The 144179-nt window shown below is 43.6% G+C and overlaps 2 protein-coding genes across 4 annotated transcripts; both read right to left on the reverse strand.

The window, feature by feature from the left end:
• Positions 1-21271: 21271 nt before the first annotated feature.
• FKTN (fukutin) lies at positions 21272-45535 on the reverse strand. Its single transcript, XM_090038919.1, has 10 exons — positions 45468-45535; positions 44640-44829; positions 42564-42623; positions 39487-39690; positions 38275-38552; positions 35646-35778; positions 32828-32957; positions 32065-32198; positions 30113-30240; positions 21272-24304 (listed from the first exon to the last, which is right to left on the reverse strand). The coding sequence occupies exons 2-10, from the start codon at positions 44742-44744 to the stop codon at positions 24091-24093; spliced, it is 1386 nt and encodes a 461-aa protein (XP_089895045.1). The 5' UTR covers positions 44745-44829; positions 45468-45535; the 3' UTR covers positions 21272-24090.
• Positions 45536-46037: 502 nt separating this feature from the next.
• FSD1L (fibronectin type III and SPRY domain containing 1 like) lies at positions 46038-102542 on the reverse strand. Of its 3 annotated transcripts, XM_090038916.1 has the most exons (14): positions 102417-102542; positions 95829-95924; positions 94612-94743; positions 85885-85986; positions 75567-75589; positions 73182-73303; positions 65977-66186; positions 65508-65606; positions 65102-65231; positions 63881-63913; positions 56913-57010; positions 56047-56298; positions 54899-54987; positions 46038-51216 (listed from the first exon to the last, which is right to left on the reverse strand). In XM_090038916.1, the coding sequence occupies exons 1-14, from the start codon at positions 102429-102431 to the stop codon at positions 51094-51096; spliced, it is 1524 nt and encodes a 507-aa protein (XP_089895042.1). In that variant the 5' UTR covers positions 102432-102542; the 3' UTR covers positions 46038-51093. The 3 variants fall into 3 exon arrangements, with proteins under 3 accessions (XP_089895042.1, XP_089895044.1, XP_089895043.1); XM_090038918.1 differs by lacking the exon at positions 85885-85986; XM_090038917.1 differs by lacking the exon at positions 63881-63913 and having other exon boundaries at positions 50045-51216.
• Between the last annotated feature and the right edge of the window lie 41637 nt (positions 102543-144179).

A 144179-nucleotide genomic window follows, 5' to 3' on the forward strand; every position in this document is an offset into this window, starting at 1 on the left:
TTCCTCCATGTTTTTGTCCCTTGGAAAGCTTGTGGCTCTGTTCATCTGCCACCCTTCCCTTTCCCAGGTACACAAAGATGACCCCCTGAAAAAAACAAATGGATAAGAAAAGACAGAAAAGCTTCACTTGAGCAGCAGGTACTTTTCTCACCATAAATCTTGGCTTCTCTCAACTCTGCAAACAAGAACGGCTGCTTCCTCCAGCACATACACATGCACCACGGCTATGGAGCTATTGGTAGGCCAGGGCAACACATTCAACCTCTCAGCAAATGTTGACAGTCAGACAGACACAAGTAACTAGAGTGGTGGAGTGTGTGTTTTGGGGAAGGATGGGGATGCTGTTTTAATAACTGGCCTTTTGTGCTACATACTACGTACCCTACCTGTCCCCTCCTCCCTCACCATCTTTTACTCTCCTCAGCTTGTCCGCATAGCTGAACAACTGTGCAGAGAGAAATGGTAGTTCAATTCTGAAGCCCTTGTGTTATTTATGAGTTTGGAAATCAGAGCTGCTCTGTTCACTGCCAGTAAACGGCACTGATTGGAAGAAGGGGGCGGGGGTGGAGGGAAGCTTGTGTTCGGCTCTTGATTCCCTATTCATTGTGAAAAGGGGATCACTCCAGCTAACTGGCCCATGGAGATAAGGATTTCAGACAATCTGCATTAGCCTGATAAGGGAGGTTTGCATTGCAGAAAGATTATTTGTTAAGAACCTCAGTAAAATAAAATGCAGTCAAAGGGCTTATCAGCGTCACTCATTTCCACTCACACCCACATGCCCACCCCTGCCAACTTCTCTATAAATAAAACCCTCTGCTTACATCCCAACTATCCAGGGATGGAACATGTACTGGGGACCTCGGGCAGCACAGATGGGGGAGGGAGAATAGCTTGGAACCACCCAGCCTCTCTCATTGTCTGAATTATTGCTATGATTCATATTATTTGTAAGGTAGAAATTTGTTTTGTTTTTTAATGCAGCAGGTGAGAGTCAGTCTAGGCCCACTGAAGGCAGAGTTTCACCAGTTTGTACCAGCACAAATTGTGGCCCATCGTTCACATGCATTCACTTTCTCTTCCTGTCCCTTTCATTTTATTCCTCCTCCTTTGTAAAGTGCATCTCATCTCTTACATGCAGACCCCAGGGACTTCTGACCAGCCTTTCCTTTTCCCCTCAGCAAGCAGGTATTTTGCAAAAGGGTCTGCTGTGACTCCTGCTAAGAGAAACATCCAGGAATTTTGCAATAAACCTCCCATCTTGCCCCAGAACTGGGAGTTTTTTGAAAAGAAGCTCCAATCCACATAGCTTTGACCCCCCTGGTGTCACCAGCACTCCTGAGCCAGGGATCAGAGAGGTTGCTTTGGCTCCTGTTTTGCTTTTTCTTCCTATCACACTCCAGAGTTATAATGTGTTTATAAACAGGCCTTTGAATGACTGTTCCCTATCCACATCCTAATCACACCAGGCCCCATCTGAGACCTGGAAAGACCATTATGTTCAGTGAATTGTGGATTGGTCTCCAAGATGCTTGGGAATGACATGGACCATGACAATAAACAGACTCAAGCTGGCAAAGTGTTGGGAACCTGTCAACCCCAGCAAGGGTACGCCATACCTCACAGACCCCATACTGGGACAATTTATTTCCAAAGACAATCTCTCCCTGCCTAACTGCATGTTTCCTAATCAGGGTTGAACTTAACCCACTGAAATCACAAAGCAAAGCACTACTCATTGTTATGGTAGTAACACTCCTTCAGCCTGGATTTGGCCAAGTCCTCAGCTGAATGTTGCTGGCAATAAAACAATTGTAATAACAGCAATTGCAGTCTCTTCTGCTAGTACTGCTGGCCTCAGAACACCGCTTCTAAATAACCACAGCCAAGGGAGTTTGCAAACATACACACACCTTGCTACGAACATGGAGAGTGTTGGCATTATCTACAGTGTCACTCACCTCACAAGGAAGTAGATGTTCACGCTACCTGTGGGCACACACCAGGCTGGGCCAGGCCTAACCGTAAACCACAAGCTTCCCAGATTCTAGTAGAAAGACCCCTATATAACAAAGAAATGTAGGAGATGGAGCAGAGCCAACCTTAAGGAAAACGGCACCCTGGGCGACATTGTATTTTGGTACCTCCCCATCGCCCTTCCCCCAGTGCCCACTCACAAGTCACTCACACTGTGTATGGGGTGTACATGCAGGGGGGCTGTGAGGTGTGTTGGGGGGTGCGTGCATGAGGGGCACATGTACCCACAAATGTAGGTGGCAGCCCCATGTGGGCTATCATGGGGCAGCATGTGTCCACTCACCCAAGATGCTGGCCTGGTGCTAGGTGGCAGGGCTTGAGGGTGGCAGGGGGCTTGAGGGTAGCACAGGGTGGCAGGAAGGGTCGTGTGTGGACAGGAGACAGGCTGCCCGCACAGGAAACCCAGCCACAGCAGCAGGGTGCCACTGCTTAGTATCACCCATGCCTGCACCCTCAGCTGTAGTGGTAGTGGGCAGGGGAGGTTTCATAATTTCATAGTTGGTAGGCTTAGAAAGGGACCTGAGCAGATCATCTAGTCCGACCCCCTGCCCTGGCAGGAAAGAGTACTGGGGTCAAACGACCCCAGCAAGGTGATTGTCTAGCCTCCTCTTAAACACCCCCAGGGTAGGAGCCAGCACCACTTCCCTTGGAAGTTGGTTCCAGATCCTAGCCGTCCTGACCGTGAAATAGCGCCTCCTGATGTCTAACCTAAACCTACCCTCTGCCAGCTTGTGACCGTTATTTCTTGTCACTCCTGGGAGTGTGTGGGGGAACAGGAACTCCCCCAAAGCCTGCTGGTCCCCTCTGACTAGTTTGTAACAGGCCACTAGATCCCCCTCAGCCTTGTCTTTTGGAGGCTGAACAGGTTCAGGTCCCGTAGCCTGTCCTCATAGGGCCTTCCCTGCTGCCCCCTGATCATGTGAGTGCCCCTACTCTGGCCCCTCTCCATGTTGTCCACATCCCGCCTGAAGTGTGGCGCCCAGAACTGGATGCAGTACTCCAGCTGCGGCCTGACCAGTGCCACATAGAGGGGGAGGATCACCTCCTTGGCCCTGCTCGAGATGCATCTGTGGATGCATGACAAAGTATGTTGTCCTTCCTGACTGCGTCCTCACACTGCCGGCCCATGTTCATTTTGGCATCAATGATGACTTCAAGATCCTTTTCTGCCTCTGCCCTGACAAGAGGGGAGTTCCCCAACCTGTAGGTATGGTGCCGGTTGTTCCTCCCCAGATGCAGCACCTCGCACTTGTCAGTGTTGAAACCGATCCTGTCCTCATCTGCCCACCCCTGTAACCCATGCTCCCTTCCAGCATGCCTACATCCCCCCACATCTTAGTGTCATCTGTGAATTTGAACATGGTGCTTTTTACCCCCTCGTCCAAGTCACTGATGAAGACGTTGAATAGTGCGGGCCCGACGACTGAGCCCCGGGGGACCCCACTGCCCACATGCCTCCAGGTCGAAAATGACCCAGCCACCACCACTCTCTGGGTGCGGCCCTCCAGCCAGTTAGCAACCCATTTGACTGTGTAGGTGTTGACGCCACAGTCTCCTAGTTTTTTCTTGAGAATGGGGTGAGAAACAGTGTTGAAGGCCCTCCTAAAGTCCAGAAAGACTACGTCTGCTGCTACCCCTGCATCTAAGGATTTGGTGACCTGGTCATAGAAGGCCACCAGGTTGGTCTGACAGGACCTGCCGCTAATGAACCCATGCTGGTTGCCCTTAGGCATAATCTCCCCTGCTGGCCCTTTGTGGACATGCACCAGGATAGTTCTCTCAAAAAGCTTACCCAGGATCAAGGTAAGACTGACGGGCCTATAGTTTCCTGGGTGCTCCTTCCTCCCTTTTTTGAAAATGGGAATCACGTTGGCCCTTTTCCAGTCCTCTGGCACCTCGCCAGAGCACCACGAGTGCTCATACAGCCATGCCAGTGGTCCCGCAATGGCCTCAGCCAATTCCCTCAGCACTCTGGGGTGGAGATCGTCTGGACCAGCTGATTTAAATACATCCAGTTCCTCCAGAAGTTCCCTGACTAGGTTCTCACTGACCCTAGGCCTAAGTGCACCTTCCCTGGGTCCTATGGGGGTCCCAGTTGGGGGGGGGGGCATGACCCAGTCCCTGCTCAGAAAAATGGAGGCAAAGAAATTGTTAAATAGGCTAGCTTTGCTGTCTGGTGTGACTACCAGATTTCCTAGCATGTCCTGCAGAAGCCCCATGTTACCCAGTACCTTCTTTTTATCCCCTATGTATTTAAAAAAGGACTTCTTGTTGTCCTTGATCCGGGAAGCTGGTCCCAGTTCCATCTCTGCCTTGGCCTTCCTGACCGCCCTCCTACATCCCCGAGCAACTGAGGTATAGTCCTCCCTGGTGATGGCCCCTCCTTTCCACTGGGTGTACACCTCCCTTTTTGCTAGAAGACATTCCCAGATGCTTTTGGTGAGCCATGGGGGCTTTTGCACCCTCCTGCCCCCTTTGATCCATGTTGGGATTACCTCCCTTTGGGCTTGGACGATCGTCTCCTTAAGGAGCGACCACTCTTCTTGGACACCTGGCTCCCCTCCCCTCCGGGACCTTAGTGCTTCCCTGACTATTCTCCTTAGCTCATTGAAGTCTGCCCTCCTGCTGCCTTGCTGCAGGCCTTTGCCACCTTGTGCTGGATGGTGAATCCCAGCAGGTGATGATCGCTGTCACCCAGGTGGTCGAGCACCCACAGCCCCCTCACCAGGTCGTCTCCCGTGGCCAGCACCAGGTCCAACAAGGCGTCTCCCCTGGTAGGGCTGTGCACCTCTTGGGTTAGATGGAGGTCCTGTATTTCGGCTAGGAACCTATGTGAGCGGTCAGACCTGGCTGACTGCTCTTCCCAGCAGATGTCTGGGAAGTTCAGGTCACCCATGATGACCACATCCTCTGACCTAACTACTCCGTGAGCTGACTTAAGAATTCCCAGTCGAGCTCTTCTGTAGTAGACCCTCACTGTTAAGTCTCTTTCCCCTCAACCACCTTGTATTCTTACCCAGAGCACTTCAGTGTGCCCCTCCTCTGACCTCGTGCTACTTGATGAGGATGTGTATTCCTCCTTGATGTAGAGCGCCACGCCCCCCCCCCCCCCCCGTCTTTCCTCCATGTCCTGTCCCTCCTGTACAGCCTATAGCCCTTGATATTCACCGCCCAGTCATGCACTGGGTCCCACCATGTTTTTGTGAGTCCCACTATGTCTGGGTTGGTGTCAGCTAACAGGAGGCTGTAGCTCAGCAATGGCAAAACCTTTGGTGCACAAGCCAAGGCTGTTCTGCCTCACTGCCTTCTCACTGGGCGCTGCCACCTTGCCCTTGGCACAGCCTTTGGCACCCTTCTCCTGGCTTATCATGTTGCCTGACAATGTTTGCCACCACTGCCATCTGGGAACTTTTTACCCCACTGGCTCCAATCAGCTCTGGGCATGTGGGGGGTGGGGGAAGAGGGCTGGCCCCTCTGCCCAGCCCCTTGGCACCAAAGTCCCCCAGCACAAGTGGTGGGGCAGAGTGTGAGTGTGAGTGTGTGTTGTTGGAACCCTCCCTACCATGGCACCATGGGTGGTTGCACATGCCACCCACCCCAAAGGCTGGGTCTGAGTGGGAGGGATCAGACACAGCCTTTAAGCCCAATTCTCCACAAATCACATGCAATACATATTAAGGTTAGAAGGCCCAGCTCATCATACACTACAAGATGCAGAACATAGCCCAACACTGCAGGTTTGAGGCTTCTCCACCTTTGTAATGTGCCACAGTGAGAGAGTAAGAGAGACTTTGGGTTCCCCAATGGCTCAGACCATGCATTGGCAGTAAATTTGTTAGATGAAACATACCGAGATGAACCATGGTTTTTCGTCAACATTTCAAACTCTTCTAAAAAATTTCAGCCAAATGTATTTCAAAGTGATCTGTGAATGTATAAATGCACTTTCAGGTGACTAACTTTAACCATCATTGATATGCTTTCTTGTCACAGGACTAGGGAATTTTTTCCTAGGAAGATCCTAATGCAAAATGTTTTATTCTTTCATAGTGCCTTACAGTAATTCCAGAACACTTCACAAGCATTAGTGAATGAAGCCTTCACAACCTGCACATAAGGCAGGAAACTCATATTAGCTTCATGGGATCCTATGACCCCAGCTGACTTCCTGCCCTTTGGGCGGGGGGCTGGACTCAATGATCTCCCGAGGTCCCTTCCAGCCCTAATGTCTATGAAATCTATGAAATTTTGCAAGCCTTGATTAGCAGACCATAAGTCAGACCTCCTTTTGCTTGAAGAAATGTGACATCACTGGAACCTTTCCATCCCATTTGAAGCAAAGGAGGAACAGCCTGTGATAGTCAATTAGAGAGCATCTTTGAATGATCTTTCCTGTGATACAATCAAGAACAACATTCAGCCAAGAATTGCTCTGAGCTGTGATCCATAAACTGAGGTGTGGGGAAGCATGAAATGCTTATTGTCATAACCCTGACATAGCAAGAGTCCTGTTGTGCCAGGGTTAAGCAGGCCCTGCCAAACTACCTGAAACAATGATACCATGCCTGCTAAAAGGAGGATGCTATTGTATCTCTGTTAAAAGTGTTAGGCTGAATGTAGCAACTGTAGAAGCATTACACTATTGCCAGTCCCAAGGAAAGTTTTTAGTTCTGTTAATGTTTCAGAGCAGTGATGCACTGGATAATAAAAGCTAGGATTATTCAGTGAAGCTTTAGATCTGGCAACCTTATTATTCACTTTCTGAGATGATGGCTGAATTTAATACACTGCACACAGTGCTTTTTATAGACTTCTGGCATTTGACTCGGTGTGTTGAGTGAGCTCATGGGATCTGGTGAGGCAGTTGGCATCCATTGAAAGATTGTATAACTGACAGAAGAGCTCTATAACAGAACAGACATCTGTTGGAGTTCATGGTAGACACCTATCATGGGTTCTTATTTCCACAGGTGTCTAACAAGGTTGTCATCATTACTGTTCAATAACAATTTTGTCTGGTAGATGGAGAAGCTAGAAGAAGCAGACCAAACCTTGCCTCTGGCCACAGCTATCAAGCAACCTTCAATTGCAAATGATCACCAGCTCCATGCAGTAAATGCTGATTAATCTGCCACTCCAAGGGGGATGCAACTTCAAGAGGGTTTACTGTATTAACCTGTCTTAGCCCTGATACTGAGCAACTGTTAAGCACATGGAAAGCATCACAGATGCATCAAAAGCTGTAGATCCATCAGCCAACACCATGTCTAGATTCTTCAGTGGTCTCTATGGAGACACTGTGACATCAAAGTTTTTACAATGCTATGACTCTACAGAAAGTTGGGTCTACCAATTTTCTTGTATGACAGATGCCAGGTAAGGCTGGGAGGTTACAGGACTGATACTCTAAACTTCTCCATCAGCTGCTTATAACTAAGTGACAAGACAAGAGAGCAATGACTGCTGGCAAACCTCTTTGAGAATTTGTGGTGCTCAGGAGAAGTCCCAGAAGACTGGAAGAGGGCCAGTGTTGTGCCCATCTTCAAGAAGGGAAGGAGAAAGAATGCAGGGAACTACAGGCTGATCAGCCTGACCTCAATCCCAGGAAAAACCTCCCCAAATTCTCAAGGAGTCCATATGGGATAAGCTAGTAGAAGGCAAAATTTTGAATGACAACCAGCACGGTTTTGTCATGGGTATGTTATGTCTGACTAACCTCATCTCCTTCTATGACCAGGTTGCTCACCACTTGGTGAAAGGGAGATGAGGTTAACATCATTTACTTGGACTTTAGGAAGGTCTTTGACTTGGTGTCCCATGAGGCTCAAGGTAAAACTAAGGGACTATGGGCTCAACAATTCAACAGTCAGATGGGTGGGAAACTGGCTGCGGGGTCAGACACACAGAGTACTAATAGACTCTGTTGACCCGGTGGAAGATAGCCAGTGGGGTCCTGACAGGGTTCAGCATTTGGGCCAGTGCTTTTTAACATCTTCATCAACGATCTGGATGTGGGGGTGAAAAGCACGCTGGCAAAGTTCACCGATGACACTAAGCTGTGTGGAAGTGCAGCCACACATTGGGGTAGGCCGATTACCCAGGCAGACCTAGACAGATTAGTTAGATAGGCAGACCAGAATCAGATGCTGTTCAACACTGAGAAGTGTAAAGTGCTGCATCTGGGGAGGGAAAATCTGCAGCAAACTTACAGGCTTGGTGGTACTACTCTAATTAGCACTAGTGCCTCTCGAGTCTGGCGGGGCACTTGCAGAAGCTCGTGGTCACATTCACAGTGGAGACAGGGCTGGCAAGCACCCACAGAAGCTGCTGGCAATGGGAACAGGGCTGGTGAGTACCTGCAGAAGCTGCCAGCGGCATTGGCGATGGGGGCGGTCCTGTCAGGGGGAGCACGTGCTCCCCTGTATCCTCCTACCAATCGCCTATGGTTAGCACCATGTCTGAAAGGGACCTGAGGGTCATAATTGACCATAAAATTAATAAGAGCCACCAGCGTAATGCTGCAGTTAACAGAGCAAACAATACATTGGCATGCATCAACCAATACATCCCAAGAAAAACTAAGAAAGTTATTCTCCTGCTCTACTTGACATTGGCGAGGCTGCAGCTGGAGTACTGCATCCTGTTCTGGGTGACACACTTCAAGAAGGATGTAGAGAAGCTTGAGAGTCCAGAGAAGAGCCACTCATATGATTAGAGGCCTGAAGAGCAAACCATATGAGGAAAGGCTGACAGCCATGGGACTGTTCAGGCTGGAAAAGAAGTCTTCCTGGGGGTTTGGTGGCAGCTTACAAACATATCAGGGGACAGCATCAAGGGCTAGGTGAATAACTACTCACCAAAGCGCCCCAGGGGAAAACCAGGAGCAACACTCAAACTCCTAGAAGATTTCAGACTGGATATAAGGAAAAACTTCCTCATGGTTCATGTGACCAGACTCTGGAATAGACTCCCAGCAGGGGTGGTGCAGGCACTTATGATGGAGATCTTCAAAAGGAGAGTGGATGCACACCTTGTCAGGGTTATTTGACCCCAGCAGTCTTTCCTGCCTAAGAACAGGGGGGCTGGACTGATGATCTCACAAGGTCTCTTCCAGCCCTAAACTTCTGTGAACCTGTGAATGAAGATATTCATAACCAAACTTAGCAGCTGCCTCCACCAACAGTGGTTTGGTCTTGGTGACTTTCTTGCTACACACATATTATTACACTAGGAGACCAATGAATTACAGAGCATCTTTCTTGTCAACAGCCACAGTGCTAAGAGCTTCAGTGGTGCAACAAGAGCAACAAAGAAAGCTTCAGATTGAACATCCAACCAGACCTTCTTAAGAAGCTAACACATTGATCCAAGTGCATTCATTCTGCCAGGAGGCTCCATTCTCTTAAGACTGGCCTTTATGAAGATGGTAGAGGCCCAAGACAATTATGAAAGGTGATTGAAATCACATAGCAAGTGACCCATATTCAGGAATAAAACAGCAATTCCCAAACAGATGTTCCATGTTTCCCCCCTTTTCCATCTTTGCTGGAATTACAAAGGATAGAACTGTAAAATTCTTTCAAAGCAGAAATCAGGGTGCAAAATCAGTTAGCTGTTTGAAATGGCTGTAGGAGCATAGCATATCTTCAGATTCTGGGCTGCAGTTGGGGGTAAAAGGGTGGATTGCTTTGGTGCAGGACTAGTTGGCTCCTGTGCCTATATTTTTGAGAATGGATATACAAAAAAAATACAATTCCCTTCCCTCCTCTTCCCCAACAAGGCACACAAAACAAAACTCTACTTGAAACTGTTTCTATTCTTCCCTGTGGTGTACACATTTGTTTGTACCCCTTTTTTAACAGCATGAGTAATTTGGTCAGGAGTGTGATTTTTTTAAACCAGTATAATTAAGCCAAGATGACTAATTATGCAGACACACTTGTAAATCGGTGTAAAGTGCCTTCTATGGGAATAATTGATTCTCTTTCCCATCAGGAACACCTATACTGCTATAAGCACCATTATACTGGTATTTATACCAGCATCCTTCCCAAGTAGGAGCTGTGATACTGGTTTAGTTAGCACAGATCAACTTTTGTGAATAGACAAGCCCTTGGCCTTTTTGCATGCTTTCTCTATGGCTAAGACAGAAGGGGAAGGATAAAAATAAATTTAAAAGGTGGCCATGTTTACAAATAAAGCAAAACAGTTTCCCCAGGAGATCAGTCACCATATGTCTGATCAGTCATGGAGCCAAGCCTAGACCCACATACATAATGGCTTCCCGAAATAAAAACTCTGAGCTGGCTCTTTTCTCCAGCGGCTGTCACCTATTTAATCGGCTCTCCTGCACAGTGTTTGCTCAGAACGCCCTCCTTCAGGGCAGCTGGAAAGGTTGTTACTAACGGGCGACCAAGCCTGAATGCTGACAATGTGGCATGATTATAACCGTCTGAAGAGTAAACACGCAGACTTTTCATCAGAAGATGCTGTTGCCGCCCCAACAGAGGCTGAGATAGGGCTCCTGACAGAAGGGGTGATAAGTGGGATGTAACATCAGTTTAAGATGAGAACTTAGAAAAGTCAAATAACAATTATATGGTGCCGTAGCCACACTTAAAAGCCTCGATGCTCCTGACTGGAGGTGACTGGCTAAATGGCCAAAAGGAGCTTCAGCTAATGGTAAAAACAGATGTTGGGTTTATCCCAGCTCCAATTTTTAGGGGGGCAGGGGGAAGATGGGGAGAGGAAGGGACTTTGACTCCCATGCAAACAAGAGTAGGGATAGTTTTTATACAAGTTGAATTGAAACTAATTTGAATTAGCCCAGACTGTCCTAGGGAAAAGTGTTATCTTTGATCCTTTACAGATACTCAAGTGAGACAAAGGTCTTATACCATAGGATCCCAGGATAAAAGGTACTGTCCCAGAAGAAATCTCACATCAGTTTTTTAACTTACCTTACTTATGACAAAGAGGGCTGTTCAGTGTACTTATGCAGTGAAAATGAAGCTAATGGCTAAGCCAGAGGGTAGAGGCCTGGAGGGCTGGAGGTGGCAGCATGGGTGTATTTGAGAGAGAGAAATGTTGGGGGAAGAGGTCTGGATGGAAGAAACCACCAGAGCTTGGCTCAGAGCCCCCCTGTTCCCCTAGAGTAGCCTGTGAAAGGAAGGGGCTTGTCCAGCTCAGTCCCTGAGCCCCAGTCGAGGGCTTCCTTGGAACAGTACGGGGATTGCAGGGGCCTGGCCACAGATGCCTGGAGCAGAACAGCAAGGGCTGGCACTGCTCAGTGCCACAAAGCAGTTGCAGCTGGACTGATGTCCTGGTGCTTGGTTGGAGCTGCTGGCAAGAGGGAGCTAGTATGGGGCAGGCTGTGGCTGTGGGGCAGGAGTGAGGGGACTGGGTGGGGGGGGGGAGGTGCTGCGGGTTGAGAGTGAGGGGCAAGGGTAGGGGCAGGGCACCGGCATATCAGTGCTGCTCAGTGCTCTGCATCCTAGTAAGCAAAAGGGGCAGCTCTGATTTTTCCATAATAAAAAAAACAAACAAAAAGCAAACACCAAAGTGCATAAATATTTAGAATTCATTTTATTATGAAAATAAAGGCACTGGTAGGCTTCCAAATTGCTTTAAAATTGAAAATTTATCAATAAAACATTGCCCAACTGATCTCTCTCTATGTAGTAGCATTTCATTTTAATCACGGAAGAACATGGATCTTGGGTATTTTAATGAGATAATTTGGGCTTTTTAATCAGAGATTTGCAATTTTTAAAACAGGGAACACCATGACCTCTGCTAGTGAGGCAAGTGGCAGGGCCTGAGCAGAGACACCTGCCCAGGGCCAGCACCAGGGACTCAGCTGGAGGGCAGATGAGGTGGCTGACCTCCTGGCCATTTGGGACCAAGAGGACAGACTTCAATGGTTCAAAGCAGGCCATCACAACAAGCACATCTTCTGGGTGATAGCTTCCCAGGTAATAGAGCGGGGACACCAGAAGACACGACAGCAGTGCTATCCAAATGCCACTTGTGCAGCCATGGCCCACTAGCAGCTGGCCCAGAGTTGCAGGAGGCTCTGCTGAAGTGCCCATACCACAGCCCAGGCAGCTGTGTGATCCCTCCCTGGGTCTAGTAGGCACACAGCTATGGGACCACAGGCCCAAAAGGGATGATGCTTTTGCAGGTGGCAGTGGATAGAGTGCAGGGGCCACTCTAGATTAGGTGCTGCTTCAGCAGTCCAGATGGCACAAGGGGCTAATTCCCTAGATACCAACTGGCTAGGCCTCAGAAGATCCTGAAGGCAAGTAGCCCAGACCTGCTTGCCAGGGCAGGCTTTATATTCTGCTGGGGCCACCACAGGTGCTGGCCCCAGCCTCTACCTTCCCCTGGCTGCAGAGCTGGGAAGAGCTGGGCAGGGTCAGTTTGCCCCAAATGTCACAACTTGCCCCACACCAAAGTGCATGTTCAGACACATGTGCTGAGGCACAAATCTCCAGAACAATTTGTGCCACTGCTATTTGAGCTGCCGCAAGCACACGTGCCTGCGTGTGTGGATGCACCCAGTGGGTTCTGCATTGGGACCAAAACTGATTGCTATATGGTTAGTTAGTGAGCTTGTGCTCCTCCCTTTCACTACAGACCCTCTCCTCCATCTCTCTGTAGAAAAGGGGTAGATTAAATTAAATCCTGAGATTTTATGACTAGAACCAAAAGAGCAGCAGAGTGAGACTAGCATAATTTACAGCAAACTCTGCTCCACTAAATACCAGGTGTGGCTTTGGGGTCATGAAGTTTTCTTACACCACAATGCCCAACCACCCCAAGTGAGTTGTGGTTCTGTCCAAAACCAATATCTAGATACTAGTAGTCTAGATGACTGCTGCTCTCACATACCTTCCAAGCAAGTTTAAGAACAATAGAACATTGCTCCTTAGTTGTCATCCTTTCTGTCATTTAAAATACTAGTATTTAAGAATGAGCTGTCAGGCACAAGTTAAGCTGTATTTATGAAATCTGCAAGATCAGGAAACTGTGCCCCATTCAGCCTGTACAGACAGGAAGGAAGGAAACTGGAAAATCTGGCCTTTGGTATCTGTCAGATTCTTGAGCACGGTTGAGTTTAAAAGAAATTTACTCACCAAATTATTTCCCCCACTTTCTATGGATCTGAATCACTGAAGAGAATTTCACACTGGGGTGCCAAATCTATAAGTTAGATATGATGTATCCTTCATCTGTTTTCATATAAAACACACAGCAGCCACCGAACCAATCAAAAAAAAGTGTGGTTCAGACTGAACAAAAACGATGTATGCTTTTTCCTTTCATTTTTTCCTGACTAAAACAAAACACAGACATTTTTCAAATTTTAGATCAAATGAAACAACTTTTTCAAAACAAAACCAACATTTCACTTCTTGCATCCTTAACAAAAGCAAAGCAATGGAAATGAACATAGCATTGGAAAGGGTCTCCTAGGTCATAGCATTCAGGCCATGTGTTCCCAGGCAAATATCTACCCAAAGATTCCTAGAAACTGTTTACTCCAAAACCCTCAAACAAAAATCAGAAATGCCATGAACACCCTACAAGAGCCCACAGATAAAAGCAGGGGAAATAAGGGCACTTCCTATGCTTTCCAACCACAAGAGAAGTAGTTGGTTAATGTATGCACAGAGAATCCTAGGAAAAGGACCAGGTCCCTGTGGAGGAAGGCAGAAAATCCAAAATTTGGCACTGGAGATAACCCTGAGCAAAAGAGCAAAACCCTTCAGCTAAAAAACTCCAAATTTTATAGCGCCAGCACACCCCTGTTAACGACCCCAATCTATGCCCAATGCTTCCAAGGAAAGCAAAAATTGAAGAAATAGATTTAAGCATCTTTTGTAGAACAGAAAAAGGTCACTGTTCTTGTAGAAAAGAACAGAGGTTTCTCTTCTACACAATAACCCAGTGGCTAGGATGCTGGCCTTACTTCACATTCAGGTTCAAATCCACTATGTGCCTGATTTGGAATGGGGATTTAAATCAAGGTCTCTTACCTCTCTTGAAAGAGCTAAAAAGCCCTAACTGACTATAACAGAGGTCTGCAACCTACAGCCGGGAGAGTCAGGGAGCTTCTGCAGTATTTCAGTGGTATGGGGCTTCAGTGACAGGGGGCTTTGCCTGCACACTGTCCAGAGAGCAGTGGTAGTGGTGGTGGGTGGGGACTGCAGCTGTGGCATCATGGCTCAGGGTGGAAACGGTCTGCACTCAGAGATAAGCTCCTTGGGCTATAGGATATTTTGAGACTGCAGGATCCCTACCACATCTATTAGAACTGCTGCCTCCTACTAAAACAATCTGAGAAAGAAACATACAGCTTTATAGCCTTTCATGGTGGCATAAGGACTAAGGTTCAGGCATGGCCCCCATGGACACTGCTAACCAGACTCTTCTCTCATTCACACTAGGAGGTATGTGCACTTTGTCCACATGGATTTCATTGCCTACAACTTAAATCATCACCAAAGTCCAGCTCCAGGACCTTGTACACTTGAGTGGTCTTTTAAAACAATCTCCGGAGTTGCTCAGTCATACCAGATCATATTACAGGCATGTCATGTGAAAAACCCTGCTTCTAGCAATGGACTATATCAGATGGCTTAGAGAAAGGTGAAAATACTCCATTATATAATCTGGCCAATTTGTCAGTGTTGAGTCAATACTCAGACTTGGACCTAGGGTGGACTTTTAGAAAAATATAAGAGCTGTTTGGCTGCAGTTATTTTGTTCATGAGAAACAGGGATCAACTAGGACATTTGGGTACAAACAGTCAAAACATTTAGAGTGCTTCTGACCCAGGATTTTAGTTCATGCCCATAGCTGGTATGTATGAAAGTATGCCTGAGTACCAGCTTCCCTGATGCCTAATAGGAACTATTAATAGCTTTCACTGTATCAGTTGCATCTAAATTTGCAGAGCCTTTCCAAACAGCTGCAATTTAGAAGTATAAACTGTAGCATATTCTTAAAGCGTGCCCTCAGCCATGTATTTATAGCTAACTTGTCTGCAACAGTTGCTCCCTAGTGGCTCATTTCATCAGTCCTGTAAGTGTGCAGGGTGATTCACAACAGCCACATTTTGCGTGGCTGCTTTCTCTCCCTGGAACTGTCAGCTTCTTCATTTGGAAATCTCAAGTGAAAAGATTTCTACTGTACAGGTGCAAGAGAAAATCCAGTATAAACACTGAAAAAAAATACTAATTCAGTCATAGGTCAGGTTATATGTGAATCCTGTCCATATTTTCCTTGAATTTTATTGCTTACGCTAATATCAAAGTGGTAGCTACAATAATAAAAAGGGGGGCTGTCCATAATTCTGCTAGTACAAAGGAACATTATGGTTTAGTCTGACCCTCTGGCACAACACTGGTTGTAGGATATCACTCGGCAATTTCTGTAGCAAGCATGAAACTTCTGTTTAAGCCAGAGATTGAGTTCGATTGAATGTATTCTCATCCTTCAAAAGCAAACCTTTCATTGACATTGTCTTCTTTTGGATAGAGCTCTTGTTATGGATCTGACTTGGATGACTGCTTCTGCATCCTGCTATATCTGTGTATAATACAGTCATGGCAGAGACCTGATGCTATTAGGAAATGCATTAACGCTAGAAAGCCAGGCTCTTAGTTGGTGTATATCTGTGGTGCCTGCATATACCCACTGAGGATCTGGCCTACTGTCACATGGGATCCAGATAGTGGCTTCACACTAGTTGCCTGTGAACCATTTCCCTTGTATTTTATTTATGAATTCAGAGCATGGATGAAATAAAAATTGAGAGAGGCCTTGCACATTTACAGTGTTCCAAAAACAAGTAATTATGGATGGAACTAGCTGGTAGAAATGGTCATGAACTTGACAGTGCAACTTGTCATCTTGCTTGGCACATGCGCTAGGGGGAGGACAGCAGGGGAGCTGCGAGGGGCCCAATCCTTGCGGCAGTGCAGCCCTGGGCCCTTCCTTACCATCCACCTTGAGGCATGTGTGCATCTACTGCCAGCAGTGAGCTGGGCTGGGGCTCTGGAGACCCTGGTGCAGTCGCTTGCAGCCTCCCTGCTGCCTGCCTTGAGCAGCCCGGGCTCCATGGCAGGCAGCAGGGGCCTGCCTAGAGCCCAGGCTGGCTGTGGCAGGCAGCTAGGAGGCTGCAAGCGACTGCAGTGGTGTCCAGGTCGTTGCCAGTAGTGGGTGCATGCATGCCTCAGGGCGGGCAGCAAGGAAGGGGCCGGGGCTGCACCACTACAATAGGGATCAGGCCCCTTGTGGCTCCCCTGCCATCTACCCATAGCATGCCAACATCTTACAAGTCAAGGTTGCATGCGTTTTGGCACGCTGCCCCAAAATGTTGCCAACCCTGGTTCTAGGATTTAATCCATAATATGATGGACCAGATTTTCAAAAGTGTTCAGTTCCCCCATGTGCAATCAGATTTACAAAAACACCCCTTTGGCTCTCCCCTTAAATGATTACCTCAAAAGGAATGTTCAGCACTATGCAGCTTCTAATATTTCCAGTGGTGGTGGGGAGGGGAGCAGGAAGAAAAAAGGGAAATCAGGATAGCAGGGTTCATAAACTAGGCTCCTTTTCCCAGTAATTCTTGCATGATGTTAAAGGTGATACTGAAATGGCAGACGGCACAGAGAGACATTTAGACAATCAGTAGTAACATAGATATGATTCAATGCCAAATGCTTTGTTAACATCAAGATTAAACTAAACAACAGGATATTTTCAGATATTGTCATTTTCAGAATGACAATACAGTGTTAGAAGCAACTACTACCAGGGATGGATGAATACAACAGTGGCTTCACATTTGGATTCTCTCCCCTGCTCTGTCACTAACCTGCTTTGTGATCTCTGTGCCCATTTTTCATTTTGTTCCATTTCACTAAACGATGTAGAGCGTGAGGAGCATGGGTGTCGTTCAGCATCCAGTGCAACGGGGTTCCAGTCTTTGTCGTGGTCTCTAGGACGTCATACACAAAGAAAAGTAGAACCATAACCACTCTAAAGAGCAAACATACATATGTCAGGCTTGTGATTCACATATTTATCAAAATGTAGCTCACTTATTTAGAAATGGAACAAAGCACCAAAAAGATTTAGAAAACAGCATATGTTTCTGCATTGCATTTACATCAATGTCCAAGGTTGTCAAGAGGCACATTTTGTGACTCAAGTATACTTAAATATTTAAAGAGATACAGTGATTTTCCTCCTTTTTATCCACTTCTTACACATTAATTATGTATCATATTGTATCTATGTTTTCCCATTTATTAAATGTTATATTAATATTAGGAAGGAAAAAAAAAATCAATGGTAGCAAATCCATTCCAATGCTGGGATTTCTGCCCAAAATGTAGTATCATCATAACCTCAAATGGCTTCCCATCATCAGAGATTCGTGGTAAGGTCTCACTGGGGTTTGTCTTCCTCTCTAAAAACCTCTTTATCTGCCTAGAGTCTTACTATGCAAGAGTCCAGCCAGAAGCTGAACCTGTAAAGTCTCCTTAGGCCCTATGAAAAGGTAAATCCTTGAGAATGTTTCCATACCCTGGATTATAAAGGAATATGTTTTATGGCTCTCAAGAGGGATTAACATCATGGACCATACTTCCCCATCAATGTTCAAAAAATTTCCCACCAAGATCCAATGACTAGTTCTATATGCAACTCATGATAAGTGCAATAGGGAGCCCTGGCCCTGTTATAGGAAAGTGGTGTGGCCCCTAAGGGCAGGGTCTTAGCGCAGACACGGTTACAAGGCACAGGCAGCCAGCAGAACAGGGGTTAAGGAGCAGCAAAGTGAGAGGGGGGCACATGACCAGGAGGGGCAGGGCTTGAGTGAAACAACCCAGGGCAGTCACCCTGGCCCTGCAAGCTTTAAGGGAAGGAGCTCTGGGTGCAGGGAGGCTAAAGGAGACTGCCTGGCTGAGGAAAAACGACCTGCAACCTAGATACCTGCACCCTACAAGGAGGTAGGGCCTGGTATGGGAGACAGCCTGGTGGTTCAGACCAGGACTGAATGTTTATAGATTCACAGATGTTTGGGTCAGAAGGGGCCTTAGCAGATCATAGAGTCCAACCTCCTGCCCTGGGCAGGAAAGAGCACTGGGCTCAGATGCCTCCAGCCAGGTGCATGTCCAGCCTCCTCTTAAAGACACCCCCCTCTCCCCCAGGCAGGGGAGCACCACCTCCCTTGGAAGCCCATTTCAGATTCTGCAACCCTTACCGTAAGTTCTTCCTGATGTCTAACCTGAATCTGCTCTCTGTCAGTTTGTGGCTGTTGTTCCTAGCTACTCCAAGAGGTGCCCTGGTAAACAGAGCATCTCCTATTCCTTGCTGTCCACCTCGATGAATTTGTAGACAGCCACAAGATCACCTCTCAGCCTTCCCTTGCATAGGCCCCAAGATCCAGAGCCCTCACTTTCTCCTTGTAGGGCTTTGCCTGCAGGCCCCTAACCATGAGTGGCCCTCCTCTGAACCCTCTCAAGGTTATCCACATCCCTCTTGAAGTGTGGCTCCCAAAACTGGATGCAGTACTTCAACTGAAGCCTGACCAATGCCGCATAGAGGGGAAGTATTACCTCCTTGGACCTGTTTGTCATGCACCTGCTAATGCATGATAAAGTGTGGTTAGCTTTACTTTATGTTGAGACTCAGCATGGGGATACTTTTCCACAGTAGCCAGCAGCTCTTTGGGTTGTAACGTAAACTGGTGTGTTGCGGGGGGGGAAATAGGCAGGGACAGACTATAAGGGGTGGTTTTTGGAGGTGCCATTAGTGCCCTAGAGGCATGCAATTGCCTTGAGTCCTGCTGGGGGCAGGCTTAAGGCATAGCTAGTGCCAAGAGTGTTGGGGCCACAGGGCCCAGAACCCCGATAGGGGAAGAACGTGGGGCTGGGACCCAGAAGCCAGGTTGAGAACAAAGGGCCTTGGCTAAGGTACCAGCCAGGGAGCCTGAAGCCTCAACAAGGGAATGAAGGCCTGAGGTGGCCTGGTGACTTAGGGATAAGTGTCACATCTGATTACTGACTCAAAACACCTGTGAGGCAAGGGGTGTGGTGTAGGACCAGACAGAGCCATGCAATAAGCTCTTAAAGGCAAGCAAAGTTGAGAGAATCAATCACTGGATGAGAGTCAACACCTTAAGTCTGCCAGTCTCTGAAGGCAGCCTCCCTTTCATAAAGTTTCCATCAAGATGTGGCAGGTAAGAATGCAAGGTGAGACCTTAAAAGAGTGCAGAGGGAGAATCTATTAGGAGTTAGGGGACCTGTAGGGGGCATGACAATGGTCCTCAGGCACCTAACCTGCTACAGTAGGAAATAACCTACAGAAAGCCATGTCAAGCAATTCCAGTGGTAAAAATAAAAAAAGAGTGATTCACCAGGTTATGCATGCCCATCTCCAATACTTTTTCTGGAAAAAAAGACCACATGTTCAACAGTGCCTCTTTAAATCATGTTAAAAATAAAACTGTGAGCAGGCAGAAGTTCTCAGGAAGCAAATATTAGCAACCATAATCCCTGAGTTATTGGAAAATGTGGCTTGCAGGACACAAACGATTGAATTAGGTCAGACTGGCTTTTGTTTGCCTGAAGCAACAGTGGAGTAACGTATGGCATAACAAGATATGAATAAAGCTAAAATGATCTCCAGCATGAAAGGGGTAACCACATACTAAAAGGATAAAGCACAAGAAAATGTTTTCGGTTTCAGAGCATAACAACTCTCACTGGCTGGCTGATGCAACCTGAATTATCCTCATAGGAACAATGCCTGTTTAGAAGAAGTTGTAATATGCAGTTTCTCAAATGTGGGCCTGCAGAAATTCTGCAAAATTGATGCAGCCTCTCCCCCAAGGTCAAATCTGCCCTGGTGTTCAGTACAAGCTCATTACAACAAACCCTGTTGGACTGAGAGAAAAGAAGGTGTTTGCTAAAATAGGATTAGTTAAATTTGCTTCACCATAATTAAAAAAAAAAACCAAAAAATCAGTTTCTGCTTTTGGGACTGTTAAAAATCAGACGGTTGTGCTAAACAGGGTTTGTCATCATTACCTCATTTGCTTGCTGCTTTGTAATGTCTCATTTTGCTTTGGCTCGTTCATCATAATAAGTTTAAACCTAAGACTCCTGGAATGCAAAGCAGTAAGTTAACAAATGAAGAAAGCAGGCCAGATACCTTCTAGCATAGGGATGTCAAAGATATGGCCTGCAGGCTGGATCAGGCAATGAAGCCCTATAAACTGTCCCTCAGTGCTGCCTGCAGGTCTCGAGTAAGCCCACAGATGCAGCATGCAGGGTGTGCTGGATGGCTGTGTGTGCCACATGCAGCATTGGCTCCATGCTAGATCAACCACTGCACGGGGCACCTACTCCAGGTACTCTGGGGCCACACTGCATGCCAATACCTCCTCTGGCTGCTCTGGCACACATGATGGATCTGGGTTGCTGGGCCAGTCTGTAGACCAGACCAACAGACCAACCCAACACCACTCATCCAGCCCACGGGATGGCAAATGAGTTTGACAGCCCTGTTCTGGAGGTAGGACAAATCTGTAGACCAGGGGTCAGCAACATTTTAGGATAAGAGTGCCAAAAACACCTGCAAGCTCAGCTTGTAAGAAGTTGGTGGGCTGGAAGCAGATGGCAGGGGAGCTGCAAGGGGCCCAATCCTTGTTGTGGCAGTGCAGCCCTGGCCTCTTCCCTGCCGTCCACCCCAAGTTGCACGTGCCAAGCAAAATGCCTTCATGTGCTACACTCTGGCACCCATGCCCAGGGTTGCCTACCCCTGCTGTAGACATTGCTACTGGGATGCTAAATATTAGGAATTTCTTATTGTTGCTATTGCCCTTTTGGATTTTCAGATGATCATGGAAAGTCTGCGGAGAAAGGGATGGTGGGAAATAAAAATCTGATTTTACCAAGGGGTAGACCTTGTAAATAGATGAATGAAAATTCTGGAGTCAAAAAGCTTAACAACAGTTTAAACAATAGAAAGCTTAGCTGTCCAAGTAAGACTGCAACAAAGATTTAACTTTTTTTCCACATTGGTGTGACAACAAAGATAACAAATGGTTTCCAACAAGTGAAGTGAACAACTGACCAAATACCACCTCCACCTCCGTGTCATGTTCATACAGTCAAATTTCAAACTTTGAAATCTTTGACATTTGAGCAACTATCACTGTTTTCAGAGTTTATTAATAAAAACTCAAGGTAAAACACAGTCAATAAACAATAGAAAACAAAAAAATCAAAATCATTTCTCTCCATATTATTTCACAGTAAATAACAGTACTGAAAAATACTGTTCCAAATCAGGGGTCAGCAACCTTTTAGCAGTGGTGGACCAAATTAATGGCACTAAGGTGGGCCTGTGACCTGGACTCTATTGCAATCACAGCTTCAGGAGCCAGAGCAATCTTTGTGGGCCAAATTTGGTCCACGGCCCAAGGATTGCTGACCCCTGCCTTAGGTAACAGAGCACAAAGGGTAACTCAGAATGTTGACATGTTAACTAAACTCTTAATTAGTTAATTGGTGTTACAAAATACAATCTGTATCTTCTGAAGAGAAAGTATTTTAACATGTACAATAAATTAAATAGATACCGTACTGAAGTCAGACATTTAACACAGTTTTACCTGGAGCATGTGCATTTTTTTTTGTTATTACTGTTACAGTCATAATTTTGACAAACGGCAAACTGTCCATCCTGATAGTACCTTATCTTTTCCCTTCTGTGACATTTAAAAAAAAGAAAGCATAAAGAGCTACTGTACCATTTTCAATTACCAAACTGCATGACAACATAGAGCTCTATATAACATCATAAGAAAATTGGCCTTCAGCCATTTATAACAGAAAAGAACACACACACAAAAAAAATCTACCTGAGAAACAAAACTCTTCCCTTCAGACAATGCGTTACCTCACCAAGTAAACACATCAGCAGAATTTTACCTCTTCCCATACCTAATTCAGCAAAATCCCTGTGGTTACCATAGTATTTAAAGTACTCACGTAATTAGGAATGTGACCATTTTTAAAGTATCTGCCAAATGCTGAATAACTTAGCTTAGCATTCAGTGGCAGGAGCATTCATGAACTGGGAAGGTTGGCAGGAAATAAGTGTACAGTGCACGCCTGGGTATAAATCCCAGGGAAGCCCCAGAGTGCACTTGGAATGGTGCAGCAGTAAAACAGCCACATAGCAGCTGCTATTTTAGCTCTTCAAAAAACTGTATTAACCTGAACACATACACCTGCAAAACTGGATGGATAGATAACAATTAAATACACACCAAAGATTTGTCCTATCTAACCAGCAGCTGACAGAGAAGCAGTGACTTGGATACAGCTATAATGCTCTAGAAAGGAAACACCGTCTTCAGACTTGTATATAAACATACGAAGGATGCTTCATGCCAAATGAAAGCACCCAAGTGCTGCAGGGTTTGTGCCAGTACACTGGGCAGTCATACCATTAGTAACACCCCAGCTCTTGTCTTACCCTACTTTTAAATTGTTTTAGCCCATGTTGGAGGACAACTTTGCTGACTCCACTCTGAGAGCACTTTTGATTCATCTCTCACTAGATGCATTCAAGCAGTTTCTAACAGAACCCAATTATTCACCAACAGCTTCCTCTCAAAGTCCAAATGAAGAAGTTTAGTACACTTATCAAAAGTACAATAAATAACATCCCTGTGTAAAATTTAGTTCAGTGTTAACCCAGTAGGAGACTTTTGATTACACTGTTGTAAATCTGAGAGATGGCAGCAGTAGTATACAGATTATTAGCTTGTATCAACATTTAAAAACTAGAGTAGTGCTACTTAAACATTTCAACACCCCACTTCTTTCTATCCAAAAAGAAAACAAGGATGGTTACAAAAAATACATTTGCAAATCCCAGGTTGAGAACCATAATTAAAACATCAAAGAATGGAATAAGTGACTGCCCATCATATGAAGCATTTACCGGCTGCACATGGCGTCACATTATAATTAAACTGTGGATAATATTCCCCAGCACGCTTACACAAAGTGGTTAACAGAGAACTTCTCTTTTGTTACCAGGCTTCCAAACCCAGATTTCCTTGGGACATAATAGGAGGAGGGGCCAAGTGTCCTCCAATGTGCAAAAGGCTTTTGAGTCTTCCCCAACTTTTTATTTAGGACTACACATGCATTCCCAACAGCTCATCTTTGCTGTTTCACAATGCAGTCACATGTTCTCTGAGTAACTGAACAATATGCCAGCAACCTTTGAGGCTCACCTGACTGCTACAGCTCCTACGAGTGCTTCACATCAGTTGATCAAATTATTTTTTTCTATAATCACTTTAATGCAGATACTTTATGCCAAGGGTGGCCAACCTGTGGCATGAGAACCACAAGCGGCCAGGGCAGTCTGTGTGTGTGGCATGTGGCATATTGGGGAGAGGACAAGCAGCACAGTGGCAGAAAGGGCACAGAGCAAAAAAAAGAGCAGCAGATCATGCAGGACATAGGGATGGGAGTGGCACCTGGGGATGGCACAGGGCTAACTTGTGGCACTCCTTCCAAAAAGGTTGGCTACCACTGCTCTAGGCAAACCAAATCCCCCCTTTCTACAAGGGAAAGCAACCTCTATGACTTACTTCCCTAACTATAGGAGAATGGAAGTCCCGAGGTCAGAGGCCAAACTGAATTAAGTCAAGCCATCTGGCCATGACTCAAGTTTAAACTTTTTTTGCCATAACTATTTCACTATCATTGCCCTTCTACCTCTTTCTCCCAGTTGTCTGCTCAACTGCAACATACAACTTTCATTTTCTAGCTGTCTGGGGGAATGCCTGATGTAGATGTATAACAAGATACTGCATGTACTACACTACACAAGATAAAATTAAACATCTCCTTTGAAAATGGATGAAAATTGTTCTTAAAAATTTGGAGTAAGGGGTACTGGATAGGTCCAATGGCACCAAACACATTCTAATAACATCCAGATGATCAGTAGACTTGAATGACATCATCCCATTCATCAACAGGCCACATTCCATTGTACTGTACATTGGGTGGAGAGCTTTTCCAGTCCCATGTCTTCACAGGTTCCTTCCAGTCCTTGCCATAGTTGGCTTCAATATACTGGAGGGTTTCGCAGGGCACGTGTATCTTGAGTTCTACAAACTCAGTCCAACACAGCGTAAACTTCGGAAACAGGTACCTACGTCAGAGTAAAAGAACATAACCATTAACGGAAGGCTAGAATGCAGGCATAACATTCAATAAGGACACCTAGTCAGTCACTATAGCATTTCACTAATGTTAAGGATTACTAATCATTGTAAAGCTTGAGTATTACTATGTCTATGTGCTTAGTGCACTGCACTGATTGCACCTCTGTAGATAAGCAGTCTTTAAAAATACACAAAGGATGCCAAATGAGCAGTAGGTCATTACTACTGTGCAGTAGCAACGAACTACTGCACAGTCAGCGCCACCAAAAAGCTGTTCGGGGAGGCTACTGCGCAGTAATGTCAATTACTATGCAGTCATTTAGTACTTGCATCTCATGTAGGTGTGGCCAATAAAAGCAAAATCTGCTGTGGTGCAAGAAGCAATGGCAATTGCAAGGGCTTTACAGAGGCCCTTTCCTTTTCTCACACCATTAGCAGAATGAGACAATCTAGCAATCCCCAGGTGATCCAACAGAGCGCACAGGACACAAATCTAGGTTCTCAGATCCTAAGAACATATGTCTTATTTACACTGAGCTGATTTTCCCACTGCAGGGAAACCAGATCCATTTTCTCAGCTATGCCATCAAGGTATGAAGAGGACCACGGATAAATGGGGAGTAAAAGGAACAGTAGCCTCCACCCAACAGCCTCTAGTATAAGGCCTTAATTCTGGCCTTATTTCCTAATGCTTTAGTGCACAATACTTTAACACTGTTTTTCAGGTTATATGGAGCAGTTTGTTTTCCATAAGAATTAATGGGAGGCAATGAGGCCACAAACACAATCTGAGGTGGCAATACAAAGGAGGCCGTTACAAACTTTGGCACTTTGGGAAAGTGTAATAATGGTGGATAAAGGGCTTACAAATGCAAAATAAATATGATGTAGAGGTGCACCAATACATTGGTATAGAGAAATGAGTAGATGAAATGCTTAAAAAAAGCCAAAAGTGTCCACCTTTCCTCAAACTGCTTAAGCAGTGTCATCCATTTCTACACTGACACTTGCATTTAAATAAAGTGCCAAGTCATACAACAGCCGCTCAATATTAAGGTGCCATTTCATCCCCCACACGCTTCTGATTCTTGCTTTGCTCACTCATATTCAATAATTGATTCTTTCAAACCACCCTGACTTCTCATATTAGCAGACCCAGTGTAAATCTGCAACAACTCCACTGAGTTCAATGGGTTACACTGGTCCAAGACTTCCATTTGATCAGAATAAAGCTCCACAGGTGAAAGTGATGCAGTGTCATTCTACCACCCAAAATATACTGAAACTTTTAATGTTTGCAAAGGGGATCACTCCTAAGTCTCACTGGTTAGAACATTTTCTCAGAGAGAAAAGCAGTCTCAACTCTTTCATGGATTACAAAATATCGTGGGAAGAAAAAAAAGTTAAAATGTTCAGAACTGTTAAGTAACAGATATTTGAAAGATGGATCAATGTTAAAAAATAGCTTGCCCCTTTAATAAAGCAATTTTAAACCACAATTCCAGCAAAAAACAAAGACCATTTGAATTTTAAATTATCAACTTAAGCAAAACAATAACTAAGCTCTTTGGGATCTGTACCCAAAAGTCACTGTGGTCAGTCTTAACCTACATTACACAGAAAAGATGCCAGCTATCAAGGGAAAAAAATAACTATTAAAATGGAACTACAACAATCAATTGCTAAGTGGTATATAGCTGCTATTCACACACAGAAAACATTTGTTTGTCACAGCGAAACAAAGTATACTAGACCCACACATGCAAAGGCTATTAATAAAATACAAACTGCATATTCTAAAGGGAGTCTTCTCTGAATGATCTATAAGGTGAACAAATGAACTGAAGTTTGAAACAGCCTGCAAAAAAAAGCAACCAAAGTGGGAATGCCGTCAACACTATTAGCCAAGCTTTATTAAAAATGCATTTTTACACTCAGTAATAAAATCTGTAATCTTTAGTGATGCCCTTTACGATAGGAATTTTTGCCTGAAGAAGAGTTTTCTACTCAGAATGTTTAAAAACTAAGATTTTCCAAAGATGCGCAAACAATCATCTGCAACTGGAAATAAGCAGACAATGCATGGACATAAAAGCAAAAAGGAGAGATATTTTTTGCACAATTTTTTCTTTCAAAGTTAGAAAACATTTTCTTGGAGTTACTGGATTTCAGATGTTGTTCTGAATTAGTAATGCCCACAATATAATTTAATTTACAGTACTGGATTTTTGGGGTTAAAAAGTGTTTTTTAAATCAAAAATGCATACTTTAGGCCTAGATATAGAAAATATGCAAATGCACCGGGCTTGTGGGTTTTGTTTGGCTGCGGGTGTCCCCCCCATAGCATCCATCCAAGCATTTCCTGTGAAGTCAGGAAACTGGTTCCCCAAGAAAAACATTCACAAAATGAAAAAATAAAAGATTTACAATCCCAATACTGAAAGTGACAAGACATGTTCCAAACAGAACTGCTCAGACACTTGGCATCTGCAGCATCCAACATCTAACTTTCTAACACTCTTCACCTTTTAAAATGACACGTTTCTTGGAGTTGAAACCCTGCCTTCAGGAATGACTGAAGTGGTAAGATTATTTCTGGCATTATATATATAAACTAGTAAGGAGTCTAGAATGGCATATACTGTATTATAAGAGACACTGCTCAATCCTACCAATTTCCTAATAGAAGTCTGCAACATGCCCTCTTGTGCTAAGGAGCAATATTCCTGCACTCAGTATCAAATTAGAAGTCTTAGATGCTGTTGATCCTCAACCAGCTGCACTGTATTCATAATTTGAAGAAAGAATGTTAATACACATTAAGCTATAAATAATTATACATTTAAGTTCCCAAATATGTGAAAGAGTAAAATCATAAAGTTTTTACACCAATATTACCATGCTGCTAAGATTCATTATCCATTTCCCTAAGGTTTCTTTTTTTTTTTCTTTTTTTTTTTTTTTACTGTTTTTATTAAATACTAAATTGTAGCTTTTCTACAATATCTCCACAGCTTCTAAGCTCTACCATTTCACTGAAGAGCATAGAAATTCTAGTATTACCACATATTCTAGAATGGTGAGGGCCAATCTTTTTGGCAGGTCCGTCATAAATTAGCCCTGCACCCTCCCCAAGTGCCATTCAGATTCCCTTCCCCTGTCCCATCTACTGCTGTGCTTTCTGCTCCTTACCCAATCCATCTACTGCTGTGCTATCTGCCTCCTCCCCAATCTGTCACATGCCACACACAAAGGCTATGCGAGTCACTTCTGCCATGCATGCCACCCTGTTCTAGAAGCACAACAGTCAATCCAGACATTATTATAGAGCCACAGTTTTGAAGGCTTGGACTTTATGACCGAAGTGGTAACACAACCTAAAGACTGCTTGCAGATGTTTAAACCCCGCACCCCCAAAACACAAAATAAATAGGCGCTATAATGTTAAACTCTGAGCCCTCCCATGCTGAGCCCAGAACATGCCCAGATGAGGCAGTGTGTTAGTTGGAACAAGGTCGCCTGATGTCTATATAGATTGCTTTAGTGGGGCTTTTTTGGGGCTTTTATCTAATAGTTGATTGAATTAGCTTTTAGATAAAAGAGTCAAAGTGCCCCGGTGAAGCACCGCATCTACACAGACACTGCAGAGCTGGGTTGAAGTAACAAGCTGCTTCTTCCAGTAAAGCATGTTTTTTTTGGTTTTGTTTCAACATCTGCAAGTAGCCCTAGTCTTCACCATAAACACTGCATGCACTTACAACAGAACTGTATATAACAATAATTAATTTTGAAGCTCTGTAGTATTCTGTTTGATATTTAGGAATTCTCACATCTGCAAATTCTGCAAAATACCTTGCTTTTGAGGTGGTAAGTATTCTTACGAACTCAATCTCAAACCAAAGAATGAAACTGTAATATGACCAAAAATGAATCACTTCTGGTTTGGATTACCAATTCCATTTCTTCATGTTCCAAAATCATCCTGAAAGAGCTGAGGGCTATAAAACATAAGTACCTACTGGTGGTTGGTATAACAAGCCTTAAAGTAAAGTAAAGAGTGCTCCACTGAATGACAAAATTCCCTTGCATCTCCCCTTCTGAGAAGCTATTTTGTACTGGAGAATAGTGAGGATGAAGTGTTCTGAACATACTTTCTCTATCACTGCTCAGGGCCTTTCATAAACAAGACAGCTATTCTAGATGACCTTTCTGGTAAGCATTAAATGTATTTTAAATATACAGAAAGCAGCACTGTAGGATTTACAGTTTTCATTATGTTTTACTACTTTCAAAATCCACTTTGTCATCAGCCCCTCTTGCCAACTTTGTTTAAAAAAATGTGAGAGCATTAGAAGAAGCCTTTTTCTTAATCTATGGCAGCTGGAACATCTGTATCATCTGGAAAGACTAGTAGCACAACAGCTGGTGCAAACTGCTGGAGCATGAATTCAAAGCCAATGTCTCTTTCTCAGAACTTGGGGGGAGGGGGTGCGACAACGACACACAGCCTCTGCTGTTTGCAGGAACAAAAACCATTGCTCTCAAGCCCCACCCTCCCAATAAGTGGTGCAAGATTATTTTGTAAAGTAACATCAGCTCTTTTGGAATGGAATTCAGTGTCACAAATCAGGTGTGACATGCAGGCATACAGCGAAGGAAACTTTAACTGTTCATGTGGATAAAAACCCCCAGAACTCCATGAGGAAAAACTAAGGGTCAATACATCCTAAGGGACAGCACAGTCATTTCTCAAAGTAAAATTGCAAATATAGCATCTCGTTTACTCAACAAATCGATTCCCTTTGTCAATTTACACTCTTACCTTCTCAGTTCAATGATTAAAATAACTTTTTGCTGCAATTTACTCCTTATCCCTGCAAAGCCAAGGCACCCAAGGGAGAGCACTGGTAACACTGTCTTGTGCATCAGTGTTTACTAATTTTCAATTAGCTACACCTGTGCAAAGGCACTCAGGGAATAAACTGGAAGATAATGGTGTCACACAGGTCTTAATTTGGTCTGCAAAACCTTTATTACTGGAAATGATGAGCAAGATGGAGAGAGCCTAAACTAACTCTCAATTCACTGAGAAAAACTGCAAAAGAACAGCAAAATCCTCTTTTTTTTACTGGCACATTTAACAGAAGAAACAATAAAGTACAGAGAATCTCACTGACAGTCACTCTCACAACAGCAACAACATTAAAAAAAGCAAAACAACAGAGGGATTTTATTGTAATAGTTTATATTACGGAAATAATGTTATCAGGAAAAGCGATTACCACAGAATCCCCAAAATGCTACGTTATTTGTAAAGGCAGACAAGGCTCCTGCCCTAATCCCTAATCTCACACACAGATGCTTGGAAAATTATTGCTCACTGAAAAATTAATAAATGCAATAAAGGCCTGCCTGTAAAAGAAGGAAAATGTGCAAGCTTGAGTCCTATTTTACCTTTCCATTCAAATGGAAGTGAACCTTATTCCAGACAACATGTATTTGACAGAGCACATCCAACACTGGTGAAGAGCGAGTCGACAATGCTTGAAGGCAGCACAGGTCTGACAAGGCACATAAGTGCCATGCTCTCCATTTCTCTAGCTCTCACAATGCAAAATCTCTATTGATTTCTCTCTTACTGAAGCACCTGCTTGCTTAGGCATCAAACTAAGTGCCAACTACTATAACTACCAATTTTATAATACTGTCTGGTTACAACACATTAAATATTATTACTCAAATATGAAAAACTATTTAGCTACTGTCCCTTCAATAGATGTGAATCTAATTCATACTTAAATTTCTTGCCCGATTTGGCCTGAGTTCCTCCATTCCATATGTGGTCATCCTCTTCATAGAAGAAAAAAATATCAAGTTTCACATCACCTTCCCCTTGAAAGGAGAGCTCCAAGCTGTCTTCTACCTATGAGACAAATGTACATCTTAGGTACTCAATCATAACCATAAGGAAAAACAGAAGGTTGCACACAATTTATTTGTGCGGGCAGGTTTCAAAGAAATCTTGTCGCTGCACTCTCTGGTGTCCTCTCTTGGCTAACTAAAGGAGATACTGTGGCTAACTCTCTTCAGAAGGACCAAAGTTCACACTAAGCAGGAAAGAAGAGAAGAGAAAGTTCTTGCCAAGAAGATGCCTTTAACACGTCCTCCCCCAAAAGATCAAATTGTTCAGATTTCAAAAGCTGCATCCTGAATATAGTATATTAGAAATACTACAAATGGAAGGTGACTTGCGTTCAACTCAACTCTAACCTTGCTTTTGCAGATCTCAGATCTCATAGGCGTACTTAACTAGAACTCGTGCAGAAACCACAACAAACCATGTATTTAAGCATCAAAAGACTGAACATTAGAGAGAGACAGACTTTCACATATAAGAGCAGAATAAACTTAATGAATGACTGATGAAAAGCAATTCAAACTGGGCAATCTTTCTCTCAAACGCAATGTCCACTAGCACTAGCCAATGATCAGTTTTTGTACTCCAACTTAAATGAAAACATAGTGACTTGGGAGATTAAACATGGCTATACATAGTCCCAGGTACTTAAGAACATAGTAAGTGCTACAATGGGTCAGATCAATGGTCCATATAGCCCAGTATCCTGTCTCCAACAGTGGCAGGGATGGATGATTTAAAGGGACAGCACTGAACCAAGTATATCTAAAGAGCTCGAACTCCTGTTCTTTACCCTCCCTGGCATCCGCCATCTTATGTTCTGGTATGTCTGAACCACTCTGACCTAAATAAATCACTTCAGTTATCAGCTCTGAACATTTCCCCCCCCCCTCAAAGGGCTCCTCTTTCCCCGACTTGTACAATATTTCCTCTTTGCTTCACCATTGTGATCCTATGCTTTATCTATCAACTGCAGCCCAAGACACCGGCTTTGAGAGAAGGCCTACATAGATTAATACCCCTACAAGCAGGTTCAGTATCAAACAACATTCCACCTTGATATTTAAAGTTCTCTTGAACCTTAAACACAGCTAGAATCCCTTTTAGTTTATTAGTATTGTTACAGTAGTGATGATGGCCCAGAATTGTGAGACAAGCAAGGCTTGTTAAGTGAAGTAATATATTTTATTGGACCAACATGTCTCCTATCTTTTGAAGCTAAACAAGTTGGTCCAATAAAAAGATATTACCTCACCTCAGAAGCCTTGTTTTTCTTAGCATGGTCTCTTAACATTATCAAAATAATTCTATTAAGGTAAAATTCAGGGGCTCCTAGAAGAATTAGGACTCCATTATAAAAGGTACTTTACAAACACACACATATATTGCTGCCCTTGCACCAGAAAAATATAATAACTCAACAAGAGTAATCAAAGAAATAAACTGAGTTTCTGTATAAACAGTTGCAAGATCAAGTAATGGACAAACCATGTGGACCATATGTAGGGCAGCTGTCATATGGTAAACGGGTGCTTGCAGTTACTCAGTGATAACGTGAGGCATCTTACTTCTGAATGAAACAGAGTGAAGCTCCCCAGTTCAGTTTTCACTTATCAGAGTGTAACTCCAGGCACACAAACAGGTACTGCATATCAGCTGTTCCCCAGTAAGTTCCCACACCCAGCCAACTTGCTTTTATTTGGTTGTTCACTAACACTTTAAGAGAGCTTTCCCCATGCATACTATTTAGAAATATATTCTGAGGGCATAAACCTCGAGAGAAAGTTGTTACAACAGTGAAGGATAAAGTTCATATAGTGAGCCACACACCTTGCCAAACTTGTGCTTTAGTGGTAATCCTGCCTTCCAAAATGCTGGAATGATATCAGATTTGTAGTCTTTTATAAAGATCCCCAAATCAACATCTTTGCTGTAAGGAATAATATTGCACTGTCTATACCAGCCTAAAAAAAGACAAAGGAAGTGAGTTCAGAGACACAGTGAAGTCAGATCTGGAGCTGAAACAAGGCAAAAATTAAGTGTCATATTGCACCAGGATAACAGGAGGTGGCAAACAGTCTTCTGCTACACTCTGCAGAGACAAACTGGTCATGAGGACAAGCAACAGCTGTACTCACAGCTATCCATCTTCTCCAAAACTGTTAGGACTTTGAGTAAACCTGTTCTACTGCAACAAAATAAAGATCCTTCAATCTTGCCATTTTTCTAATTTACAATACAATATTACTTGAAGTGATGCAATACACTGAACAACTGCTTTTGGCAGAAATATTTACCATTTCACACGAGGCCTGTTTGACATCTCAAAGCATCAAGCTCTACAGCGGTTCTAGAAAGGGATTATTTTATTAATTTGTGGAACCCTCCCCTTCTGACTCAATAGTAAAAGCTTATTTTAACTGCACTGTATATTTGACACTGCTTTCAAATACTTAACAGATGCTACCTATCAACTGCATGCACTCTCCTATTAATTTCAGTGCTTGGTATTGAAACTAAACAGGATGAAATATTTCAAATAAAACTGCAATGTGCTGAAAAACAAGACAACATAAGTAAAGATATTTTTTACCAAGGCATGTTCCACTGCTCAGCCAGAATCTCACTCCTAAGTTATTTAGCGTTAGGGCAGCCAAATGCAGCAGTGCTTTTGCTTTTTTCCTGAATTCCACTGCATCCAGGGAGGTATCATCAGGGTACAGCTAAAGAGTTAATGAACATTAAGTTACCTTCAGACATAAGTGTACCTGCACCTTAACTTCTGAAACCTAAAGTTCCCTCTGTTTAAGCCTCCCTTCCATTTATTAAGTTTTCCAAACTAATAAATATACAAATGCAATTGTCACAAATCGCTGCAATACTTACTCTTTTGAACAATAATGAATATTGATCCCAACCCTGCTCTCAGTGAAGTTAGAGAAAAGATTCCCAATGACAACAACTGGGGACAAAAATTGTGCTGGAAATCATGGCAGTGAATCCAATTTTTAAAAATTCTTTGGCGCCACCCAGTGGTACAACTGTACATTAATCTTATAAGTTAGCAATAATTCCCATTATTAAGAAAGAAATATAAGGAAGAGTTTAACAACAAATTGCATTATCAACCCCCATGCCCACCCAACCCCCCACCTCCTCCCATGTTGCGAGATCTTCTGTAACACAAGAATATTAATACTAAGCAATACAGCCTAAACAACAGACATTAAAATACACTTTACCAAGTACACTGACTGCATAACTGTCAGCTGCTAAATACCCATTTCAAAATGCAAAGCTCCCAGTACAGGATTCGTCTCCACCTCAGAAGACACAGCTTGGAGATGGTGAAAGTCATACAACTCAGGGAACTCCTGAAGCCTCCAATGCAAAATGATGCATGCCCATTGCTATTCTCCTTTCAGAGAGGATTCAAATTTATTCTCTTGCACCCATCTAACACTGATGATGGGGGCACTGAGAATACAGAGTTATGATTGACTGGCATGAATAAGGATTAATTGTAAAATGTAGGGATTGCAGGACAAATTCATTTCCCCTCAGTGTGGATGGGTCCCTCAAAAAGAGTTGAAGTAATTTGGTATCGGGTGTTTTGTCCCACCATTATACTCCAGAAAGGACTGGATGGAGGGATTGCATCTGTGTTCCAATGCTGGACAGGGGAACAGAGGAGAGCCTCCTAGATTAGCACATCCTTTGCAGCAGTGGTTCCCAGCCTTTTTTATACTGCAGACAGGCACACGAGTGGGACAGTGCACACAGAGCCGGCTGCCTCGCCACCCAGCTTTAACCTGGCACATGATTGCTGGAGGTGGAAGCTGTTCACCTGGGCAGACAGACAGGGGTCCAAGCGGGGAGGCTCATGCCATGACCCAGCAGCCAACCCTTCACGGCCAGTACCAGGCTGCACCCTGGTGGTTGGGAACCTCTGCTTTGCAGCCAAAGCAGGAGGATAAAAATCTATCCCGCTGAATGCCTGTTTGGAGCCACAACTTGAAGCATGTTTAAAAACCCAGCAGAAAAATCTAGCAGAATATGTAGTCTTTAAACCTTTATAGCATCATTTCTAAAACAGATCAGTTGAAAACCATACAGGAACAAATCCTCACTGAGTAAGGACCTTGCGCTGTTACATGAGTAAGTAGTAATTGTGTGGTAAGTAGTCTCAATGATTAAGACTACAAGACCAGGCCTAAGTTTATGCCAATTTTGAGGTTTTACAGCTAGGTCAGTTTCAAGATAACAGAGCACACAAGAACACACAGGGGCAGATCTGGGGTGGTGCACTTGCACCTCTCCTTTGATTCCTGGTCTACCCAAAGTCTAAAGCCAACTAACTGCCTGGCAGTGGCAGCAGCATTTTTACTCAGGCAGTGCTGAGGGACTCACTTGACTTCAGAGGTCATTATAATTTACCTGATCCCTTCTAAACTCTTCGTTCCACAGGTCTTGTTGTTCCACCAAATCAAGCTATCCTTTATTCTGCAGTTGTGCTGTCTGTCAGCTGCTTCTGGTAAAGGCTCCAATTTTACAGCCCTGCAGATTGTTTCAACTCATTCCAATGAAGTCATATTGGTTTTTGCTTCAATTTTAAACTGAGTAATATAGCCCTAAACCCCTAACATATTAATTTATTTTTAACTGGAGAAAAATGTATATTGTTTTATATGTGATGATGCGTCTCACCATCTGCACCCCCCTTTTCAAAATTCTAGATCCACCCATGCATGCATGTGTGTACACACACACACACGTACAGAAATATTTCTATTCCAACATTGGGATAAGGTAAGATATCAGCCTTAACAAATTTTTACTTTGGATTAGTAAAATTTCAGGCCAAACTGTCATTCAAAGGGCCACAAGCACCTGAAAGATGGAGGTGGAGGGGAAGAGTTGTTGAATGGACATTATCTCAAATATAAGCACTAAAATTGCAGCACAGTAATACATGAACAAGCCTGTAAAGACCAGAAGTTTAAAAACTGTTACTACTATTGGAAATTTGTGAGAACAGTTAGACAGCAAAACCTAAACACAAAAGATAGGGCCTCCATCTAGGGACTTTATTTACAGTAAAGTCACTTTACATACTTAGGTAGCATAAAAGGGGCCTTAAAGTTATAACTAAGTATTTATTCTTCATATGGTTTCAAATGTGGAAACATTTCTATAACTGTGAATAGATGGAACTGCTTTTAGTTAGGAGTTATTCCATTTTAGTAGCTTCCTAGAATAAAGACCCTTATCCTGCACTTACGTATTGCATTAACTTTGCACATTGCTAATCTCATTCAAGTCAAGCACATAGGTAAGTGTTTTTAGGATCTGGACGTAGCAATACAAATGAATTTATATTTCAGAGGAAACACTACCTGTTTACCACTAACCTGAAAGAAAGCCCGAGCTTCTCTGTACCTACATTCAAGAAATCTAGCGTGTGACATCTCCTCTAGAAACTGGGACGGATTTTTAGGAATCTGAACTTTCAATTCATCAATGGAAACAGGGAGAAGTACTAGCCTGTAGTGAAAGAAAGAGAGACATCATTCTCCTGTCCAAGAGTGCATCAGCCATGACAAAACAAGAGCCACTTCTATGGATCAGTTTGTGAAGCTACTCAAATACATTAACTCATATAGCAGATCCTATATCTAAATACACAACTCAGGACAAAAAATAGTGTGACAGCTACTTTAAATATTCCCCATGAGTTAAGATATAAAAAGAGACAGGGTTTTAAAAAGTTAGACTCATAAACCCCTATTTAGGCACCTTATCAGTGACCTCATTTTCAAACATGCTGAGGGCCAACAGCTCCATTTACTTTTTTGGGAGCTGCTAACTACTCAACACATTTGAAAATTCAGATCATTTATTCAGCTTCCTAAATATGTATGGACTCAGGAGTCTATTTTAGCCTAAAAAAATCTTGGCCCCTGAATTTAAAGGCTTCCTTACTTTCATAACAATGACAATTTGAGTGGTATTTAAGAGTTAATGCACTGGACATTAGATCAAGACAAGTAACAAGTTTGAGATTCCAAGAGTTAAGGTAGGCCTCGTGACTACTTCTTAATAAAAATGAATCAGTTTATTTTAACCTACAAGTGTTTCTGTTCTGATTTATTGTGACATTCACACAGTCTATGGGAATATCACTCTCAAAGCCTCACTGTATATATCTGGCTTCGTACATACTGTAATTAGCCTATGGATTTACCACTCTCCTATGCAGAAATACTATGACTGTGAATACTGAACAAATGAAGGCAACTTGGAAAGCTAGAACGCCAATACAGAATAGATTGCTCATAAGCAGCAAATAAAGAAAAAGAAACAGACGAATCAAATCACACGAGTTTCAGTCAGCCATTACTGAGCTCTTTCATTTTTTCCAGGTGTTGAGCAATCACTTTTCCCAGAGGTGTAACTTTCTTCAGGTTCTTACACTATTATACAAAAAACTCTATTATTCCTGGCACCACCATTTTACTATGCATATTGTACCTTATCCAAAACTCATTGAAAGGAAAAGAAAAGACTCTGAATCAGGGCTTGAAGGAAAAGATGTAATAAACTCTTAATCTAATCAAGCCTAAATCCTGAGCAATATTGGAGACAATCTGTAGAGAAGGCACTTTTTTCCAAACACACCTATTTCAGTCTCTTACCATGACTATAAAAATGGGAGAAGGGGGATACCTATAGGTACAGCGTTATAAAACACATAATTTACCTAATCCAACAGGGTATTTCTGTACTGCAGTCAAGAATGCATCTGCAGCTTGGGCACACATATACAGGCCAATTTAAAACTAGCTTCCATGTCTCTGTACAAGCTCCAGTCACACCCTTGACTGCAGTGTGAACCTAGTCAGACTCAGTACATCTCAGTCAGTCAAGTTGCTTAACCTGACTCCTTCATGATCCGTATTTTAGAGGAAAGTAGTACAGTATTTTGTAAAAATCAATAAGGGTGTTGTGAGGGTCAATGCTCTGAATATGAAAGGCATTTTAGGTGACCCACTGGCAACTGATTTCACTGATGCCCAATCAGATTCTGTTACTGCTGCTATTGTGACTGAAATTAATTACACCTATTCCAGATTTTCTCAACATTTAAGCAAAAATTCTAGCTGGTCATTTTGACATTAGTCAGGTGTGAAGAAAGTGGGTTTTTGCTACCGAAGTCATTTATCAGATGCGTATGCATGCTGAGATAGCCAAAAATCACTTATTTTTCCAAACACGTTATGGAGTTCTGAAGTGAACCTAAATCTGATGACTAGCAAAACCTCATACCTGTGCATAAATATGGGTTTCCTTTCCAGCATGCATAAATATGGGTGAGGGTTGGATAAAATGGGTGCACATGCATTTGAGGCTCAGGGTAATGACAGAAAAGAGAGCCCCCTATTCAGCATGCTCCAGTATTTGTCACTAGGTACCATTAACCAGGCTTTTATTGCAAAGATAGCCCCCGTATTTTCCAAGCTGAGGATTTCAGCTCTTTATCTAAACACAAAACTTCTGGAAAGAGATTATTTCCTTAATATCAAATACCGCTAATATGATGATCCCTATTTTGTCCGTCATATTGACTCCAAGGCAGACAAGGTTCTTTGGCTAAATGTGACAAAGTATTTCAGATATCAGATGACAACCAGAGCTTTTCAATTAACTTTGCTCCTGGCAAGATGGACCATGGATGCTTGTTCAAAAGAATGCTATCCTTCCACTAACAAATTCTGCATTAACCCCTTACAGGATCTCATTTCCAAGTTAAGACACTTCACCCCCATCTCAATTCTTCTATCTATAAATTAGAGAAAATCTCTTCTTTGGATTTATTTTCATAAACGTTTAATTTACCTACATTTTAAATGAACATGTCAATTGAGTTTCATAACCCACCTTTGAAAATATGAATGATTGACTACTAATATATAAGTAATGAACCTGAAAGTAGTATCAGAGGTTTTACATCCTTCTCTTTATTCCTATAGTTTAACTTACTTTTCATAAGCTCCAGGGTAGCGACCAAAGTGCAGCTTCCGGAAAGGCACAAATTTTCTGTCCATGTGTTGTTTTAGCCGCAACTGGCCATGCCAGAGGTAGTTACCACTCCTCTCATAAAAGACTACCACATGGATGGCGTGAGATGCCAATCTGAAGATATAGTGCAGTGGAATTTCAATCCCAGAGAGGTCATCCATCCCTTCCAAGCGTGGATCTTTGCTTTGAATCTTTAGCCATTGGAATCCCATTTTCTCAGCAGATCTAAATAAGCCTGTCTAAGAGTCAGAGAAAGAACATGAGTTGCAAAGTGAGCAAAAACAAGGCATAAGTACCATAAGTGCCAATTCTTCATACACTTATGCTGCTCCTCATTTCCAGCTGCACAACGTAGATCAGAAATCAAACCCTAACTATTCCAGGAATTTTCCTAAATCCTTAAAAGGGGGGTAACTTTATTTTCCCTAAAAATTTCTGCACGCCTGAGCCAAGACAATTGCCAAAAATAAACATTTTAATGTTTTCTAAAAGAAGATTTTCTTAGTTTTGTAGAGCAGAATAAACCCATACTATGAATTCCCCTTTTCTGGAAAACCAGAGAGCTCTTCCATTACTGTGCTAAGCCTAAATTGCACTGAGCTGCTGCAGTAATCTTGGCCTCCTGGCATTTCTTCTTACCATAAAATAAAATAGGACCTAGATTTTATATCATCACAAAGAGTTTAAAAATCTTATACTACTGAAACAAAAAGCACAGACTCTAACAGTTAACTGACAAGCAAAAATGTTTCAGTATCCAGTAGCTGTCTCTAATGAAACAGTCCCTTTCAAGTAGGTCTCTCCTTCTTTTTGAAAGATATCCACCTCTTAAACATCTTTCAAAGGACCTGCACATTTTGTGAACAGCTGCCTCAGGGGTACCTAACTGATTCTTCATTTTTCAACCTTTCAAACATTATGTATGACTTCCCTCATTGCTGATAGCAGTTATTCTCTTCCAGGGACCCACAGGTCTTATATCTCAAGTGGGCTATTACATGAAAAGCTTTCAGCACAAGAAGTTTCTGAAAAAGCCTAAAAACATCAGTTCCAAACCATGAATCTTCCCTCTGTTAGCATTTAAATAAGAGAATGTTCTGTTAAACAACTATCAACCCTATAATGGAATGGTACATCATAATGCACAAAAAAGAACTAAGAAAAACAACCTACTTCATGTTTCCACGTTTTGTCCAGTAGTGCAAATGTGGTAAAGTCCCTTGGAGCACAGAAATACTTGCATTCTGGGCTACTTCCATCAGAAGAACTTCTGAGCTGCTTGACATCTTTATTCATTAGTCCCAGAACCAAAGGATCAATAAGATACACTGGTACGTTGTGACTGGACACTAAATTTAAGAATTTCTTAACCACATGCTGTTTGGAAGAGTGGAAAAAAAGAAGTCAGAATCCTTTTATTTAAGCATGTAAAATAAATATTTTAAAATAAACAATCCACTGGTATTCGGAACCAGCATCTCTAATAGTCTTCTGTAACGAGAAGTCTGTCAGGTCCAAAGCTACATGCAAAAGTGAAGTGCATGTACAGAAAAGTGGTGCTGCCCTGAGACATACATGAGAGTAAAATCCTTCACATAGGCAGACTGACTGACTGTATGTGCCAAAGTCCTTCCACAGACAGACAGGAGTATTTCCATCCAGGTTCCACACATTTTGAATTTATCATGCCAGTGTTTCTGCTCATAGCACTTATATTGTACAACAGAGCCCTCTGCAGGAGACAGGGGGGATAAGACTAGTTTTAAGATATTGTCTGATAATCTATCAGCACAACAAAGAGTATTCTAGGGGTTGTGAGACATTTAAAGCCTTTTCCACTTTTAGAGTTAAACAATGTAAGAAAATATTTTTGAAACTACAAATTGTTTCGTCCCTATAAATCAGAAGGCTGTTAATCTCTTTACAAGTCTACGTTTAAAAATTCTGTTCAACAGTTTTTATATAGTCATTTGAATGAGTCAACCCTTCAAACATGGGAGGAAGAGAAGTTTATAATTATAACTGACAAACACTATATCTCACTATAATTAGCATTTAGGACTTCAAATCATTATTCAGAATATCTAATGAAATTTTATCACCTCACCAGAAACATAGATAAGCATTAACTTTAATTACCAATGAAGAAACTAAAACAGAAAGCAAAGGAGATTATTATAATTAATATATATATTTCACAACAGCTTTTCGCATAGGACAGACTAACACTATCAAGAGTCTGTGTTACCAGATAAACACAGATAGACACTACCTGGGTTGTTTATATGACCAGGCTGTTCGGTTGTTCCAGTAAACAGAAGCTGAGAAATCGTACTAGCTACCTTCTATCAACTTTCTCCTGTCATTTTATAGCTTCTAGCATAAATACAATATGCACTGTTTAGGAAAGCATATGTACAGTGTGGTCTCTGGACTTCAGTATACTAAGAGTGTTCTAACAGTCATCATTATAAAGTATGACAAAGATGTAAGAGACTTATATTTTAACAAGAAGATGCATGTTATGGTGATTTGTTAGTTTGACTCATACACTGGTAACTTTCAATAAGGCATGTCTCCACAGAACATGAAAAAAAAAATATTTACAGCAATATATCACAGCATGGCAGCAATTAGAAATTCATTTCATTCAGTGTTGCAGGATGAAGTCAGTCAATTAAAAGCAAAGGCCTCACTGTAAAGTTTTACTCTGAAAAGCATGAGTGAACACAGCCTTGTGGAGTTTAGAGTCACTGCATCTCAAGGTAAAACAGGGCCATATAAAGAGACTGCCCCCTCCCTTCACTAACAGCTCTGTAGACTGAACCCAGCATTGCGGGGTGGGCCAGGGGTGTGCACTCACACATGCAGGGGTGGGTTGAGTTTCACATTCTATATAAATCCATCCAATTATGCAGATTAAATTCCGATACCTTTACAATGCCACTGGCTTCAGCAGACGGGTAAAGATAACACAAGTAAACAGGATATAGGGCAAAAAATGAAATTTACGAAACTGTTCTCTGGATCTTGTTCAGGGAGAAACAGAAAGGATTATTGCTCTCTTAACCCCAAAGAGCCAGCTTGACTAACAAGAGAGTCAAGTGCTAAAATTTTTATTATTGCCATTAAAGCAAGCAGATTTGACTTGGTTCTATGCAGAAAAAGGTACCATCCTTGCCGTCACCTTTCAGAGAAGAAAGGCTCTTCAAGTTTACACTAAAACAAGCAGGAAAAAGGAGTCCTGCTGTCAAGAATCCATGAAGGATTCAGCCAAGTAGAATAATGTAATACTTGATCCCTCAGGGATTAGCTGAAAGTTGGGAAGACACCTGCAGTGAGCCACAGGCAAATGTCTGGAGCATTCTGCTTTGTTAATAACACTCCAATAGGGTAAAGTAAGAGCTAAAGGGAAGCAGTCTGCCTGCAGGCAGTTGGACCAGAAAGAACATTACATCCCATATATGTCACATGGCACCATGTTGCTGATTATGAGGACTGTCACTTCTTGGAATCTTCAGGCATTTCTATGTCACCGAACAGTCCTCATGTCTGCTTCTGCTTTGACTTTCTCCAAGTGTGTTAGGGACAGAAGAGACAAAGCCCCCAAAGCTAAAAACCCAGCCTGACATCCTTTTAAGAACTGAGAATTTCAAAAAGCATTCTCATTGCTTTTACCTTTGCTTACCTGAAGCGGGGTATCTTTTAGATGTCAGCATCATTACACTGCATATCAGCCAGTAAGAGACGTCCTGTACCTCACCCAAATTTCTGAGAGGTTAAAATGGCTACGAGCATTTCTGGTATAAAATTCAACAGCCAGAATCTGGCCATAATGCATACTGGATGACCTCATTCTCTGACCCTAGTGATATATCTATATGTTGAGCTTGTTTAAAGAATAATGTAAATATGGTTACAATTAAAATTTGTTTTCCTAGACTATGAAAGCTGTTTATTTTTTGGAAGAAAAAAGAAGCTTGCATTGCACTAGTAAACCTATTGTAAGAGTAAACAGAACCTGTTAGAAGTCTGGTCAAGACGTAGAAAACATATTCTGTAAGAGGTTAGGACCTGCAACTCCCAGGAACTTACCTGGTCATATTCAAACCTCTAAGGTCAAGCCTGATGCTGTTTAAATTGGAACAAGTTTCCCACTGAATTAACTGGAAGCAGACTTGCACCCATACTCTGCGTTTTTCAAGAGTTCTTGGAGACTTGCAAGATGCTATAATCAACACACTACATACCCATCTTGTGTTATCCTGCCCTGACTGGCTTCCTTTGACTCTTGAAAAAGCTGGTCCATTCTAGCAAGAAAAAAAAAAAAAAAGAGGAAAAGATCTTGACAGCTACAAAGTGCTAAATGTTGGCTGCTTTGTCTTTTTTTTTTTTTTTTAATCTGGTATGCTTTTTCATGTAACATTTTAGACTGCAGGTTTTCATCATTTAAACACAACATGGAGTACAAAGCCAGGGCCAGTAGATTTGTTTAAATATAGTCGGATGGACAATGCAAACCAGTGGGAGTTTTGGATAAGCAAGCATTGTAGGCTTCCCAGGTGAGGAGCCAATTAATAAAAGTAAAAATAAAAAGGGACATGACAAATACAAGCAGCTCAGAAAAACACTATAGGTACATCCAAATGAGCATGGGAGTGCAGTATGCGGCACCAGATGGGTTGGTGGCGCCACATGCACATGCAGGTGTTTCCTACGCTGCTACTTTGCAGTACATGGGGGGTAGGAGGAGATCCCAGGGTCAAAAAAATCCCCATGTCTAAAATTAGTGGGGCAGTGCACATGGCAGCAGTGCATGCTGCCCAGAACTAGAGCCTGGCTGGCCAGAGCCATGCTCCAGCTACCAGCCAGGTTCCCTGATGCAGGAGAGCTGTGGCTGCAGCTCCTGGAGGTCCCCAGGTAAGACTGCTGAGGCCAGCACAGTTGCTGGCCCCAGCCTTCCCTACCCCACCAAGGACAATGTGCAGCATGCCAGAACATGCATGACATGGACGTTCCCCAGGGACAAGCAGCACAAGTTGTGCCACTACTACTTGTCCCTGGGGAAATGCACATTCCTGCTCATGGGGATGTGCCCTATGAGGATGAGTGTTACATCTTATCAAGGAAATGTTTTGAAATACTTAAGTCAGAGAGAGAAAATGTTAATGTTATAGACTCAATGCAGATGAGGGTAATACAGCTCACACTGCAGACTTCTGGATAATTAATGGACAATGATTCCTAATGTACAGCTTTGTATTGAACAAACATAGTGTAGGAGGAAGCCACACAGTTGTACCATAAAGTGTTAAGAATGCACTGAATAATCCAACTATTTGAGTTGGTCTAATAAAAGATATCCGATTTACCCAAAGAACCTCGTCTCTCAGAATAAAACTGTTCCCGTGGGGGAAAAAGAAAAAAAAAAATCAAAGGTAGGAAGTCAAATGAAAGCAGGAACTCTTATACTACACTTTTAGATTCTTATGAATGGCAATATCTTACTTCTATTTACATTAAGACCATCTTCATGGTTTCATATGCTGTTTGGCTCACAGTAAGAACACCGAAAGCAGACATTTACTTTTAATCTCTCAAAAATTTCATAACTGAATATTAGGTAATAAAGACAACTGCTTCTGCAAAAACAGAACAGGCTACAAACAAACATAGTGGTTACTTTGTTTCCCCGAACAGTCTTATAAAAATCTCTGTGGGCACATCTACAGAAGATGCTTAATGCCCATTGAACTAATTCTACTGCGCATTAGCACAGCTGGCAAAAACTGTACTAATGCGCACGTTAGTCCAATGGGCATTAACCGTCACTTTAAAGGCGTTCATCTGAACTAATGCACAGTAGTGCTTTTAGTACCTGTTATTACAGGTACTAAACTTAATGCTCTGTAACTACGGCCCATTAAGGAAGTGTAGATGCGCCCAGTCTGATCCTAGTTTCCACACTACGTCACTCAGAACTACATCATGGGCATGCACATGGAGCCTGAAGAGCTTTGAGGTAGCAGACTGAGCTTAAATATGTGGTAAAAAGCCTGGATTCCAGCCAACTCGACATAATACCCACTTGCTCTTCCTCTGGTGGGCATAACAGTCTGAACAGAGGGCCATAAGAGTCCTGGTGTCCTCTAGGACAAGTTATTCAGCCTCTGCACATCTCAGGTTTATGGTAACAATTATTCATTTCAAGGGACTATTTGTCAGGGGCTAAACTGCATTAGTAGATAGCACTAAAGGACCAAGTACTACTTTTTCCAAATGCTTTTTTGCCGAACTGAGCGCTGCAGGCTGAGGTGTTGTTTTACCTTTGGAGACAAGTAGTACTTATAGTAATACAGCTGGAACAGAAGAAACACCGAGCTGGTCAAAGTGAGAAGCGCCAAAACCACGTTCTTGTTGATTCTCTGCATTAGTCTTTGGGGCTCACACAGTGACAGCTGGAGAGCTGCTCAGGCACTCTCATCTTCTCCAACGCCCTCAGCAGGCTCTGCCTTTCTGCAGAGAAACAGAGGGAAGGAAGCACTTGCGCTGCAGCAAATATACGCACAACCGTCAAGCTTTAACACCTAGGTGCCCCCAAGACAAGCACGCAGACTGGAGCGCAACGTGCGCGCCAACGGCTTCTGGAGAACCGGAGCACGGTGCGATCCTGTGGGAAGCGGGCGCCAGCACAACAGGTTGCAGGGAGCCGCCACCGATCTACTGAGGCCCTTGAGCTTCGGGTTAGACAGGGTGGTACGGTCTGAGAGCAGAGGAAGCACCAGGCTGCCATGGGCGGGCTGCCCTCCAAACCCGCTTTAAGTATTTTGTTTATAACAAAAATCGTGCGCTTATAATACACACACACACACACACACACACACACACACACACAATTATTGAAGTTTACCCTAATTAAAGGCTTTAATTCCCTAAAGCAAATGACCCCCCCACCCAAACCCCAGCCACTGCCGCTCATCCTCCGCGGCCGCAGCCGGCAGCCCCGCGAGGCGGCAGGGAGGACTGTACCACTGTGCCGCCCCCCAGCCCAGCCCAGCCTAGCCTAGCCGGCGCAGCGCTGGAAAAGGAACGTGGGTTCTCCTCCCCAGCGGGGCAATGGGCGGGTCCGGGCTCGCGCCGCGCTTCCCCGTTACCTGGGCTGCGGGTCCTACGCAGAGACGTTTGCAGTGGCCGTAAAGCAGGGCGCTCCCCGGGGAGGGAGGTGGCGCATGCGCGAAGAGTAACTCGGGGACGCAGTAGTGGCGCATGCGCGGCGAGGAAGGGGGCGTGGGCGTGGGCACCGGGTGCGGCGTGGCTGCCCTGGTGGCCCCCCACCCCCCTTTATTTATTTTTGGAAGGACCTGCTTCGTCTTGAAAGTTGCACCTATAAAGCCTTTTAGAAGCGAGGGTTGTAGAGCAGGCGATTCCACCAGAGCAGAACACCGCTGTATTGCCGGACGGGTAAGAGCAGCCTCAAAACAGGCGAGGAAGAGAGAATGGAAAGAGGAAGGAGTCAGGATGGGACAGACATCCGTCCTCTTCATTAGACGTAGCATTTATTAATAAATGGTTTGGTTTTCCTCTGACATACTTGCACTGAGCATGCACCCCTCCCAAGGCTGGCAGTGCTGAGAAGGAAGAAGTCAGCTTTCAGTGAAAGTCCAGTTCAAACACAGATAATACTAGGCTTAAAATGAGAAAAACTGACAAGAGTAAGATACAGCTAAGGTTTCAAAATTTTAATTTATTAATACAAAATGTTCGTATGACATACATGTATTGAGTTAAAGACCTTGAATAAAACACTCTGTGGCCTCTAAGGCACCCCTGTAGTTCTGTGTTGTTAATGACAAGTCTGATCTTAGGACACATTACAAAAGGAAGAGGAATAAAGCACTGATTACAGAAAACCTGAGGTACTGTTGAAGTGACATATCTGGAAGCCAGTGTGAAGCTTGTGTTCAGAAAATAAAAGAGAAGCCAGTGTGACAATGCAACATCACTAGAAGCTACAGCAGGTGAGCACAGCTCCATTTATCAAAAGGCACATGCAGCCATAGAGGTGTTAAATAATGCAGGAAAAACTAAACAGTTTTACCTCATCATAGATATGCATGAAGCCCACTTTACAATGCTTGGGAAACCAAATGCATATTTTCTTTTCAGTCAATAAAAAAGCCATTTGGAGTTTTATATATACACATGGTTAGAAGAAAGATCAACATTCATACTTGGTGAACTTTTGTGCTAGAAAATTGAGTTCATAACCTTTACTCAAATGAAAAGGTTAGGTATTTTTCCTAAAGAAGCCAGTCAGTTTCCCTGCTCTGAGGTGTAAGGGAGCAATTTAGGAAGGATTGGACAGTCACGAACATGCTTCTGCTACCTTGATGTTCTGGACAGGCACTGTTTTTCCTACTTACAAGCTTTTTTGGAGAAACCATGGAATGAAGCTTGCAAGTTGAAAGTTGTCAATATCTGCCTTTTATGGCCTAATATCTGAAGACAAACCTATGGCCTGAATGTTTTCAACTTAGTTAAGGGGCACTAATTTTGAAAGCTGCAATAGGTGCATGTAGGTTTGCATTAAAAAAAATGAAACAAATATTTATTATTTCATTCTGGGCATATTTTGTGCCATCTTAAGTAATTTTTGTAAAACTAAAACAAATCGCTACTTAATGAAATGGTATAAAAGTTGTATTTTTGGTTAACATGCTAAAAAAATTCTTGATTGGCTACAAAAAGTATCTTAATTTAATCTGTTGGCTTTTCCTCTTGTAACTTGTTTACATTCTTGGAAATACTACACTTAGGTTAGGTATCAAGTATCTAGCACAGCTTGAACAGGAACAGTGCTCCACACACCGTTCAAGAATGTTGTCAGTTTGTCCAAAGAGAAGTGGTACAGTAAGTCTCCAACAAAACCCACCTTCAAGTAACAGCCTCAGTGGATTTGTACATTCCTCTTATGTCAAGCGCTTTTACTGAAGCTTAAAAGGTAGTCTACATTTTGCTTACAAATGTACACAACAACAGTGCACCAGCTGCTACATAATATCATGAATATGCCTGTATGTGCCTCAAAGTTGAAACAGATATGCAAGATGGTAGCTCATGTAATTCAATAAAAAAAAAAAAAAAAAAAAATCTAAAGTGCTTAAGGCAATTTTTCATCTTTATCTCCTTCTACTAAAACATGACTACCCTGTTAGCAGCAAAATTCCAACACCTGTGCATTAACTACTGTACAGTAACTTCAACCTTAGGGGTAAAAATAAATGCAAAGCTTCCTCATAACAGTTATATCTGGGACATAAGTCAAAATATATTTTATGAAGCACAAATTACAGTACTATTTCAAACTTGTTTCGGACTAAGCTAACATAATAGCATTTAAGAAAAAAAAATCAACTTTCCATTTGTGCATAATCAAGTACACCTTAGACAATTACAATTTACTAAAATAGGTTCAAGAAATGCAAGTATCTGCACTGAGTTTGAGGGAGTTTACTCAATGGTCATCTGTTCTTCATTATGCATGTTCATCTGTAGCATACTTCATTTCCCTTTTAACATTTTTTTGTAAACGACATGAGTGTAAGGACCAGATCAGACAAGGTGACCTGGCAGAGATGTAGCATTAAAAAAAAAAAAAAAGTCATACTTGGGTAGACCATGTTATTACAATTGGATATACCAAGTGTCAAAAGAAGCAATACTTACTCATCCCTTCTAATCACATAATTCTACCTAATTCTGCAAGCTACTGAATTACCTCGCTTCGCAGTGAGTTTGAGACTCATGAGCGCTTAAATTTTAGAATCAGGTCCTTAGTGCTGTTAAGGAAAGGGTAGTTAAGTAACTATACAAGTTGCTTCAGTAAAATCATATGGACCACCATAAGAGTGTTATAATAAGCACATTCAGATGCTGTGTATTATTGAACTTATTAAATACAAAGTCACTGGACAGCATCTTTACAGATATTACTGGCTCAGTAAAGTGTGGTAAATAAGAACACTAGTAATAATCTGGTTTCCTCTACCTGGAAAAAAGATATATATTTTTTTAAATTAACAAAAGCTGTGACCCATTTCTATGAATAGATAGTCATGTACAAGAATGAATACTAGGAAGGGCTCTTCCCTCTCAAGTTTAAAGTGAAACAAGCCCTCTGTAGCACCTTGTAGACTGAGGGTCAAATTCAAACTTTGTTTTAAACAAAAACAAAAAACCCAAAAAACACACAGTAGTCTTTGCCAGCAATCTCCGAAATTGTTGTCTGAAGTCTCTTAGTCTTGAAGGACACACTCTTGAGAACCTGAAGCAGTTAAAAAAAAAAAAACCCCACCAAAACAACCAACCAAATCTCAAATGAAGTATCTATGAACTGAAGGTCTAGAGTGTAAAAGCAGTTCAACTCACAGGAAGAGGGCTTTTTACCATGGCAATCAGCATCCTACATATATAAGTCTTAAGCTGATATTGTGAATAAATTTCCAATTTTAAAATTGTATAATAAATCAGGACAAAGCTGTTAAATCACCAGAAGCTACATCATGGGACTGTTGTTGTGATTAGAGGGGAGGGGAGTACTAATCTCACACCAACTAAAATAGATGCAACATTAGAACAAAGTTTTGTCCAAGAGGTCTCTCTTTAAGAAGCATTATCTTGGGCATCTCCACTAATAGAATACACTCAAAGTCATTCATATTACAATTAGGTTTGCTGTCTAGGGCTAAGATCAAAACACGTTTCTTTCAAGATCTCCAGTTAAATTAGTTTTCCCTAAAAAGAGAAAATGTGTAAACAACTATGTAAGAAGGTGGGTAGGATTTCTATCTAAAATCAAAATCGCTCCAGGATCATCCTTCTGCAGTCTGTATTTTTAAAACTAAGGTGTAGCACATTTATTCCCCAAAATTAACTGCAATATAGGTTTTATAAAAAGCCCTCAAGGATAGAAGTCTTTTGCAGAGGATACAAAATGATGCTAGTGGCAAAAATTATGACAGGAGGAGGGCTGGGCCAGTGAACTCGTAGTGACTCATGCTCTAACCTTTTTCAGGAAAAAAGGGGCAAGGCCTCAAGGTAAAACATATGTACTCCAGGATCAGCAGGGCTGGAAGTGAGCTTTCAATCTCATGAAAGGGGGAGAAAAAGAACCTCAAGCTTTCAGTGACTACTATTTGTGCTGATTTCAGATGGTCCTTTAGTTGCAGAATCACACTGATCCGTCCTCTGCTGAGAAGAATGGGAGTTACTACAAACGGGAGCCTTGGACATGAGAGGATACATTTAAAGCAAGTTAAGAGCTGGAAAAAGTTCTGTACCTCTAAAAAAAAAGTCTAGAGCCTTCAAGGATACAGGAAGCAGTCCTTTCTGTATAATGTGAGTACAAGTTATGGTCTCCTATTTTATGCTTCTCAGGGCCTTCCAGTTTTGTCACCTTATTCTATTTAGACTTCCATTTTGGTAATGAGTCACTTGCATAATATTCACAGCTTACTTTGGTCATAAGTGATAAGAGCAGTATACCATGCTCCACACTATAACTTGACTTTCATATCCTTCATTTTCAAAAAGCAACAAGAGTATATTATATGCTCCAATTAAGTTGAAATTAATCTGGCACATCCAATATGCTAGATCAAGATGTAGTTTATCAGAATCACTAGTACATGCTTACATATTAGCTTTTTTTTTTTTTTTTTTTTTTTAAACTAAAAAAAAAAAAAAAAAAAAAAAAAGTGTTGGGACTTTTACTCCAAACTTCATTTTAGCTACACTTGAGCCACCTCCTTCCTTTTGTACCATTTATGCAGCATTTTTAAATTCACTGGAAAGTTTAATCAATCAGTGCAAATATGGTTGGAATTGGGCATAAAGTCATCTTTAGACACCCAACCTGCATTTAAAACAGGACTGAGGGACAAAGTGTACAAATGCATCAATACTCCAAGCTGGTTACTAAAACAATCAAATCAGATATGGCTACAAGTTTATCAAGGATAACTTTGGGAACAATGTTATATTATACACCTCATCTTATTAGAGGGCTCCTACTGTAGAAATCAGAGATGCTCTGATAAACACCAACAACTTTGTTACTCTTACAACATTTTCACTAAACGGATATAATATTGAACTCTTATGGTTTCAACTATAAATAGCCTATATAAGAGAATCCCTAGTACTGTATCCATTTAAACAACCAAAGGCAGCCAACAAAAATAATGCACAAGTTATTTGTCTAATAGCAGATGATAGCCAGTCTGTGTCAAACCTACACCAACTCTAGCCTCCTGTCAGGTTTCTAGCTTGCATCACAGAGTCAACTATGAGAAACAAAAGGGCAGGGTTTCTTCTGTTCAGAACTTTAAAAGTTGCCTTCACTTACAGTGGAGAGTGAAGAGGAGGGAAAGTAATTTTGAAATTAAGATCAGGCCTGCCTTTGGGTCTGCTATGTGCAGTTATACCAAAATGATCAAATCAAGTATCCATAAAATAATCAAGTTCAGTCTAACAAAGGTGCATAGCTACAGCTCCTGATCTCCCCATCTATTTTTTGAAAAAAAGTCAACCTACTCTATGGATTTCACAGTAGATTCCTGCTAATGCTTCAGCCCAGAACATTTGTGCTATCAGTGCCCAGGCCTTAAAGCAGCAGTGGGTAGCAAACCCAGTTTAATCCATTGCCCACAAGCTCCTGTGAGTAGCAGCTACACAGAAAAATCCACTCAGCAACAGGAGTAAAGTATCTAAACAGATGCATTATTGGGTTATGTTGGTTAGACTGCTGGATGAACCGCTCAGTCCATTTTCACTTTTCTGGAGAGTTTTCACAGCGCTTGGTACCTGCAGTCCAGTACTCAGAGTAAGGCCACCACACCAGACCTAGAAGAAAATCATTACAAAAAACTATGATGAGTCAAAATTTTGAAAGCCACAAACATCCATCATTTCCACTAAAAATCCAAATTAAAGGGGTTAAGCTTCATTTTTGTCCTAAGGAACACTTACTTCCTACTTTTTAGGCCCTTGCTACATGTACATAATTATACAAGTAACTGGTTAATTGCACAATAGACTAGTCACACGTGCAAAGTAATTATCACACAATAAAAAAAAAGTCATCATCCAGCTATAAAGAGCCAAATCAGGTATAAAAGTTAGTGCTTGAAAATGTGTAACAACTCTGCCACTGGCTTCTATCCAGCTTTAAATTTGTATGTCTAGCAGAGCCCTTAGTCACAGCAACTAAACTGTGGGAGAGGTTACATTCAAAATAGCTTTCACGTATTGAAAAATTATACAGAGTCTGCATCCTCTTGCCTGGAGTTAACCTAAACAGTGCAGCTGGCATTACGTTTGTTGCCAGATATGAAAGTTTCTGGCAACAAACAGTAACATGCTGGACTTTAAAGGAATCTGTCCCAGGTAAAAAAATGGTGCATCAGCCATTGAATAGGCATATTTGTGACCAAGTTGCTGGTTAAACAGTAATTTGTCATTCTGGGACAAGTGTCACATTTGGCCAGGTAGAGTCACCCTATACACTCCTTCCAAAGGGTTTCCATAGGGCACCCTGGCAGCCCCCACCACAGACAAGCTGTCAGTGAGGTTCTTGGTTACAGTTCTGGAGAACATGCAAGACCCCCTAAGCCCAGGATTGCCAAAAAAGGCAATGGTTCCAATTCTCAGATTGCAGGCCCAGGAAAGTTTACAGGGAGGGGGGGCTCCCTGCAAGCAGTGGCAGGGGCTGAAAGGAGGGAAGATACATCTGTGCCTCAGATCAGGCCCTGCTGCTATATGTAGGGAGCCCCATCACCCATGCCTCTGTACAAGGGAAGATGGGGGGTTTGGTAGAGAAGACAAAAACCCCCCACCATCTGAAGGTAGCCTTATAACTTGTTAAAATGATGATGTGGAAGACAACTGTAAGCTTGCTGTGAAAGTTCAGTACAAGAACCCAGGCAATTGGGTGTTTCAGTACATAGTTTCTCATTTTCTACCCAACAGTAAACTTTTTTAGCACAGTAACCCTATGAAAATGAGAAGCACTGCTCTAGAGCAGCAATTTTCAGATGATTTGGGGGGTACTGCATCATTTGAATACCATATAAAGGCTTGATGAACAGTGTTAGAAGGTGGGCAGGAGCTGGAAAAATAAAGTCTAGTGATGAGTAATTGAAGGACCCAGATTTAAGAGGGACAAAGCAACCAATACACATTTTCTCCTACAGGGCAAGTTACAGTTATCCATACTGATTTCTTTAGAAAAGCATTTTACCATCATCCCCCTTCCATGGAGCATATTACTTCCCTAGTTTTATTCTGTATTTCTTAATACTAGATGAAAAATTGACAGAAAAACAAAACATGGCTGCCCTGGTACAGACACTCAACTGATATGCAGGGAGAATTTTAGTTCAGCCTTTGCAATAGGCATAATTAAAAAAAAAAAAGGACAGAAAGGATGGCTCATAGTACATGCAGTGCCATACTCCTGCAACTGCTACTCTTAATTTTTATTTTTTTACCATTAAGAAGTACTGATACTAGCCCTTCATATTTAAAGCAAGTTGCAGACAAATACTTGTTAGTACACTAACACAATTCAGGTTCTAACGCAAACAACTAGAACAGTAACAGAAGAAAACAGTAAATATACACAAAAATAGCCTTCCTGCCTGCATTTCAGTAGGGTTTAGACTTTTCATATTGCAGCACAGGTTGCTGCCCCTTAAGCTGCAAGGACAAGGAGGGATGTGGGGGCCAGGGGAAGACTACAAACTGCTCAATCCAACTGCTGGATGTAACTATCTTATAGTTTTTAGCAAAGACTTTATATTATTTTCTCTTTTCTGTATAACTGCCGCGCGGCACTCTCACATTTATGTAACCTTGAAGTAGACTGTTAATCAAAGTGAACGCTTTGTACTTTTCTCCACTGGCATTAAGCTACACATGCGCATTCTGTAAATTTCATTTCTTATCTAAAAGTGTCATTTCTGCAGAAATGAAACTTATGTAGAAAATCTGCCTAGCAATAATTATGTAAAAGAAAATTATCCTATCTGTATACTATAGTTAGTGTCATAGAGGCAGTCCAACAAACATTTATAAAAGAGGCAAAAAAGCAGGAAGCAGCAGAGACGACAACTGGAAAACTCTGTGGGCCTGATCACCCCGCAGACCGGTTCTCAGCCTCCCCGCCTGGGCGTATCCCAGCGAAGATAAAGGCCTCAGAAATCCGACAACAGACAACGATTCACTGTGTTACAGTATTGCTTTGTGTTTCCCAATTATGAGCCGTTGACCAGTTCTGGGACTTAAGGAGCCGGCAGCCGCACCTAGCTTTGGACTTGTTCCACTGTTGGAACGCAAGGGCTGGCTCTGGAACCTCGTGAACCAACGGACACCCTATAGAATATCCCATTCATGAGCTGTTGACCAGTTCTGGGACTACGGAGTCAGCAGCTGCTGGCTCTGGAACCCCGTGAACCAACAGACCCCTTTAGTATCCAGCATACTGTAACTGAAGAAACATCGGAGACTCCGCTTCTCGACTGCCTCTCATCGTAGCTTAGACAGCATACCTATGCTCGCTATACTTGTATTTACTGCAACTTCGTTCCAACCGGCCTCCCCTCTTACTTGTAAGAGGGTGAGGCCAGGTGAGTGAATAAATCTTTTTATTTTACTCTATATCTACTCCGTAATAACTTTTATGACTAACATTCCATATCAATGAGCCGTTGACCAGTTCTGGGACTTAAGGAGTCGGCAGCCGCACCTAGCTTTGGACTAGCTCCACTGTTGGAACGCAAGGGCTGGCTCTGGAACCTCGTGAACCAACGGACACCCTATAGGTTAAGAGACACTAACTACTTACTCTAAGTCGTCTACTTGTGCCAACTCGGCGAACCTCGAGGGCGGCTAAGAGCTACCTCAATCCCGCCCCACAAGCCGCGCGCTCGCACAACTCTGCAAAGCCCACGGCTCCCCTAAGTGGTGCCGGAGCCGCTAGCCCGGCATTTCGCCACACTGGACCCTAAGATAGTTGGCTGGGGAAAACCAGCCTAGGTTATCTTTTTCCATTAATGCGTTGAAAGTCGGGTAACTTTGTGGTGTTTTTCTGTGGACAGGGGACCCAGGAAAAAATACAGCACCCAGCTTGGCCCTCTGCCACTTCACCTACTCTGGCAGGTCCTAGCAGAACACATGCTGCTGCACAAGCCAAAGCCCCTTGTATTTAGTTATTTTGGCAGGCTCCTTAAGCCAAAAAGGAGAACAAGCAATTTCCTTTAAGTTTCTCTCAAAGTTTGAGGGAAATTGCAAGGGACAAAGAAGAGGCACTTCTGTTGCTCAAGAGAGGGAATTCTCCACATAGAAGGCTTCTAGCTTAAAAAACAAGAAAGTGGGTCACAAAAATCCCATGCAACCAAATGAGGAGTTGTTAATATTTGGCATTATCTAAGAGGTTCCCCATCCCCCCATAATTAAGTCCAAATATAGGTATATTTATTCTATTTTTAACTTTTTTTTAAAAAGTTAAAGTTATTTTTAAACTGACCATAAAACCTGGTAATAGTGGTTGAGTAAACTTCGTTTTAAAGGTATACAACAACTGCTTTGAGCTAGCATTGTAAAATGTCAGCTGACCTGAAAAAGAAGAGAGACAGGTTTTAGAAATTCACAGACATTTAGACAAATTGTCACAGTTCTAAGGTCTTGTACCATGTTGCATATTACTGTACTGCTTTGAACAAGGAAGGTCTGGAATCCCCCCAAAAAGTTGCATATTAACCGAGTATGCAGACAGCCTACAAGTACTGACAAGGAAGTTTGTCACTTGCTTTATTAATGTCCCAAATTCCAGAACTCCAAGTCATGCAAATAGAATTCAACTTCTAAAGTTTGCCTGCTTCTGCATCATTCTGTCCTGCAATTTAAGAAGTTTGCTGACTGCTGGTTTAGGCTAGGTTTATGCTGCCTTGTCCCTTCAGCCCCGTTCTATCATTTCAGTACATGTACACCTTTTCTTTTAAAACAGCATCCTAAGCCAGCCTGCATGCATCTAGAACACCACCAGCTAATGCCAATGGGCTAAAACAGGGACTAAGATAAGCAGCCGTCTAATAATACATTAGTGTCAGTACTGTAAAAGGTGGAAAATCATTTCAATCACTTTGCAGAAGTGAGTTGGGAAGCAACTGCTTAGTCACAGATAATCTGAGTTATTCGTTTCAGTAGTGTTTTCCAGAGTGTTTTTGTGTTTGGATGAAAAACTAGATTAATACCATTTCTGGAAAAATATCATCTTTTAATTAATCCGAATCTAACTGAAGCATCTGACAGACTGAACAGCGGTTTACAAATAACAATTTCTCCAACAGTCTCCCTCTACTAATTCTATATCAGGTATGCTGTGTGAGTTGTCTTTTGCCTAGGTTGTACTTGATGAAAGCATGCACCATTTTAAGTAAGAGTTTGTCATGCATTCAATGCAGACTCTTGAATGAAACTAGGCAATTCAACAGTTATAAAAACTTTTGGGAATCCTTCAGTGGGTCTCTCTATTGTTCATAAGTAAAATATTAGGAATCAACATAGGAGCAACAATGCCAGAATGTAAATGTAGTGGAAATGCAACCTGACATGGTGGATCCAACCATTAACTGTTCGTTTCAGTAAAGTCCATAATATAATATAAAAAGTTACCTCCATCAAAGTCACAGTACACTCCTATTCGGTCTGGAACAGGCATATCTAGGGCTTTAGCTTTATTATTGTGCTTGGCTGAAAAAGTGGTTTGTAGCCAGTTGTTGACATGGATGCACCAGCTTGTGTTAGTCTTTCCCAGCTGATCAAATTTTCCCATATTTTTATACGCTACTCCCATGCTATAGGATTTGCAGTCCTTTTGGGCTCGCACCTCCCAGTAGTGCTGTCCACTTTCAATAGTAGTGTCTCCTGCAACAGACCAGTGAAGTAGCTTTTATTCTTTACTGAAAGAGAGTGTGTAGTATAGCATGTGCTTTTTTCAAAAAGGCTTTTTTTGTTGCTGCCCAGAGAGATCGCTCCTAGATGGGAGACTACTTCTGTGAACTATGAGTCCAATGGAAAAAGACTAAAAATTTAAGGGGTGTTAGAATACACACATTTCAGTTAAGCAGAAGTATGGTGGGAATCTTTCCCTGCTGTCCACTGAAGGCAAGTAACTTAACAGAATGCAGTATTTAATATTACTAGTATTCCTAGATGTTAAAAGCTGTCACGTTAGAAGACTAAGTAGTAATCCCTATCACTATTACTTAGAGTCTTACAACAGAGAACTACATTAAAAACTAAAACATTTCCTCAGAAGGGAAAAGACATTCAGTCTCTGAATGGGCTTATGGACCTTTGCAGAGATCAAAACCAGGAGGATTCAGAATACAAATCCCATAAGCTGTGACTGGGGAATCATTAGAGGGAAGTAAGTGTTTGGCCTATAAACTACAAATACACATGCTGGCAGATGCTTAAAATTTTTCTGCCCTTCTATACCATCATCTGTACAAGTGAACATGAAAAGTTCACCTTACCCAACACTGTATATGATTCACCAGTAAAGCGATCTCTGCTTCCCCTTATCAATGGTGACCTTGTTACAGATGTCCTTTTCGGAGATGGTGTACCACTTCTAAAAAAAGGAAAAACCAAAACAAAAACAAAACCAAAACAAAACAAAAACAAAAACAGAATTTGCAGTCCAGGACAGAATCTTCTCAGTCATATAAATTTTAAACTGTAGCCGGGGTGGGGGGGGGAATGTAAAACTAAAATTGCCACAGGCATGGCTCTCATCAGCTATTAGAGGTGGCATGCTGAACCAACCACAAGCAGCAGTCTAAAACTTTCAATAAAGCCATGCAAGAAGTGGGGAAAGACCAGGAGTTGAAAGAAAAAAGAAGATGGGGGGAGGAGGGGAGGGGAAAAGAGAAGCAGAAGCAGCTGAAAGGGTTGGTGAAAGGAAAAAAAACCAAAACAAAAACAAACTGCCTTAACATGTGAAAAGTACCACATTTAAATTCTAGACAAAAAGTGTACTGCCTCATTGCTGGCAATTCTAGGAAAATTCTGGTGGCCACTTGCCTGCACTAGAATTTGTAACCAATTTAGCTAAACAAGTAGCTTATTGATATCAGGTAAGCTGGGGCACAGCAAGACACGAGATGCATGTTCCTCAGGAAATGAACAGAGCATCTTACTGTAATTTTTACATTCTTGAAAAAGCTGCAATATAACAGTCTCTACTCCAATTCACTTCTTGTGTGTAATGAAATAAAGCTTCTCTAAAAATGTAATAGTATCCAATTTAACAAGAAAAGTTGACCCATGATTCCAGACAAAAAACAATTTTACTACATAAGACATTGGATAGTGTTCATTCATGTTTCTTTAAAAGGAGAGGTACAAGTTGGAAGGTACTTAAATTAGAAAAAAAAAGAAAGATTGAAAAGCAAGACAGAATGTAAAGGTTCAAAAATTCTTGTAATCCACTGGAGATAATGCTTCCAATATGGATCCCTGTTTTATTCATTCATAATCTAAAATTTATTAATAAAAAAAGAAATAGACCCTACTTGCCCATATTATGTGCATTTTAAAAGCTACTAGTGTTTCTATTAATATATTTACCTAGATAGGAGTGTTGTAAAGCAGTTCTGTGACTTTAAGAAACATGGCTTTTTCATGGAATAAACAAAACCAAGAAAGGCTTTTCTCTATAAACTCTTAAAATCCTATAAAAAGACATTTTCTCTGTCTCTTTGCTTTCCGTGATCCTCTTATTACTTTTCTACAAAGAAAAATGGATCAAATGAGAGCCCGTGTTTTTAGAAATAACTGAATTAGCCAATTTTTCTATAGTTTCCAAACCCAGATGAAGTGTTTCAAAAATTTAACTTTCACTTTAAAATAGTGAATATTTTAAATGATAAAAAATAAAGGAGGGTTTTATTAAAACATTTAGGTTTCACCTCATTGCAGGATGGCAACTTGTGTGCTATTGTTTTTACTGCAATAGCCAGGCAAAATTAAACTTGAACAGGATGCGTTTTTCATCATGTTTAGTTACATTAGTGTAACTTAAGGTTAACATTTTTCTAGCAGAGACAAAAGGTGCATCTTGCTAACATTTTTAGACAGCAGACAGCATTAGCTTTGCTTCTACTGAAAAGCAGTTATGTTTTGTTTGCCATCACAACAGTGTACCATTAAGATGCAGATATGGCAAGGGGTAGATCTAACAATCACAGAATCATAGAAAAATGATAAAATATTTTTATGGCTATTTCTAAAAATTCAGAGGAGCGTTCCTATTGATATTAGGTTTAGGATTCTGCTTTTACAATATTCTTGGATCTATAAAGGACAATATCTCCACTATTCTGCAATGTTACAGTCACTACAAAGTTATGCTAGGTCTCAGGGGTCTGTCTTATTGCTGTAATATTTACAGTATTGTAAACAAGAGATATTAGCAGTGTTCTCACAGCATTTTTTTTTTTCTTTTTTAAAGTCTATGTTATTTTCCCCATCCTGATTGGAGTGTGGATATACCTTAGGACTGGCACAAGTTTGCTACAAAATGGCAAGTAGCTACATTCACTTCCAAAGTACTTGCAAAAGTAATGATAAATATAATGTAAATGTGTAAAATAAAATTCTAAGCAAAAAAAGTGTGGCAAATCAGCCAAATGCTGCTAGTAAACAGGAATAAAGAGTAACAGTTTACTTACCAAAGGAAAAAGGAGGAAATAAGTGAAAGCATGAAAGAAAAAATAGCAAAGCCAAGAATTAAAGCAGATTTTCAAGAAAAACTATGAACTGCACATTCCATCCTGCTCCAAAAACAGCACTGCAAAAAAACCACTAGCTTCTGCTTTCTATTAAGAGACAAAGCTTAGATTGTTCATTTAAACTGAGGTCCAGCAACTTATGCAAAAAGTGGCATGGTCATTTAGAGACAAAACATTAGTCAAAGGCAGCCTAACGAAGACGGCTTTTTCCAAATGAAAGTTATACACGTATTGAAGAAATTATACTTATTCCCCACCCAAAATTGTTCTGTAAATGACCATTTATTTCAGGAACTTCTCTATTTGAATCCAACAGCCTTTAATAGTTTAGACAGTGACATTTTCTACTTTTTCTAAGCTTTTATACAATATTGTATATTTCAACAATTAAAATGTTCTGGTTTTGCATGGAAAGCAATAAGTGAGAAAAAAAAAATGGATACAAAACCATACCCTACATTTGCCAGAAGGATAATGTTCTCAAATAATATTGGATAGCAACAACTATTCTGCATTTAATCAAGTGACAAATATTTGCAGCAGCACCACTGTAATTTGGCAGCCACTGTTGTTTTTCTAATCAATTTTGCCCAAAAAATTAATTTTCTGGATGGTTAGGAGTTACCTGCATGCTTTGGCCCAAGTTCTAGAAATCTATCTGGTCATTAACTCCTGCTTATTACAGAGCACAACAGTATTTTTCCCAACTGGAGTTCCATCAAGGGTGGCACTAGCAGTTCAAACAGGATTCCTGCACTGTAGAACAAACTTATTAGATTACTGCTGGCTGGTGGGTCAGCTTCAGAGTTTATTCTGATGCAAACACTTTTAGAAAAGGCAGCAAGCTTCCCCAAAGCTTTTTTTGGTTCTTGCTGCTAGAATGGAACTAGCTGTACAGAGATGAGTATAAGCACTTTGACTGGCTCCTTTGGTACAGAAACTACATGGAAAGTAGGGGTGCACTGATATAAGTCAGCTGGCTATCAAATTGGCACCAATAAAAGGAGAAGTAACACGATCAGCCATCATCTTTTTTTTGGGTGTTGGTTATAATTATGGCCATGTGCTTGAAGCATCCCAGTAAGCACAGTCCACTTCCTATGCTCCGCTGCCAGACCAAGCCTGCAGCAGACAAGTCCTGGTGAGCAGGGGAGGGTTGGTAAGGAGCCATTACAGGGTGCAGTGTTCAGAAGAAGGACCATTACCAGCTCCTGCTGTCATGGCAACACCGCACGCACAGCAGGGACCCGAGTGCTGGGGCTGCTGCAGAGAGACATTGGGCTGTGTGCAGGCAGGGCTGCGGGTAGGAGCCATGGGTGAGGGAGCAACGCGAATGGGAATAAGGCAGTCACTGCCTTCCTCATCAAGGGCTGGAGGGAGGGTGTGTAACAAATGAACAAAAAGGGTTTATTTATGTTAGTAGTTTAAAGTGTCTTGAGTTATTACTAAATATCAGTTATTGGATCAACACTGGCAGATATGGTTGGTTATCTGTATTAGCCAAGAAAATATTTAATTGGTACACCACTAATGGAGAGTTAAAAATCAGAGTAGTTTTTATGAATATGAAATATATAAAAACCCAGGAGTTATAAAACAAGCAGCAGATGTCTCTAGGAGCCAACAGATGTTAAGAAAAAGTGTTACCACTTCATACAAGTGCAGCACACTTTCTGAAACTAACCAAAAGGACAATACAGAGTATCAGGAGCTGGTTTCCCACCCTTCCTCCTCTCCCGCCACAGAACATTTTTACTGCTTCTGATCTCCCAGAAAAATTCGTAATAGTAGCATCCGAGGACTAGTGTACCCGTGACCTGCGAGCTTGGGTCAGCACAACCAGCTGGACATGGGTGGGGTAGGTAGTTGGGCAGGTGGGTAAGCGAGAGGAGTCAGGAAGTTTAATGCATCTTGGTTATACAGAAAGTTTATTTTTACTTACACTATAGGAGATTGCAGCGCAGGAAAGAAGTTGTGGTTGCGCGGTGTAGAAAGAGAAGTTGAGCTATTCAGTTTAGCATGCAGATGTTTTCATTGCACAGATTATAAACTGTGTGGCACAGATTTTAAGTAAAGCATACAGGTAACTTTGATCTGAAGATTTTCGTGAGCTCTTGACGAGAACGAATACACCTGAAAAGTATTACCGTAGGTGGGGAGAGGTCAGCGACTGGCCAAATCGCTGACTGTCTCCTGGGCGTGCGTGGAGGTCTCCACCGAAGGCGGAAATCTTTCCAAAGGCTACCCTGTAAACTATAAACTATTACAACACGCCAGGCCTGAATAATTACAAGACTGCCAATCATGACTGTGAACAGACTCTGTGTGTTCTTAGGTTTCATGCGAGATTGACTGCGCATGTGTTATACATTTAAGCTGGGGGGATGGTTTGGATACGGAGCTATGATGACGAAATATGTTATGTTAGCCTTTTGACCTTTTTGCCATCGGCATCTGAAACCAAAGATTTCTCTTTGACAAATATGAATGAACCACCAAAAGGAAGGCCAGGAACAAGGTAAGTGATGGAAGACCCTACACAATGTTTTGGTCCCATGAATTAACCAATGAAACAGTAGAGGGATAGAACTAAAACGGAACTCTGCCTAAAAAGAAATTCCACCAGTCCAGGGTTTCATTAGAGAAAGCCATGGACACCACAGTTAATTTACTCTTGTTCTTAGGCAATTAAAAAAGTTAACTACTTTAACACCTGCAAGCCTCAAAAGAAAATTGTTGGGTTTACGAGTTCATTTTTAAAGCATCTATACAGAAGTACTGACAAGGCTCTTTGGGTAAACCCAATATCTTTTATTAGACCAACTCAAATAGTTGGAAAAATTCTTCTTAGCAAGCTTTCAGGCACAAACCCCTTTCATCAGGCTGAGGAAGCACCTGCAGATTGTGCTCTTCCTGGATAGAGTAGTAAAGCAACCAGAGATCAGTAGGTATGCAAGACAGCCAGTCACTTAAGATGTAATTGAAGTGGTCAGTAGGTAAAGGGAAGGGGAGAAAAAATGAATGAGGCTGTAGTCAAAGGATGGGGGGGGGGGGGGGGCTGGCAGGAGGGGGAGGGAAAGAGAATGAGAATAGCTGGTGAACAGTGGAGCATTTACTTGGGGAGTCAGATGTTAAAGCTGGTTATAAAATGTGCCATAAAGTCTAACATACAGAAGTACTGACACTTTCCAACAGAATCAAAACACTGTAATTACTATATAGTTCAACACCCTGCCTGAGGATGCTCAGTAGCTTCAGAATGCAGAAATCCATGTGTGCTAGTCCATATGACATATGACAACTGCTCACACTAGAGGTGCACAGATACATTGGTCCAATATCAGTACCGATATAAAGAAAACTCAATAGATCCAGAAGTCCGATAGATCAATACCAATATAAAAGGAAAGTTTCCTGCATCAGATAAATCACCAGATAAATGCCCGTGCTGTGCGCAGCCAGAGCACAGCATAAAGCTGAGCCCGCAGCATGAAGAGCTGACTCCAGCTGCTAAGTTGGAAGGGGGGGGGGAGGGAAGAGGAGGGGCAGACAAATGTCCCCTGTGGTGAGGGAAGGGGCAGAGGCAGGCACTGCCTGGATGGGGGCATAGGACAGAGGCATGGCTGCTCCTGGTGCTGCTTGCACCCCAGGAGGAGAGTGCCCCCCAGATTTCCATGGGGTGGGGGGCAGGCTGGAGCTAGCACTGCATGGGGCTCCAAGTGGGCACCAGCAGCTCTGGCAGGGGCTGCAGTCACCCTGAGTTTTGCAGCAGCTCTGCTCCCATCCCCGCACCACCAAGCACAGCCTGGTTCCATGTCCTGCCTCCACCCACACACTGGGAAGAGCTGGGGCTATGCCAGGCAGCTGGTGGCAGCGGTGCTGGGAGCAGTGAAGTTTGGGGTGGCTGCAGCTCCTGCCCAGTGCCTGCTCTGAGCCTAGCGCAGTGCTGGCTCCAGCCCCCACCCCAGCCCAGATCTGGAGGGCACATATCCCCCCACCCCCATGAGCCATGCCTCTGTTTAGCACCCCTGTCCCCTGGGCAGCACCTGCCCCCTCCCTCCCCATGGGAGGCATTGATCTGCCCCACCTATGCCACCCCTACAGCCGCCTCCAGGTGGCAAGTCTGTGTCGATCAGTATTGGCCGATATGCCTCCTTAAAATTGATAATCGGTCCCCAGAATCTATCAGTGCACCCCTAGCTCATAGATAACAGCTTTATACATAGGTATAGTATAACATTTCAAGGCAGAAGTCTTTAGAGGTCAAGAGTATGGACAATGACTAAACAGTTTAGGAAAGAGATTGGCTTTGTTCCATCTCTGTACATCACTTAGGAAAAGAATTAGCTTTTCTTAGGCACTTATTTTTTAGTTATGCAAACAGTAAAATATTATATTGAAATCCAAGTTTTAATCCAGAACTCTGATTTCAGGAAGAGTCATAGTGCCTTCCAAACTTTGGGGAAAATGCTAGAAATGGGGCAGGGAGGCTGTTCTCCAAGGAATGGGAACACCACAAATCTCCATGTATTTTTTTTTTTTAATTCAGATTAGGCTAAAAGTAGAAATACACTGTTTTGATTATTGATAAAGGCTGTTGGATTCACTTATTTAAATATTCTAGAGAGAATATAAAAAAAAACACCATTTTTTTTTTTAAACCAAGGCTAGAGGATAGATCCTAAAATAAAGAAAAGGTAGGTTATCACCTTGTATTGTTCTTCAGTACAGTAATCTGGCCACTGTCAGACAGAAATAAGCAACTGTTAAAAACTACTAGTCAACTGTTACACATCTACCCAAGTCAAATCTTAGTAGTCTTTTAAAATGAGTATCATTCTACAGGCAATCTGCAGCAGTTGGAAGTGTGTTTGTATTCAAGTGTTAGATAACTTCCATTATCTAATAATGCAATGTGCTAGTTTTATTCATAATTACTAATACAGTGAAATAAATGCAATACCCTCATATTACTATTTATAAGCATACTGAAATAATCTTCAGTAAAAAATTCAGGTACCAACGTCCAGAGTTTATTTGCAACCCTTTCGTACATTTCTTGCAACCCACTTTTGGGTCGCGACCCAGAGGTTGAGAAGTGCTGCCTTAACCCACTACTAAATCCTTCCTATCCTGGTTCTTGGGAAGAAACTGTGCTGCTGAGAGAAGAACACACCATTGTTACATCACATACCATACCTACTCTCCCACCCTCCTTTCCCCCCCCCAAAAGAGTTAAACTATCCAAAAATTGGAGTTCACATCTTAAGCAAGGGAGCTTGTTCCCATACTTCCATTCTGGCATGGAAATACTGGAGTGATCGCCATGTTCTGTGCTTCCCCCAGGTTGTGTAGCAGGTATGAAGTCCACTCTTCTGCAACACTTCCTCCCCTTGCTCTGCAGCCAAAAGGTAGAGATTTAACCTAATCACAACTGTTGCCTAGCTGTCAGTGACAGGAGTTAAACTTCTAGCTTTTTAGCTGAGCAGCAGAGAAGGCAAGGGAGGCAGACGAGTGAATTTCACCTCTGCTGCATGTGGCCAGCATTCAGTCATTACTCCATGAAAGTCCCTCTCCATCCACCATGTTTTGGGAAGGAGGAGTCTCTTTTTGGGGGACATGCAGCATACAAGAAAAAAAAAAAAAGGTGGTATTATTGCTGTTTTCCTACCCCTGCCTTCCATCACTTCCTGGTCCAATTTATAGGCAGTCAGCTGTGCCAGGCAAGTCCTGTAGTTGGGGTCTTTGGCATAACACTGTGTACAGGAAACTGCCAATAATGCTGGCAATAAGATAGTTGTGTCCATTCAAAAGGAACTTAATGCTTCTAGCAAATACTTACATAAAAGATACTCCAGTGCCATAACTTGATTAGGATTAATTTGTCTAAGGCATCAAATAAGTCTTACAAAAAAGTTACCAGTTCTCACCTGCCTTTATTCTCCTTTCCTTTTATTTTGTTTTCTTGGCTCTTGCCTCCAGTAGGATCCCACTCAACATAAGTATCTTCAACTTTCAGATTCAGATGAGATGATGTACCATCCAAATTGAAAACAAGTGCTGGCCAAGACAAGCATGCATATCAGTAAAGCAGCTTAAAGTCTCCCCCCCCCCCCAACATAACCTGCACTAGAAACAAGGTATCTATTGCCTTTGGCTTCTTTATTTAATATAAATACCAGCCAAAAGAAGTTGTATTATAGTTCATACAATTCTTATATCCAAGTTCAATCTGATGTAAAGTTCAGTTACTTAAAATTCTACTGAACTACATATTCCTTGCTGCTTAAGATACCATTTTCTTAATATTTATACAAGATGCGATCCAAATTTTACCTTTGGTCTCCAGAGTTATTGGGTCAGAGTATTCCCCTGCTACCGCCTTATTACAAGCTCGTACTCTAAAGTTCATATATTTGGAGTCAAATTTTAGACCTGGGGGGGCGGAAAAAAAAAGTACTGAATAATTATTTAATTTATGGATCCAAACAGTAATAAAATTCAAGGAAGGTAAGAGAAATGTTCTAAATTTTGCCTCTAATAAGAAAGAGTAGCAACAACAACAAAAAAAGGACACATGGAGTCTATATAAATAAAGCCCCTGCAGCTGATCATTTGAAAGCCCTTTTAACATTTACTGGATATTTTACTTTTTACAAATTGTTTGCCACTGAAGGACACATCCACACATACAACCCCCCCCCCCCTTTAATCCATGCTGGATTTATCAAAAAATGCCAATTTCAAATGTTATATCAATCCTGTTTGAGGTCATTTAAGCGAAGTGTATATAAGCAATTATTACCAGATAACGTATATTCAGTGCCTTTTATATACTCGATTAACTCCCAACATCTTTCATCTTTCACACGAGGAAGCCCATCAAAGTTAGTTTTCCTATATTCCAGAGCAAAATGATCAATTTTTTTGTCTTCTTCTGGCATTCTCCAGGCTATTGTTACAGTGTTGTCAGCTACCAAACACTCTGCTGTGTCTATCTCTGGAGCTTTAGGAACTGCGAGAGACAAAAAGCACATTAAAAGTAATGATGAAAAGGATTTACTAATTATAATACTGTACTCTTTGTTCTCCTGAGCAAAGGATTGTAAATTGTCTTTGTTTCAACTGCACTCATTCCTTTCACCAACTTTATTCTATCTCCAGCATTTCAACAAGCACTGGCAAACTTTCACTCAGAATGCATATATGAAAGGGAATATTAAAATGATCACTTTGATAAGAAACACAAGTTAGTGCTAGAAAAGGAGCTGATTTTATATTCTACTAACAGTAACCATATAATAAGGTCTCCCTAGTTAAAAGTTGGAGGGGATTAATGATTGTCATTCCATGGTTAAAATAACTTCCTTAAAAATGCTCTGCTCTTAAGTTGTCCCAATTCTCTTTCATATCTTTTTAAAACAACTCTTGTTAGAGCACTCATAATATTGCATAGCAAGAACACAGTTTATCCTATAGAAAGACTCCATCAGAGACGCTACAATAGTTGCATTCAGAGACTTTTTTCATATATTCCAAGTTTACAAAAGATACCAAGACGTCCTATGAAATAAACTATTTAGAGTAGTTGATACTAGGTTAACAAAAAACTTATACACCAAAACATGTAAGACTGTACCAATATAAAATATTTTGGTAGAAGTAACCAACTGCTAGTTTATTTTTCTTTCAAACCTTTGTTAAGAGTAAGCAGTTATTTCCCACTTTGGAAACAAATTGGGAACAAGGCTATTGTTAAGACATGTATTTTTAAGACTGACCTAGAATCCCCTAATTTTGAGATCCAGTTTTCCTTGAAATCTCCCAAGCCGATTTAAAAATATTTATTTACTGAGAAAACTAAATAATAAAGTGTCAAGTCCCTCTTTACAAAATCCTCAGGACTATGAAAGTGAGAACCTGGTTCAGAAAACAGATTCGAGTAACCAGATGTTGTTTTTATTGATCCTCCTTGATCATGACTGGGTATTCTTACTAGAGCAGATCAGCATCTTCAGATAACCACTAACTGCAGAGCACCTTCAAGCACATTGGACAGCCTCCCCCACCTGTATTAAAATTCTCTCGACAAATTCATCAAATGAGAAGCTCAAATTAAGCTTGCGCACTGGTAATATATACATGGAAGAATGTACTATTAAAAAGAAAAGGAACAGTTGAGAATTTAAGTACTAAGTAGAGTTTTATCAATTTACTGGTCCATATTGGATTGGCACTGAGAAAGAGAAAGTTAACAAAATTGGCATCTGGCTTTTTTTGGCAGGTGTAGCTGATAATGTCATCAATAAATGCTGCATGTATGCATGCAGCTGCCATGCACGCAGCCAGAAATGCAGCCCAGTAGCTTGAAGAGCAGTGTTCAGCCAGTAAGTCCCACTCCCAGGGGCACAATCACTACCCGAGCTGGGCAGTTCCTGTCCCTGCTCCCGATGTGGGCCTCAGTCTGCCCCTTCTCAGATTTACCTGCCAGATGCTGTTCCCCAATCTGCCAGGCTGCATATTGGTTATCGGATTGGCATCAGCCAATATGGCTGGTTAATTATTGGCCACTGCATCCTTAATTAAAAGATCAAGCCTTGCCAGTAGGCTGTCACTTCACCATACAGACAACTTCACAAATTTCTCTTCTGAAGCTAAACCAGTGAACAGAGCAAACAAGCCAGAAGAGGGGCAGGCGAATGCAGTCTGGGGGCCAGATGCAGCCCACCAGGCCATTCTATCAGGCCCGCGGGGCCCCACAAATATTAAATTTTCTAAATTTATTTGCCCTGCGGCCCTGGATGGTTTGCCAAAACTCAGTAAGCAGCCCTCTGCCCAAAATAATTGCCTGCCACTGAGCCAGAAGGTTGAGATATCAATTGTACTTTTAAATTACTAAGCCCTGCTATGTTCAATAAACCTTGGGAGTCAAGTTTAGGTGGACACAAGAACCCCTTTGCAAAGGTAGTTCTTCACTCAATTTCCTGACCTCTTCAAAAACCTATTTTCAGAACCCTTTAAAGTACTCTTTGTACTTTATTCCCACAAATTGGAACACTTTGCAACAGGCTATTCTGCTCTGTGGAGTAAAGTTATAATACAAGTGTGTACACAGTAATGTTATATTATAACATTACACAGTATGCATGACCAGATGTCAGTCAAACACTATATAAAACTAATTTCAAGGTTTAAGGGCTTATATCTTTAAACACTACGAGCTGGAAATAGTTCAAATATCAACATCATTTCAGCCTCTGAACACCAACATATTAATGGGCTGAAGAGAGATGTCCAGTGTTTAATATCAAAAAGCATTTATCATATTTCTTAAAGGTAGATTTGTTTCCTCTGCCCTCCAATACTTGGCTACTATTACAGGAACATATTTGCCAAGTAAAACAGAGTCATTTCCAGAGCTACTTTTTAGGCTGAAATACATGAAGATACTTGAACACTATATCTGCATCTCATTCAGTGGTTTTATTCAGGTCTCTCAGGACAATAAAAAGATACAGAACCAGCTTAGGAGCTAAAATCACCACTGAAGAGAAAAGACGCACTAGTGATTGGGGGTGGTTGATGCAGGGATGAAGAGTTAACAAACAACTTTTTTCAAATGTACCAATACAACTTAAGGTGTTATAGCACAAGTGCTGAAAACCTAGAAGTGCAAGTTGTAACTATGAACCCAACACCCTTACTATGAAAATCTAGTGGTTAATGTGATCATAAGTTTAGACAGATTTAAGACCCTTATCTCCCAATGGAAAAAAAAAAATACAAAAAACATCACTGAAGCCCTTACCCAAGCGTGGCTTCTACTGTATACTTCTTATCTGGATTATCAGATTCTAGTTGCATAGAGACAGAACTACCAGTATGGAGTTGCAGCATTAGAAAGAAAAAAAAAAGGCTGGTCTACACTACTCTAGTTCTGCTGGCAAAAGTGAAGTGCATGCCCACCCAAAGCTATTAAGCAGGAGCAGAAACTTGCTTTGGCAGAGTAAAACCACCTCTGCCAGGTGGAAGAAACACACACACCATCTTTACTACCATATAAATATGCCCACACTTTGATGGCTTCCACTGCCCTTTCAGCAACTGATGCCTCCCCAGAATGCACTTTGCTGTCTGACAGGAAAGCTACAGAGGGAGTAGCAGAGCTGCCAGATGTGCATGTACACTGAAGACTGCAGTTAGCAGCTCCTGCCCGCCTCCAGAACTTCTGGAGATGTAAAGAGAGACAGGTAAGTGTAAACAATGTCTCAGTGTTAAAATACACACAGCTCCAGGTCAACCACTACCATTACCCCCAGTCTCTATGGAGACCCTCTAATCACCCCTGACAAAAGCTCAGGATCCCATGGGGCCCTGTTTAAAAGCCCCTGCATGAGAAGAATTCCATTTCAAATGGAATTACAAAGAACCCCCATTTAAAAAGAGAGAGAAAGAGAGATCAATACAGTCTCTCTCATAACTAAATATACAACCCACTAACACTGGGGGGAAAAAGAGCAGCCAGCTGCACAGTAGAAGTTACTGGAAACAGTGCTTTTTTATACATGTTCTTGTGCATGTTTTAGGATCTATACATAGCAACTTGCAACAGACCAATTTTATACCCATTTGCGGGAAAGTAAGCAATGCAAGCAACATATCAACCTTCTTCCTTTACATACAAGACCCAAGAACAACTGAGCTGTTAGTGCCATCCTTAGCCTCCAGGGGTGCATCCACACATGCAAGCATGTGCGCTTACAGCAGCTCAAATAGAGGCAAAGCAAATTTGAGCCGGGGCTTTTTGCCTCAGCGCATGTGCTTGGACATGTACTTTGTTAAGGAGCAAGCTGTGCCACTTGGGGCAAAATAACCTTGCCTGGCTCCTCCCAGATCTGCAGTCAGGGGGAGCTAGAGCCCAGGGCCACCATCTTTGCTGTCCCCAGCAGTATAAAAAGCTGCCCTATCCTGGCCCCATCAGTACAAAAAGTAGCTGCCCTTGCAAGTAGCTCAGGGCTACTTGCTCTCAGGAGCTTCTGGAACCCAGCCAACTGATACCTGAGGACACCAGCCCCTTGTGCCAGCTGGACTGCTGCTGCAGCCCTGAGAGTTTCCTGCACCCTCTACCCACTGCAGCAGTCTGGCAGGGGGGGCTGCTGCCTGGCTGTAACCTGCTGTGCACCTGCCAGACCTGGATGGGGACCACACAGCCAGTAGAGGCATCTGCCCCTCCAGGCCAGCTGCCAGCAGGCTGTGGCTGCAGAGTTGGCCTCTGCGCAGCACTACTGCCATGTGTGCTCCCTGCCTGGCCATCTGGGCAGGTATCCCCTGGAAGATGCTCCCAGTGCGGTGGCCTGCTCTGAACTGTCAAAACATGTCCTCCTGGCCCCATTTGGCCAGGAGGTCAGCCACAGCCAGCTGGGTCCTAGGTGCCAGCTCTGAGCAGGCAGGGTCCTGCCACTGGCCTCAATAGCAGGAATTCCAGTGTTCCCCATTAGAAAACTGAAAAAAATCCCTGACAAATAAAGCCCTAAAGATACTCTGTAATACACCCCAAAAATCCATGTTCCTCCACAAGGAAAACAAAAGACCACTAGGGGAGAGAGAAATCAGCTGGGCAATGGTTTTACTGATATATCTACAATGTTAAAGCCATGTGGAAGCCTACCTGTCTCCATCATAATAAGTGAACTCTAAATGTGTTTCATGAATACATATTTTGTTGCCCTCCCACAGGGGCTACAGTCCCCACACAGGGGCTATGCCCCCCCGCAAAGCCCACATGCCTCACTCCAGCGCCCCCCCCAAACCCACCCAGCTACCCGGCCCCAGCCCCCACTTGCACCCCTAGGCCCCCATGGCTGCCCCCCCCCAAACCCCAGGCACCACTTTAGAAAATAAAAACAAAGAAAAGAACCTCTACTTACCCTAGAAGCACAGGCTGGGGGAGGGGGTGGTGCTCTGGGGCCTCCTGGCAGAGCCCCACCCCAGGCAACACAAGGCAGGGGCTGTCCCTCTGCTGTGCACTGTGTGGGCAAAGCCCCAGTGATGCAGACAGCAGTTGGGCTGCCAGTAAGTACCAGGGTTTTGTTTGTTTGTTTTCCTATGGAGATGCTGGGGTGGGGAGGCAGAGCCAGCAGGGGTCCCCCCCCCACAGTCCCCTCCTCCAATCCCCCCAACCCCTTACTTACTGGCAGTGGAGCCCTGGTGCTGCAGCATGCTGCCTGGCAGGCCGCATGCTTCAGCACCAGGGTGAGGGGACAACCAGAGATGCTCTGGTAGCCAGAGCATCTCTGTGGAGGACCCAGCCTCTGGTTGCCTCAGGGCATGATCTGGGACGATGTCCTGCCCCACTTTTTTAAACTCCACTTTTTTAGACCCCATATCCAGGGATCTAAATTTTCTCCCCACGCTGCAAGTTTGGTCTTGATAGTACAATGTACAGCAACTGGGTAGCCTGCTCCACCTAGAGACATTTGTGTTCTGTGAATCCAAGCACATGGATCAGCAACCTTTTACAGTGGTGGGATGCTTTAAAAATGGAGCTAGCTCCAAAAGGCAGGCTACCCCTTCTGACCCTCTATCACTACCCTGATTCCCCACACAGTCCGGCCAGAGCAAGGCAACTACAGCTTTGGAGCTCCCCCTGCCCCTGGGTCAACCAGAAGCGGCAGGGATGGAAATTTTACCCACTCTGGGAATGAGTTCATGGCAGCTACTCCCACAGTGTAGTCAAAGAAAAAAAAAAAAAAAAGAGAGAGAGAGGGGTGGGATTAGGATAATATTGTCTTTTGAGAAAAATATCATTATGGATACCACCAAATTATGGGGTAAAGTTAACACACCAAAGGGTAGGGAACAAATCCAGGCAGATCTGAACAGGTTGGGGGAAAAAAAAAAAAAAAGTGGGTGGAACAGAACAGGTTGCAGTTCAATAAGACAAATGCAAGGTGCTGCACCTAGGAAGAAGGAAATCACCAGCATGCTTACAGGCTGGGGGAGGACCTTCTCAGCAGCAGAAAGGGATCTTGAAGTCACTGTTGACTCCAAGATGAGCACGAGTCATCAGTGTGACAAAGTTATCAGCAAAGCTAACTGCATTTTATTATGTTTTGTCATGCACCCACTAATGCAGGTCCAAGGAGGTGATACTTCCCCTTTATGCAGCATGGGTCAGGTCACACTTGAAGTACTGCATCCAGTTTTGGGTGCCACATTTTAACAGGGATGTGGAGAATTTTAAAAGGGGTCAAAGGAGGGCCACTTGTACGGTTAGGGGCCTACAGGCATAACCTTACAAGAAGAGATTGAGGGCCCTGGATCTCTTCAGCCTCCACAAGAGAAGGCTGAGAGGTGATCTTGTGGCTGCCTATAAATTCATCATGGGGGGCAGCAAGGAATAGGAGATGATCTGTTTACTAGGGCACCCCCTGGAATAAACTAGGAACAACGGCCACAAACTGACAGAGAGCAGATTCAGGTTAGACATCAGAAAGAGCTTCTTTCCGGTAAGTGTTGCCAGAATCTGGAAGAGGCTTCCAAGCGAGGTGATGCTCTCCCTACCTTGGGGGTCTTCAAGAGGAGGCTGGACATGCACCTGGCTGGGGTTATCTGCCCCAGCGCTCTTTCTTGCCCAGGACAAGGGGTCAGACTCAATCTGCTAAGGTCCCTTCCGACCCAAATAGCAATGAATCTATGAAATTACCATCTAATACAAGAAGGTTAGAATTAAAATTTGCACCCTCTGCCAGGGGACAGGAACGGGAGGCCCTGCACAGGCTGCTTTGCCCTGGGCCATGGGCCAAAGAAGTGGCAAGAACACTGCTTGTGGCGGCAGCGAAACCCGGAAGTGGTATTTCTGGTTTTGCTTTTGCCGCATCCCTCGGATGCCAGTTAATAGTTTTCTGGCTAATAAAGTGCTGGTTAACACAGCTTTTACTGTAATTATATTGTTCATCCCTAATGCTGCAACAAGAAAATTCATCTAAATCATAAAGACTTTAGTTTTACCTGGCAAGAACTTTAAAGCCTGGAGCATTTGCCTTTCTTGAGAGAAGTCCACCATCAAGTGAGTCATGTTATCACTGACCTTAGGTTTCAAAGAGATGCGAAATGCTGAGGCCATTGTGACTCTAAAGGTAAGAAAAGCACATTAGCAAAATGTGGTATATTACTGTGGACATTCTTCAGATCAAAAAGTTAAGCTCTCACCAATTGCCAAAACAACCAATTCCTTGTTAACAATTTTTTTAAAAATTTTTTTTAAAAGCAATTTGAAGACCAGCTCAAACTTAACACAGCGTGGCATGTCAAACCCCAAGATAAGCATCGAAAGTCAGTCTGTGGGCCAAACTCTCCACCCTGAGAAGAGCCTGCAGTGCCAAGTCTAGTCCATGCACTGCATGTAGCACACACAAGCCCTAGGGGCTCACTGTGCATGCAGTCCCCAGAGCTAGCATAGGGCACATGCTGCCTGAAGCACACAGGATGGACCCAGTACTGCAAGCAGCACAAGGGTTGCTCACTGCATGTAGCTCATTTCCTGAACCCTCCTTCCCCTCCCTTCCCTGTGCTACGAGCAGCACATGCCCTGTGCCAGCCCTAGGGGCCTTGTATACCACAAGCTCTGGGATCTGTGCATGCCACACATGGCATGTGGGGCTGGACTGGCACAGGAAACCAGCATGGGGCACATGCTCCATGCAGGACCCCATCAAACTTTCAGTTAGTTCATAACCTGACAACCCTGATTTCAACTAGCAGCACTTAAAAATGGAGTTCGCAAGAATCTATGAAGGATTAACTATTTGACAGACAGTTCAACATCTGCTGTCATGAACACCTGCTACCACCACTCTTCAAAACTTTTCTACAAAAAAGATGCTTTCTGTATAGCTGGGGGTGGGGTGGAGCTTTTCCATTAACAAAGAATGCCCATTTCACCTGGACATGAACTCTAGCAGGAGAAGCAAGGGACAAATGTATACTGCCCAAGCAAGGCACAAGGCACCACTGTACTGGACACATGCCATACAAGTCTGTGTGCACCACCCCTAAAACTAGAATTACCTTTGCAAGCACAGAGCTTCACTAATGTAGCCACATTACTTCCAGATCCAGAGGCAGTACACAGAGCAGTGCTGTCTGGTGCAGTGCTCGGACAGTGTTGACATGCCTTAGCTTTTCTGACAATTTGGACATTCAATTTATACATTTTAGTTTTCAGGATACATTAGTCTGCTTGATCCATAGTACATTTTGGAATTTTTTGTCCCCCCCGAGTGATCTTCTATTCAAATAACTTGCATCCAAGAGCTTTAAAACAAAAAAACACCAAAAAAAACAAAAACAAAAACAAAAAACAACACAGCTTTAAATATCTGTGGAGACTGCTAGAGTGGTCTCAGATTGATGAGCATGATTAATAGATTGTACTGGCCCAGAAGAGAGTTAGGTTTATCTTAAGCTTTTTCACAATAAAAATGTTTGTTAAGTTGTGGCATTTTAATCCACTTTGGAGGAAAAAGTGGTTTGAAGACTTCACGTCCAAAAAGAGGATGCCATAGTTAAGAGTCTAACATGGACAGTGAACCCATCAAGAGCAGAACTGTTGATAAATCACCAGAAAGATATTCAGTCTTTGTAAACATTAGAATAAAGCAGCTAGAAAGAGCACTAACTATGTAGGATTTTTCAGATGTGTTGAAATACTAAAGCCTGTAGAGAATTTAAGATATAAAATCATGATGCTCTAATCATGAATCCAAAGGAATACTGTCAACATCAAAGTGTACCCAATAGAAATTTTGAAATATATAACCACTTTGGGGTTTTGTGTTTGTTTTTTTTAAAGTCTCCCATCCTCCTCCTTCATGAGGCATCCAAACAAAAACACATCAACAACCTTCTGGAGTGGTGGGATGCTTTAATGGAGCTAGCTCCAAAGGCAGGCTACATCTTCTGGCCCAGCTCCTGGTGCCAACCACTGCTTCCTGCACCACCACTTTGCCCCTTCCCTGCCAGCCTCCCACAGAACTGTTGCAGACATCCCCGGCTGGCAAATCAATGCAGATGTGCTTAAGCTTCACAGGCTGGATCCAATCACTTGGTGGACAGATCCAGCTCATGTACCATAGGTTGCAGACCCTTGAACTGGATAAAAAGGAGAGCATGAAAGTGATTACATGCAAAATGAAAACACTCATAAGTGATTTTTAATAGCCTTTCAGTAGTTTAGTTGCAGTAGTCTTGGGTTTTGTTTTCAAGAACAGCAAGTACGAAAATCCAAAAGAAATTGAAAGCTTTTAGAGTGCTTCTTTCAGATTGTAAAAAAAAAAGCTTGACTTCAGCAAAAAATATTAGTTAGAAGCAAAAAGTGTAGATTTTGTACTGTACCTATCTTTGATCTGTCTGGCAGCCTTGGTGCACATCAGGGAGAAGAGAGAGAAGGCAGTTAGTGTTTTCATGCAAGTCTCAACTGCAGTAAACATGCAAGAAGAGTTAAGAGTTATGAACCCCACAGCTGTTTAGCTCAAAAAAGGCCAATCAAGGTTATTACTTGCAGCCAAATAAGATTTCTTTCCATGAAGCTTGTATTAATGCATGTTAGAACTGCACTAATAAAAATCAGAATAATCAACTTTGAAAACCACACCAAACCAATTCCAAAAATTACTAGGCTTTTGCTTTCCAGTGTTACCCAAGTTATTCAGTGTCAAAGTTTTTTAAAATTTCTCCCTGAATCCAAAGAGGTTTTCTTCTTCTATGTAAAAAGAGCTAGAGTACTAAAAAGACAATAAAAAACTTACATAACTAATTATTTTGAAGTCAGGCTATAAAGTGCTTACTTTGTTTTTAATGGGGCTTTATTTAAAAACCAGTGAAAGGCTTAAACAGTATAACAGCTTCTCCTAAAAATTAAGTCAATCTAATTCTCCACTTTCTTCTCAGAAGCTCCAAATATAGAGTAATTTAGTTTCTGCACACAAACTACACTGATCCTCAGTGATCTTTGCTCAATATAGCAAATCTGATGCATAGCTGGGCAGCAAATTTGGGCATCCCACATCTTTTCCTTCCATTTTTTTGTTGTATACAGCAAAGCCTGAAGTTCACTTCAGGGCAAAGGACAATGAATAAACAGAGTTTGTTAGCTTTGGTACCAAAAAGACTTAAAAAATGGAAATTGAGCCAAATGCCTTCTTCACCAAAGGCGATATCCTCATTAAACAAAAACATTAGTTTCTCATAAAATATGCATTTTCTCCAAAACCAGCTGCTGAAAATTGGAGTGCATGTTGTATACAGGCATACCTCATTTTATTGCGCTTCGCTTTATTGCGCTTCGCAGATATTGTGTTTTTTTGTTTGTTTGTTTTTTTTTTTTTTACAAATTGAAGGTTTGTGGCAACCCCGCGTCGAGCTAGTCTATCGGCGCCATTTTTCCATCGGTTAGCATTTTTTAGCAATAAAGTATTTTTTAATTAAGGTCTGTACATTGTTTTTTTTAGACATAATGCTATTGCACACTTAATAGACTACAGCATAGCGTAAACATAACTTTTATATGCACTGGGAAACCAAAAAAATTTGTGCGACTCGCTTTATTGCGATATTCGCTTTATTGCAGTGATCTGGAACCGAACCCGCAATATCTCCGAGGTATGCCTGTACAAGGAAACATGGTAAGAGCAGTTTGTCTCTTACTGGGCAAAAGCAAAAAAAGTCAGCACATGATCCACAAGGTAAAGAACAACAAGCAGACCTAGGTCCCTAGCTGCCACTTCTCAGTTACTACAAGAGCAGATTGCTTTTGAAAGACAAAACAAAGACAAAATAATGTTGTATGCACAAAGATGCAGCACTTTGGCCTCCTGAAGCCTCTCCTAAAGACTGCTTTATTTACAATTTCTAGTAGCTGATCCTTTAAGAGGAACAGATTTTTGGAAGCCTTTCAAACTCAGGCTTACTTTTACTAGAAGCAAAAAATGTAGATGTTAACACCAAGAATGTTCCATGGTAGACCCAGGATCTATCCCATTAGATAGAGCTCTGATGACATTACTTCTCATTTCCCATATGTTAACTGCTGTCCTAGTGAACTGGTTTAGTAACTGTGCTAAAGCACAGCTGCAAAGACAGAACTGTTACTTCAAGCAACGTGGTTTCCAGGGATGGTGTGTTGTTTCTACTGGGCATGCAAGAAAGATCTGGATCAGTGTGCACATTCATATGGGTACAGAGGCATAATGTGAGTATTAAGGTGAGGGTGCCCAAAATCTTCCTTTCATTTAATCTAAAAAGTACTAAAAAGGTATGGAGGGCCCCATCTGTCGCCAGGACCCCTCAGCACACGAGGTATACTACCTACCTGGAGCGAGAATTCAGGACATGAAAGGGATGCTCCAAACCGTAATCCAGCCCACCGATTATTACCCCATGGTCCTAGTCCATGTGGGCACTAATGATGCGGCCAGGAGAAGCCCTGATCACCTGATGGAGGGCTACCACGCTCTGGGGCGCATGCTGAAGGAGATGGCCGCACAGGTGGTTCTCTCTTCTATCCTGCCAGTGAGTGGACGAGGCAGTCGGCATGAAACGTGCATCGCGGAGACCAACTGGCGGCTGCAGGAATGGTGCTTCGAGTACGGCTTTGGCTTCCTCAGCCATGACTGGCACATCATGACGAGAGACATACTGGGATGGGATGGGCTCCACCTTTCCTCTAAAGGTAAGCGTGTGTTCTCTTCTAGGTTGGCGGACCTCCTCCGGCGGGCTTTAAACTAGGCTCGTCGGGGGAAGGGGAAGATGAGGGCGGAGGAAACAGACTGCCAGACCAAACAGCACCCACAACTACAGCCCAGCCCAGCCCAACAAGCGAAGTGAATAACCAGGTAAGAGATAGGGGTCAGGGTAACACTGGGACTAGGGGGTCAGTACACACATCCACAGGAGGCCTCAAATGCCTCTAAACAAATGCTCGTAGTATGGGTAACAAGCAGGAGGAACTCACCTTCCTGCTGGCTGACACCAGCCTGGACACAGTGGGGATTACGGAAACGTGGTGGGACGCAACGCATGATTGGGCGGTGAATGTCAAGGGCTATAGGCTGTACAGGAGGGACAGGATAGGAAAGAGAGGTGGGGACGTGGCACTCTATATTAAGGAGGAATACACATCCTCGTCAATTAGCAAGGAGTCAGGGGAGGGGCACTCTGAAGTGCTTTGGGTTAGAGTACAAGGCAGTCGAGGGGAAAGAGACTTAACAGTGGGAGTCTACTACAGACTTCCCAACCAGGGAGAAGAGCTTGACCAGGAATTCTTGGGTCAGCTCACAGAGGTAGTGAAGGCTAAGGATGTGGTAGTCATGGGGGACCTGAACTTCCCAGACATCTGCTGGGAAGAACAGTCAGCCAGGTCTGAATGCTCACGTAGGTTCTTAGACAGAGTGCAGGACCTCCATCTAACCCAGGAGGTGCACAGCCCCACCAGGGGAGACGCCTTGTTGGACCTAGTGCTGGCCACGGGTGATGACCTGGTGAGGGGGCTGTGGGTGCTCGACCACCTGGGCGACAGCGATCATCACCTGCTGGAATTCACCATCCAGCGCAAGGTGGCAAAGGCATGCAGTAAGGCAGTGGCCCTAGATTTTAGGAGGGCAGACTTCAACAAGCTAAGGAGGATAGCTGGAGAAGCACTGAGGTCCCGGAGGGGAGGGGAGCCAGGTGTCCAAGGACAGTATTCACTCCTTAAGGAGATGATCCTCCAAGCCCAAAGGAAGGTAATCCCAACGAGGATCAAAAGGAGCAGGAGAGCACACAAGCCTCCATGGCTCACCAAAAGCATCCGGGAATGTCTCCTTGCTAAAAAGGAAGCTTACACCCAATGGAAAGAACGGGTCATCACCAGGGAGGACTATTCTGCAGTTGCTCGGGGATGTAGGGGGGTAGTTAGGAAGGCCAAGGCAGAGATGGAACTGGGACTAGCTTCCCAGATTAAGGACAATAAGAAGTCCTTTTTTAAATACGTAGGGGGTAAAAAGAAGGTCCTGGGTAATGCAGGGCCCTTACAGGACGCGTTGGGAAACTTGGTCGTCACACCAGACGGCAAAGCTAACATGTTTAACGATTTTTTTGCTCCGTCTTCCTAAGTACGGACCAGAATAGCCACCTTCCTGCTGGGCCCTGGGGAGGGCACACCTGGGCCACGGGTTAGCAAGGATTTAGTTAGGGAGCTTCTGGAGGGGTTGGACATATTCAAGTCAGCCGGTCCAGATGATCTCCACCCTAGAGTTCTAAAGGAACTGGCCGAGGTCATTGCAAGTCCCCTGGCCGGCAGTGTGGGGAGGCAGTTAGGAAGGCCAACTGCACCTTGTCATGCATCCACAGATGCATCTCGAGTAGGTCCAAAGAGGTGATCCTCCCCCTCTATGCAGCACTGGTCAGGCCGCAGCTGGAGTATTGCGTCCAGTTCTGGGCACCGCACTGCAAGAGGGATGTTGACAGCATGGAGAGGGTCCAGAGGAGGGCCACTTGCCTGATCAGGGGACAACAGGGCAGGCCCTATGAGGAGAGGCTACGGGACCTGAACCTGTTCAGCCTCCAAAAGAGAAGGCTGAGGGGGGATCTTGTGGCCTGTTATAAGCTAGTCGGGGGGGGGGGGGGGGGGGGGGAAATCAGCAGGCATTGGGGGAGTCACTGTTCCCCCAAGCACTGCCGGGAGTGACCAGGAATAATGGTCACAAGCTGGCAGAGGGTAGGTTTAGGTTAGATATCAGGAGGCGCTACTTCACAGTCAGGGCGGCTAGGGTCTGGAACCAACTTCCAAGAGAAGTGGTGCTGGCTCCTACCCTGGGGGTGTTTCAGAAGAGGTTAGATGAACATCTTGCTGGGGTCGTCTGACCCCAGTATTCTTTCCTACCATGGCAGGAGGTTGGACTAGATGATCTGCTCAGGTCCCTTCTGACCCTAGAAACTAAGAAACTACTCACTGCTGAGAACTACAAACAGTGATAAAATATAGGTCAGAGACCTGTATCCGTGAAGACACCATCATTATCCTCTCTTACTACATTAGTGTGGATGCCACTGTAAGTTAATAGCGAGCCAATATTCCCTGGGTGAGGGAAGTGAAGTTTAGCTGCCCTGAACCAAAGAAACTGGAGGAGTACTCTTCCAAACTTATAATCAGGTTAGATGTCAAGGACAGAATAGACAAAAAATAATAGCGGGCAACATTAGCAAGTGAAAACACAGTGTGATGGTTTGGATTTAAGTGGACATCTCAGGCACAAAAAGGCAGGAGGTCTAAAAGATTTCAGAAGATATAGATTAAGGAGCCTCTCCTGGCATTGAGTACCCTTTCAGTAAAAAAAAGCCTGTTGAAGTAATAGATTCAAAGAGCATTTTCTGGAAAAATTTGGAGCATGGCATCACTCCTCATTCATTATGAGCAATATCTATTATGACTGAACCAACTTCCCATCTGACACCAGCCACAAAAACAAACAAAAAACCCCCCAAAAGTTACCCTGATGTACAGAACAATCCCCAAGCAGTCAAACAAAACCAAAACAAACCCAAAACTCCGTAAGGTTGATGCAGGCATCTGGTCTTTGACCTAAGCCCATATGGAAGCAGTACTGAAGAATGTAGATATTGCAGGATATGGGAAGAAAGCATCTAGATATTGAGGCAGAGCAGACTTAAAGCAAGTTAAAACATTAACTCTGCACAAGGTGCAATTTGTGATTTTTGATGCTGGAGCCTCTATTGGGACAATACCAAGTTACCCAAGTGAAGAATCTTTTTCATTTGCAGGGATAAGTGTTCCTGCACCATTTAAGTTTTTTGAAAACATGGAGGGAAGTCTGCTATTGTTACTCAGTCAGCTAATACCAAAATTAACAGATACCCTACCTGCATACCTAGATAGTTTCCAAGCCTGGCTTGCAGACATTATGGACTCTGACAAATGTTCAATTTAAAAGGCACCATGGGTTTTCAGCCAGTCCAAACAACTGTGCCTCCTGCCATGCCACACATGCATGGCAGGGCATGCACTTCTGGAAATCAGATCCCCATCATACCTTACTTGCTGGCTCAGGAGGAGCCCAGCATAGTGATTCTGCCCCTCCCCACCCATGAACTAGCAAGTAAAAACCCACACGCCAACAAACCAGCTAATTGTCAGCTGGGGCCAGGAACTGAACCAGGATCTGAAACCAGCGCTCATCAGGTGCCCAGCCCCAGCCAGCCAACAATCCAGTTAGTCTAGAGGACCCTGCAAATGGTACCTGGAAGGTAAGTAATATTTCCAGAAAGACAGAGGGGTTTAAAAGAAAAAAGTTAAATTAATAAGGAAACTAATTGCATGGATGTGTGTGGTAGCTAGTAACTGAATTTTGGTGACTGAATAAGAAAGCCAGTTTCCATAGTTATTCAATGTAAAATGAAGGGATAAAGAGTTGTACCTGTTCCACCACACTTTGGATGTGTAACCCATGCACTTTCCTTCTGCCAGCTAATCTGATCAATTGGCCAACAGAGATTAAAGGCTCTAGTTATACTCGGTGCCTTTTTTTAAGCATAAGAAAGTACTACATGCAACAAACCAGGAACAAAAAGTACTCTGCAGGGCTGGGGTCTGGCCAATCCAGCTCCTTACAACTACAAATATCATTCTTTCTTTTTCCCACATTCATCCAATATGGTCATCAACTGTGCTTTCTGCATGACTTGAGATTACCCTGGGAAGCATTTGCTCATGCTGTGACAGGGAATACACTAACTTCAGCCATCACTGTAGGGTTCAAAGTCCACTAAGCACAGTATATCAATTAAACCTGAAACCAAATAATCCCAAAAACCATTGCATTGTTATTGCTCTGGTCTAATTATAAGAAGGCCCCATAAACAGGTTGGGGAAATGGATAGTAAAAAAAAAAATGCAGGCAGATGGGGTTAAGGATCACCCTTGGTTACATCCAACACCCAGTGGGGTAGGGTAAGCTGGCATTTAAAGGTCCCACTTTATAGTTAAGCAGCATCTCATCTGTTACGTTCAAGAGACCAATTTACGTCAAAAGAAGCAACATGAAGTGCAAAAAAGGAGGAAGCTGTCATTCCATTATACACCTTGGGTACTTCTGGACAATGTGGCAAGATGGCATGCAGAGTCTCTGGTGGTGCTAAAAAACTTAGGACAATAGTCTGTAGTGTAAAGGAAGCATTTAAATCCTCAGCCCTGGTTAGCTGAAAGACCCAATATTGCATGCATGAGGCATAAGCAACTCTGCAACAGGATTAGTGTCAACACATACTTTAATTTTCTTCTCAGCTACACTCACTGTCAGTCAAGCTAGTCATTAGTGGTGTTCATTGTCTCTTCCCCTCACCTAGTTTCCCACTGAGCAATTTAAACCAGGATCAAAAATTTTCAGTTTGTTTCAAGTGTTTGCAGAAGTCAAATTCATTAAATATTATTCCCGTTACAAAATTCAAACAGTTTAACAGTGAACTGAATACAATTCAGCATGTCCTCCCAACACTGAAAAGTTTTCCAAGTCAGTTATTTAAAACAGACTATTCCCTGTACTAAGGGATTTTGCATGTTATTTAAAGCTGAATGAATCTTATTTGCTACTAGAGTGTGTTTGGCTCTGCTTGGCAATGAACATGAACAGATGCATGATGCGTTAAGAGTCCAGTCCCTAAAAGGGACATTTCAATTTAAAGACATGATTTAATTGGTTGCAGGTTAAAATTGGTGCACCAGATGGCTCAGATGGAGAGTAATGCAGTTTGTCTAAAGTTGCATGCAGAACTCGTATTAAAAAACAAAATCAGGTATTTTGTCTGTTCTTGAATAGACAATCCCCAAAAATCATTAGCCATATCATATGTCCATTGAGTCATTTGAGACTGCTCTATAAAAGAGGTATAATACTCCCATATTTTGAATGACACTTGCACATTTCAGAGACCTGCTTCCATTAAGTAACCAGTTTTCTAGTCCCTTGAATGGCTACTTAAAAAAGGGTTCACTCTAACCTGAGGCCACACACTCAGGACATCCTAAAAGTATATTCATCTCAAGCCTAAATTCATGCAGCAATACTGATCTAAAAAATAAATTGAGGTATGCACCATAGTGCTCACAACAAACAGCATCCACAACAAAAACACAGCCAACTGCGTTTTACATGTATGAAATGGACTCTGAATTTAAAAAACACTGAAAAACAAAAACCCTGATCAAGTCAGTCTGGCATCCTAAACATTTGTTTAAGGATATCAAAATGCTTAAAAAGAATGAGGTTTATTTTTGCGGTATTTAACAGAAAACCACAATTCAATTCATCTTGCTGTATCCAAGATAAAGAGCACTAGAAAAAGATAGATTTTCTCAAGAGGCACTAATGATCAAATTAGTTTAAAAAGCTGGGACAGCTTATAGGACAAGCCAAATACAGAGCCCTAAAACCCCTGCACATTTGTACTTAGAGATGGCTGAAGAAAGTAAGACTGCAGCATATACTGAACCAGACTAATGAACTGCAAGATATAAATACTAGAGGGGGATTAGACTAAACTGGCCTCTAGCATCTTAATACCATACAAGCTTAGTGCCCCCAAATGGTTTTTGCCATTAAAAAAAGTTAAATTAAAAAAAAAAAAAAAATCTATTTGTATATTTAACTTGAAATGGAAAAATCTGTTTAATCCAGTGACTCTCAAACAGGCGACATAGCAACCTAGGGCAGAAGTTCCCAAAAACCAGGCCACAGCCCAGTACCAGGCCACAAAGAATTGGTTGCCAGGTCTTACGGTACGAGCCTCCAGCTCACAACTCCATCTATCTGCCCAGGTGAGCGGCTTCCGCTGCTGGCAGTCACATGCAAGGTTAAAGCTGGACGGCAGTGCAGCCCTGGGAGGGAAGCAGCTGGCTCTGTGTGCCCTGTCCCATTCGACAGTATAAAATAAAGAGGTTGGGAACCGCTGCCGTAGGGTGCCACCAGGTCCTCTGAAGGGTGTCATGAAGTGTAAGGAGATAAAAAGTAGGTAAGTGAAGGCTTAGGCTTGTCCCTGGAGGGCCAGTTTCCCCACTGCAAGGAAGTAAGAACTATAATATAGTTTTTTTAAATGGGTGCCACAATTCACAGGAGTTATAGAGGAATGCCTCGAGTCCTATGAAGTTAAGAACCAGCGATTTAAAAAAAATAGTTCATATTAAACCCCATTTTAATGGCAAAAAAATTAAGCCATAAAAAGAAACCCCACACCCAATGTTAAACCCTTGCCAACTGCTATACTTGGCTTTGTAGTTATTGTTCTTTAAAAAAAAGGACACAAGTCAGGATTCAAGACAGGAAAGCAAGAGCTGATCATGGCTGAAGTTTACACTATTACTTCAGTACTTTTTCTGCACCCATTTGCTGGAAATATTCCAATAGCTTTGTCATCCTATTAAAATGTTAAAAAAAAAAAAAAAATCACAAGTAATTCAGTTTTGGTGTGGTGTGGTGTGGTGTGGTTCTCTGGATCATTAGTTTAGTAACAGTAGCGATATATTACAACAGCCAAATAAAACATGGATCCAAGAGAACAGTAATAGTACTTGTAGAACTGCTTTACCAGTCATCTAGTTCTATTGCACTTCTAATCCCCTGCCCTTATAATATGCTTCATTTCCCGCCCCTTAACTCTAAGTCTGTTATGATAATGTACACAAGCTACAGTGAGTGGCCCAAATCATGTTGGGGCTCTCATTGTGCTAGATATGTCACAAGCATACCTTAAAACACCTGTAGGCATACAGCAAAAAGCTACACTGAGGAGCTTACAGTTACAGTAAGATCTATTAAAAAAAGTTAAACTGAACGGCTCAGTGTTGGAGCTCCAAGTTCAGTGACATCCCTTCAATATCAGGATGCAAGAGAAACACTAATGTTTTTGTTCTATACTACATCAAGGCCAATATTTCACCTTTATAAATTTTGCCGTCCAGGTCTGATTTGCCTAGTATTAATGAAGCCTTGCATAAAATTCTACTGGACCATTATACCAGGTGCCCCCTTCTGCGAAGAAGTCATTAGCTATTTTATCATCAGTTACTATGGTAAGTGGACAGGTGAACAGGTTCTATACCAGGGACGATAAAGTTCCTGGACAGTTTTTCAAGGCTGCATTAATATGTTAGAGGATATCAACTTTAAAGTGTTGATTAATTGCATAAATACCAGCTTCAGTTCAGACAGATGTGCTATAAAGTTATTCATTCAAACTACAAAACAGTCTTGTACTCAATGACAATTATGACGGCTGAGGAATTAAGCCACTTTTCTGGGATACATCTCTGTAAGCTCTTCAAAGCAAGCAATTGCTTTTTCAGCTGAACTTCTAGCTACTGCTATTTCTAGCACTAGCACTGCCATCAGGCAAATCAAATTTAGTCTTCACTACAGAACCAGTTATTAGAGACACTGTAGCCTCCTAGAGCAGTTTAAGAAAAGCCATCATAATCACTATGCCTAACTTGGTCTCATCTTCCCAGAGGACCTTGCTATATTTCTATATCTCCCAACATTCTACCCACATTAGCAGTTTGCAGTGTCAGGTTTAGGGTGAAACTGCATTCACGTTAAAAGATAGTATGCCTACTGGTTTTTTTATTTATTTATTTTTTTTAATTCACATCAAATTAGTTTTCTACCTTTGAAAATTCCTCAGGGTCCTTTATGTCCAGTGAGCGAGCAGCATATTCTAGTAATTCTTCAGAATTCTCCAGGGCATTACTACATTGGCTAAGTTGATTCTAGGGTAAGAAAATAGAATAGGTTCATGCATTAGTATTAAAGAATAGCCTGTTTAATTGTTATTAGAGAACTAGCACTAAGAAATAGGGAGTCCTGGTAAGAATTGCTAGACTTTGCCATGCCCTATTAATATTGGTGAGGTGCAATCCAAAAAGCCACTCAAAAGCATCAATTCTTTTGGTAAGAAGCAGCATCTTTATCCACATAAAATGTCAGCCCCACAAATAAAACAAAAGGATGTTTACTTTGTTTATCAGTTTCTAAACTGTGTTACATGCAGAAAGCCATACGGGTGCTATCCATTTACAGGAAACATTCCACATAAACAGCGTATTTCTGTAAAAGTGAGAAACCCTACTTTCTCGTTTTAAATTTTGGAGTTACAACTTCATATAATTTAGCACCCTGCATTATCTTAACTGTACTGCAGGCCAAAAAAGGGGAGGATATAGGACTGTTACTTGGAAATTCCATGCCCAAATCTCCAATCCACCATTAACTTGTTGTATTCAAATCTGCTAGTTATCAACATACGAAGTACCACTTAACTATTTAAGATTTATAGTGACCTCTCCTTAAGTATCAAGTATATCAGGTTGAGCTATACAGCAAATATAGAGCATTGGAAGCTTTTCAGGGCAAAAAACTAAAGGTCCAAAAAAAACCCACCACTTTTTTTGTTGTTGTTGTTTTTAAATAGAAACCCACACTCCCCACATCAGATTTAGAACCAGCTGGTTATTTTTGTATTGGCCAAATAACCAATGAATGGTTATAAAAACAAGTCTAAGATTTACCCCAGGGTTGACCAAGTTCTGCATGGCCAGGGGCTGCATACTGGGCGGGCCAGAGATTACACACCTGCACCCCTCTTTGCCCCATTCCCCAAACTCCCCAGACCCCTGCAGACCAAGTAGGTTCACTACAGGGCTGGAGGCAGGGAGAGCCCAGAGACCCCAGCAGCAACAGCACGTGATGGAAGAAATAGTGGCTAGGCAGGAGTGCATGCAAGTAATGCAAGCCTTTTCTTCTCTGTCAATACAGCAGGCCTCCATTCACCCACATGAGATTATTGCTGACACATTCATCTTTCACAGACCAGACACAGTATTGTGTACCACTGCTGAACGGCAGGGTGCTAACAATAACAGCAGGCATTTCAACAATAGTAGGGTTTAGCTAAGGGTATCTTCAAACAGTTTGCCAAGAATTACACAGCAACCCAACATTAGCATTGTAGCAAGAATCAGCATAAACTAAGAGGAGTCATTTCAGTTGTAATGAGGAATTAGAATAGACTGCTTATTTGTAGAACAATATGTTTCTTTGAGCACAGGTTTTAATAGTGAAGTTGCAGTTTCCCACCTTTGCCATTAAAGATTTCCATGTATAAAGAGAGATATAAAACAAGTTGCCACTCGCACTGCAGCATGGTTTTCAAAATGTAAGTGTTTCATAACATTAGACAATTTATAAAAACCTCCTTGTTTCATTTAAGATACGGAACAGGCCGTGTTCTGGTCAACACAGAGTTAGGAAGATTCCTCAAATAAATACAGCACAAGCTCTCCAAAGTAGTAACACAAAAAAAATTAGAGACTACTGCTTCCTCCACTCCAGTGATTAAGTCTCACTCACTGCAACCTAAAGTAAGTCATACTACTTCAGCTGAACACATCTTTGGAATGTAACTGTACAAAAGTACAGCTGATAAATTAAGTCCACAAAAAACTGTTACACTAGGCTACACCTGTTTTTAGTAAGCACTTAAATAGGATTAGCGTATGTCTGGGTTTTCCTGGACATGTCCTCTTTTTTGGCCCCATCCTCATGTCCATGCACGTTTTTAAAGTGCAAGCAGATGTCTGGGTTTTTGATCTGCCTCTGCTTTCCCAGGGGCTAGCAGCTTTGGCTGGGGGGGGGTCACATGCTCTGCATGTGGGTCCCAAGCAAGCTGCTCCCGGGTAAGAGACAACGCGTGTGCAACAGCAGGCAACAGGACTGGGGGGGCTGCAGGTCAGGAGGGGCACAGGCATCTGAACTCCAACTAGCTTCAAGCATCAAGGACAACAAAAAGTCCTTTTTCAGATATGTGGGGAGCCGGAGGAAAAGCAAGGGCAATGTTGGACCCCAGCTAAACCAGATGGGGCAACTGACAACTGACGCCCTAGGAAAAATCCAACCTATTAAATAGGTACTTTGCGTCAGTCTTTCATCAGTCCCATGGGGCGCCCATGCCTGCTATGGGACAGGGAGATCCGGGTGATGGGGATCCCCTACCCTCCATAAATGCTGACCTCATGAAGGAACACCTTGAGAGGCTGGATACCTTCAAGTCAGCCGGCCCTGACAATCTGCACCCCAGGGTACTCAAGGAGCTGGCAAGCGTCATAGCCCAGCCCCTGGCACGGATCTTTGAAAACTCCTGGCACTCTGGTGTAGTGCCCGAAGACTGGAAGAAGGCCAATGTGGTGCCGATCTTCAAGAAAGGGAGGAGAGTGGATCCGGCTAACTACAGGCCCATTAGCCTGACTTCTATCCCGGGGAAGATCTTAGAAAAGTTTATTAAGGAGGCCATCCTTGATGGACTGGCCCAGGCTAACATCCTAAGGGATAGCCAGCACGGGTTTATTGCGGGTAGGTCTTGTTTGACCAATCTCATTTCCTTCTGTGACCAGGTGACCTATCACCTGGACAGGGGAGAAGAGATTGATGTCATATATCTTGACTTCAAAAAAAGCCTTTGATCTGGTATCCCACGATCACCTCTTGGCCAAACTGGCCAGTTGTGGCCTTGGCTCCACCACGATCCGCTGGCTGGGAAACTGGCTCCGTGGTCAGACCCAGAGGCTTGTAATTGATGGCAGTCACTCATCGTGGTGCCCTGTGACCAGTGGGGTCCCTCAAGGCTCTGTCCTGGGACCCATACTGTTCAACATCTTCATTAATGATGTGGACATTGGAGTCAGGAGTGGACTGGCCAAGTTCGCCAATGACACCAAACTTTGGGGCAAAGCATCCACGCCAGAAGATAGGCGGGTGATCCAGGCTGACCTGGACAAGCTCAGCAAATGGGCGGACGAGAACCTGATGGTGTTTAACACCGAAAAATGCAAGGTTCTCCACCTCGGGAGGAAAAACCTGCAGCACCCTTATAGGCTCGGCAGTGCTATGTTGGATAGCACTGCAGAAGAAAGAGACTTGGGGGTCATCATTGACCACAAGATGAACATGAGCCTCCAACGTGATGCTGCAGCTAGTAAAGCGACCAAAACGCTGGCTTGCATCCATAGATGCTTCTCGAGCAAATCCCGGGACGTCATTCTCCCCTTGTACTCAGCCTTGGTGAGGCCGCAACTGGAGTACTGCATCCAGTTTTGGGCTCCACAATTCAAAAAGGATGTGGAGAAGTTTGAGAGAGTGCAGAGAGCCACGCGCATGATCAGAGGTCAGGAAAACAGATCTTACGATGACAGGCTGAGAGCCATGGGACTCTTTAGCCTGGAAAAGCGTAGGCTCAGCGGTGATCTGATGGCCACCTATAAGTTTAAATCGGGGTGACCACCAGGATCTGGGGGAATGTTTGTTCATCAGAGCTCCCCAAGGGATGACGAGGTTGAACGGTCACAAACTCCTGCAAGACCGTTTCAGGCTGCACATAAGGAAGAATTTCTTTACTGTCCGAGCCCTCAAGGTCTGGAACAATCTGCCAGCAGAGGTGGTTCAAGCACCTACATTGAACACCTTCAAGAGTAAATTGGATGCTTATCTTGCTGGGATCCTATGACCCCAGCTGACTTCCTGCCCTTTGGGCAGCAGGCTGGACTCGATGATCTCCCGAGGTCCCTTCCAGCCCTAATGTCTATGAAATCTCACTGCCCCCTCCAGCTGTCTTTATTTGATACTGGTAATATGGTAACCTTATCTAGAGATCTCTGAAGTTCATGCTATTCCAAAAGGCAATTCCGTGAAAACTAGCATCATAGAATTGTACTCTAAGCATTTCATGATCAAGTTTGTGTCATTTCTGACCAAGACAACTCCTGGTCTTATAAATTTGACAACAATATGGCTGAAAGACAAGCTGGGTCTTTCCTGGCTTCTGCATCAGTGGTATGTAACTTTCTACCAGCGCTCCCCCAACCCCTTTCTGATTTTAAGTAGCAGTTAGGTCATATACGGTGTAGGTTTCAGGTAACAAGGTCTTGGTAGAATAATAAAAAGAATGACAAACAAGCTTTCACAACTCAAAGCCCTTCCTTACACATGGTGAGATTTGGCCAACAGCAGCATTATCAATTGACACGGCCAGGTTTTGAGTTTCAGAATGCTTTCTTGCTTGCAAGGTCAGGCCCCCACACATTACATGATGAAGGGTAGAAAAAGGATATAGAAAAGCTCTGGCTGCCCCCCCTCCTTGTGGATGCTCACCAGGTAGTTTAGTTTGGATCCTCCTTCTGAGCCACCTTGCTTCCTTGTGCTCCTGGGTCTGAACAGGCTCTACGCCAGGTTCTCAAACTCCTTAGACCCAAGGCACCCATCAAAAAAAAAGGGTCACCTTATTTTTCACTCAACTACAAGAAAGCAAAGCAATTGTTGCAAAGAACTCAGAAAGAGTCACAACAGGTCAGAATAGTTTTCACACTAAGGATTCCTATTTGAAATCTTAGGTTTGCAAACATCATTCACAGGATAAAGCCAAACAGTGCTAACATTGTGTGACACCTTGCAGCACCTTTAAAAGGAACTCAAGGCCAGGGTCACAATCCATAGCAGGCTAGAAGGGAGCAGCAGCACTGAGGCAGTTTGCATATACCTGGTCCTGGTGCAGTTCCCCCCCCCCGACACACAGCTGGAAGTAGCACCCACAGAGCAAGAGTGCCAAGAAAACCACTGGCAACATGGGCACAACTACCACCTACCTGGTCCCAGCATGGTTACAGGGAAAGCCCCCCCATGGCTAAAAGCAATGTTAAATGGTCCCCCATGCCCAAAAGTAATGCTTAATATACTTATTTACAAAGTTAATATTAGAGAACTTGCAGACAGCAAGATTTTGAACTGTAATAGTGAAGGAAGCAAGACCTATTGAGAGTAAACAACCACATAGTAGCATCTCAGATGACATTCAGATTTAGTAAGGGTAAGTTAAGTTTTCTCCTTCTGCTGTGCACTAATCCATTCAGACCTGCAGAATTCCAAACTAGCCAGCCAAGAAAGAGAGACCTCCAAGATACTGTGGATAACTCAAATGGAAAAAAACCCACCAATTTTACTGCAGTTTAGAATAAACCAGAACATTTATTTGAAAGAATGGGAAAATAGTACTTACATTATGAAAAGTAACACCATATTCCATGGACTAGCACCATTTATGTGCAGAGATTAGCAGAACTAAGATAACATAGTAGTAAAACTGGCAGACTTGCACCATCTGGGGTTTCCTCATAAGAAACGCTGCTGCTTTCTGGCTCTATACTGTATATTTAACTCATTTCTTTCTTTAGGTCAGAAAGTAACCTGAATTAGCTGACCCCAAAGCCATACTTAGAGGCACTTATTTAACAGGGTTTTTGGAGGACACCGATAGTGCATTCTGCAGAGTGGATCATGGTGAAAAACTTTGTTACTTTGATTGTTTGGGCAAGTTAATCTGCTAATGCTGCCAGACAGATGTATTGCTAAATTTAGTTGTTAAGATTTCCAGAACTTCTCCATACTGACTTTAATACTTCCAAAACCCAATCTGTAGAGAAGTTTTGGATTTAGACAGGAAATTTAGTATATAAAAATGAATGGTATGCAGAAAAAAAGTCAATTGAGGCCTCTTATTTACTATCATAAGGGACAAATTGACAAATAGAGTGAAAAATAAAGAGCTACACATGAGAAAAAGTTGCTAAATGTATAATTAACTTACGATATTTCACTCCCTTGTGACTAAAAAGCAGAAATCTGGGTTTTCCATTTCCCATGGAAAAACAGCGAAAAGACACCGACTCCCTGCTGTTGCAGAGAGCTCTGCAGGCTGGTTGAGCTCCAGCCTGCAAGAGTTGTTTGCAAACAGGGCGGGAAACCCCAAACCTTGCCTGGAGGGAAGAGGGGGAAGGACAGGGCACAAGACTCAGTCAGCCACAGGTGGCTCAATTCAGCTTCACTCTTTGCTCCTGGAGCCTGAGGTAAGTATGGCTTACAGGAACTGGCCCTAGCCCTACCCAAGCAGGCAGCAGCAGTGGGGGAGTTGGCTCCACGCTGCTTCTGCTACAGCTGCAGGAAGCTGCAAATTTGGGTCCCTGGCCCCACAGCCCTGGCAGCTGGGGGCCCCCTCCAGCAGGGGGCTTTTAAAAAAAATTTTAATAATGGATTTTGTGGATTACGTGATTGTCAGAGAATTTTTTTTTTTTTTAAATCACAGAGAAAAAAAACCAGGATCCCTGCCAATAAGAATTACAAAAGGATAAAAGCCTGCCTTGTTTCAGAGCATGGATTAAACAACGATAGACAGTCTGAGATATGTGGAAAAAACTCTGACAGGACATCCCTTAGTTGTCTGTTGCAGGGTTCCATGCACCTTTCTAACTGGTTCTGGCCACTGCCAGAGTTGATACATAAATTTAACGAAGCATTAGTATGCTTATGCCCATGTCTTACTTAAGTAATCACGTACCACTTGCTCTCACCACATTCCCTCCCCCACACCAAAAAACATCTAATGTTTATAAATTGTTTAGACTTATTTCACCCATACACCGTCTAAAGGACAAAAAGATTTCCAATATGAATAGCAAGCCAAGGCAAAGATGAACTTGTCTAAGGTCCTATGGAAAGTCTGACAAGACTAGGAATCGACACTCAAACAATTTTTAGTCCAGAACCTTAGCCATTTTCATGATGAAACCAATTCTTGCATTTAGTATGGAAAATAATTATGCTTGCGAAGCACACAGAAAAAACCCTGGATGTCAAGACTCTGGATGTCTGTTCCTACAATTCAACCTGAGCACCTCTATAAACTACAACTAGAGAACCGAGTAAAGACACCAAAGAAAAACTATCAAGTGCTCCAATTAGATTACTTCCAGCATTGCAGAAACTCTGGAACAGGAGCTGAGGGATTGGCACTCTTGTTTAGATACCAATATCCAGAGTGTTCTTCCAGCTCCATTATTCTTTAGCACAACTATGAAAATTAACCCTTTTTCTGGTTATTTCCTCTGCACACTGGGAACTTCTCAAAAAAAGTTATCCCCAGACTTCAGATTTAGCATCAGGACTATGTAAAGTTAAAGTTGTTTTTGTTTTTATACAACCACTTATAATCATTCTATTGTCATATAAATTTAGCTTTTCAACTGACTTGCATCTATTTTACTTTTATCAAAATAAGAGTTTCTTTATAATATTTAGAATGTATGGATGCATGAGTGTAGAGTGACTGAAAAAGCAGTGTGTGTTGTGTATTCACAAACAAGTTACCATATAAAAAAAAAATGCTAAGAAAGGGCTCTGAAAGAGCAATTATCCGGTCTGTGCCAGGTGACAAATGAAGATAAGCAAAAGCAGCAAGGTTTATGACTCTGCTGTACTCCTTCAAGGGCCAAAGGTTACAGTAACCTCCTGTTTTGACAAGGGTGACGGTTGCAGAAACCAGAGCAAGAAAAATCCATCCCAAAAAGCCAACAAGGGTGTTTAATTGCCTCAATACAGCAGAAAAGGGGGGGGGGGGACACCAAACCCCACCCCCCCACACACAACTTCATAGCTCATAAACACCCTGAGCAAGGTCCATAGACCTGCATGGGAGAGTTATTATAAGAGGTGGTTGAGAACACAAGCTTTGGGTCTGTTTTGCACAACAATGGAGCATCAGTACAGGTCTGACAGAGGCCCAGCAACCTCCTGGGGTTCAGCTTAGCAGGCCAAGCTGACCGAAGCAACTGAAAGACTGGTAACATCTTAACAAGTGTGAGTGTGATTTTAAGGTTTTTCTTTTGCTCTCAATAAATGTGGTGTATTGCCTTGTCCCCTGATAAAGAACCTCCTTGTTTTTAAATATACTGTATGCCTAGTGCGTACAACTACAGTAAAACATGCATAGTAAAACGACTTACTGATACATTCTAGAATAATGCAACTCCTCAAGTTTTGAGGACAAGAGAAGCAAGGCTGGTTCAATGGGTAGGGAGTTAACCGAAACCTGGGTTCCATTCCCTGTCTAGCATCAAATGCAACTTCTCTAATCACTTGACCCCTGTACATAGAATCAAAGGGTGAAAGGGACCTCAAGGGTCACCTGGCTCAACCTCACAAATGCAGGATTCACTAATCCTAAACAATCTGTGGAGTGCTCCATTAATGAGATGATGTATAACAGCAACTCAGAGGCAGGAAAGTGCTATCAGGTTAGACATACTAAAGACTGCGGAGTACTCAAGTAATGTTTGAAGAAGGGAGGGTGGGGGAAGGTGTCACATGAGTGTCTTAATAAGTGAACACATACCTTAGCTAGAAGCAAGCATACATATTGTAAATACTTGATGTAATCTTAATTTAGATTAAAAGCTGAAAATAGTTGCTAAAAATGTTTCCCTTGATGACAAAGTTTGAGAGAGACAAGTAATTACCTGAAGTTCTTGAGTTTTGTGAGCTTGTTCTTGCTTAATACTGTTGGTCATACTTTCCTTCATCTCATCTAGTATAGAATAGAGACCATCAAATTCCTCATCCAGCTCAGCAATCACATTAGAAGAATTAGCCTGAGGAGAAGATTGTAATAGAGTTTCAGACTGAACTAAAAGATAAGCAGCACTGTAAATTTTCCCCCAATACACTTCACATGATTACTTGACATTTTTTCATGCCATCCCATCTTCCAAAAGCATTAAAAACCTAGTAGTTGGCTACAGTGATCCTTTTCCCAAAAAAAGGAGACTGAAGCATTTAGAGCACCGAGGACCCATATTTAGATATTTTGGCAGTGGTAGATATGGAAGTCTATAGCACTTGAATGCAACAATTGCTTATTCAATGTGACAAGCCCCTCATTAAGACTCTAGTACAGAAAAGGCTAGAGGCTCATAAAAGATAATGATTACCTAGTTCTTCCGACAAAATGGTTGTAGAACACTGCTATCATAAGTGGTTTTAAGGAACTAGCTAAGCTTCTGGATTTAGCTTGTTACAGACAATTTTGAACCAGAAGCACTTAGAGAGATAAAAAAAGGCAAGAGGAAAAAAAAATAAAGTTAGAGACAAAACTACTATACCACCCTAAGCCTGGTCTTATATTGAGAGGAACAGATATAAAAATCAGAAGGCTAGAAAAAGGAATCAATTTTGACATGTGTCTGTAGTTTACAAGGGGGGCAGGAAAGTAAGGAGACCAAAAAGTAAGATCAGATATTTATGATCAGATCAAGAAACAAAAAAAATGCCAGTACTAGTTACTAGAATACTCTTCTACTTTTAGAAGAACATGGGCGGACTTCAGTGAAACATCTATCCTGAATCCTAGTTTCTACACCACAACAGAAGCTTTAAGGTAAATTTCCCCAAACCTGAATTAAATCACAGTATTTTCTTCTCCCCCATAAAAAACTTTCAATCTTACAACTGGGAACTGACCTACCTTCAACTTAGAATATTGGAATCAAATCACAAAAACAAAGTATAACAGGTTTTATTTTATACTTTCAAGAATCAAAAGCAGTTTTTCATACCAAACTTTAAAAAAAAAAAAAATTAATAGAACTAATGCAAATTTAATTAGTCTGGGATCTCTCTCTCTCCAACAGCCAAATAATGTAAAGTTTGCCATTCAGTCATTTATAGATATACATACCTGAACACCTTTTAGAGTGTGGTTCAGTGTGTCAATGAAGTTCTGAATTTCATCGTTTTTGTTTGCCAGAGTGGAGATAATCCTTTGCAGGGCTTCCTAGGATTTAACACAACACACACACAAAAAAACCCAACAAATTCAATAAAAGTACTCAGATGTGTACAACAATATTGTACACCTTGCTACCCAGTCCACCCCAAATATGCACCACGTTAAAACCTTGCCTCTTTACCTCCTACTGCAGTAATAGAATGTAGGTATAACATGCATTAAATTTGATTCTGAGATGAAATTAGAATTGTGTCAAAATGCAAATCGGATCTGTTTTGTTAAAAACTAGAGAGACCAAGAGCAGGCAAAGACGGAGCTCCAAGACAAGCTACATCCAGTCAGAGTTTTTCCCATTGTTTTGGGAAGCTCTCTACAGTACACTACTGCTTTACATGCTTTGATTATGTATTTCTATAAATTTAAAAAAAAAAAAAATCTGGCTTAAACTTAAAAGGTTCCCATGCTTTCCAGTGTTCTGACTTTGCTTAAAAAAAAAAAAAAGACTTCCATTTCTTCCTGGTCCCTACCTGAATTTAGGGACCAGGAATTTAAGTCCCAGGCTGTCTAAAAATTCTAAACATGGTGACAATAAATAAAATTTCATAGAGGGGGAGAGGCAGGCGCAGGGAGAGGCACCACAGGTAGACTGGCCAGGCTCTTGTGAAGGTGGCAGCTGGAGGACAGGGGGAGCTGGGGAGGGGAGCAGGGGCTGCCCCAGAGCTCTACAGGCTTGGGCTACAGCTGGGCCCCCAGCAGCAAGGTGGAGCCTGGCCTAACCCACACAGCTCTGTGGGATAGGGCACAGCCACCCTGCCCACAAGAGAATGCCACCTGGCAGGGGCAGAATGCCAGGCTTGGGGGGCTCCCAGCTCAGCCTCCATGCACAACAGGTACAGCATGAGTGGGGTGGAGTCCTCCAGGCTACAGCAGGAGTCCCCAGTGCTCTGGCAACAGCTGCACAATTGCCTCTGCTAGCCTGGCCCATCCGGTCCCAAGCAGCACATGGCTCAGCCACCTCTTCTCCTCACTAATGCCAACTCAGCCTGGCCCGCTGCACTCCGTGCAGTATGCAGGAAAGCAGCTACTGCACAGGCTTTGTCGCATGCTGCTCCGGACGGCATAGGCCCAGCCGGGTCAGCACCGGCAAAGAAGCAGCAGCTGAGCCATGTGCTGCATCCTTGCATGCTGCTCAGCACAGGTTCAGCCATGGCTTTGCCTCCCTAGTGCCAGCCTGACCCATCCCGAGCAATGCGGGGAAGCAGCACACAGCTCAGCTGACTCAGCCACTGCTTCACATCTGTGCCGGCCCAGCTGAGCAGCATGCAGCAAAGCTGGCCCAGCTGCTGCATTCTGAGCACCATGCAGGGAAGCAACAGGCATGGCCTAGTCAGCACCAGCGAGAAGTGGCAGCTGATCCACGTGCCGCTCCGGATCAGCCAGGACAGGTTGGCAGAGCTAAGTGGAAGCCACAGCTTTGCCATGTGCATCTCAGGCTGGTCCAGGCCCGCACCAGGGAGGGGAAGCTGTGGCTGAGCAAGTCCCAAGTGGCACACAGCTCAGCTGCCACTTCTCTTTGCTGGTGCCAACCTGATCATGCCCATCCTGACCCAAGTGGCACACAGCAAAGCCAGCCCAGCCACTGCTTTCCCATGTGCCACTCAGGACAGCCTGGGCCTAAGCCAGGAGGGCACCAACAAGGAGAAGTGGTGGCTGAGCTGCGTGCCTCTTGGGACCATCCAGCAGAGGTAAAAGAAGGCTGGACTGAGCTGCGTACCACTCTGACTGGGCCACGCTGGTCCTGAGCAGCACTCGGCTCAGTTGACAGAGCCTCCTCTTCTCCTTGCCCATGCTGACCGGGCCTGTCCCATCCGAGCAGCATGCAGGGAAGCCAGCCCAGCCACTGCTTTGCTGCATGGGAGGAGACTGGCCTGGTTGGGTCAGCACCACTGAGGAGAAGCAGCTGAGTGGCCCACAGCCCTTGCTGCTCCCCCCCTCCCCTGCTTCCAGCCTAGCCTGGGAAGCACCACAGGGCTCCCAGCCACTGTGCTCTTCTAGCAATTTCCACCCCCCACCCCAATCCAGTCTTGCCTTACTCTCCACTCGGACGAAGGGGAAGGTTGGGAGGAAGCAGGGTCATGAGGCCAAAGGCCAGAAGCTATACAGACTTCTGGTTTGGGGTGAAGGGGCAGGGGAAGGAGGCTGGGGGCGGGGCCTCGCTGCCCAGCCACAAGCTCCTGCTGGGTTCTGCTGCTGCTGGCTGCCTCTTATTCCCCCCACCCCACCCCCCAGCCCCATGGGTTGGCGGGCTGAATCCAGCCCGCAAGCTGTATTTTGCCCACCCCTGCCTTAAGCCGTCTGTCTGTCAAGCTCCAAGCCAACTGGGCATGTGCCACCAAGAGGGTGCATACCAATTGGCTGCAGGGGGGCCAGACAGAGGGGGCGAGGGAGCCACCATGCCAGCCCCCCCCACCCACCCCCAACAGCTGGCAGGGAAGAGAAGCCGGAGGTTCCTGGTGGCAGCAACCCCCACCCCCAATCACCAAGCCCTGACAACAACCAGCAGCACGGGGAGACAGGAAAGGGAGGATGTTGCCTGCTGCTAGTTGTCAGCAGCTGCCACCGCATGCAGGATCCCCTCCCACCTGTTCCTGTGAGCTGGTAGTGACATGGGGTAAAGTCCCCCCTACTGGTGGAGGGAGGGGGTGTACACAGGGCCACAGGCAGAACAGCAGCACTACAGGGCGCTGCATGGTGGCACTCCTTTTCCCTTCCCCGCCGGTCATTCCAGGACAGGCAATTTGCTTGTTGTTTTATAAAAATCATGAGATGGTTATACAAACCAAATAATGTTATTTAGTGGAATCTGGATAACAGATAAGAAATGAAGCTGCTAATCAATCTGTGCTGTCCATGGCAATTGAACATCTGACATTTCAACATCTTTCACAGATTCATAGATGTTAGGGGCTGGAAGGAACTTGACAAGATCATCAGGTCCAGTCCCCCTGCACTTGGGTAGGAAAGACTGCTGGGGTCAGATTACCCTGGACACTTGAACTGTAAAGACATGTCTTCAGATTGGACATGAGAAAAAGTTTTCTAGCAGTGTGTGTCCATGGTTCCTTATCTTCCCCTGGGCTGCCTTGTTGAACAAATGCTCCCCCAGGCCCTGATGTAGCCCTTATATACTTATATACTGCCACCACGTCCCCTCCAAGTCTTCTCTTCTCCAGGCTTAACAGTCCCATGTCTTTCAGCCTCTCCTCATATGGCCGGCTCTCCAGCCCTCTAATACACCAATGGCCCTCCTTTGGTATCTCTCAAGTTTCCCCACATCCTTCTTGAAGTAGAGTACTTCAGTACTCCAGCTACAGTCTTACCAAAGCCAAATCAATCTGTTTATAGTAATTTTATAAAATTGACTAACAACAGTTTTAAAAATCACTTCATTACCTTACAGGTGAGGGCCAACTCCCTCAAAAGTCCTAATCTGAGAATTATTAGAATTAGGGATGCACTGATAGAGGTTTTTTGGGCTGATACCAATTCAATTTCCGATACATAGCCCGGCAGCTTGAAGAGCAGTGTCCGGTTGGTAAGTCCGTTGTGGTGGAAGGGGTATGAGGCAGGGTGCAAATCAAGACCCCTGTGGTGAGGGAGGGACTGGGGCAGGGGCTGGGGCACATGCTGCCCGACCAGAGTGGGGTGTAGGACAGAGCCACAAGTTGTCCAGAGGGCACAGCCCAACCTGAACCAGCCCTGGGGCCAGCATGCAGCACATGCCCCAGGACCCCCACCCTCAGCCACATGTAATGCCCACAGTTCCATCCCACGCAAATACAAAGCTACCTACAGATACTTTGCTCATCTTTATTTCTGAACTCACTAGAGGCAAATGCTATTATGAAGGTATACCTAAATTTAAGATGTACCAGGATCCACTGTTTCCTTAATATTTCTTTCACAAAGGGTTTCTACAGTTTTGTCTAAAATGGGAGTGCCCTCATTGCCTAGTTACACAAGTGCATTATACCCAACTTTGTTCAAAATATTGTTTTCAGTTATTTCTTCAGACTGTTTATTCTGTCCAGCTGTTTTCCCATTCATTACTGACCAGCAGCAATTGTGCTTGTGTTTCCAGATGGCTCACAGTTAAGCTTGAGATCCTATAAGCATAACTGTCAATTATAACAAGGTAGACAAGCCATAATCCTATTCTGACTTGGTTTTAATCAAACCCTGTTTGGCTCCAAGTAAAACCCTGTAGGTAAAAAATATTTTAGAGCTATGTACAATAAGGTCTGTCTGGGGCATGTCTATTTCTGACTGAAAAGTAGAAGGCTTTTTATAGCCACTCCTAAAATTCAAATAAGTGTAACAGCCAGTATTATTTTCGACTTGCAAGCTAGTTATGTGTTCCTTCATAAACAAAGGAAATTATGCCACCAATTATAACTGATTGTTCCTGTAACTTGAACTTTATCTAAGAGCCCATCAGAAAAAGTACATAAATGTTTTAAAAGCCTAAAGTTATTTTCTTCAAGCAGGAAGTTTCGTGCTAAATTTAACCTTACTCATATTTCCTATACAATGGTAAGAGAAAGTAGGCCAGAAAAATTCAACAGCAACAAAAAAAGAATTTTTGCCTAGCAGATTCCAGGGCCTAAATCATTTTAACAGAAATTAAGTTCTTGTAAAATATTTTCCAAGCAAAGCATCTTCCAACTGAGTAGTGAAATACAAGATGGAAGGTGGTATATTTCCATCTCCATTGGTTCCTCCTCTGCTGTCTACAGTTTCAACTCAGACTGTATAGAGGACATTTACACTGGATTTACTCTGTAAGAGAGAGTGACCCAAGGAGCGATGAAGACTGAGGAAATTTCCTGTGGTGGGGACATCGCTATTTAAACAGAGGGTTGCAGTGTTGTTTATGAGGTACTTTCTCAAATCCCTCTGGTTATGCTCCTTCAGTTCTGCAATTTCTCTGGCCAGTAGGCCTAGTCTCAATTAGTACAAGATCCAAGACAAGGTTTAGACAGGTTTTCCATCTAGTCTAACTGGGAAAATAAGTTGCAATTAAAATTTGAGAACCACATTTACTACTACTGAATAATATACTGATGCTCCTGAGTTTCAAGTCAAGTCAATATGAATTATTTTATGCAACTCAGATTTCATATATAATGTATACAATAGCAGACATGTCAAGACTTCCCTATGACTTAACATGTTAAAGGTCCATAGCCTACTACTGCTTTCTACACTGTGGAGTAGTATTACTAAGTTCTACAGAAAACACAAAACATACCAACAATAGTTGTTTTAACATCAAGGTAAACAACGTAGTTTTAGTTTTAAAATACACCTGGCCGAGTTAAACTCTTCATCTATACTAACATTTTTAGCATGCATTTGTTAACGTTCAAAGCGCTCCTTTTCACCTAATGCCAAAATTGTTCAAGTGTCATGTACTCTTTCCTCTAAGGATCATGTGGCACGTAACAAGAGAATAAAGTTAAATGTTCCATAAGCCACCATGAGGCTTCCATGTTTTCCAAGTCACATTTCTCCAAGATTTTCAAACCTGAAGTATGCTTATAGCTTGCCCTGGAAAAAAGGCTTACTGCCTGGACGCTGGCAGCATATACTGTACGCTCTTTTTAGAAAAAAAAGCTTCAAGCCGCTGTCCCCTTCCAAACACTAAGGGGAACAAAACAATCTAGTTCAAGTTGGCAGACAGCTGTGATATTTCTGTGACTGTCCACAGCTTTGCCAAACTGCAGCAGAGGGAAACTGCCACCACACGGGTCATTTTTAGCAAGCCTAAATCCTGCAGACACTGAAAGGCTATCCTGGAAGACTGATCAGCAGACAAAGATGCAGAAAAGAACCACGGAGTTAAGTGGAGGCTAGATGAAAAGATCAGAAACTACTGCTTGGTATTAGCAAAAGCTGGCCACTGATGTTTACTAATGACACCTGGTACAAACCTGGCTAAGAACCACTGCCCCAAGGGACACACAGGGTTGGACTGGGGGAAGAGGGGGGTTCAGTAATGCAGATGCTCCCCCAACTCCTGCTCCCCCCAAACTGTAGCTAAAACCTTAACCCAGGTGCAGAAGCGACTGACAGGAGAGCACAGGAGGCTCTGTCAAGACACACAAAACAGCCAGATGTTGTTGGACGACTCCGCAGAAAAGACAAGCAGGTCTAGGGACAGGGCAGCAGAACTAGCGACCAGCACCTTCTACCTATCTCCTGCACGGTGTATTGTGCTGGTGAACACTTCACGTGGGACCGAGCAAGCCAGCGGGCACGTCTGATTCTAGACTGAGTAACACAGGCGAGTCCCCGGCAAAGCATCCCGTTCCCCTCCAAAGGGAGGGAACCGCGGGCTGGGCTGGGCTGGGCCGCGCCCCCTCGACAGGGCCCGGATGCCCAGCACTGCGGCCCGGGCCGGGGCCGGGCACGGAGCAGCGGCCCCGGGACCCCTGCAGCGCCCATGAGCAGCGGGCGGGAGGGAGGGTGACTCACTTTCTGCGCGTCCATGGCGGTCAGCTCCCGGGCCACACGCAGCCAGAATGCAGCCTCCACCGCCGCGCCGCTTATGGTGCCCCCCAGCACCCCCCCCGCGCCGTTCGGGGCGCATGCGCTGCCGCAGTCACTCACCGCGAGCCGCCCTATCCCGGGCGAAGGGCTCCGCGCCGGGCCCCGCCCCGCCCCGTCCCGTCACTCACCGCGAGCCGCCCTATCCCGAGCAAGGGGATGCGGCCCCACCCCCGCCCCATCACCCACTGCGAGCCGCAGTATCCCGGGCTAGTAGCTCCGCCCCCCTCCCAGGCCGGGACAGACTCGCGCTCCTGGTTGCGTTTCTGCGCTGGGTCCCGCGGGGGCGCCTGCTGGCTTGCCTGGGCGGGCTGTGGTAGGCGGGGCGAGGCTGCTCGTGAGTCCCTGCAGGTTGTTTGAGTCCCGGCCTCAGAAAGTAACATCTCTCCTTGGTCAATTGGGCCCGCACCATGGGCGTTGTGCAGAGCCACAACCACTTTTTAGGATCATCGGTGCCTATTATACCTAATGATTTCCTAGGCCTGGCAGCAGAGGGAGACTGCCACCACATAAGTCATTTTCAGCAAAGCTAAATCCGGTGGACACTGAAATTCACAAGTCTTGTCAGGGAGCTTGGCCAAAGTGTTGGGGGTGCCCTTGTCTCTTCAGTGCAAAAGTGATGTTGTTTGTAGCCACGATAGCCCAGAAATCATGCAAGAGGCAAGGAATCCTAGGGAGATCCCTTTTACTGGACCAACTATGTAGTTGAGATAAAGTAAGACAAACTTTTGAATGCAAGATATTCCCCATGTCTTATGTTCAAAAGCCGGTCTAACTTTATCGCAACTATATAGTTGGTCAAATAAAAGATATCATCCTAAGAACGCCTTGCTTCTACAGTGCATTGTAGCCCCCTCCTTGCACATTTCCCAACCTGCTTTTTTGTTTAAATCCGATGCTTTTTGACTGGTGTAACAGAGATGGTAGAGTGGGTGTTCTTGCAGCCCGTCTTGGCTGAATGGTTGCCCACAAACCCGAGGGGCTGATCTGAAAGAGCCCTTCCTGTTCTGTGTCTCTTTGTCCCAAAAGCCAGCCCCTCCACAACTGCCCACCTGGTGACCTTCCTGTGACTCCCAACTCCAAGAGCTCCCTAAAACAGAGTCAAGCTCATCAAAAGCATAGGATTGGCTTAAATCATGACATTCCTCTTTTTTTCTTAACCACTTCTTGGGGAATGTTTTTCCTTCTCACTTCAAAGCCTTTATTTACAGTCCAGCTGTTTCTTGCTTTCAGGCTTTTCTCTGCAACCATAATGGCCACAAACCTAAGTTTAAAGTTGGATTATTTGACTGAAAGCTTGGATTCCCATGTGATCACTTGGATGTAGGTGCTGGGACTTTAAGAAAAGTACCAACTATCATGAGACTTGCATTGAAATCTTCAAATGACAACGCTTCAGGTGCCTTCATTTTTGGGTGCCGACCAAGACCTCCTTATTTTCAGAGAGTAGGTACCCAGCACTCCTTGAAAATCAGACCCTTTTAAAGTATCACCAGTTGTGTACCCAAAGCCTGAGCCTGTCATGGATTTCCAAGTACTGTCAGCATCCAATAATCCAAGTCCTGGCTACAACTGTAAAAGTCAGCATATTTCTGAACATTTCAGATCAGTGGCACTTATTTCTGCCTCATAGCATTTAGCTGGTACTAGCTTCCTCAGGTTTTCACCCAACCTTGCGCTTTGTCTTATACAGCTTATAGAAGCATACACTATGAGCAAAAGTCCCAATGCAAAAAGCAGATATTTTCCCCTACATCTGAATTTATATTAATTTACTATTCTTACAGATGTATGGCAGTTGTGCAGCATTTCAGAGCCCGTTGACCTATAAAAAACAGTGGGCAGTGGACATGTTTACATGTGCATTAATAGGTAGGTACTGCACATTAAGTTTAGTGCCTGTAATAAGAGGTACTAACTGAATGGGCAGTAATTGGCACAACTGAGCAGTAGCACCGCTGCATGCCTTTTTAGTGACGCTAATGCACAATAGACTAATTCTAGTATGGCTTTTGTCGTGATGCACTAACGTGCAGTAGAATTAGTCTACTGAGCATTTAGATGTATAGATGTGTAGATGCACCCAGTGTGTCCTGTACAACATGAAATGAGCATTAAATCTTTATACCAAAATAGTTTTCAGATACATAGCCTTAAAAATATTCACAGAATTTTGAAGTTTGCCTTCAGTTGTGTGGCATTTGATCTTTACTGTAATAAAAAACTAAATACTCATACTTGGTTGCAAAGTGACAGAAAAGAAAATTATTTTAATAGGGCAACTCTCCAGATCCACCTCAACTGCTGCAACATCACCACCTAATGGTAAAAGGAGTATACTAATATTATAAGTCTTATTTGAGTCTCATTTTTTTTATAAACTGAGGACTAACACTGGAGTTGTATGGAGCAGGAGTGACCTGCTAGAAAGTTCTTAATTTTGAAAGAGGGGATGTGGAAAGACAAAATGGAAATTCAGCTAATTAAAACCCAATTTTTTTCCTGAGAATTATTGAGTTCCTTAAAATTTTGTGAGCTTCTCTCATTCCTGAGAGCCAACCAGGCACTCAGAAGAAACTTTATAAAACTGGCTAATAAGGCAGTGGAATTTCATGAGGCAAAGATCCATGCCTTTTGGCTATTAGTGTTATTTGCATTTATCTCTCTGTCTTAGAACAGTGAAAGTATGGCTTCATTGTGTTAAGACCTGTGTAAATGCATCATCAGAGATGCCTCAAGGCTGGCAATGATGAATCGGGTGCACAGAGGTGAAATTACTTGCCCAAGGTCATGCCTGATGATATGGTCAGAGCCACATATAGAACTGAGCTCTTCGGAGCTCTAGCCAAGTTCCTCTAACACTGGGTGATATTACCTATCACAGGCTGGCTTACAGTCAGGGCTGTCTCTAGTAGGGTGCAAATCGGGTGACCACCCTGGGCCCCATGCTTTGGGGGGCCCCTCAGACAGTGCTGTAGAGGCCCCACGCAGCTGCCACGTGCCTCCAGCTCTGTGCTCTGACTGCTCACCACCCCCAGCCCCGCACAGGCTGATATGTCCTGGGTCCCATACGCTCCTAGGGACAGCTCTGGTTACAGTTTGGCTGTATTATAGTTTGATGTATTTCTGTTCTGTGCCCCTGAGGTCTAGTTATTTTCCATAGCATATGCACATGCACACACATGTGCACACACAGAGGGATATCTGCTTTGACTGTATATGAAACAAGACTATTTGTATAAGGAAATTGGCAGTGAGAGACGTCATTCATTATTTGTCCATCCAAAAGCAGTAATTGCACATGCAAATTAAATATATGACCCTTCATGTCTTTTTGGCAGATCATTCCCTTTCTGTTCAGGTAACCCATTTCTTGGTTTAAGCTTTGCAGAGAAAAAAAGCTCAACATCTAGCTCTTGAAAACCCTTGGACTGTGAAATTATGTATATATATTTACTAGCCAATTGCCCATCAAGAATGACCAGGGAGAGTGGGGCAGGGGCTGAGTTGGAGTGCTATTACCTAATGCCCCATGCTGCCACTGTTCTGCCTCTTGCAGGGAACGGGATGGGGGAGCCAAGGCCAACATACCCCTGTCCAGTCCCTGGTGCCATTTGCAGGGAGCGGGGTGGAGAAGGTGGCTTCAGAGTCATGGCGATGCTCCCCCATGCTTGGAGCACTCTGAGTGGCTGTTCCATCAGCCAATCAGAGTGCAAATAAAGCATTACAGACGTAGGCTTTCAGAATATTAGAATGTTTATTTTTATGAGTGCCTGGCTTATACTGTTTTTTCCCGTTTTTGTGCATTTTTGATAATGTATGTCTCCTTTGAATTAAACAAGGAGAGAAGGAGTATCTTTACACCTAAGGAAGTTTGATCACAACATGATTTGAGTGCTGAGTTCCAGAAAACCTCTCCGCTGGATTACAGTGTCTTGGCTTCTTTTATTGCAAGAGTGGCACTGAACAGACAATACTCTCATTCAAAACACTGCAAATTGTTTGACTGCGGAATGTGGATGTTCTGCCCATAAAGAGTGTAATTGTCACAAATACACTACCAACAAATGAAATAGTTTGTGCTCTTTGGAGGCAGCCCATAATATAAGAGACAACAGCCATTTTTATTTCTCTTGCATACGCACTTTCTGCATTCCTGGCTGCATTCTGGTAACCTAAATCTCAGTCTTTCTTTTCTACAGAAATGTTAACATGCCACTGATAGGAAATAGCACTATTATGGATTTCCCATTGTGTAGCAGTGGGCCCAGGCTGCATAGCTCTACCACTTTTCCATGGAAACCAAATAAATCCTGGCTTGACAAAATGCAGAAATGTCTTGAAGACTCCAAGACCAGCTCATCAGCTGGTGCAAACCAGCACAGCTCCACTTAAGTCAGTTTATGCTGATTTGCATCAGCATGGTTGAACAATGAGCACTGACGGTGATTTAGAACCCAGTACCTAAGATTTTGAACCAAGTGACTAGAACCGTTGTCCCCTGTACAGCTATATATACAGCACTGCAGCTATACACACTCTTACAGTTTATGTCAGTGATTCTCAACCAGGGTGACACAAGATCCTTTTAAGGGTTCCGTACAATATTAACACTGTTACCTATGTAAATGCCTCTACATGATTCACAAGGTAAACCCAGAGTTTTCAAATAGAAATCGAGAGTGTCAAAAAAAACCCCCAAAACATCCTGACCTGTGGTGGTCTGAGTTGCTTACAACAGAAGAATTGCTCTATTATTTTTCCCCCCCAAGTCAAAAAATGAGTGAAAGTCAAGAGCTAGCAGTTTCCAAGGGATGCTCTGGGTCTAACAAGGAGTACCTTGTATTTAAAAAAGGTTGAGGGCCACTTCATATCTGCCTGAAGCTAGTATGCTGATGCTTCAATCAGAATTAGGGTGATATTTTATCTCAATTATAATCTCCTTTTAGAAAAGGACTTTTAAACTGCAAGTCCATGATATATTTCTGCACGAAAAAAACATGACAAAGCAATAGTTCGCAATTATAATAAAAACAGATACTAGTCGTAGTTCATTCATCTCTGTAGAGTTTTTCAAAGGGCATTATGATTTTGTATGTCCTTAGTGCCAGTAATCGCTGACAAGAATTGTCAATGCCCTTTAATCCCAAATAGTTTGAAACAGAGTATTTACAATCTGCTTCTTGCTGGGGCTGGAGAGCAGTACAAAGCCAAAATATAGGGAGTCCTGCAAGACACTGCTAATCTTAGACTAAACCTTATGTTGCCCTATTTGTTTTCAGTTAGTGAAGCCAAACCTCAGGAAAAGGGTGAATATGGAATGCCAAAGAGTGAATGAAAGCTTGCTGAAGGCAGAGGGAGTCTTAACTGATTTCATTGGGCTTTGGAGCTGTCCATAACTTGAATGTTCTGGATATATTTAGCCACAAATTATCACCAGTATATGGCTTCTCTCTTTAAACTGATGCTGTAACAAAGACTCCTTCTTGGGAAATAACTGTGTGCTTGTATGTGGGGGTGTAAACTTTTTCAGAGGAGTTGCATCAGTGGCGACATGTAGGGGGTTCACGTACACCCCCTGAGAGCACTGGTGCACCCTCTGACAGACAGATAGACAGACAGCTGGGCAGGGGGGGCAGGTGAGAGCGCTGGTGCCCCCCCTGAAAGCTGGCTGGGGAGTGGGGGCACAAAGAGAAGCAATCCCCGCCATCCCCCCACAGCTGATTGCGCCCACCCAGAAGCACCAGCAGCATGCCACTGCCACTTCCAGGTCAGTGTGATCGGTCACAGGAAACCCTCCCGCCCTCCGGCTGCTGACAGGCCGCTGTGGGGGCAAGTCCCCTCCTTGACCCAGGAGGCACCAGGTGCCCATGCCTAACATATAAGTAATTGATGAGAAAACTTCTCTGTCAAATTTCCAATTCTTTTTCATGGTAGCAGATCCTAAAAAGAATAAAGGGTAAAGATAAAAGGCTTCTACCAATTCTTTACTGTTCTTAAAAAAAGCAGTAAGGATACATTCGTGATCAGATTTTTAAAAAGCTGCATTTTCATTTTTTTTCTTTTTTTTTGCAAAAGTGTGCTTTCGGTGTTGGAAGTAGTTTGAAAAATCTCTACATTAGCCCCTAGAAATTATTGTAGAAAGTTTCAAAGTTGAAGAAGATGAAATGAGGAATCTGGGAAAGGTAAACACCCACAGGCACCAAAAGAAAAAGATCAACATTTGTTTAGAGTGATGTTTTCAGGTGGGTCTGGGTTCAGGTAATTTAAATTAACATACAGGACCAGGAAGTAGGCTGCAATTTTGAAATATTTCAACATCAGGGCAATTTCCTAACACACCTTAATACTTCTCTACTTTCATGTGACATCATCCCAATAAGTAGCCCTATCAGATCTCCAAGGGTAGGGCCAGGCTCAGTACTGCTGCATGGATGGAATCATCCCCTAAGGCCTGAAATTCAGAGTTCTTACAGTACTGAGATGCAGCACCTGACAAGAGACAATCTTGTGATGGGGTCAAAGCAAGGTTCATTGGAATAATTATGAGAGCAGAGTAGTTGAGCTCCTATGCTGTGAGAGCAGCTAAAGCTGATAGGGAACTGGCAAAGACAGAAAAGTACGAAGAAGCAGTTTACTATACTGGAATTGATAGGTTGTTTCTCTGTACACAATGTGGTGGCTTGTTCGTGGGATAGACGGAGAGAGTGGGATCCCTTGCTGGTCAGTAATACTATCCAGAAATAGCGAGCAGTAATCAGAAGAGGGAAAAACCACATGTGAGTGAGAAAAAGGATATAAATGCAGAATTGTATTGAAATAGCCACACAGCTTCAGTTCTTCCCTATTGTTCTTCTATGAATGTTTAACTGAGTATCTCGTTCCAGTCTCTTTTTAGCAAACGTTAGTCAGTGCATGAGGCCGCAGCTGGAGTACTGCGTCCAGTTTTGGGCTCCACAATTCAAAAAGGATGTGGAGAAGCTTGAGAGAGTCCAGAGGAGAGCCACGCGCATGATCAGAGGTCAGGAAAACAGATCTTACGATGACAGGCTGAGAGCCATGGGACTCTTTAGCCTGGAAAAGCGCAGGCTCGGGGTGATCTGATGGCCACCTATAAGTTTATCAGGGGTGACCACCAGGATCTGGGGGAACGTCTGTTCACCAGAGCGCCCCAAGGGATGAAGAGGTCAAATGGTCACAAACTCCTGCAAGACCGTTTCAGGCTGGACATAAGGAAGAATTTCTTTACTGTCCGAGCCCTCAAGGTCTGGAACAGTCTGCCAGCGGAGGTGGTTCAAGCGCCTACATTGAACACCTTCAAGAGTAAATTGGATGCTTATCTTGCTGGGATCCTATGACCCCAGCTGACTTCCTGCCCTTTGGGCAGGGGGCTGGACTCGATGATCTCCCGAGGTCCCTTCCAGCCCTAATGTCTATGAAATCTATGAAAATGAAATACCAACCTTTCAAGAGTATCCTCCCAGATGTGCTACAATACAACAACAACAAAAACTGAGTTAAGATAATTGTAGTTGCTTTGGTCCTAATCTGCATACAGACAGGGTCTTATTGATTAAGGGCAATTTTTGTTGTTTCTCTTCCTTTAAACAGAAGGAAAAAGAGTGTTGGAAGTAACCTGCCCATCCATGGAAATCTATATCAATGGAGAAGTGGAATTACATGAGGGTCTGGTTGTTCAAGTGCTACCTTACTAAGCGAGGAGCACCACAAAGACTGGCAGAGAACTGAGTTCCCTAGAGCGGTTTTAACACAAGTAGTTTGACCCATGCAGGCAAAGCTGACTAGCATCACAAAACCATCAAGTGCTAACGATAAGCATGAGCAATGTATGATCTAAGTGTAACCCTGGTCAGTAGCACAGAGGGTCAGGTTTACATTTCAGGGTACCAAATGAATTGTACCAGTGGCTCAAGCCCCTACCCAGAAATACAGAAATAATAAATTTGGTGCAGTGTCCCATATAAACAAAACCCTCTCTTTGCAAGCAGTATAAACACAAAACCCCCAAATTATTACAGAAAATAAAGACAAAGAACCAAAAGAAAACACTAAAAATATATTTTAAAACATGATTAACTGCAAGGCAAAGTCTATAGGTGGCACCCTCTTGGGGAGGCTTTACCCATGCCCAGGCAGTCTGGGACTTAGAGCTCCCCAAGGGGTAGTTTCAGGGGCCTGTACCGCTATATCTGCCCTTCAGCAATAGGACTCTCTGGTGCAAAGAACCTTCAAAACAAACAAAGGGTGAAAGCCAGGCCTACCCTCTGGGCCTGGGCTGCAGGTAGCCTGGGTCTCACAGCTCCACTGGGAGTAGAAGGTTGCAAACCTCAATCTTGGCCCAAAACTAGCAGTATTAGAAGCTCCCAGGTTTCACCCCTGTTTAGAACTGCTAGGCCTAATTCCTGGCCAGCCAACCCAAGGAATCGTACCCTCCTCCCTGGTATTAATCCCTTAAAACCTTAGAAAAGGGGGAAGGAAAGGAAGAGAGAGGAGTTCCCAGACATTGGACAATTCTCCCCCTCTCTCCTCTTTTGCTATCTACAGATTCCTTCTCCCCTTGGAGGAGACCTTGCTCTTCAGTAGCCCCTAGCAGCTTCTCCTTCTCCCCAAACCAGCCTAGCTCACCTTATATCCCTCCACATGACATCCCCTTGGCCCTGTGCAGTCAGGAAGTGCCACAATTCAGTCTCTCTTAACCAGTCTCCCTGAAGAGTCTTTGCTCCCCTTGGCCAATCTGCCCAAAGGATTTTATGCATCTGGCCCAGATACAAAGCCGTAGCTTTCCATGAGCAGAGCACATGGTCAGAACAACAGGGGCCATCTTACCCACATGGCCAAAACGTATGTTTTTTCCCCAGCAACAGTCCAGAGGAGAAAATGAAAGGGTGGGGGGCACAAAAAAATTCAGAAAAAAACACAATATACAGCAACCAAAGACACACATTCTGCCATACACAGCACAAGTGTGTGTGAGTGAGTGCCATACACAGCACAAGTGTGTGTTGGAGCCCAGGGGTGGCCATGTTCCCCCCTGGTGGCTCCATGACTGTGCCCTGCTCCACCTCTAGGGCACTTTCCTGGCCTCTCCTGCCATGCCTTGATAGTATTATGATAAATAGGAAGGCTGCCCAAGGACCTTTGCATGGCCCCAGTCTGACTGAACCCCCTTGCTAGGGTTCCCTGGCACGCTACCAGTCATTTATAGTCTCAGGCCCCTCACTAGGCCTCTGTAACCCCAGACCCCTCGCTGAGCCTCTATAGTCAACTGTGCCTGGTAGGGCATGGCTACAAATTCTTCCCTACACCATGCCCCATGCCTCATAGGTTGTACTGTAATGTTCCCCCTGTTGGGGTTTTGGCCTCCTCAGCCTCTATCCCTTTAATTTTAATCTTTACTCTTACTAGGCCTTCTAGCCTGGGCCTACTGTATTGGACCCAGCTCTGAGGCACTAGCGCTCATTTGTCATTTCCGCTCTCTGAGTCCCTGGCCCTATGTGGCTGCCCCCTTGCACTACACCCACCCAATACTCACTAGAGTCTTAAGCCTGCCCTTGGCAGAGCTCAAAACTATCAAGTGTCCCACAGGCACTAATGGAACCTCTGTAACCTCCCCATACAGTCCCTAAAAGCAGCCCTCTACCCCTTTCAGAGGGTAAACCTTCCTTTACCCTAGGACTGGCATACCTCCCCACTTAGCTCCTGTGAGCTCCCTGAGTCTCAGTGCTCCCATAGACAGCAAAGCAATCAGACCAGAGTCCCTGGGTGTCTCTCCTGGGCAGCAGCTTCTAACCCTGCAGCTAGCAAAGCTAGCATGGCTTACCAGCCCAAGCCCCAGGCTTATGTAGTCCCAGGGCTCTGCCCCTTCCCAGTCAGGGGACTGCCTGGGCTGGTTGCAGGTGCCTGTTAATTGTCTCATTTGCTTGTTGCACAGGCAGCCTGGTGCCTCGCCTGCAGAGCATCTTGGCTAGGCTGCTTCTTCTCTTAAAGGAATAGAGAGCCCCCAGGCTCTCTGTTACAGTGTTACATATGTTATTCCCAGGTATCCTATAGTGAAAAGAGAGTGAAGGAAGTCTGAAGTTGTAGAATAGGCTTTTGATTTGCCTTAGGAGACTACTTCCCCCTAGCAGGATACCTAACAAAAATCAGGGTGAGTATGGGGCTTTCTCAGGCAATGCACAAAGCTACTGAGGGAAACTTGAGTGATCTGAGAGTTTGTTGCAGTACAGCTCACACAGCGTTAGGTTTTTCCTCTGTCATGACTAGAAAACACTTGATAATGGTTTAGCAGTGACTTTGCTGGTTGTTATGCAAAGCACAACTCTTTCACAAGTATGCCGTCTTCCATTTTTCTCTGTTTTATTTTCCTGTTGTCTCTCCTTGCATGCTAAGGGTATAAGATCTTTGTCCAATGCTGCACCCTACCTACACAACATGGACAATTAAGATGTGTGCCCCGAAGAATCAAAAATGAGGGATAGAAAAGCTTAACGTGCTGTGGAATCAATTGCCATGAACATTGGTGCACTGAAGGAAATATACTTCTACATCCTGTTTGCCACCAGACAACTTTGAGGTAAAAAGACTTTTTCAATTTTTCTCTGTGCCTAACCTGGACAAAATGAACTATTCCAAACAGGAGACTTTACTGCACCTTCAGCTTTCCTGTGAAATATGAATACTTATTTCTACATTGGAAAACTTCAAATCTCTGCTCTCTCCTTTGTCTGATGAAGGGTGCCTGAAAGCTTGCAAATAAATAAAATAATTTGTTTGCAAATATCTAGTTAGTCTAATAAAAGATATCACCTCTTCCATGTGTTTTGATTCCTGGATCTTGAGGAAATTAAAGGTGAAGTTTGATGGGGAAATAAAATCCAGATGGGCTGGTGGGAGGTATTGTGAAGCCATGTGATTGGGTTGGAACCATGTAAAGCAGACTCCTTGCTCAGCCTAGAAAGAAGTCCAGAATCTGAGGCAGAATCTAATGTCTCTGTTTTTTCCCAGATTGCTTAGGAGGAAGGTCGTGTGAGAGGAACTAGAGGTTGGCAAGCAACGGGCATCAAGGGAAAGGATGTGTGGTATAGAGAACATAGAATGTGAACTGAGCATCAGTTTCCTGTTTCAAGGTTTATTGCACAAGCTTCCAGACGAGGTAGGAGGAAGAAGTCTCTTTCCACCCACTATGTCAGCAAGGGAAGACCAGAGTAGACCCCAGAGATATGGACAATTAAGCTATTTTCTTAGGGAGGGTTCGCTATTACTGCACCATTCATCAAAATACGTTAAGAGTTTTAATGCTGTTAACTACCAGCAGTGAGTTCCCTAAGAGCCCTCAAAGGGTTTTGCATTTGGGGTCTCTTATTTCCTCTGAAATGGAAGAGAATGTCTATTTGGTTTAGCAGTCAAGCTGCTTTCAGTAGGGAAGCAGAGACAGAGTTACTCTCCTGTCAGAGATATCTCATTTCCAAAAGGAAAGCTGAGGAGACACTAGCAAGAAAACTGTAACAGTAATACCACCAACTCTCCTTGACAGTAAATAATTCAGTTTAATGATACTTTAGTTGTGTGTGAAGTGCAAACAGGGCAGCTTGATTTAAATTACTGATTTTAATCATAACTTAAAATCTGCAAGCAAAAAACCTTTGATTTAAATAATCAATTTTAATCTTGTTTTACATTTGTATGCTTGTATGTTTTTTTCTAAAGAAATGTTTATTGTCAGTGACTGGTAACTATCCTTGTTTAAAATGTAATGTAGCTTAACGTACAATATACAGGTTCTTAACTTTTACATACTATTGTTAATCCTTGTTCAATATTTGATGTTGCTTAACATAACATATAAAGATTAACTTTTACATATTAGTATTTTGGAAAGTTTTGATGACAGTTCTTAGCTACTAGGTTTTTTTAAGTCAAGATCTGCATCTTAGTGCTTTGGGTTGAGCACGGAATTTTCTGGCTGTAACGAGTGGACTGGAACATTCAGCGGAAGAGGCTGCAAGTCTCTAGTGTACTTATGGAGAGAAGAAAGAACAGTAGACAGAGAGCACATATACTGTGACAAAATATTATATCTTATTTTTTATTTTTTTGCTAGAACTGGCGTTTCGTTCATAGGCTATGCTTTTCTAAACATAATTTTAAAGGGGCTAAGCCCTAATCTTCCCTTGGGGAGGGGGCACGGATACGAAGCAAAGCAAGGGGCAAAGCATCAGGCTATCGCAGAGAGGCTTCTTGGCAGATCTTTGATAGATGACGCTTGAGGGTCTGATTTGTACGAGTACTGGGGATCCAGGAGCTCCCCCACTTATGGAATGAGGGCATGCATATGGGTGTCAGCAGGTCTCAGCGTCTTCAGGGTGGCAACATTTTTAGCTTCTTTGTCTGCTCGGGCGTTACTCCTGGCTACGTCTTGATCCTATTTCTGATGCGCTAATACTGGGCTAATACTGTCTAACAAAGTTGTTTCTTAATTTTTTTTTTTGTCTTTTCATTTAAAAGAGAATATCTTCTGGGGGGGGGTCAACTGGAATCGTAAAGAAAGCGTCTTTCAAATCAAGAACTGAGAAATGAGTATACTGCCCCGCCTATGGAGGCCAGCAAGGTATACGGGTTTGGTACGAGGGGATGAATAGTTTTAATTTGTTTGTTAATTGCCCTTAGGTCTTGCACTAGTCGATATGTGCTATCAGGCTTTAGTACAGGCAAGATAGGAGTGTTCCAGGCTGACTGACGCTCTCGCAGTATGCTGTACTTTAGGAACCGGTCTATAGTCTCTTGCAGTCTTTCTTTGGCTTCCCTTTTGATTGGGTACTGCTTGATTCGTACTGGACTTTTTTCTGGTAGTAGTTGGATATTAATGGGGGTTTGATGTGTAGCCTTTCTGGGGACTCGCTTTGCTCAGACTAATGGGTATATCTGGTTTTTCTACTGGTTCTACTCTGGGGGAGCATTCATAGCCAAGGGTTCAATCGCGAGGGTCATTATCTATGCATTTTCAGGGGGCAATGTGAAGGTTATTTCATCTTGGGTAAAATGCAGTGATGCACTTAATTGACAAAGCAGGTCTTGTCCTAGCAGGGATGTTGGGCAATCTGGAAGGTAGACTAATTTGTGAGAAAGAGCTTAGTCTCCCAGAGCACATTCTGCAGGAGCATACACGGGGCACTGAGTCTTTTTTTCTTGTGGCACTTACTACGGTCTGCTACGGGAAGTTGAAGAGGTTGATTTATAGCGGTCCGTGCTGCCTCAGAGTCTACTAAAAAAATCAATTTTTGAATTTTTTATTTGCATTTTTATTCGGGGTTCCAGGGGTGCGGTGGTCCATTTCTCCTGACACCCCTACTCCTGTCTTTCTGCTGCTATTACAGGAGTACAGTCTCTCCCTTTCTCTGGGCATTTATTTTTTTAGTGTTTCTTTCGCCGGCATAAGGCACACTGGTTTTGTCCCAGGCGTCTTTCTTGTGGGCTAGGGTGCCTGCGCCCACGACTCTTTATACTTCTGCTTCTCTCACTTTTTTGTGGCCTTTCTCTGACTCTAGCTTGTACTGCTGCTACTAGCATTCTAACTTGTCTCTTGTCTTTTTCTCTTTTTCTGAGCATATACGCTCTGTTTGCAGTCTCTAGGATTTGTGCTACAGACATACCCATTAAGTCTTCTTTTTTTTGTAAGAGGTAAGACGGGTATGATCCACAGGGTTGTCAGGGTCTCATCTATCTAGGGTCTACTAGGGGAACTACATCTGCCGGACTAGGAACATTGACAGGATCTCTTTCATGCTTCTGCTGCGCTTCCTCCCTTGCTTTGGAAATAACTTGATTCTGCTCTACTTCAGATAATAAGGTTTGCATAAGGATATTACAATCGTCCTAATCAGGCTTGTGACTAGCTAAACATCTTTCAAAGACAGAGATAAACTTACTCGGGCTAGTTGAAAATTCTCTAGCCTGTGCTTTAAAAGCCGCCAGGTCCACCGGGTTAAAAGGTACATGGGTGTATACTTGCATGGTCTGGGCTGCACGCCCATCTGCCCCAGGCTGGGCTATTACAGCTTCAGTAAGTAAAGGATAAAATCTCACTGAGGGAGGAATCTCTGGAACTGGGGGCATCTGACCTTTATATGGTGGAGGTGTTAAAGCCGAAGGGGACGCCGACTCTAGCATTACAGTGGTTGGGGGGGAATGCTGAGACTCAACACTGACAACTACTGATCTTGTCAGAGTCAAATTATACTTCTGTAAAATATCTGTCTTATTTTGTAAAGCTATAAACAATTGCGCATACAAATCTTCATTTTACTTACTCATCCACTGACAAAACAGGAGTAATTGGAGGATTGTATTGTAGTTAATTGACCCTTCCGGAGGCCACCTTTCCTGATCCTCCAGTTGATATTAGGCTATTTCATTGTACAGAACTTTTTAAGATTATTTTTAGTCATTAAATCTGACTTAAACAGTTTCTAATTAGTTAGAATGCATTCTAAGGGTGTACACTGTGCTTTGCCAACCGTACTCTGTCTCTGCCCATACTCCAGGGAGACACTGGGCGTCCCCAGGTCCTACAGGGAGACACTGGGTGTCCCCAGGTCTTAACAGGCAATTCTCAGACTGCTGAGCTTATCCTATTTTATCTGAGGGACCGGTTTCACACCGTCGCCCACGATCGCTTCTCTACTATTAGAGCGCGTTGCACTGTTGTGCCCTCCGGGGTCGATCAAACTACATCTCTGCCAAGGCCCCTGATGAAACCACCGGTGCGCGCTGGGCGTCGGTTGTTGCTGCAAGTCGTCGACCCCAGGAGGGATCCGGGCAAGGCGAAATGTTAGCCTCGAGCCCCACGTTGGGCGCCAAAACTGTTGCCGGTACAAGGTGCCCTAGGGAGGCAACAATTGGGTTTGTTGCCCGGTGTGCGTCGCGCCAAATAAACACACTGGGGGGAGAAGTAGACAGAGTTTATTTGAGCTCAAGTAAAAGGCACAGGGAGACTGTATGGTCTTAAATTTTGTGTGTTTAATCTTGCAACAGCAGAATTTTATACCTCGGTCATTTTTAGTGATTTTTTTATTAGCTGGCTTTCTTTTTCTTTTCTTTTTTTTTCCCCTTCTCTCTCCGAGCGGTGTCTTTGCATTTTATAGATAACAGTTTTAGCTCGCCTGTTTTCCAGAAGGACAGGAGATTACAGGCGCCATAGAAAGGGTTACAAAGGTTGGGCAAGGGGGTGCCCTGGCTCGTCTGAGCTCAGAGCAGAAAAACTTTCTTGACACTCGTAGTCTTCTATCCCTCTGAGTTACTTAGAGTTATGCTCAGTGACACTAACATTAAGACATGCCTTCTTTTTAAAGCTAACTTATTAACTCACCAGCCTACTCCTAGCAAAGGTCCTCACTGGTGGACAGGAGCTGGAGAATGTTGAACACTTTGTGTACCTTGGCAGCCATCTCTCAAAGAAGGCCAACATCAATGAGGAGATGCAGTATAGGATGTGATATGCCTTCAGAAGATTGAAGCGTTGTGTGTTCAATGATCATGACATCAGACTCAACCAAAGCTTTTATTGTATAAGGCTGTGGTAATCCCAACTCTTCTCTACATCTGTGTAGCTTGGGTGGCACGACCAGTATGGAAGCATTGATCATGCAATATCAGTTGTGGTGGATAGGGCATTGCGTGTGCATGCCTGATGTACATTTACTGAAACAACTGCTGTTCTCCCAACTCAGCCAAGGACAAAGAACACACAGGGGCAAGAGGAAATGCTTCAAGGACACTTTCAAGGTGAACATTAACAAGTGTAGCACTGATAGCACAAATTGGGAAAAACTAACCAGGGCCAGGGCTAAGTGGCAACGCCTTGTGCAAGAAGCTACATCTTACTTTGAAGAAAACTGTCTTGCTCTGGAGGCAGAAAAATGACAGAAATAGAAGGAAAGGAAACAAGACTGGGAAATCCGTCCTCCAACCCTCCCTTTAACCACCATCTGTGATGTTTGCCTGAGAATCTGAGGCTCTAGGATCTGCCTTCTTAGCCATCCACAGGCTTATTTACAACCCTTCACATGACCTGTGGGAGTGATCATCCTCAACCCTGAAGCATTGCTGATGACAATTAACTCAATGGGGTGTTGACTATAGTTAGTGGATTGGACTGATTGTTTTTGGTAGCAATGTCTGTCTAGATTTTAGAACTAACAAAACTTAACCCTAACTAGTAGTCATGGTGGTGGAAGACAAGCTTTCTTCTTTTAAGTGCCCACTTGGTTTCTCAGCCTTGAATGAATTAGTCATTGAACTGAATTAACCTGAATAAATTGAAATGAAAACAAAGTTTTTTGCACATGCAGAAAATGTTACATCTGTCATAGATGGTTTATCTGTTCAATGCAATCTGGTTCCAGGCGCTTAGTCAGTGATTTTGCCTGGATCAGTGGACTGACTTTCTTTTAAGACTTGTCAGCAAATGTGCATCTTAAATATTTGTTTAATTTAATCACAGACCCTAAATACTACCTTTGTGCAAATCATAATGAAAACCTCTTCATTTAAAAAAGTAAATCTCTTAACTGTATTTTTTCTATGAATACTATAGTGATAAAAGTTATAATTTAAAGACGCTCCCTAATTTAGGGGAAGTTGGTAATCGGGAAGTGGTCTCTTAGGTAAGTAGCTTTTAGAGCCAGACAGGGTCTGTAGAAGTTGCCAACTGCTCTAAGATTAAAGTTTGTTGTTTTTCTCATTCATGTATGCCTGTATTTATTGAACCTGGTGATCACTACAAATATATCACATTTTTCTTTCTGTATATATTGAAGCGTATATATAGAACAGTGAGAACAGAGACTTAAACTCTTATGTTTCTATACTTTAACTTAGAAACAAACCAAAGCCTCATTCTTTTCATGCTTAAGACATGAACAAACATAACATTTACATTTTGGAGTGGGGGGGAAGTTGGTTTAAGTAGTGAACAGATGTCACAAACTCCTAAAATAGGATAGCTCAATGAAATGTGGTACAGGATGACACCTGAAAGAGTCAGGGATAAAACGTACTGGGATAAATTGCAATAGTTTAATGTGTCTGCATCCACCCCAGGGTATGTGTGCGCTAAAGGCAAGCAGACTATTATCTGATCCTCTGACTCTAAACTGCAAGGTGCATTAGTAGACATACCCTGTGAAAGCTACTCTGGGATGGCTACAAGTCTGGCCATTCTGATCCTAATATAATTTGCACTGGTATGCGAAACAAATATAAGTTGCCAGGATACATCTACATCTGTCCATGTCCTTAGACTGGTTTTATGTAACTAGCACTATGCCTTCCTCTTGGGACCATTTACTCTAGTTTTTCCTTCATTTTGTGCTGCAGTTAAACCCTCTGTGGCTTGAGGAGGATGGAAAGGAGCCATAAGCAACTGCCCATGCCAAATATTAATACACCATTCTGGAGACAACCATGAGTTCTCAATACAAAAAAAGATACAGAATACTTTGGTGGTAGAATGAACATTCCCTTTTTTTCCCCTGTAGAATGAAATTGTATGTAAAAACCTTAAATACAGTAATCCAGAGACTACATGTCAAGCTTAATCAGACTCAAGACTCCGTATTGGTGGTGTGATGTGTCAGGCACCAACCCCTACCATAACAACAGATGTGGCAAGCTGGAACTTCATTTCTTGGATATATATGCAAAAAAAAATGGCTTTAAGGGCTCCGACACACATTTCATTTAAGATGTGTGTAACAGGTTAATCACTCCTTACCCAACCAAATGTTCAAGTCAAGTTAAGGCTTGATCATACAGTAAATGAGCCACAAAGACATTCCACATGTAACAGCTTTGTGGCTCATCAGTATCACACCTTAAATTGAAGGTGTGACCAGTTGGGGTTGGCCCATAACAGAGCCTGACACAGCTTAGGGCAGCCCCAAGCCCTAAGACACAGATGTCCCCTACCCAATTGGGTTGGGGACAAAACCAGTCCTTGCACTCCAGGACTTCCCCCTTCCCCCCAATGATCCCCAGAGGCAGACTAGGGGGAGGTGTAGTGAGATTGACATCAGGGATTCCCTCCCCCTCCCTGGGCTCACTACACCCCAGACCAGGGGTTTTCTTTTTAAAGGAGTGTGCCTAGCCCCTTTCTGCATACCTCCAGTTGACAATCCCTGCCCCAGGCCTTTACATTTGGGCTATATATGTGGTTTTCTGACATCCCTGGTGACCGGGGATCACAAGATCAAGGAGCCTCTCCCCAATCCCCTGTATGTTAAGTGATGAAATGGGATTCAAGACTAGTGTATAAAGGACCAACACAACAACCTGTTCAGTGAATAACAGAAAGGCTTTATTTACTACAAGTATTCACTGTTAAATGAGCCTAAAGCAAAGTCCAGTATAATTTGCTGTAAAAATGATAGTTTCTTACTGGTACAGGCAAAGAGGTGATCTCTGTCTTGTCATCTTCCCAAGGAGTGGATCCTTTCACCAGATTAGCTGGGTGCAGTAGTAATTCTTGTCAGAATGATTTCTCATGCTCAAAGCATGTGCTTTTCCTCTTTTATACCTTTTAGCTCAGCATCCTCAAAACATTCTTGTAGTTGGGTAAATCAAGAGAGTATTCCAAACAGTAATTAACAGGAAAATCCTGTTAATCAAACAGTTTAGTACAGGTTATAAGAAAATCCCTATTTTGATTGAGTTACCTTCCTCAGTAACAGGAGGTTATCCATTTCTACTAAGCTGGAACATATCAAAATTGATTAGCAACCAGGAAAAACACTAAGTTTTTGAGGATTTGCCTTTGGAAAAACCAAGGAAACCACTGAGGCAAAACAAGAGTAAATCAGGATACACCTATCAAAGTCCATATGGAGAATGTCTCTTCCTGCACATAAACACAAGTTAATTGCAAAGAAATACTTACTATACAAATTAATCAACATTTTGCACAGTTGCACACCAGACAAAGTGGAGTCTATTTAAAACCATCATAAATATAGTAAGATATGCTGGAAGTGATGCCTCATTTTTTTCTTTTCAGAAGATCCAGTCACGAATTTACAGTCTCTTGCGCTATGCAATTGTCATCAATATTTTGTGAGTAGGCCCAGCTCAGCTTGAGTTTCACAGTCATCACTGTGCACTAGGGATGTTGGAAAACCTCACATGCCATTCAGCTGAACAGTTTTTAAAGGTCCAGCGCAACAGCAACCCAGGATTGGAAAGGAGCCCTGTGCTCTGGGACCTATAAAATTTTGTGTGCTGCCGAGCTGGATGACATACATAGTTTTTAACTCATCCCTGGGTACAGGAACCCTGGGAGTGAGCTGCAGCAGCCTGATCCAGAGGTCTTTATGCCTGCCAATGAGTAAAGAGTGTGGATGCCCCCTAGCTGTGGTTTTGACAATCAGTTGATTGTTGTCTGGGGCCAGGGACCAGATTATCAGCTCCCAGTTTTCAACTTGCTGGTGCAGGAAGAGCCCAGGTGTGATTTGAATCCAATTCCCAATCCCAAAATCATGTGTTCTGCCATGCATATGTGGCATGGCAGGAGGTGTAATTGTTGAGATTAATGCACAATGGATGTCTAATGTCTTTTAGCGGTTTAAGGAGCATCCGAGGCTCTGGATTTTGAGACACTTGGGGCTTACTTTTTCTGAAACTGTGTATGTATAAAAGAAAAAACCTAACAAAACCCAAAATCTTGGTACTGTCAATAAAATTCTGTTTTTACACTGGCCCCTAATAAAGAGGGGAAGAGAATCCCCATTGGCTTTTTCTGCAAGGGAGACAAGATAGCTCAGGGGAATAGTAATACCTTGGGACCTTCACTTCAAGGCCATTGACAAGTATGTGCTACCTTAGTGACCAACAAGTTTCATGAAACTGAGATGAAACAAGGTAAGGGGCACACCCTTAACTGGTGTAAACCCATGATGCTTCATTAAGTGCAGCCACACTGTGTTATACCAGCTGATGATCTGACCCAAAGGGTGGTGCTTTCTTCAAGGAGTTTAACACAAACTTGTGCCCAGAGAAGCAAAATCCCCTTTTTTCCACTCCCCTTTTTTCCACTCTGTAGAAGTGCCCTTTCTCCAGAAGTGTCTTGCTTGTGGATTTGTATACCTCTCTACTACAGAGCTCAGCTGCCTGCTGTTGATGTAGCTCTGATGTTCATTACCATGACCATCACCTACTTCTCATGCTGGCTAGCTTAGTGTATAGAAGGCTGGTTATTTGGGAAGAAGCTTTAAATAGTGCCTCTCCCAGAGCCTTTTGGGATGTCCCATCAGCTAGTGGTTTGTCCCAGTATAAATATGGCCTCTAACTTAGCTGGCCAGAATCATGGGGAATTTTTATGCAAGTTCTGTCAAAGGTTGGAGTGCAATGGAAAAACCAAGTAAACTCCAGTAGCTTATCTGTACAGAAGCTACCTATTACCCTGCCCTTGCAGTGGACTTCAGGTTTCAGCTGTTGCTTGAAATTCAAATTCATGGTAAACAGTGAGTGAAAACTCAGTGTCCTGAGGCTCATACTGAATTTCTGAAAAGCCAACAAAAGTTTCCCTCTACCTGGGCTGTGGTATCTTGGTCTTTGCAGATGTACAGAAGTGCCTGTGTCTATTAATAAGCTGACTTTTCCAAGATCAAAATGCTTAAAAGAAGGATGGAGGTCACAAATGAGTTCTGTGCTGACAATCCGTATGCAGGTCAATGTCCCTCACTTGGGTTACTACTACAGAATTAAGTGCAGCCTTAATATTTGTCCAAAAGGTCTCTCTCATAACCTAATTGTAAGCAGCTATGTGCCCCCCAAAAATCCTAATTTTATTGGCTGTTTTAAGTGATACCTTACATCAGGGATGGGTAAAATATGGCCTGCAGGCTGGATCTGACCCACTGAGGGATTTTGTATGGCATGTGATGAGTCCCTCGGTCCTGCCCAGGCCAGACGTGGTGGGCTGCTCGGGACATGGCACATGCAGGCAATCCCACTGCCCCCAGGTGTACAACAGGGCTGGGGTGGCACAGCAGCTAGGCTCCATTTCCTAGCAGTTCCCATGGTGGGGGCTTCTTCTGGCTGCCACTACCACTGGATCTGGCCCCGCTGCTGGGGCACCCCAGCGAGTCTGCCCACACCCACCACCAGGGGCAGGACGCGTGCAGGCATGGCTGTCAGCCAGGTGGCTGGGATGGGGCCCTGGACCAGTGAGGAGCTGTATCCAGGAGTGAGACAGGCAGGTGAGGGAAAAGACCCCAGGATCTTGGGTCAGTGACAGTGTGGGGCTGGGCCCAGGGCAGAGCTGAAATCTGCTGCCTACAGCAGGCATGGCTTCCACAGGCAGAAGGGTGTGGGGAATGGATCACAGCTCTGCCCTGGCCCTGGCCCCGGGCCCCGGCCCCAGCCCAGGCCTGTGCTGTCACCATCCTAAGATCCCGGATGCAGCCCTAGATGCAGCTTCCCACCCACCTGCAGCCCCATCATGTCTGCCTGGCAGTGCACCTTGCCCACCAGTCTTCATGGAGACTCTGGGATCATGGGGCTGTGATAGCATGGAGCCAGGGCCAGGACTGAGCCCCAGCTCTACAGACAGGGACGCAGATCATGGCTGTGTGCAGTCACCACCCCATATCAGGGTCTCCGTGGTGAGCAGCCAGGATCTGCACAGGCAGGGCGAGTGGCTGGGCAAACATGAAGGGGCCATGGCCAGGTGGGAAATTGCATCTGGAGCTGGGATCTTAGGACAGTAGCAGCACAGGGCCTGCCCGTGGCAGACCCATGACCCGTTCCCTGCACGTAACTGCCTGCAGAACCAATGCCTGTTCCAGGGGCATGTGATCAGCAGATCATGGCTCTGCCTCAGGCCCCAGGCCTCTGCTGTCATTGCCCTGTGATCCTGGCCTTGCCTGCCCATCCTGCACCTGAACACCACTCCCCACCTGCCAGCAACCCCATCTCACATAGGGAGTTTTGGTGAGCTGTTGTAGGGGGCAGGCGTGCTGACCTAGCCCCCAACAGCTCAGTAAAACTCCCTATGTGGCCCATGGGCCCAAATAATTGCCCACCCTGCCTTAGACTCTTTAAAATTGGGGCTCATCTCTAGCAAAATCAGTTAGTCCAGAGGTATTTCTTAATTCCATAGACTGAACAAGTAATGTTAACTGCCTGGAGACTGCAGATCTGTGTGCACCAGGTAGCAGTGTCCTCATTATGCCAACACAAACAGTCCAATTGTAACAGAGTTACTCTTACCTAGGGAATATGCATTTTCTGTTTTCAGGACAATTATACCACATTACCTGTTCTTTAAGCTATAAGGAAAATATAGTTTTAAGAAGATGGCATACCACAGCACAGGACAAATTAACAAATATATGAAAACTACAGCTACTTCTTGAAATTTTATAAACTATCATATTATCCAGCTATTCCTACCATGCCCATAACCGTGGTAAAGTTCTGCATTCCACTGCATAAATAACAGACTATCTGAAGTTAAGTTTACATGTGCTTTGGGTCTCCAACTTTTCCTTTATTATAACAATCCTCAACTTGTTCTTTTTGTCGAAATTGTCTCATTCTGATTGTCACAAATCATTAGTTATATGCTTTCTGCCATCAAATATTTTTGTGGCCCAGAACTGGACAGTCCAGCAGAGGTCGCTGTGAGCTCGCAGTAGTAACAACTTTTGTAGCCACAGCATTTGTCCTCCAAGTCATGCTGAACCCACAATTGCCTGAAAGCGGCAAATTTAAGAGCCTGATATTTTTCATTTTGGCAGGTCACAACTTGGCCCTCTAGGCTCATCCTTATCCTGTGACATTAAAGAAATGTGTTTCTCAGGAAAATGAAGTGTTTTCTCTCAGTGTCATCACATAATGCAAGGTCCCAAAAATTCTCATCTTTGTAACCTTGCTCCCTAGGATCTTTGTCTCCATCCCTTCTCTAGTCTAATCAACATCCCTTATCAACTATAGTACTGGATCTTGGTGCTGAGATATTTCCCAGAAGCCCCAGATTAGACAGGTATGTGCATATGGCTGTTCCTTATGCCCCACATGAGCCAGCTGCCAGCAAGATGTGGTACCTCCTTGCAGTTAGGGCACTCATGTTAAGCAGCCATCTGAAGTCAGCTTGCAGGAAATGGCTAGGCTGGCATGGATGGTCAAGTATGCATTAAACTGTATTTGTGTTTTAAAACAAAGTGAAGAAACCTTCAGGTTATCAGAGTACCTGTTTACAGAAAGCAGAGGATTATCATGATGTGACTTCACACACAGCAAACAGAATGTATATTTAAGATTGTGACTCCATGTACAACTGGATACATAATGGAGAAAAAACATATGCCCAGAAAACAAAATACATTCCAGGAAATCCCAGGGGCTCAGCAAGTAATGTGATACACCGTCAGCGTGTGTTTACCAAAGAAAAATGCAAATACAAAGCTCTTCATGCTGAAGGCTCTTCTGTTTAATTATTTTCTATGGTTATACCAGGACTCAATCTAAAGGTGTAATGCACTCCCACTGAGGTCAATGTGGCAATTTCCATCATCTTTGGTAGGAGAGAGATTAGGCTTAAAATCATAGCACAAATCGTATTCACAGTTTTGTCTCTTGTACAAGAAAGGCAAATTTAAATAGCATGGGGGCCCAGACTAAAAACCTGGACACAAAGGGAAGTGACAGACATAGAAAAAAAACAAAATAAAATAGTGCTTTACTGGAAAAGGAACCACATCAGTTTGACCTGGCTTGCCCAGCATCTGTAAAGGCTGTGTGCTTCAGCAGGACTTTTTGATTTAATAGTGATTGAATTAGCTATTAGATAAAAGCACTACAAAGCCCGGCCGAAGCACACAATCTATACAGATGCTGGGCAAGCCAGGTCAAACTGATGCGGTTTCTATTCTGGGCATGTGCTATGCTCAATGCAGGTGTGCACCCAGTTGAAAGTAAAGTGCCACTCAGTTGGTTTTTTGCCCCCCATGTCTGCCAGAACAGCCTAAACATAGGGGAACTTACATCTGAATCCAGGTTCTACCTAGGCATAAGCAGCAGAAAGCTGGGGCCTGGGGGTGGGCTTAGCCCCCACAACTAATTTTGCGGTGGCCACTGACAGCAGCAGCACCACGGGGCCAGCACCCCACACTTGCTCAGCACCGCGCCGCCTGAGGAAGAAGAGGCTAATTGTGCATGCGTCACAAAGCACAATGGGAGTTGTAGTTCTCATGCTGACACATGCACTCAGCTCCCCACAAATAATATTTACGTCCTCCGTCTATGTACCTGGGCCTATCAGGGGGAATATAAATCCACGAAAGAAGGATTTCTGCTACTACTGCCATAATGTTAACAAAGCCTTCATACACAGGCACAGCTGTGTGTACACTATTCCACTACTACTAGGCCCCTATACTTAGGTTTTTCATTTGGATGCTGTGAAGATAAAGCTGTGGCTCTGCCGTAGACTGTCCAAGAGATCCTGAGCAAATCAAATTTAGGGTGAGATTTCCATAAGTGCTCCTAGCTGGCTTATCTCTGCTCTTGTGGACTTTAATGGGGACAAAGTTAGTCCAGCTGTGTGCATTTGAAAATCCCACCCTTAATATCCCTGATTAATCTGAGACCCCTGGGATAGAGAGAACTGCCTGCTGAGCTGCATGTGCAGAGCCATGAATCACTGCACAGCCTTGGTGCGCGGGGAAATAACAACACATTTGTCTTTTCTATTACCAGCCTTTAACTGCAAAGCAGAAGAGATTATCACTTAATAGAGAGCCAAAACTGCACGGTTGTCAACTGATCTGTAAAAGACAAGGGTGCCCATTTTAAGATGATGTAAATCTGCCTAGCTTCACTGAAGTCAATGGAGAAAGACAGATTTACACCCGTTGAGAACCTGGCTCAGTTCCTTCCCCAGGGAACTTTTAAACTGTAAGACAGACAAATACGACTCCTTCCAGCCCTCTGTTCCTGTGCTGCGAAGGATAATAAATGAGAGAGATACCGGCCATAGTTGGTGAAACAAGCCTGAAGGAACAAAGGAGCTTTATACAAAAGGAAGAGGGAGGCTGTTCCAAATACGGAGGGCAGCAGGAGAAGGGGGTGAGGGCCTTGAGAAGCAGGCAGGAGTTAGAGGGATGTTAGTATTGGAAAGAACATGGCAGGCTCAGGGTGGGAGGGAGAGTGAGAATAGACCTGTAAATAGGGAAGCGAGTGGGGAGTGAAATCGTGTGAAGGTTTAGCCAAAGAGGCTGAAGTCAATATGTGGGGAAAAGACAAGGGGGCAATGAAGGGTCAGAGAGAGGACAACCTGAGAGGGACGGATGGTTTGGGTTCAGTCATTTGGTTAGAATGGAGGGGGAGAGGTGTGGGATGAGGAGGACAGCGAGAAGGAGCTCACAGCTGTGAAGAGCATGGGCCAGAGTTTTCAGCGAGGAGTGGAGAAAATGTATTTGTGATAGGAAGGACTGTGTCCGGGGTTGCAAGGAGGGGACGATAGTCAGGTTATAAAGGTGAGGAGGAAAGTGACAAAGAGGAAGGAAGAATAATATTTGGAAAGGGAAGAATGGAAGTTAAGCTTTTGGACCTCTTTAGTGCCAGTCTTGCAAGACACGGATCATCACCTACCTGGAAATCTGGAGAGCCTATTTGGGAGGCATTCAGTTAACAGATGATATCATGCCAGGTGACTAAACAAAAGTAAAGGTTGGTAGCAGGAGAAGCCAGGGAACAGGATTAGTGCTTGGATACAGTGAAGCCTGCTTTCCCCAGAAGCAAGCTGACAAAAAATATTTAAGTGAGCTGTCTGTAATATTTTCAGGTTTAGTGTAGTTAGCATACAGAAGGGACAGATAGCCTTTAGCCTGGAGATTAATTTCATGCCACAGCTTGGAGAGCAATGACCTTTGTTATGTTAGCTTGGATATCTAAAGGGGATGCTGTTTTTGGATAGGTTCCCTGATGGAGGCATTAACAGGGACATGGTTGATGTCCTGGACCAACAGGAGAACTGATGCACCCTCTCCTGATTTGGACTAAGCCAGTCAATGGAGGGCTCCTTATCTGCTTGTATGAGTTGTGACTCTCATAGGCTGTGCTACATCTGGCATGGAGATCAGGTCAAGTGTTGGGACTACAGGCAGTGGGGAACAAATATTGACAATAACCAAACTCTTTGAGAACAGGCAAGGGGGTGGAATGGGAGGTCAGGTAATGACGCTCAAAACCTACTGTACATGCACTTGCTGAGGCAGCAGTGTCCTGATTTTTTTTTTGTTTTAAAGGTTAAGACCTCAGCAATCTGGGAACAAGACCCAGGAGTTCCAGCCAGACTTAGGGAGCTGGGTCAGGTAGGGTCACAAGCATGGGCCCCAGCATAGCGGGGTGGGGAGATCTACCACACCATCCTTTAAAGACAAGGGTGAGTTAAAGTCAAGCTGCCAGCTGGCAGACTGTGGAGCTAATGTCACTCATTCCCCAACCCTATCATGTGTTCTGGAACACCTTTTGTTTCTTCAGGGCATTCTGTTTCTATTAGTCATGGTGCTTTAATGCATGTTCATTGGAAACTGGTCATCTGTGCCTTTCATGGCTGGAAATTGGTTAGGAGTTTATTTTGGTGGCTTAAGATATAACAAAGCGGCAATGCACACAGCAGGGTAGAAATTGGGAGGAGCCCTTCAGAGAGAGACATTCTCTGTAGCAGGGGCTGTGCCCTGCTGATCCTTCCTTGGTGGTTTGGGGTATAAATAAAAGCAAGAATTTTGTTGTTGAAGAACGCAGGGTAGAGACCCCCTGGCAGTAGAATGCATTTGTCCATGAAACAGTCTCTTGAGGAAAGTGTTAGAAGCCCTGTTGTTCAGGGATTCTGACATTCAATAGCACAAAGCTTTCAAATATGCCATAGGGAACTATCCCGGATAGCCTCATAGAAAATTAGGGCTGGAAAGAACCTCAGGAGGTCATCTAGTCCAACCCCCTGCTCAAAGCAGGACCAGCCCCTACTAGATCATTCCAGCCAGGGCTTTGTCCTCTCAGGGCTTAGAAACCTCCAAGGATGGAGATTCCACAGCCTCTCTGGGTAACCTGTTCCAGTGACTTACTACCCACCTAGTGTGAAAATTTTTCCTAATATCTAATCTAAACTTTTCTTCCTTCAGCTTGAGACCATTGCTCCTTGTTCTGTCATCTGCCACCACTGAGAACAGTCCAGCTCCATCGTCTTTGGAACCACACTTCAGGTAGTTGAAGGCTGCTATTAAATCCCCCCTCACTCTTTTCTTCTCCAACTAAATAAGCCCAGTTCCCTCAGCTTTTTCTCAGAAGTCAGGTACCCCAGCCCCCTCACCATTGGACTCTCTCCAATTTGTCTGCATCCTTTCTGTGGTGGGGGACCCAAAACTGGACACAGTACTCCAGATGTGGCCTCTCCTGTGCCAAGTGAAGGACTTCACACTTGTTCTTATTGAACTTCATGAGATTTCTTTTGGTCCAGTCCTCCAATTTGTTGAGGCATCTCTGAAGTGTAGCCCTACCCTCCAGCTTATCTACTACTCCAACCAGCTTGGTGTCAATTGCAAACTTTGAGTGTGCACTCCATCCCATCTTCCAGGTTGTTGGTGAAGATATTGAACAAACCTGGCCCCAGAACCAACCCCTGGCACACTCCACTTGATACTGGTTGCCACCAAGATGTGAAACATTGATTACTTTGAGCCTGATGTTCCAGTCAGTTTTCTGTCCACCTTACAATCCACTCATCCAACCCTAGCTTGCTTGCGAGAATGTGACAAGACTTTTGATACAAAGATATATCACGTCTACTGCTCTCCCGTTATCCACAGAGCCAGCCATCTTATCATAGAAGAGAAATCAGGTTGGTCAGGCATGACTTACCCTTAGTGAGTCCATGCCGACCATTCCTAATCACCTTCTTCTCATCCTTCAAGTGCTTAGAAATGGATTCTTTGAGGATCTAGTTCATGATTTTTCCAGGGACTGAGGTGAGGCTGACCAGTCTGTAGTTTCCCTTCTTCCTTTTCATAAAATCAGGCACTATATTTGCCCTTTTCCAATCACCATGAATTATCAAAGATAATGGCCAGCAGCTCTACAGTCATATTGGCCAACTCCGCCAACACCCTCAGGTGCATTACATCTGTCCTCATGTATTGTCAGAGTGGTGGATTAGATGCTTTAATAGGTCGCTTCTGCTTAATGAGATCCAACTGCTCTAGAAAATCCCTTTCATTAGGCGTTTCATTATAACCATCTACAGTGAAATAAGCAATATTGATGTGGGACCTGTTCCTGCCATTAGCTCAGCACAGAGAAATCACTTCACTCCTTGGCCACATTGGAATGAATGGAGCTTTACTCATATGTAGAAATTTTCAACTGTGCAGACCTCTGTGACTTTTTAAATTGCATCCTTATGCTTCAGCATCAACACAAATTATGCTTAAATGGAAAAGTGTCACTCCTCCCCTTAGAGCTCTGCATACTCCAACTCAATAAGTGCATTTTTATGCTATGGCTACAGAAGAGTCCGGTGACTTTGTTACAATAAAGCTAAATGCTCTATCATAGATGGGATTTCACCTTGCCCTCATGATCATGATCAAGGCTTTGGACTAGTGATAATGGGGTCAGTGGAGAAGAATGCTATTCTTAGGGTTAGCTGATTTAATAGCCATTGTGTATTTGGGGTGGAAGGCAGGGTCAGAGTGGAGCCCAGGGCATATCAGCCCATGCGGGGGTGGCAAGCGGCCAGAGAGTGGAGCCAGCAGTGCGCGGCAGCCATGGCAAGGCTTGTACAGCTATTCACAGGGCCCCCCAAAGCATGGGACCTGGGGGAAGTCACCCCAATATGGTCCCACCCCCCCAGAGATGGTCATGGGCAGGGCAGATTTATAGACCTTATAGACTAACAAAAGAGAGCAAGTGTGTCTGTCTGTGTAATGGAACACATTGTTTTTTTGGAAAGCCATCTCCACTGTGGTAAAAGCAAGCTGCACAGTTGCTAACATCCCTTAGCATATGTGAGGGAGGCCTTCCTGAGGAGCATCAGAGCAGCCTTCCCACCTGTTCAAGCCCTCCAGGCAACTTGCTAACTAGGGAGTAGCATATTGGGCTCTATCAGCAGCCTCTGCCCTCTTCTGCCTTTCCAGCCAGCTGATACCTCAAGCCCTACCTTGACCAGAAAACAGAACAGGTGCTGAGAATGGCTTTCAGCAAACACATCCCACTGACTGGCTGCCAAGAACAGAATCAGTGCTAATGCCGTGATGATAAACATGCTAAATAGAGATGTGAAATGACCAGTGCTTACTAGAGATGGTCTTTGGCTTTGGCTTATTAAAAGAGAAAAAATACAAATAAAAATAATTGCAGTTAAATCACACGCTTCTTTCAGCTGGGACATTATCTAATATTGCTTAGGAAGCTCTTGGGAGTTCCTCATTTGGGCCTTGCCACGTGTTACACTTAGAATGTAACTGCACTTAGAACAGAAGCATACGTGTGCAAGGAAAACGTGCTAAGTGCCAATGTAGCATAGCAAAGTGAGGACTTTTCTGGCAAGGAGTACGTCCAGATTGTGTTACCTAACACATATTGAGCTAACATCTGACTGCTCCACAGAGGTAATACAATAGGGAAACTCCAGTGTGGCATAGAGGCAGAGACCCTTGCAGCACACCACTCTTCAACAGCTCTGCCACTTAAAATAAGCTTTATTTAGATGATGGTAAACATTTGGGTGACTGCACAGAAAGCTTTATAACTTATAGCAATGTTTACTGTGATGTAAATAAAACATGTTCCAAGTGTAAAGTGTGACAATTTAATTTTAATTCAGTTACTTATCTGAGGTTAAGTAGTGCAAAGGGGCAAATTTTACCCAATGTGATGCATGCTACAGGTGAAGCTGACCAATGCTTCAAGTGATGGTCACCTAGCATTCCCCATTTACTAATAACAGGCAGGTATCAGGTTCTAACCCTTCAGCTAGCTATTTTCCATATGTGCCTCTGCCTCAGGCTGATATTAGGGAAGCTTGAGCCAAAATGATTCAGCAGCTTCCAAGTTTAGGGACAATGCGGTGGGGGTTTTTTTGTTTTTTGTTTTGTTTTTTTTTGTTTGTTTTTTTTTACAGTTGGTGAGAAATTCTCTACTGCTTCTGGGAAAGTAATTTAAAATTTGGTAAGAAGGACAACTCTGGTTCTAGGAGACTGCCTCTTGCCATCTCCCTGAAAATCCATCCAAGTTTGCTGGAATTAGATGCCTATGGAAGTTATTGTTTGTCCATGCATAGTAGAGGCTCTTTAGAATTTAGCACCCAAATCTTCAAACTTTCCACCTGCACTGAGCATGCTTTGTCCTCTCACAGATCCTGCATGCCAGCTCTACAGAGCCTGGTTCAGTTCAAGGTTGCAGGGAAGAAGCAGGATTTTCCCCTACAGTTTCTCTTTGCAGCTCTAGGAAGCAGTCCTACTTTTTCCTTTTTATTAAAAAGCCCCCAAAAACCAAAAACCAAACCAAAACAAAACACACACACACACATACACACACCTGATCATGGGATTAAAAACAGTCAGCGTGTATTAAGTACCAGGGATATGAATTAAGGTAGTTCATGCAATATTAATTCTGAAACCTCCCAAGCTGAGTGCTTGATTTTGTAATTTGCATATTTAGAATATTAATGAAATATTAACTTGGGGCATGTATCTCTATCTGGTCATTGCTATCAGTTCCATTAGAAATATTTTGGGCTGTTTTGCACAAGAGGCGGTCTGCATAATACCTTGAAGAATCTCAGTTCACTGCCAGATTTTCAAATAAATAAAAAATTTACCAAAACCAACTTTTTTCCCCTAAAGCAGTGGCTGTCAACCAGGGATAAGTGTACTCCTAGTGGTACTTAAAAGGTCGTAGAGTGTAATCAGAACTGATGTTGCCAATATATGCTGCATGCCTGTGTGCCACCCCAGTGCAGCACACAGACGGCCAGGAGCGCAGCCAGGTCTGACTGGTAAGTCTGTTGTGAGGGAAGGGGCGTGGGGTGGGCAAATCAAGACCCCAGCGGGGGGGGAGTGAGACTGGGGCAGGGGCTGCCCAGTCAGGGCTGGCTGCAGGACTGAGCTGCATACAGGGGGAATAGGGGCGGCTCCCACCACTACACACATCCCAGGAGGGCATGTGCCTCCAGATCTACATGGCGGATGAGGGCAGGCTGTTCCTGGCAGAGGGGCTGAGCCGGGCTGCACTTGGAGTAGGCAACAACAGCGCTGGAAAGGAGGTTTGAGGTGGGCGGGGGCTACAGCTCCTCCCATAGTCCCCCTCCCAGTGCCTCCACCACCCACCCCAAGCACAACCCAACCCAGCAATCGTGAGAGACCTCCCCCAACCCACGCCCTCCTGGACACACTGATCTCGACTCAGTCTTGTGCTCTGCCCCAGCTGTGCAGAACCTGCTCCTGCCCCAGCCCCTCCCTCACAATGGGGGCCTCGATCTGCCTCCCACCCTGTGCCTTAAAAATAAGAAAAAAAAATATGAAGGGGTACATGAGCTGCAACTTTGAGACAGAAGGGGTACACTTATTTAAAAGGTTGAAAACCCCTGCCCTAAAGGTAATGTTTAAAGCTATGTTTTTACAACCTTCTAAGTACAGCTCTTTACCAGAGAGCTGCACTATAGGTAAGACAGTGTAGCATAAATAGCCACTATGCAATCCAGGCTAAATGTATATGGTCAAATATTCATCCACAGCTAAACAGTAGGATTACTTTGAGGAAGAGCTGGGTGGCTGGTAAACAGAGCCACTGACCCATAATGGCCCTGATTATTTGCCTTTGTATTGCAAAGCCTGATTCTGCTTTTCTTAGTCAGGAATAGATGACACTAACATCAATGAAACTTCTGCTTTCATGAGGAAAGAAGGATACTCTTGTTGTATTGCTCCTTTCAAGTTTGTCATTTTAACAATGAGCAGCAGCCAGATGTTACTGATGACTCAATCAGGCTTAAGAAATGCCCAGTGTGTATGCAAAAAGCAATGCATTTCCTTGCATGGTCATGGTCCACCTTAACATTAAGTTCTACTGGAGCCAATGGAACTGCTCACTCTGAAGAGCCTTGATAGACAGGCTGTAAATTGCATAAATGCATTAGCTAATGTGAGTTTGATAGCAACCATCCTTTATGTGCATAGCCATTTCATTTGTATTGATACTCTGGCCCACAAGAAAGATTTATTACTGCTTTAGTTTAAATGTTGATGTATTCGCTGCAGGGTATGTTGTTGGAAGTGTAGATCATGGTGCATCTGCCATTCTGTGCTGGCATCAGGCTCTGGGTCAGAGCCCTTTCTGCACAGTGTGATGGTGAAATAGCAATCTTATTAGTCAATTGCCCTTGCCAGCCAAAGGCTATTTATTTCATGCTCAAGTTCCAATGAAGCAGTTGACTAACTGTCTCTTCAGTCAGAATACTTTCAATTCCCTCCGGTTTTTTCTTATCATGGCATGTTGTGATTACAGAAGCAAGGAAATGATAACAGATGAAGCTGCAGTGATCTAGAAACGTAATGCTGCATATGACTTGCTATAAGACTCACCCTTGGGCTGAAATGCATTGGCAGCATGCAGCTGGCAAGATGAAGACAAGAGCTAGGATTTCATTTGGACAATTAACCCTTTCACTCCAAAAGGGAGGTTCATTTTTCTAAACAAACTGTAGGGCAAGGTATTTATTATTTATCATTGAGAAATGGCCAAACTCAAAACTGTGCCTTCAATTGGATGCATAAATTGTATATGTAATTGCATACACAATTTCAGTGTGACCCACAATGTTGAAGTTAACTGGGCACACACACAACTGTGTATGCCCTTCACAGAATCCCATGATGGTCTTTCTTTTTAGCATTGACACTACGTGATGTGTGTTGCAGGATCAGGCACTTTTAAAGTACTCCACAGCTGTGGACTTCTGTAAGCACTGTAGTGTAGAGCACTTCAGGTGCTTGGGTCAGCGCCCCTAGGAGGCAGCCTTCAGAAACTGGAGTTAAGCCTTAGGTGCCTGCTCCACTTGGATCATCACCAGAGTGCCCATCTTCCCTGGTCTTTTTCACTTGCCTGGGTGGGATTCAGCCTTCTCATTCAGTCCCCCAGGCTTCAGGCCCTCTTTGCACCCTTAGGTTTGGTCCTGGCAATAGCCCCCTGGGCTTCTGGCCCCACTCATCCACTGTCCTCTTAGGCTCTGGGCTTGCTTCCACAGGCATTTTGGCTGCATGCTGTGATCTCCAGTTCTGCCTCCAACTTCCATCCCCACACAGTAGCAGCTCCTCCCTAGGCATTCCCTATAGCTGCTCCAGGTCCTCTGGTCTTACACAATAACAAAGAATAAATATAGAGCATAAATGGCTTACCTTTGATACCTGGTGTTGCTGAGCTTCCTTTAACCCCTGTCATCTGGAGCTCCTTCCCCACAGCAGGTCAAAGCCAGACCAAGGCCCCAGCCATGGTCCTGGCCTTATACAGCCTGTAGCCATGCCCCCGGTTGACCTGCCCAGCCACTTCCCCACCATGTCTGTCAATCATAGCACTGATTGTGCGTTCCACACCTGGGGTGAACAGCTGTTTTTCTTCAAGAGCTCTTAACTCCTAGCAGTACTTACAGGGTCCCAGAGCCAGATTATTGCTCCCTGGCCCTCATCTCCTTAGTAATGGAGTAAGGGCCCCATTACAGAGGCACATAAGCAAAGAACCTGTAGGAATAAAGGGGTCATAAAAGTTAGTCCAGGTAATAGTATAAGAAGCTGTAGTTTCCTATTTAAACCATACTTAATACAATCCAGTCTGTAGATGATTTCTTGTTCCACAAGTTCCCAATCAAATTGTTTTTTTAAAGTTTGCTGCCTAAGAACAGCTACCCTGAGGTCAGTGATGGAGTGGCCAGAGGGGTTAAGGTGTTCTGTCACAGGCCTTTGTGTCTTTCTGGAGCTGATGTCAGATTCATGTTCATTCATTCTTTCATGCAAGGATTGCCCTGTCCATCCAAGGTAGGCAGCGGAGGGGCACTGTAAGCAGGTAAAGGCATATGAGACCTTGGTAGAGTTGCAGATGAATGAACCTCAAATGTTTTAATCTCTGTTACTCAGTCCAGTGATGATGGGTGTGTATTGATGGTGGGGCACAGCAAGCAGCTGGTCTATTGCAAGGCCTGGTGCCTTGCGAAGAATGGGAATTAGGTAGCCTGTTGCTTGAGAGACATTGTTTAAGATTACCTTGAAAAAGTTGTTCTTCTTCCAGAAAAGGGGCCCAATCTAGTACCTCATTCCCCCAAATCCAAGCCCTGAATTCCCCACAGCTATTTTGGATGCCTCCTTGTACTCTTCTGTCTTGTCTTCCTTGCCTTTACTACCCTTCTCGCTACAGTAGCACTGTCACATCTGTATGAAGGCTTGTTGATGAGAGCAGGAAAATTTCTATTGGAGTTTTTATTGGGGGGGGGACTACTGACTTTCTGGGGCTGTGTCTTGGCTGGGTTCTTTCCAGGAATAACTCTTTGGTTGCTTCTACCCTCTCTTTACTATAAAGGTGAGCCACTGAGTGTGTGAGTGTGAAGTGTGTGTGTCCCTTCATGACCAAGTCAGTCAACAGTGTGAAGGGTGGGTGAGGAGGGCACATACGTTATAGACATTTGCTTCAGACTTCAATAGAGAGATCAGGAACATAGGCTGCCTATACACATGCTCAGGAGTTGGGTGGCATTTTAATTAAAGCAGTTTTTGGACAGCAGCTCTAATAAATGCCTTATCGTCATGTCTATTAAGCTCCTGATTGCTTACAAATGGCTGTGGGATGCTTTAACTAAACCTCATTCAATAAGGTTTAGTTAAAGCATCCCAGTGGTCACTTTAAAATACATGGAGGCTTAACAGATGTGACAATGAGGTGATGTTAGAATGTTTTAATTAGAATCCGATTAGATTAACTGAGTCTGCTCTGGTGCATTCTACTTAAAATGCAAATGAGCACGTGTATAGGCAACCACCGTGGCTGGCCTTCCATTTTACTGTTGAAGGACTCTTTGCGTAATTTGATGTTGACTGTGTACTTTCTCTGCCCTGGATATATGTGGTGGCACTGATGAATCCTCAGTAAGAACCTTCCCCCATAATGTGGTCAGTGTTGTCAACCCAGGAAATATTTTATACGTTTTTTTTAAAGCTGCTTCCTGTAGCCATATGATTATAGAAGACTCTCAACTTAAAAAATAAAAGTAAATTTCTAGCCCTCTTGCAGAGAAAAGCTTAAAACTATGCATATTTGAGGCTTGAAAACTGAAGGGAAAATAAAAAAGAACCTGAAGTGATGTATTTTTAATCCAAATTCCTTATTTTTAGCGGGAAAGTCTGAACCCTGGACCTTAAGCACTTGAAGTGCTCAGTATTGCAGATGTGAACAAAACCAAAGCAGAGTTTAAGAAAATGTAAATATTAGTTCCCTTATCTATCATGTTTCTTTTCCTTGGTGTTCCTGTCATTGATTTTTCTAGTGGTCCATCCAGCCTTCCAGTCTTGCTTTCTGAATGTGTGTGGTTCAGTCTAAGAAGAAAAAAAGAGGGGTAAAGAAGCAGTAAGGAGTGTGAGTCCAGGAACCTTTTTTCTGGGTCATCTTGTGAAGTATTGCAGACCTGTTTGATTCTTTTCTCCTCTTTTGTAATATGGGAACCATCTGCTGCACTGCACAGCTTGAAGGAATAACTTTAATTTGAAACCAACTTGGTAATCTTCTCATTTAAAAAAAAATACATCAGAATGGTGTCATTGAGACTAAACTATCCAAATACATTTGTTAGCCAAGTCTTTGGGTGTTTTTGCTTAGGATTCAGGGCTCCGTTGCACATAGCAGCATACAAAAAGCGTTGAATTTCACCCCTAGGGTTGAGGCCAGTGTGAGACTCATGCAATAACTGAGTCTTGTTTTGAAGGCTAAGATGAGACACAAGTAGCCCATGGGTTTGTACTGTGCCTTTGCCCATGTAGATGCCTTGAAGTCCTGTTCCACCCAGGGTTTCTTGAGAGTGAACAGCAATTGATGAGACTTAAAATATCCACAGGCACTTCCTTGCAGGAAGGATGAAAGTATAATTAAAGCTCATCACATTCCACTCTGTTTTGGGCATAAGGAAGCACATCAGCAGTTTGACTGCACTGGCTGGATGTGTTCATAAGCAAAGAATATGTGCTTGGGGCCAGTGCAGGACTGGCCTTCATGATGGTGAATGGAACAAGTGTGGGAGGATCCCACGCTGCATGGTTCACACCACAGCTGAACGCAACAGAGTGCAAGTTCCTTTCCTTCCCCTGCTTTTTCACTGGAGCCTGGAGCAGGTTGGGTTTATGGTACAGAGCATCCTGTCTGCTTGAGAAGGTCCATCCCTAAACTCCTTCCCATGCACACAGAGGCATGGGATGCTGAGGGCAGCACAAAATTGGCCAAAACTTTTCAAATAAATTATTGCTAAAGCCAAAACACAAAGTAAAAACAAAACAAAAAAAACCTGAGAAAAATAATTTGTGGTTTCCCATCCCTCACCCCTCAAAATTCTACTTTGCCACAACCCAAAAGATGCTGATCTCATGCCCCCCGCTCCTTTGTCAGTGGGGAAAAAAGGGAGGAAACAAAAGAAAGAAAAGGAATCCTCTTGAAAAGCCTGTGGAAGGAAAATTATTTTGGAATTTAGCATGTTTCTGAACTCTGCCTTTGCATTATCTTTTGACTGATCCTAGAAGTCCTGGGCCACAAAGATTCTGTCCTGGGTCCCCAGGGCAACTCCTTCCCTTGGCCCATAGGGAAGTGCAGAGCAAGCTGAGGCTTTAGTTTTCTTCTTATTCTCTGGTAACCCTTATAGGGGGACTACCGCCACTACCAGCCCGCTGAGAAAACCTCACAAAGCCAGCAGGCCAAGGCACTTAAGGAAGCCCACCCCTGCCCCAGCCTTGGTACAATCTGTGGGCAAGGCAAGAGCCCCTAAGGGGACACTTGCCTTCCTGTACACAAATGCCAGGAGCTTGGGGAATAAGCAGGAAGAACTCGTCCTCCTGCTCATGGCAAATAATTATGATGTCATAGGGATAACAGAGACCTGGTGGGACTCCACCCGTGACTGGACCATGGGTATAGAGGGCTATACCCTATACAGGAGGGATCGAGTAGATAAAAGGGGCAGGGGTATAGCTCTCTATGTTAAGGAAAGCTACGCATCCCCTCAAGCTGATGTTGGCGACCAGGGTGGACAACAGGAGACTCTCTGGGTTAAAATCCGTGGGGAACACAGCACAGGGGACACAATGGTGGGAGTCTACTACAGACCTCCCACCCAAAGTCCTGAGCTTAACCAGGAGTTCGCCCAGGACCTGGCTGAGGCCACATGCTCCAGGACCATGGTTGTCATGGGTGACTTCAATTACCCAGACATCTCGTGGGAGGATCACTCAGCAAAATCCAAGCGGTCGCAAAGCTTCCTCTCATGCATGGATGACCTCTACCTGACTCAAGAAGTCTATGGGCCAACAAGAGGCAAAGCCCTGCTCAACCTGGTACTGGCAACAGGGGATGACCTAATCGGCGACCTAGTGGTCAGTGGGAAGCTGGGTGACAGAAACCACAAGCTGATCACCTTCACCATCCGCTGTAAAGCTGCAAGTCAGTCAGCAACATGGAAGTCCTTAACTTCAGAAAAACTGACTTTGATCAGCTCAGGAGGCTTGTTGGTGAGGCCCTAGGGGACCACGACCCTAGGGAGAGGGGAGTTCAAGAATAGTGGTTGCTCCTCAAGGGAGCGATCCTCAATGCACAAGCTAAGTCTATTCCATCTCGGAGGAAAGGCAGCAAGAGGGCACAGCAGCCCTCCTGGCTCTCCAGGGACCTAGCGGACCTCCTAAGGCTAAAAAGAAAAGCCTACAAAGGATGGAGGATGGGATTCACCTCCAAGGAGGAATATTCTGCACTGGTCCAGTCCTGCAGGGAGCAAACCAGGACAGCCAAGGCTGCAACTGAACTCCAACTAGCTTCAAGTATGAAGGACAATAAAAAGTCCTTTTTCAGGTATGTGGGGAGCTGGAGGAAAAGCAAGGGCAACATTGGACCCCTGCTGAACTAGATGGGGCAACTGACAACTGACGCCCAGGAAAAAGCCAGCCTATTAAATGGGTACTTTGTGTCGGTCTTTCATCAGTCCCATGCCCACTATGGGACAGGGAGGTCTGGGTGAGGATTATCCCCTGCCCACCATCAACACTGACCTTGTGAAGGAACACCTTGAGAGGCTGGATATCTTCAAATCAGCCATCCCTGACAATCTATACCCCAGGGTACTCAAGGAGCTGGCGGGCATCATAGCCCAGCCTCTGGCACGGGTCTTTGAGAAATCCTGGTGCTCTGGTGTAGTGCCCAAAGACTGGAAGAAGGCCAATGTGGTGCTTATCTTCAAGAAAGGTAGGGAAGTGGATCCGGAAAACTACAGGCCCATCCGCCTGACTTCTATCCCAGGGAAGATCTTAGACAAGTTTATTAAAGTGGCCATCCTTAATGGACTGGCTGACACCAACATCCTGAGGGATAGCCAGCACGGGTTTGTTGCGGGTAGGTCTTGCTTGACCAATCTCATTTCCTTTTACAGTCAGGTGACCTATCACCTGGACAAGGGAGAAGAGATTGATGTTGTATATCTTGACTTCAAAAAAGCCTTCGATCTGGTATCCCATGATCACCTCTTGATGAAACTGGCCAGTTGTGGCCTTGGGTCCACCACGATCTGCTGGCTGGAGAACTGCTCCATGGTCGGACCCAGAGGGTTGCAATAGATGGAAGTCAACCGTCATGGTGCCCTGTGACCAGTGGGGTCCCCCAAGGCTCTGTCCTTGGACACATATTGTTCAACATCTTCCTTAATGATGTGGACATTGGAGTCAGAAGCGGACTGGCCAAGTTTGCTGATGACACCAAACTTTGGGGCAAAGCATCCGCACCTGAAGACAGGAGAATGATCCAGGCTGACCTGGACAGGCTCAGCAAATGGGTGGACGAGACCCTGATGGTGTTTAACACTGAAAAGTGCAAGGTTCTCCACCTTGGGAGGAAAAACCTGCAGCATCCTTATAGGCTTGGCAGTGCTACACTGGCTAGCACTACGGAAGAAAGAGACTTGGGGGTCATCATTGACCACAAGATGAACATGAGCCTTCAATGCGATGCTGCAGCTAGTAAAGTGACCAAAACGCTGGCTTGCATCCAGAGGTTCTTCTCAAGCAAATCCCAGGACATCATTCTCCCCTTGTACTCAGCTGTGGTGAGGCTGCAGCTGGAGTACTGTGTCCAGTTTTGGGCCCCACAATTCAAAAAGGATGTGGAGAAGCTTGAGAGAGTGCAGAGAGCCACGCGCATGATCAGAGGTCAGGAAAACAGACCTTATGATGACTGGCTGAGAGCCATGGGGCTCTTTAGCCAGGAAAAGTGCAGGCTGAGGGGTGATATGATGGCCACCTAAAAGTTTATCAGGGGTGACCACCAGGATCTGGGGGAACATTTATTCACCAGAGCGCTCCACAAATGACGAGGTCAAACGGTCATAAACTACTGCAAGACCGTTTCAGGCTGGACATAAGGAAGAATTTCTTTACTGTCCGAGCCCCCAAGGTCTGGAACAGTCTGCCAGTGGAGGTGGTTCAAGCACCTACATTGAACACCTTCAAGAGTAAATTGGATGCTTATCTTGCTGGGATCCTATGACCCCAGCTGACTTCCTGCCCTTTGGGCAGGGGGCTGGACTCGATGATCTTCTGAGGTCCCTTCCAGCCGTAACATCTATGAAATCTATGAAGTAACAGTTAAATGGGAGAGGGACCCCAGAGAAGGTTGGGAGAATGATGACCTTGTAGCTGAACATCTGGATTGGGATTTGAGGGAGGTGGGAACTGAACCCAGGCCTGCCTCCATTTTCTTTGTAGGACCAGGGCTGAAGACCAGTACAATGGGAGTAAGAGCATTTCAGTCACAAAAGGAGAGAGTTAATTTAGATGTTTGAGCACTGTTCAATTGGCTGCTGCTAAGATATATCGTCTTAGATGACTAGAGATACTGATACAGGCTGTAGCTGGGGATTGTAGCAGAAGCATCACCATGGTGCCTTCTCTAGAGGATCCAAATTCTTAACACAATTGTAACTAGCGAAATATTATTTTATCAGAAGCTGCTTAATAGCTACCCTTGAGCATATCTTTATTTATTTTCTGTAGCTCTATCAGAGACTTAATTAAAGGTAATGGGTCCACTGAGCACACTTTCATCTAGGCTCCATGGCAGAAGCAACTAACTGCCCATTTGGGTAATAACAGATAAACAATAGAAATCACCACCCAATGCAGAAGCCAGCATGGCAAGGCCTAGAAGTAAGAGTGATTGCATGGTCTGAGGTGATGACTTGTTACAAGTGTTTGCAAGAGAGTAGGCAGACAGTAAGAAATGCAGTGGACGGTATGGCCCTGAAAGAGAATAGAGGACAGGGTTTCTTTAGGATCATTGGAAAGGCAGGCTTAAGATGGTAAGTGTGGCACCTGCTGATTCTTTGTTCCTGCTGTGTTTAGGGAAGCAGGATTATTTGTCAGTGAATGGGATTGCAGCAAAAAGATACTGGATTTCCTTTGGTTTCTCCTCCTAATGGAAGCAACTCAGCAAGGCCCCAAGTACTTATGAACTACTTAGGCCAAAAGGAGGCAGCAGTTCAAAATCCACAGTCTGTGCTCTGGCCCTGCAATTAGATCTGTTAGCGTAGATCCTAGGCAAGATCCAATTTCCCTCCTTCATCCCCTGCTGCAAATGGGAGGTTTGTGTTTACCTTCTTTTGGTGTTGTGTCCTTTGTGGCACTGAAAAAGCAGAGTAGAGAGGGAAGCTTTGCATTTAGTCCCAGGAAGGATCTGCTTCTTGAAGGTGGATAGTCAGCCAACATGTCCTGATACATGTATGTCAGGTGGCTGAGCCAGGAGAACAGCTCATCAATCTTCTGTGTATTCCTCCATGCCTGTACATGCCCAAGTATGAAAAGACAGAGGAAAGAGAAGGATGTTCCTCATTAATAGTAGAATAATCCTACCTGGTGAGAGGGCAGGAGTATATAACCAGGGACTATTGCTACCCCTAACTAAATGTGAGAGCACCTTTCTTTCCTAAATCCATGCAGACCAAAAATTTCTCCACTGTTAAAGATCATTGTCACATAGCAAGCACAATAGGCAGGACTGGGATTACATTGTGAAGAGATCTTTTCTGCTTTGCAGAAGTGTTGGACAAGACTTGCAATTGGAACTTGAGCCAATATTTGTTGAAGTCAGTGGGAGGGTTTTCTTATCTTGAGTGTAGGCAGTGTCTTAGATCTAATTAGTTCAGCTTAATTTGGCCCCATTGTTGTAGAACCTGAACACCACACTACCTTCTGAGTATTTATTCTCCCAGACTTGTTATGAGCTGAGAGGTAGTTAGCCATGTCAGTCTGAAGTCATGTAGAAGGCATGTCAAGATGCCACCTTAGAACAGTCATGCTCAGTCTTTGTAGATTCAAGTTGCCCATTGGAGAATGCCAACCC

Source organism: Crocodylus siamensis, chromosome 3 (genome assembly GCF_052110815.1).
Source record: "Crocodylus siamensis isolate JL-2025a chromosome 3, ASM5211081v1, whole genome shotgun sequence".
In the NCBI taxonomy this organism is placed as follows: domain Eukaryota; kingdom Metazoa; phylum Chordata; order Crocodylia; family Crocodylidae; genus Crocodylus; species Crocodylus siamensis.

Excerpts from the sequence above, each read along its gene's own strand:
- FKTN (XM_090038919.1), bottom strand. The coding sequence starts at position 44,744 with ATGCAGAGAATCAACAAGAACGTGGTTTTGGCGCTTCTCACTTTGACC. Across the intron at positions 38,553-39,486 it reads ACAAAACGTGGAAACATGAA|ACAGGCTTATTTAGATCTGC; the intron begins GTAGGTTGTTTT and ends TCTGACTCTTAG. Across the intron at positions 32,199-32,827 it reads GAGCAGTGGAACATGCCTTG|GCTGGTATAGACAGTGCAAT; the intron begins GTAAAAAATATC and ends GTCTTTTTTTAG.
- FSD1L (XM_090038916.1), bottom strand. Across the intron at positions 75,590-85,884 it reads ACCCTGAGGAATTTTCAAAG|GCTGCCAGACAGATCAAAGA; the intron begins GTAGAAAACTAA and ends ATGTGCACCAAG. Across the intron at positions 65,607-65,976 it reads CACTGAATATACGTTATCTG|GTCTAAAATTTGACTCCAAA; the intron begins GTAATAATTGCT and ends CCGCCCCCCCAG.